The 141,879-nt window shown below is 50.1% G+C and overlaps 3 protein-coding genes and 1 long non-coding RNA gene across 13 annotated transcripts; 2 read left to right on the forward strand and 2 right to left on the reverse strand.

The window, feature by feature from the left end:
- Positions 1–14,411: 14,411 nt before the first annotated feature.
- Tpst2 (tyrosylprotein sulfotransferase 2) lies at positions 14,412–48,154 on the reverse strand. 2 transcript variants are annotated; one of them, XM_041646219.1, is made up of 6 exons: positions 48,066–48,154; positions 22,043–22,954; positions 20,835–21,033; positions 17,792–17,842; positions 16,368–16,416; positions 14,412–14,852 (listed from the first exon to the last, which is right to left on the reverse strand). In XM_041646219.1, the coding sequence occupies exons 2-5, from the start codon at positions 22,921–22,923 to the stop codon at positions 16,375–16,377; spliced, it is 1,173 nt and encodes a 390-aa protein (XP_041502153.1). In that variant the 5' UTR covers positions 22,924–22,954; positions 48,066–48,154; the 3' UTR covers positions 14,412–14,852; positions 16,368–16,374. The 2 variants fall into 2 exon arrangements, with proteins under 2 accessions (XP_041502153.1, XP_041502156.1); XM_041646222.1 differs by lacking the exon at positions 48,066–48,154 and adding an exon at positions 45,530–45,694.
- A 6,957-nt stretch (positions 48,155–55,111) lies between these two features.
- Positions 55,112–66,086, reverse strand: Crybb1 (crystallin beta B1). Its single transcript, XM_041649195.1, is given in 5 exon segments — positions 55,112–55,319; positions 56,999–57,141; positions 60,338–60,470; positions 63,709–63,827; positions 65,913–66,086. Coding segments are annotated over 5 exon segments (753 nt in total). The 3' UTR covers positions 55,112–55,135.
- Positions 66,087–71,482: 5,396 nt separating this feature from the next.
- Cryba4 (crystallin beta A4) lies at positions 71,483–76,092 on the forward strand. The gene is made up of 5 exons (XM_041649122.1): positions 71,483–71,521; positions 72,144–72,262; positions 73,655–73,796; positions 74,594–74,736; positions 75,945–76,092. Exons 1-5 carry the CDS (start codon positions 71,483–71,485, stop codon positions 76,090–76,092), a joined length of 591 nt encoding a protein of 196 aa, XP_041505056.1.
- Positions 76,093–90,447: 14,355 nt separating this feature from the next.
- LOC121445145 lies at positions 90,448–131,628 on the forward strand. 9 transcript variants are annotated; one of them, XR_005973892.1, is made up of 12 exons: positions 90,448–90,774; positions 91,024–91,078; positions 91,209–91,318; positions 94,135–94,270; positions 95,928–97,097; positions 97,385–104,978; positions 117,489–117,618; positions 119,443–119,539; positions 122,439–122,546; positions 122,792–123,005; positions 124,679–124,786; positions 131,233–131,628. It is a non-coding gene; the product is annotated as an uncharacterized LOC121445145 (long non-coding RNA). The 9 variants fall into 9 exon arrangements; XR_005973876.1 differs by lacking the exon at positions 131,233–131,628 and adding an exon at positions 127,633–128,315 and having other exon boundaries at positions 90,449–90,774; XR_005973893.1 differs by lacking the exon at positions 122,792–123,005 and having other exon boundaries at positions 90,449–90,774.
- The last annotated feature ends 10,251 nt before the right edge of the window (positions 131,629–141,879 follow it).

Raw genomic sequence — 141,879 nt, forward strand, 5'->3', positions numbered from 1 at the left:
GCCAGCCCCTATGCCTGTTTTCTTCTGAGATATAATGACACTAAGACAGCAGATTTATTGACGTAGGTCCCTCGTTCTTGGCTCTTTTAGGACAAGCCAGCGTGGGGCCACGACAGTTTAAGGAATGAATGGGCGGAAGGAGTGCCCAAGTCATTTCTCCAGGAAGCAGTTTTATTATTTTCCTCTCTGCTCTAGTTATTTCTCTGTTGCTGTGATGAACAACTAGGGACAAGACAGGGTGGGGTTTTTTGTTTGTTTGGTTTTTCTCCCCCCCCCCCCCCTCCAACACAAGGTTTCTCAGTAGCTATGGAACCAGTCCTGGAACTCGGTCTATAGACCAGGCTGCCCCTCAACTCACAGAGATCAATCCGCCTACTTCTGCCTTCCAAGTGCTGGGGTTAACAGCATGCGCCACCACTGCCCGGCTTGGTTTGATTTACACTTTATAGCCGGACTGCCCTGGAACTCGCTCTGTAGACCAGGCTGACCTCAAACTCAGAAATCAGCTTGCCTCTGCACGGGATTAAAGGCCTATGCCACCATCGCCAGGCAAGAAGGAGCATATTTCATTTTAACTTGCCAACCCAAGTTAAAGAAAGGTTATTTTTCTCTTACAAAGAGTTAGAAGACCGTCCGTGTCCTGGTGGAATTTTTGGGTTTTTCTTTGTTTTTGTTTTTGTTTTTTTGAGTTAAAAGTCCATGTCCTGGTGGATTTTTTGGTCGGGTTTTTTTTGTTTGTTTGGCTGGTTTTTTTTTTTTTTGGATGGTTGGTTTTATTTTTGTTTTTCCCTGCCATCTTGACACACACAAGAGTTATCAGGGATGGCCTAGAGGCAAGTCTGTGGGACCATTTACTTGACTAATGATTGATGTTGGAGGGCCCAGTCCATTGTGGGTGGTGCTACACCTGCTCTGGTGCTCTTGGGTGAGCATGGAGAGCAAGCCGATAAGCAGTGTTCCTCCATGGCTTCTGCTTCAGTACTTGCTTTAAATTTCCATCTTGTTTTTCCTTAGTGAACTAACTTAACCTGTAAACTAAATCAACCCTTTCTTCCTCAAGTTGCTTTCAGTCACGGTCTTTACAATACAGCGATAAAACCTAACTAGAACACACAGGAAAAATATATTAGTGAAGCTACTGGGGAGTCTGTCAGAGCCGCCATGGTAACTGGTGAAGTCAGGGTCCCTTCTTGAGATTTTAGTCACATTCATGAAAGAATTTAAGGACAGATCCAAATGCAAGCTAGAGGACAGTCCTTCCAGGGCAGACAAGCTGTAGCTCTCCCAGCTGCCAGAGGAGAATGGAGAGAAGAAGGAAAGGCATGATGCCATTAGAGACACCAGCATGGAGGCCAGCCACATGGCAGGGAGGGGGCATTAGAAGATAAGTCTGGCCAGGCGGTGGTGGCGCCCACCTGTCATCCCCGCACTCGGGAGGCAGAGACAGGTGGATCTCTGTGAGTCTGAGGCCAGCCTGGTCTACAAGAGCTAGTTCTAGGACAGCTAAGACTGTTACACAGAGAAACCCTGTCTGGGGGCTGGGGGAGGTCTGGATGCCCGAAGTACAAATTTAAAGAAAAAACCCAGGGAAGGCAAGCTATAAATCTAGAAACTGCCACGGCGAGGAGCCTGGAGAAGGGGAAAGCCATGTCATAAGATAAACTGGCTCGAGGTCAATCACGTGGTGGGGGTGGGGGAGGCCTTTGGAGAATGAGCAAGTAATCACAGTGCATGGATATTAAGTCTACTTACACTGGGGAAGAATATGCCCGCATGTGACAAAGTGAAAGGAGCCCAGCCAGGCAGGCAAGCATACCCGAGCTACGAGTTCATTTCTCTTCTGATGAGGATGGTGTCTGTGTGGCACCCGTTGCAGGGCCTCAACCTCAACTTGGCATGATTGACTACTTCACAATCCTTGCAAAGGGGAAGCTGTGATAGTCAAGTTTCAGAAAGGCCTGGCTCTGGGGCTGGGCATATCCTACAAGAGTCTCACATAGTGTGTGTGTGTGCGCGCGTGCGTGTGTGCGTGTGTGTTATACAATACTGGCCCTTAGGCAAGCTATCTTTAATAAACCAAAACAGAAACCTTCTCACACTTAGGTTCTGACCAAACCCCAAACTAAAAAGACAAAAGAAAACTGTGCTGGGCACGATTACACGGCTCTTTAATTTCAGCACTGGAGAAACACGGGTGATTGGATCTCAGCAAGAACTGGCCTAGATAGCAAGTTCCAGGATATCCAGGGCTAAATAATGAGATCTTGTCTCCAAAAAATTAAGAGAAATGAAAGAAAAAAAGAAACAAAAAGAAAAAGGAAGAGTTATATTTTTCTGAGTCAGAACTCAGAAAGACCCAAATGAACCTGAGTGGGAATTTACATTATTTTAAGATGAGCCTTCATGAGGGTCACCTTAAGCAGGTCCTTGACCTGCCCCAGTGGATTAACCCATAAGGGAGTGGGGGAGACAAAAGCATCATTTCACTTAGTGTTCTCAACCTGTGAGTCACGACCCCTCTGGGAAACCTCTATCTCCAAAAATATTTACATTATGATTCATAACAGTAGTAAAATTAGTTATGCAGTAGCAGTGAAAATAATTTTATGGTTGTGGGTCACCACAACATGAGAAACTGTATGGAAGGATAAAAAATGTTGAGGGACACTAACCTAGAGGCAGATTACTTTTCGTAACAAGTTTTCGCAACAAGTTCTTCGTTGAGGGAAACCAGGACGGGATTTCCAGAAACCACAGAGGAATGATGCTTGCTGGACAGTCCCCTGGCTCATTCACAGACTCACTCACGTTTAGCTAGCTTTGTTATACAACCCAGGACCTACCTTGGTGATGCCCACAGTGATCTGGGTCCTCCTGCTTCGAGTAACCATCCAGACCATCCCAAATAGACACGCCCACAGGCCAAGCTGATCTGGACAATCCATCACAGCTTTCCTTGCAGGTGACGGTGTCAAGCTGACAACTAGAGCTAACAAGAGCATTCCAAACTGGCTGGGAAATAAATCCATTCATTTATCCACTGGTCCTAGGAAAAGAATGCATAGGAGCTGCACCCAAACAGTATAACAAATGGGATGGGTGGAAGGTTAGCAGGGGCATGAAGAGGGACACTGAAACAGATTGCCGGGAAGTGAGGAGCTCATTAGAAAAGCAATTAACGCCATGGACAGACAGACGGGCATAGTGGGGCCTCCAAGGAGAGTTCAGAGCCCCAGAACCAAAGACAGACTACAGCAAGGACTTCTTACAGAGACTCTGAGCCCGTGAGGAAGAAGTGGGGGGTTCTGTTTTTATACTTTTCTGAGGAAGGGAAGTTTCACAGATATGAGCCTGGATGTCCTCACGCCCCAAGACTAGCTTTTTTCTTTTTCTGAGAAATTATTGGAGACAGGGATGAATATAAGCCCCTGGAATCTAGACCAATAACCTAACTCCACATGGAAACCTCTCCACCCCAAAGACTGACATGTCCTTCATCAAGATTACACAGTTTAAGGCCAGACAGTGGTGGCACACACCTTAAATTCTAGCACTCTGGATGCAGAGGTAGATGGATCTCTGAGTTTGTGAGTTCATGGCCAACCTGGTCTATATAATGAGTACCAAGACAGCCAGGACTATACAGAGAAACCCTGTCTAGAGAAAGAAAGCAATTCTCAGTTCAAATGCTCAGCCTTTGGGAAAGCAAAGATAAAAAATATTCAGAGACATAGATTCAGGGGCCCATATATCCATCCCTATGTCCTGTCATTTCTCAGATAAAGACCTATCCTTGGGACTTGAGGACATTCTGGGCCATGTCTAGATGCTCAGTGAGGTACTAAGACATGTAGGGGTTTCTAAACAACACGGCTCCTCATCAGGAATGTGGTAGGCCCTCTGACACTCATCGGTCCATCCCCCTCCTTTCAGAGAAGAGAATATAGAGAGGACCTTGGGAGAGGGCAAATGCCTGCAGCTTGAAGCAAGAACAGAACCAGGCCTGGCCCCCAGGAATGCAGACATATCACTGCTTTCTTCTTTGAGGTGACAGAGGGACTTCCACACACTCAAGGTCACAGTCAAAGACCTCTGAGACACCATCTCTTTCTCAGCCTTCAAAGGGAGCTTCCAGTGTCCCCCCACTCACTCTCCACGCTTCTGATCGTTCCCTGTGTAGTTTCTAAAGATTGTGTGGGGTGTGGGGAGCCTGGCTCAGTCACAACTTTAAATAGGTTGGTACCATAGAAACAACCCTTAGGTGGCAATTTCAAAGCTGATGTATTTAAAGTCTAGCACATGTACTTTCTCTTAGGACAGTGACATTATGCCATGGCACATGCCTCATTCTTATTTTGAAGTCTGTTACAAAAATAGACATGGTGTACTGAACTTGGCAGGATTGAAAACCCAGATCGGCTGAGATCAGCAAACCTGGCTTCCCTTTAAGAGTTTCTGCATATAGTTTCTGGTTTCTGGTTTAGTCTCAGAAGGCCCTGCACTATAGAGAAAGCCGTGCTGCTGGGGAGCTCTGCAAAGCTAGGGCCCTCAGAAGCACACAGTGTGTGGGAAGGGCTGCAGAAATAACCCAGCAGTTAGGAGCATTTGTTTCTTTTGCAGAAGACTTGGGTTCGGGTCCCAGAAGCCACATAGCTAGCTTATACACAACTGTCTGTAACTCCAGTTCCAGAGGCTCTGATGTCCTCTTCTGCCTCCGGCACCCAAGTGGTCCACAGGCATACATGTGGGAAAAACAACCACACACGTAAAAACAAAAACGTTTACAGGACAATTGAAACCGCACAGTGTGCTGGGTGAAGTAGCTTGGTAGGTAAAGCACTTGCTTCAAAGTCTGAGGACCTACTCTGGGCAGTGGTGGCATACACCTTTAACTCAGCACTCAGGGGCAGAGGCTGGTGGATCTCTCTGAGTTCGAGACCAGCCTGGTCTACAGAGCAAATTTCCAGAAGAGCCAAGGCTGTTACACAAAGAAACCCTGTCTCAAAATACAAAAAAAAAAAGAAAGAAAGAAAGAAAGAAAAGAAAAAGAAAGAAAAGAAAGGAAAGAAATAAAAAGAAAAAGAAAGCATGAGGACAGAATTTGATCCAGAACTCATGTCAAAAACAAACAAAAACTAGCCATGGTGGCAGGCACTTTTAATCCCAGCCCTGATTAGGCGGATTCAGGTGGATCGCTGAGGCTTCCTCAACAGCCATCCTAACCTATTTGGTCCGTTCTAGGCCAGTGAGGAAACCACCTAAACAAAGTATTGGACAACACCGGGGAACAGCAGCTGGGAGCTCTGCCTGCCCAGTGCGTTCCTAATGATGGACGTGGCCAATGGCATGTTCCACGGTTGAGAAGTATCTCTGTCCATATGCTCCTCTATAAGTGACTTCCCCCCAGTGTGTTCCTCCATCTCTTCATGGAGGGAGGACTCCATACAAACAGAAACACAAGGTTGCAGGCTCATTTTTAAAATTAGCAGTCGCAGCCAGGCCGTGGTGGCACATACCTTTAATCCCAGCACTCGGGAGACACAGGCAGGTGGATCTCTATGAGTTGGAGGCCAGCCTGGTCTACAGATCGAGTTCCAAGAAAGTCGGGGTTACAAAGAGAAACCTTGTCTTGGGGTTGGGGGAGGGGGCGGGGAAATCACCAGTCACATCTGAAATATCTACTGCTCAGGGAAGAGCCTGGACAGTTTGAGCAGCCTGGTTGTCTTAGATTGCCATGGAAGCCTGCAGGCACTCTAGCTGAGAACAAGGAAGCCTCTGGAAGATAGACCGCCAGTGTCTGTCTGGAAAGTCAATGAGCTAGACTCACCAGCTCTCAGCACCCATGATTCCATGGTGGTAGATCTCATGTTCTCTGCATACAGCCCGAGGGGAAGGGCACAGGGAAGATCTGAGTGTTCTCTGCTGCCCAGCCATGATTCTTCTGTGCTCCTAACACAGACACTGTCCATCCCCAGAGGCAGGGGTTACTCTTTGGGTAGACACAGGAAGAGATTTTGTTCATGTTCCCTGACTGCCTTGGAACTAACTACACACAAGACTGACATCTATTGCAGAGATCACCTGCCTCTGTCTCCTGGGATCTAAGTGTGAGCCATGGAACCCATCAGAAGGAGGGGTTTGTGTTTTAATTAAGTTATTTATTGTGGCCCAGCATGGTGGAGCACACCTTTGATCCCAGCACTTGGGTAGTTGGGAGGTTCGAACCTAGCCTGGCCTACAGAACAAGTCTCAGAACAGCCAGAGCTACAGAGTCTCAAAAAAAAGTTACTTATTGTCTGTGTTGTATGCTATGTGTGTGGTGTGGGCACAGATGGGTGGGGTGCATGTGCCTATATGCATGCATGTTGTCCCTACTATGCACCTAGAGAAGTTCCCACTTAACCTTAAGTTCACTGTTTCAGTGGGATTGGCTGGCCGTTGAGTTCTCAAGACACACAAGTCATTGCCACTACCACCACCGCCGCCCCAGTGCTGGGGACAGTTCTGCAGAGGAGGCTCAGTGCTCAAGTGACTAATCTGTGGCAAGGAATGTTAAAATTAACCATGGCATCTCCCAAGTCATCTCTGCAGCCCCAGGAAGAGTTTGTGTGTGTGCTCTGGGGACAGGTCCTGATGCAAGTTCGGCATAACTCTATCACTGAGCCCAAGAGGATATATTTCTTTTTAAATTTGAAATTGGAGTCCATTCTATTGCCCAAGCTGGTCTCAAATTCAAAGATCACCCATCTCTGCCTCCTAAGTGTTGGGATTAAAGTCATGAACCAACACTCCAAGCTTTATTTGTTTATTTGAGATGGGGACTCACCATACAGCCAAGACTAGCTTTGAATTTAATAATTCTTCCTACCTCAGCCTTTGAGTAATAGGATTGCAGATGTGTGCCACACCCAGATTTGAGTGTTTTGTTTAATTTTTACATTTATTTGCTCTCCCTCCCTCCGTCTTTTCCTCCCTCCCTCCCTTTCTCTTCCTCCCTCCCTCACCCACCCTCTGTGTGCCGTGTCTGTGACCAGTGTATGCTGCAGCACGCATGTGGAAGTCAAGCATCAACCTATAGGAGTTGGTTCTCTTCTATCATGTGGGGTCCTGGGATGAAATTTGGGTCATGAGGCTTTGTGGCAAACACCTGTTGCGAGGCACTAGTCTCCAAGTCAAACTTGTCATCTGCAAAAGGACAACAGTGTCAGCTTGCAAATGATCACACCCAGGCTTGTTGACCACTGACATTCCCTCAGGCAGCGGGGAGAGACACTGAACCCCTCCCAACCAACTGTCTGAGATTCTGCCCTAATGGTCTGGGAGGGAGCCTAAGGAGGGACTAAACAGAGACTGGGAAAGATTAAGGGAAGCTGCTACCTGTATGTCTCAGTCAGGGTTTCTATTGCTGTGAAGAGACACCACGGCCAAAACGACAACTCTTATAAAGGAAGATGCTGTGGGACAATGGTCTTGTACTCTATAAAGATTTGTCAATTGTACTGGTTTAATAAAATGCTGATTGGTCAGTAGCCACCCAGGGAGTAGAGGCAGGGCAACCAGAATAGGAGAATTCTGGGAAGAGGAAAGGCTCAGTCTGCAGTCATCACCCAGATGCAGAGGATGCAAGAAGAAAATGCTTCACTGATAAAAGGTACCAAGCCACATGATTAACAGAGACAAGAATTGTGGGTTAATGTAAGATATAAAAGTTAATAAGAAGCCTGAGATAATAGGTCAACCAGTTTATAATTAATGTAGACTTCTGTGTGTTTCTTTGGGACTGAATGGCTGCAGGACCGGGCAAGACAGAAACCTCTGACAACAGGAAAAGATTTAAATGGTGCTGTGTAGTGGTTTGAAAGAAAATGGCCCCCAAAGGGAGTGGCACTATTAGGGGGTGTGGCTTTGGAGGAAATGTGTCCCTGTGGAGACAGGCTTTGAGGTCTCATATGCTCAAGCCATGCCCAGTGGGACAGTTCACTTCCTTTTGCCTTTGAATCAATATGGAAAACTCTCATCCCCAGCACCATGTCTGCCTGCATGCTGCTTTGCTTTCCACCATGACAATAATGGACCAAACCTCAGAACTGTATGTGAGTGAGCCATCTCAATTAAATTTTGTCCTTTATAAGAATTACTGTAGCCATGGTGTCTCTTTACAGCAATAGAAACCTTAAGACAGGTTGGCTTACAGTTTCAGAGGTTTAGTCCATTATCATGGTGGGACGTGGTGGTATTCAGGCAGACATGGTGCTGGAAAAGGAGCTGAGAGTTATATGTACATTTTGATCCACAGGCACCAGAAGGAGGTTGTGTCACTGAGCGTATGTAGCTTGAGCATTATGAGACCTCAAAGCCCACCCTACAGTGACACACTTCCTCCAACAGGGTCATACATTCTAATAGTGTTACCCTCTACAGGCCTAGCGTTCAAATGCATGAGTCTATGAGGACCATACCTATTCAAACCACCACATTCTACTTCTGGGCCCCCATAATGTAGCCATAACATAATGCAAAAATTATTTAGTCCAACTTCAAAAGTCCCCATAGTCTATAACAGTCTCAATACTGTTTAAAAGTCCTAAGTTTGCTGGGCAGTGGTGGCACATGCCTTTAATCTTGGGAGGCAGAGGCAGGTGGATCTCTGTGAGTTTGAGGCCAGCCTGGTGTATAAGACCTAGTTTCCAGAACAGGCTCCAAAGCTACAGAGAAACCCTGTTTCAATAGAAAGAAAGAAAGAAAGAAAGAAAGAAAGAAAGAAAGAGAGAAAGTCAGTCTTAAGTTCAAAGTCTCTTCTGAGACTTAACTATAAAAAAACCAAAATAAAAAAGCAGATTATATAATTCCAACGTATAATGACACAGGATACTCACTGGTATTCCAAAATGGAGGAAAGGGAACATAGTGAGGAAATATCGGACCAAAGCAAGGCCAAAAACCAGCTGGGCAAGCTCCAAACTCCGCATTTCCAGGCTTGATGTCAAAAAGCTCTTCAGATCTCCACATCCATTTAGCTTTCTTGATTGTGACACACTTCTTTCTCTTGGGCTGGTTTCCTCCTTCTTAGCAGCTTTCCTTGGCAGGTATCCCATGGCTCTGGCATCTCAAAACTCTGCGGGTCTCCAAGGCAATCTAGGCTTGATCTTCACAGCTTCATTCAGTGGCCTCTCTGGGCCTCCGTGCAGGGATACCCCTGCCACATGTATGGCCTTATCAGCTTTCCTTAGCCATGTAGGGAGATTATACAACCCCTTTCTTGTATCCTTGACTCTAAAGCCAGAATCATGTGCCAAAGTTGCCAAGTTCTGCTGTTTGCTAGGGCTGGAACATGACCCCCACATTCAATTACATGTTCACCAACTTTCTGTTTTCTATGGTTTCCTTTACTGACTAAGCTTGGCTGTCCAAAAATTTGATCATTAGACCAGGTTGGCCTCACACCCACAGGATCTATCACCTTCTGCCTTTGAAGTGCTGGGATTAAAGGCGTGCACCACTACACCTGAACCTGAACTGTTCTTTAATTCCTTTTCACAAGCTGGAAGCTTAGCTGAGTGGAATCTTGCCCTGACGTCACAACTAACTCCTTTTATTCCATTTCATAATCTGTTCATCTCCTGGAACACAGGACTTAGCTTCATTCCACTTCCTTGTGCCCCTTTCTCCTCAGATTGTATGTTTTGTATTTTTACTTCTTTATTTTTTATTTTTCAAGACAGGGTTTCTCTGTGTAGCTTTGGAGTCTGTCCCAGAGCTCACTTTGTAGGCCAGGCTGGTCTCGAACTCACAGAGATCCGCCTGTCTCTGCCTCCCAAGTGCTGGGATTAATGGCGTGTACCACCACTGCCCAGCACTTCTTTTCAGTATAAATCTTCTTAGAATTAACACTAATAACCACATGACAGAGTCTATGCTGTTTGAGATGTCCTCTGCTAATGGAATTAATCCAAATCTCTTCACTTTAGCCTCAAGCTGACTCTTCGGACAAGGGCAAAAAGCCACTACATTCTTCACCAAAATATTACAAGAATGATCTCTAGGCTACATACTAAAATTCATCTCCTCTGAAACCTTTTGAGCTGGATCCCCACACTTCGAAAGCCCTTCCGCACTACCGTCTTCCATGCTCCTATTGGTATGAGCAGCACTTAAAGTATTCCACTGCTTTTCTAACCCAAACCCCCAAAGTTCAAATTCCTCCAACCAAATACATGGTCACATGGTCAGGTCAATCACAGCAATACCCCAGTCCCTGGTACCAACATCTTCCTTGGGGTTTCTTTCTTTCTTTTTTTTTTTTTTTTTTTTTTCGAGACAGGGTTTCTCTGTAGCTTTGGTGCCTGTCCTGGAACTAGCTCTTGTAGAATAGGCTGGCCTCAAACTCCCAGAGATCCGCCTGCCTCTGCCTCCCAAGTGCTGGGATTATAGGTGTGCACCACCACCACCCGGCTGTCTTAGGGTTTCTATTGCTGTGAAGAGACACCATGACCATGACAACTCATAAAGGAAAACATTTGAGGTGGCTTGTGGTTCCAAGGTTCAGATCATTATCATCACGGTGGAAGACGGCATCATGCAGGCAGATGTGGTGCTGGAGGAGGAGTTGAGAGTTCTACATCTTGATCCACAGGCACCAGAAGGAGGCTGTGCCACTGGATGTTGCTTGAGCATATGAGACCTCAAAGCCCACAGTGACACACTTCCTCCAACAAGGTGCCTCCTAATAGTGCCATTCCCTATAGGCCAAGCATTCAAACACACTAGTCTGTGGGAACCATAGACTATTCAAATCATCACACCATACTTGTGAACACTTCCCATTGGGAATGCCTTGAGGTACCCATGCTGTAGTCAGTAGTGCCCTCACCCATGTGTTGCGAGTAAAACCAATAAACACTTTGGTTCCCCAGGGTGAACTGCGGTGGGACTGTACTTTGGTCTGTTAAGATCTTAGGAAAGGAGGGTAGATACTGTTCGCATCTCCCCCAGGAAAGAAGTTTTACCCACAGACCCTCTCACTAGTTTTTTAAAATGGAAATTACTCTGTTCTCTGGAGGCGCTGATGACACAGGCAGGCTGGCAGCTGTGAATGAAAACTCTGTACCCAGGGGCACGGACACTCACGGCTGTGACTCTGGCTGGGTTTCAGCTCCGCTGATATGCAGTGTTGAAGAGCGAGCACGAAAGCTCCATCATAGCCCATTTCTAGCTTGTACGTGGAGGTCAGAGGACAAGGTGGAGCTGGCCTCCTTCTTCCAGCTTTACACGGGTTCCAGGGATCCTGCCCGCCCGTGTGCTTTGAATCTCCTCTCCATGACTTACAACAATGCCTCACACAGGGAACTGTGGAGCCACAGCAGGACTCTGTGTATAAAGGGCATGGCTTTGGATCCCATGTAAAGTCAGATGCAGTGGTGTGTATCTGTAATCCCACATATGCCCTAGTCCACAAACACATACACATAGTTAAATATTAGAAAAAGATTTACAAAAAAAATTTACAACAGGGTCTCATACCATCTAGCCTGGCTTCTGACTAACTATGGTGCACCATGACTGGCTCAACAAACCAGAAGCAGGCCAAGCAGCCAGGCAACAATTTCCTCACATATCCTGTAAGCGCCAAGTTGAGGCTATAGGGGGCAGGTTGCATATGCAAGTGAATGCAGATGTAGAGAGGTCAGGAATGCCTGGAAGAAAGCACACGGGGCAAACTGTGCATATTGATGAACACACAGAAAACCTCCGGAGTGACAGTCACAGGTGCTTCCTGCCATGTCTGACCACCTCAGTTCAGTCCCCAAAACCACATGAGGTAGGGAGCATGGGCTTCCACAGGTTGTCTTCTGACCTCTACTGTGGCATGCCCACCAACACACCCATGAACAAATAAGTGTAATAAAAAAGTAAGGAAAAGGAAGGATCTCAGAGGCCTGGTCACCCTCTCACCAGTCTGAAGAAGAGGGGCAGATGCTGTCACACAGGGGCACTGCCCATGCCACAGTTGGCTGTTTTTAGTGATCACATGAAGTTTTAAGGAGACCCATTGTACAGATGAAGTAGCACCATCTGTGCCGAGTCAGAAAGTAACTTTGGTGCAGAGGTACCTTTGAGACTGGATGAGCAGAGCTCTCAGAATGGCTGAGAGGGCGTTTCCAGAAACAGCGAGCTAAAGGGAAAAGACTGGCCCTGCATGTGTGCAGCACCATCCTGTAAGCTTGGGGCTCAGACACAAGGGGAAGAGAAAGGGAAGGCCAGCTGAGCCCTGGCATGCCCCTCTCTCTGCTTCACTGCCCACTGTAACCTGAATGTCTGTCACATGCGTCCTGTTGTGATGGAAACTAAGGGCAACATAGACCCTCCCTAGCTAATGTCAGGTCTCACAGCAACACAAAAGTCGCCTGCTTCCAAAATCTATACCCCATGGCCTCCCTAAGCCTCACAGCTTATCCCAAGAAGCCAGGCAAGGTGTGGACAAACAGCCCTTGTGAAGCTGCTCTTGGCCAGCTAGTTATAGAGCGTCTAGGGATCACACTGCACAGTAAACTCAGCAGGCCAGAGCTAAAAATTGGGCCCTTGGCACCTCCAGAGTGATGTGGGATTCCTCTCTGTATGCTGTGAATACCACTGGTTAATAAAGAAAACTGTCTTGAGCTAGTGAAAGGGTAGAACAGAGCTAGGCATGGGAAAACTAAACTGAATGCTGAAAGAAAGGAGGCGGAGTCAGGGAGAAGCTATGTAGCCCCACCAGTGACAGATGCTGGAAACTTTACCCAGTTAGCCACAGCCATCGGCAATACACAGATTACTAGAAATAGGTTAAATTAAGATATAAGTATTAGCCAATAAGAAGCAGTGCTAATGGGCCAAGCAGTGTTTTAAATAATATAGTTTCTGTGTGATTACTTCGGGTCTGAGCTGTTGGGCGGCCGGGAAACAAACAAGCAGCCCCTCCTTACAACAAATTGGCACCAATATGGTTGACTAAATCCACATAAAACCTGAGAAAACATAAAAAGGAATCCTAGACACAAAAGAACAGAGTTAAGCATGGCTTTGGTAGTAGCGTTTTCTTGGGTGGGCTCTGTTTGCTAGAAGTTTCTTTAAGAGAGGTTTTCCTGATTATGTGGTTTTGAAATGCTGACTTTCTGGGCTATGCTGCCAGTGCAAACCCTCTCTTTCTTGAGAGGTCTGGCTATGGAGCATTTAAATGGGGTTTGTGAGCAACATGCTACAACTCGCTTAATAGCATTATAAACTGCCTGTGTGCCTAAAAATGGGCAATGTAGGGCTCTCAGAGGCAGCAAACAGCTCCGCCATGCTGGACTGGGCAGGGCAAGCAGGCATGGCCATATTTGATCTAGCAATGCTGCAGCTTAAGCTTTTAAGATGTGCTCCTGGACAATAAAGAACTATAGATATACAATAGGACAGATTCAGACATAAAAGACCTTTAAATGGGTCACAGTATTGGATAAATGTGCGTAGGCTTGGGAGAGGAAAAAGAATATAGACAGTTATAAAAAGAAGTAATTGGTATTTTTAAAAAAGCTAGTCTTTAAAGAGACAGTACAGACAGTCATAGATTAGAAGAGTAAAAAAATAATAAGCCACATAAAAATGGAATATACATAGAGTCTGGACTATGTATATTATTGTGTTTTCTTTGAATTTTTTGACTGTGAAGGAGTTAAGTAACCAACATATATACTTTAAAGATATCCTGACTTCAGAATTTGAGTCTAAGTATATGTTGCTTTGAAAAAAAGGTTCTTTTTTTTGTTTCCACAGAGGATGAGAACCTGTGGATTGCTTCCAGACAAACATGGTTTGATGGACCAAGACCACCTGAAAAGTCACCTTGAACAACCCTCAAAAAACTACTTCACCCAACAAAGCAGGAAGAAACAGCTTGGAAATATATAGTTTCTATGTGATTATTTCGGGTATGAGCTGCTGGGCGGCTGGGAAACAAACAAGCAGCCCCTCCTTACAACACCAGAGAGATTGCCTCCAAGGCACTGACACATGCTCCCTGAGAGAAGTGGTCTGCAGTAAAATCTGGGTATGGAGGGAGGCTTAGAGCACACCCTCAAGGGCACTGGTGGATAAGATCCATGTTTGCTTGTTTCACCTCCAACAACAGCCTGGGTCTAAGAGCTGAGCTGAATGCTCTATCTGTTGCCATATAGCCTCGTGCGAGAATTACTCAAGTGACCACAAACTTTACTAGGAGGAACCCCCCACACTGATCTTTCTGGACTCCGCTTTTCCTTTCTTCTTCCTGTGGGATAGTGGGAGCTCAGCGGTGCCCTTAGCAGCACAGTTATGTCTTCCAGTGTCACCTGTCACTTCTTGTGAGGGCAGAAAAGAACCCTATTCACTCTGTGTGAAGTAAGGCACAGATAGCAGCCTGTTTACTTTATTCAAATAAACTCTTCTCTCTGTGAAACTGAACAGCACTAAAGGATGGAGGGAGCCCATATATTAAACTCTTAAATAGATCCTCTGAGTTCAGAGTCCGAGTCAAGGAGAGGAATGGGTCATGGGTCATGGGTCTTGTCCCAGAAAATGAGGCCACCAAAGGAGCCACTCATCAGGGAAGATAGCAAATTCAATTCTTTAAAAAAAGTTCTCAAGGAGAAAAAAATAGAAAATTCCTAAGTTTCTGAAGCTGAAGTAGTCTCCTCCTCAATGTCTACCCTGAAGCATCCAAAGGCAGAGGTTCTACGTTTGTTTCCACTGAGATGAACGCTTGGCCTCCGCAGACCATGGCATGACTGAGGGGAAGCAATGTGCTCAGTTTAGTCCAACTTCTGTGTGCACACAACATCTGAGCCCTGCAGAGACTGAGAAAGGGGAGGTGGCATCAGCACGGGGCAATGTTATTTATTTTGTTTTCTACCCCACCCCTCCATTTTTGAGACAGGATCTCACTACACAACACTGGCTGTACTGGAACTTGATATATATAGGCCAGGCTAGCACAGAACTCACAGAGATCCAGCCACCTCTGCTCCTTGAGTGAAGGTATTAAAGGTGTATGCCACTTATTTTATTGTTAGTATGTCTGCACACATGGGGTGCAGGTACCCACAGAGGCCAAAGGAGGCTACTTGTCTCTGTCCATTCTTAGGAGTACACAGGTTTTATAGATATACATTCCAGATGGCTGGGGAGAATCTAAATGTAAAACTGGCTCTTGAGTTCTCATCTACATATTAACCTGGTCTCTGAATTACAAAGAATAAATGAGGCCAGGCCTGGTGGCATTGATCTGTCTTTCCAGCTACTCAGGATACTGAGGCAGGAGGTCACATGCTGAAGGTCTATCGAGGCTACAGTGAATCCAAGACCACCCTGAACAGCTTAATGAGATCCTATCTCAAAAAGTAAAAGAGACAGGTCCATGGTAGAGCACCTGCCTGCACGTGCCACAACTGGAGAGGTTCAATACATGAAGCTCTGGCTTCAACAGTGCACCCCACCCACAGCCAAAAAAATTATCTGTTAAATACAATGAGTTTCAGAGGAAAGACAGGTATCAGTCCCTATTTCAAGCCAATCCATACTGGGTTGGCTGGCAGGCCCTGTATGTGGCATCTCATTTAAACGGTCAGTTAGGATTGAGCCGGCTTTGGAAATGGGCTGGTCTAGGATTCTAACAGATCTGCAGAAGATGAAGGCAGCAGAGGCAGATGGCGAGCACTCTTCTCTTCCAGGTTCTCTTTGTAATGAATCCTTCCACACAGTTGCTGTGAGAATCCAGACTGCCAGAGATCGGACGGTCCCCAACTTAAAATCCCCGGGAAAGAGTTAAGGCTGCAAATAGCACCGGAGGAAGTCAGCTGCTGGTGTGTGATACAGACGGCCATGGGGTTTTCTGTACAGCGGGGAGCTGAGTGTCCTTTGTGTGCTATGCACAAAGCATCAACTGGCTAACACCTTGGGGCACTCTTGGAAGAGCCCCACAATGAGAACACTGGTCGCTGTGAGCCAAGGCTGAGGCTGTTACAGAGGCGGTTTGACAGACGCCACCTTCCTCTTTCTCTCTCTCCCCACCAGAACCCACCCCCCACAAACACACACAGGACACATGAGGGGTTCACTGTGCTCAGGACAGGATCTCCAAGGTGACAGGGGCATTGTGTGTTGTACCCATGGGCTTAGGATCGCTGCCTCCACGATCCTTCCTGCGCCTCACAGACTAAGCCTCCATTCTATAAATAGCTCCCTAGCCAGTCACCATGGAAACGAGATGGGGCGGGATCTGTCCACCTTAGTGGACACATCTGAGAAAAGGCTGAAAGGATGGGCACTTTAGCCACGGCTGGGAGCCTCAGTGAGGCAGCAGGAGAGCTCACCTGGACATCACGAACTTCCCAGGTGTGGGGAGGTGCTGTTCTGGTTCACCTGGAGGGACACAGGCGGATGAACGGGTCAAGGCCAAGTGGTGGATGAGGGGGGTTCTTTTTCCTTTTGGAGACCCAGTCCGAGCCCACTGACTGAAGACTCTGGAGCCACCAGGAACCGCCCCCCCCCAGGACACATGAGGGGTTCACTGTGCTTAGGACAGGAGCATCATGTGTTGTATCCATCTGCTCCACCCTCCCAGGCTTCAACCCCATTGCTGGTCCAGCCCTTAAAGCTGTAATCTACGAGAACAAGTTCCTTCTCCCCACACAGGACATTTCGTAAGATGCTGCGAAATCAAGAACCCATGGAAGAGAGTAGTTGAGCCAACTTGGGTAGGCATATCAGTATACATAATATGGTCATCCAAAAGGGTCACGACCTCACCCAGCAGACATGGAGATCCCGTGGCAGCAGGTGTGCCATGGAAGCACAATCAGCACAAAATGTACACACAGGCTACAAAGGGAAGAGCAGAACACCGCTGTCCCCAACTCACACACCCAGAGTTTGACCATTAAAACGGTGACCGCCATAGGGTGGCCCACACTGAGAGACTGTCTCAGAACACAAGGTAGAAAGGCAGGGGATGTGTGCATGTATGTGTGCACACAAAGACAGGCTCGCATGCACATGCATGAAGGAAGACAGACTGAGGAAGATGCCTGATACTCACATGTGGCCTCCCTAAGAACATGTAAACATGTATAAACATGCACCACCTCACTTACAAAAGTAAATACATGTACAAAGTCACCCATCTCAGGACCATCTCATCATTTGAAAGATAGTATTTTAGCCTCCAGGGGAGCACAATGGTGTCAGACTACAAGCCATGCTGTCAGAAGGCACAAGCTGTACTAACCCTGACACTGCATGAACTGTCCTCAGAGACAGCACAGGGATGGTGGGCCCAGCTGTTGGAATGCATGGGGAAGTGTGGCTCATGGCCACTTAGTCACATGCCCCATGATCCTGTAACTCGTATCTTCAGATACAGAAGAAAAGTATGTATGGGGATGTGCTTAACAACTGTCACCTTAGGATGGGGTTTAAGTTAGAGAATTAAAGTCCTCACAGAGTCCCCAGTCATCTTTCAGTCAGAGAACAAGGGGTGGAACAGCTGAAAAAAGTACTGCTGAGATTGGCCTCGGCTAGAGGAGTCACTTAAAGACGCTGCCCCCCCCCACCACTCAGCACTAGTCAGGTTTATGATGAGTGTCATCCACCCACCCACCCATCCATCTATCATCCACCCATCCATCTATGCATCCATCCATCCATCCATGGCAAAGTGCAGCAGCTATGGACCAACTCTTAGGTGGGGTCTAGTCAGAAAAACAGAAAGCAGAACTCCTGCTCTGGGCTTTCTAACCTGAAAATATCCTTTCAGATTGGCTGGCGTTTTATAGTCTCCTTTCAAGACCTAGGAAAGAAGATAAGTGTCATTGTGGGAGAAATGGACAGAGTAAAATCCAGACCATCACTGACATGTCTATTCAAATACCCATCCACCTACCCATCCTCTGTTCCCCCAGTTCTCCACCCGCCCACCTATCACTTTCACACTTCTTCCCCACTCCCCTCTCATCTATGTACCCCAGCAATCCACCAATTGCACACTTCTCCCCTACTCCCCTCTCATCTATGTACCCCTCAATCCACCATTTACATACTTCTCCCCCACTCCCCTCTCATCTATGTACCCCATCAATCCACCATTTACACACTTCTCCCCTACTCCCCTCTCATCTATGTACCCCATCAATCCACCATTTACACAATCACTCCATTTATCCATCACAGATCCAGTCTGTACATCATCCATCCATCCATCTTCCCTCAGCAACATTTACTGAGCGCCTCTTATTCTACCTCCATGGGACAACGTAAACCAGGTGACTGGAGTTCTTGTTCCCCTGCACTATATTCCTGACAGGGTACAGATGATATACAGATAACAGGACACACAAACTGTCACAGGCATGTGAAGCCATGAGACATGCCAGGAAGGTGGTGAAGCAAAGGCATGGTTAGGAGTGACCAGAAGTTTCTGCAACCATGTAAGCATGAAGGTGAGGTCCAGATAGGTGAAACCAGCCAGGTCAAATAGGGAAGAAAAAGTCCTCCGGCAGAGGGTAAGACCAAGGACTTGAGGGTGTGACCCTCACAGTGTCACCTGCTGCTGTCGACAGGAGTCAAATGGGACCCCGCTGTGCAACTTTACCCATCAACGCAGATATCTTTTATTCAACCTGGTATGCAAAGCCCTTGAGCAAATCAACATGAACGCTATATAAAAGTGACTAATGAGAAACCTGGTATGTTTTCTTGGGCCAAAGCCTTCCAAGCCACTGTACATTTCCATACACAGTCTCAGTCTCATGTCTCAGCACTGAGGTACCGAGGCCCAGAGCCCAGGACAGGGAGACTGCCCACAGCACTCATGCACCCATGTCTGCCCTTCAGCTCCCACGTGGCTTTTCCTCAGGGGTATCCTTTTGTAGCACACGCTGAACACCATGGAGATCAAACCAGAGCTCGTGCCTTGCAAGACCAGAAATCCAAGGATGGAACTGGAATGTCTCTGATTCTCTGGGAGAAAATTAGGCACTGTTTTATTAAAAAAAAAAAAAAGTTTGAAGAATTGATCCAGCATCAGCACTCACTAGAATTCCTGTTTCATATGCTAGAGTCTGGCCTTTCCCTGGGAGCTTTGGACCCACGGCTGTACTTCCCTGCGGCACACACACACCACAGTAAAATAAAAGGGAAAGAATGGAACCCCAGTGTGCCTTCCTGTCACTGCTGTGGCCCTTCTGGACGCCCAGAGCTGGACTTCTGTCACCATGAGGGCTGTTTTTAAATCTAGACCACCATCATCACTTAGGACGGGAACCCAGAGCTGCATGTATGCTTGGAGAGGCTCCACCACTATGCCATGCCGTCTCTTTCTATTTTAATTAACTCATTAATTTTGCTTTTTCCAGACAGGGTTTCTTTGTGTACAGTTCTGGCTGTCCTGGAACTCACTTTGTAGACCAGGCTGGCCTCGAACTCACAGAGATCCACCTGCCTCTCTGCCTCCTGAGTTCTGGGATTAAAGGTGTGCACCACTACCAGGGGCCTCTTTTTATTTTTAATTGACACAAACTAACTGCCCACATTCACACTCTGCAGCGCTGTCATTAGCTGTTCAATAAGGTCAGATGGAGCCTCTGTAAGGAATATAAAACATGGAAATGGAGTTTGAAGAATAACTTGTTTGTGAATAAGAATTAATTAATAATATTTATAATAAAAGCAGACGCCAACACAGCCTCACTGAGAATGCCTGGGCTGCTGCTGTGCAGGGGTGCTTGCCGGGTCTGCGTCTCTATAAGGGCTGAAACATTACGGCTGGGATGTGGCTCAGTGGTAGGGCACTTGCTGGGCATTTGAGTCCTGGGATCATCCCCAGCACTGCTCACACAGAAGATGAAACATGAATGGGAATCAAAGAGGCAACAAAGATTTCTTTGGGCTAACTGGGAATTGTAATGCATGCCTGGAGTTGTAGCTATTTGGGAGGCTAAGGCAAGAGGATGGTTTGAACCCAGAAACTGGACAACATAGCAAGACCATGTCTCAAAAAACCAAGGAAATGTGGTTGTGATGTGGCACTTCTTTGTAATTCCATCAGCTCAGGAGACAGGCATGGTAAGACCATAGGTCCAAGGCTGCCTGCACTACACAGGAAGACACGCTCCATAAATGAACACAGTTGTTCTCAGGAGCGTGGGAGTGATGCTGTGAGAAACACATGTGGGCGTACACTGCCATGCAGTACAGCCTGGACGTGCAATATAGTCTCTGCACACCTCGAATACATAACTGTGCCCTGAGCCTCCACATGATTGGAAGCCAGTGGGTGGCACATTGTGTTTGGATGTCCCAGCAGCTAAGTGACCAACAGCAATGTGCCAACTTCATTATCCTCCCATCGTACATCAGAACTGTAACCACAAGGGCACCTGTGTGAACGCTCAGCTATGAACCCAAAGCGTTCAAGAAGATGGATGACGCCAAGTAGACTTGACCATGAGCTACTGAGCTGCTCTTATAAAATGACTGTCAAAGCCATTTCCTTTAAGTATCTTTGGCATGGCAAACAGTAATTTCAACAGCTTCTAGCTCTGGTGTGTGGGATTAAAATGTTAGGGTCCATTCTTTCTTTATAGATGTTTTCTCTTAAGACGTGAAGGGCTCTGCACACATGGAAAGAGACCAGGGAGACAGGAAGGAAAGGTAAGTAAGTCCTGAGATAAACAGACCTGCTGGGCGAGGTGACAGGGAGAGGACACCTGTTGACCCGGAGACTGGATAACACATCCTGCTAAAGCCTACGCTCACATACCTGTGTGTGCACATGAACTCACCCGGTGTGTGTTATTGATGACAATCGGGTCAGGGTTCCCATAGTTGGGGGGGTTCGCATATGGGTCATAGCCAAGCCGAGCCAGCATGGGCGCAATCTGGGCCATATCCCTCACCACGTCTCCAGGGATGTGGCCGGTCCACTTGGAGAGTGCTTCCAAGTTCACGGGTTTGATGACCTGGTCCGTGGACCGCTCAATCCTGGGGAGAGAGGACAGTCTCGTCAGGTGAGGGGACACTCCCTGCTCTGTGGTGATGGGGGCAGCAGGAAGGCTGGGGAGTCCTAGCCCCTGGACAGCTGTGCCCCACCAGCTGTGCGAGTGCAGCCAGGGTGCTGTGCCTCATGGAAGCCACTCACACCAGGAAGCACAGCCGTGTGCTAGCAATGCTTCCTTCACTGTATGTGCTTGCGTCTGTGTGCACATGTGCATGTCTATTCATTTGTGTAGTACATGTGGGAGCCAGATGTTGATGTCCTCGATCACTTCTCCCCTAACCTCGATGTGCTGGCTGGGCTGGCAGTCAACCTCCAGGACCTGCCTTCTGTCCCTCCTGACTCCTGAGTCCCTGGCAACCATGTGTGGCTTGTATGTGGGTGCTGGGGAAGCTGAGCTCAGCCACCATGCTTTCACAGCAAGCATTTTATACCTACTGGCTCTCTCTTTCATTATTTTCCAATTTACTCACTCATTTTTATTATGTGTACATGTGGGGCACCGCCATGATGTATGCGTGGAGGTCAGAGGTCAACCTTGTGGAGTCTCTTCCCTTTCTACCTTTAAGTAGGTTCTGGGAGTCAAACTCAGTTTCTGGGCTTGCACAGCAAGCCCCTTCACTTACTGAGCCATCTTGCTGGCCCAGTCTGCGTTTCCTTATAAATAACTGGTGATATCTAAGACTGACATGAGCAATGTGTTCCTGAAGAAGACGTCAATACTGATGTGCAGGCTAGAAGTCCCTGGGGACACCCAGGTGTCTGGGCCTTCGGTCTTGAGTGCCTGCTTTCCTCATGTTGTCTGTGCTTTTCCATACCACAAGGCTTCTGGTGCAAAACTGCCTTCAGTCACCCAGTTCCCACACCTTTCCCCATTACACAGAAAGATGCTGAAGCTCAGAGAGGCACAGACACTTGCCTAAAATAGCACAGCTCAAGAAGGGCAGACTCGATCTGCCGCTTGGAGCCTGGGAGGAGCTGTGGGGCCCCACTCACTTGGACAAGGAGACGCCCCCGGGCTTGCCAATGAGGTCCTCATGGTGCAGGACTGTGTCACTCCAGGTGATGCCCAGGAAGTCTAGGATGCGCTTGAGTGAGCGCCGGGGGTGCAGCACCAACTGCTCATAGTACACAGGCAGGCACTTGTCTCTGCCCACCTCCATGCACTGTGCATACATCACCTCGATGGCCTTGTTCCACTTTGTAAGACAGTCTCGGTAGCTGCTGAGGTCAAAGCCTGCGATGGTGACCTTGCGAGTGATCATGGAGTGCACGGAGGCCCGGCCATCGCGCACCATTAGCAGAAATTTGGAGTTGGGGAACAGGCGTGCCAAGTAGACAGAGGACTTGAGCGTGAAGGGGTCCTTGTTACACAGCACACGGGCTGGCTCGCCATGCTTGGCAATCACCTCCAGGATGAAGGCCTGCATAGCGGCATCCAGCACCTCGTCTGTCACACCTGCTTCGTCCAGTCGCAGCTTCTCCCGGCCAGACTTTGACCAGGCCTGCCGCATGGCCAGCACACGAGGGATGATGCGCGTCTCTTCCCCACAGCGCACCTCAGGGTGCGCGTCCAGCATGGCACGCATGAGGGTGGTGCCACTGCGAGGTACGCCACCCACAAAGATGAGTGGCATGGCCTTGCCATAGCGGTACTCCACCTGGTTGGCATCAAGCATCACCAGTTCCTCCTGCTCTGGCCGCATCCTTCTTGAGCTCCGCATGCCCTCGAGCACTGCCCGGCACTCTAACACTTGCTGCCCAAGCTGCAGGGCCAGCACCAGGGCCAGTGCACAGCCAGCAGCCAGCAACACCTTACGCACCGACAGGCGCATGCCCAGCCAAGGGCGCAGGCCCAGGCAGGGGGCCCGCCTCATCGACGGGTCAGCAGGTCCACCTGGTGTGCATCTGTGGAAAGAAGGAGAGTGTCAGCAGGCCCACCAGGACACAAGGTAGATGCTGGGGTGACATGCGCAGTGACAAGCAGTTGACAGCACCTCCTGTCTTGGACTATCAAAGCCCGGAGAGCCTCCCGTCCTGGACTTTCACAGCCCGGAGAGCCTCAGGTGATGGCCTGACTCAGTCCTCCACCACCACGGCTCCAGTGCCCTGGTCAGTCAGCTGGAGTTTCCATCAGTATTTCAGATGGCTGACTGACAACGAAGGATGGTAGTGCTGGTTATTATCAAAAGGCTGGAAACACCAGCACAAGCCTGTATGTCAGCTACTTGGGGGGCTGATACAGGAGGATTCCAAGTTCAAGCCTGCCTGTATCAAACAGAAAGTAGGGTTAGTGCAGGGAACTATGGAGCTGGCCTGGCCTCACTGCCTTGAGAAGCAGGCGTCCTAGGGTTTCTCGAAGAGCCCATGGCTCCTGGGGCACAGCGTGCTTTTCAGTTGCTGAGACTGAGGTGATTCCCCAGGCAGTGGAGTGTTCAGGCTGCCTTGTGTTTCTCTGTATGTTCCCTTAGAAGTCAAGGAAGCAGAGAAGCTTGACAGGACAATTGGTCTTAGACATCAATTTGTGTACCCTGTGTCGTTTACATCACTGTATCCTGGCACTTGCCACTGTATTCTGTTTCTGACAGAAGTGTAAGAAGTCTGATTGCTCTCAATAAAATTGTCACAGGCTCAATCTTGCTGTGGCCCCTCCAACCCAAGCCTGGTTTAATATCTCGCCGGCCATATCAGGTAACCTTGGTAACTGGTTGGGATGGAGGGTCTGCCTGGCATGCACAGAACCCTGGGTTTGACCCCCCACCCAGGACCACATAAACCAGGTACGGTGGCTAATGCTTGTGACACCTGACAGTGGGAGGTGAAAGAAAAAACATCAGGTTGAAGCCAGCCTGAGACACAGGAGATCCTGTCTTGAAAAAAACAAAAAACTGACCCACAGGTCTGCTTGATCCTGCAGCGTGCACAGGGGAATTGTGTCCTCAGTTCCCTGAACAGTTAATAATGATGGAATGAGTGTCTGAATGACCAAGGCCTCATACAGAGGAGGAAATGAAAGTTAAGAGAGATGCCCAGTTACCCAACGAGGAAGCAGCTAAGCCAGGGTCCTGACTAGCCTGCCCTGTACTGCATCGCAGGGAACAGTCTCCTTCAACACTGTCCTTCCCTTTACCTGCATTTGGGACATGCTCACCAAATTGGCACTAAAGTCTATGCACTAAGCCCAAGACTGGGAAGATGGGAGACAGGCAGTCAAGACAGCAGTCTCCACTGCACAGGCCCTGGTGAAGAAGTGGGATATGCATGCTTACAGGGGATATGCATGCTGTGATAATAAGCTAGTTGTTGCTCCAGGGACCCAGAGTAAAGGTAAAGGAAGCGGCTAAGAGCCGCTGGGAAGGGAACGCTTGGAGCAGGAATGGTAATGCATCTCCCTTCTCCAGACCTTATTGACCAGAGAATAAGAATCCAGCAATGCTTTTATCAGACAGAGGCTTCCTATGGAAAGCAGAGCCAGCTCCTCTCAGCCCCTACCCAGATCACCATCAGTACTCAGGCTCCACAGCTGGAGGCCAGCAAACAGTGGGCAGATGCTCTACCATCTCAGTCCACTTCGCCCATTCTCTGCCTTGCCCTCAGTGTCTCTAAGCCTGTGTTCCTTGCCTGCCCCTTGAGCCTCTTGCTGGAATCAGTTGGGTGGTTCCAGATTTACCCAGTTCTATCACTTTCAACTCAGTTAGCACTGTGGGTTCACACTGGGAGGTGACAGGTCCTCAGAAAGGCAGCCTATTATCAAGCTGAGGTCTGAGCAGCAGGGAGAACTGGCGGGCAGCAGGCAGGAAAGAGTATTCCTGGAAGCAGGACTAGCCACTGAGAAGGGACAGGGAGAGAACCCCAGGTGACGAGGCCGCAAGTGGTTCAGCACACACAGGAGGGTCTGGGGAGGTGAGCAGAAATGTGACACTGGATTTTAAACAAAAGGCTTGACAAAAATCATCAAAGGACCGGGCTCAGGGTGGGTCAGCCCACCCACAGGGGCACAGCAAGTGAAAATGAACTCAGTTGAGGAAACAGCCTCAAGCTTCAAGTTCTCACGTCTGCCACAGTCAAACTGGGGACTGCCCACTGCAAGGCTGAGAAGTGCCTGCTAAGACAGATCAACCTTGCCCAGGGCCAGCAACCTGAGCATCAGAATCACAGCAAGGGCCTCTCACTAGAAAAACAGCTCACTCACTCTTGCCAATGCCAGAGATGCTCCCTGCTTCAATTCTGGATCCACAATGAGAAAACTGATCCCGAGACACTTTTAGGGGACAGAGCAGGCTGGCTAGGACATAAAGTCTACCTGGTGGACCTGAGATCCAAACTCTGCCTCTTCCAATGACTATCGTGCCGAGGAAGTCACCAACCACACCTAAGCTGGAGTTAGAACCACTGCCCTTTAGGGGTGAAAAGGTAGAGGGGGATGCTTTAACTGTGGGATGCTTGCAGAATGGGGCAGTACAGTATTCATGTGTGTGCACATGCATGTGTGCACCTGTGATTGGTGACTGACATAGCAACCCTGGAGGAAAAGGAACATAGGACAGCAAAAGGTTATTGTGCGGCCAGTCCGTGTTCTCAGAATCCACCCTGCCTGCATTTTGCTTTTATAATTCTAGCATGCTCAGAGATGCATAGCAAGAACTACAGGCCTGACCCAGGACAAGACAATGCTTGTGCAGAAGAAAACAAGCACCTGTTCTTAGGCAGGTGGGATGAGTCAGAGGGCAGCTCTGAGGAGTCACTGCTGTCCTAGCAGTGACAGCAGCAGGCAGGAGTTCTACAGAACTGGGTTCAAATCCCACCCTTGCAACTTGCTGGCTCACAACATAGACAAGAGACTTTCCTCTCCAGTCAAGGGGAGCAACGGTAATTATTCCCAACAACATGAACATTGGATGGTGCCCGTAGGAGGCACTCAGTACCACTGCCCAGGGTGGCCTATAACCCACAATGCACCTGCACTTTCCTGAGTGCTGGCATTCCCGGTGTGTACCAGGCTTGGCTGTTCCTACATCTTAACTAGTCAGCTGGGCAGAAAACTCACCCAGCTGATGCTGGCAGGGAATAAATGAAGCACTTATGCTAAGGGCTTGTCAGGACAGTGGAGTCTCTGGGCAAACTCACCTCCCCTGGGCACCCTCATTTCCAAGCACCAGTCCTCGAGCCTGCTCAGCAGGGCTTTCTGTTCCCACAGTCCTGTAGAGCAGTGGAGATGCTGTGTCAGGAGTGGGCTGAGGCACAGGGGCTTTTAGGCTCCCGGAGGCACCAGACCTTTGGGGGGAAACTGCAGACCTTTGCTGCCAGTGGGGAGTCACCTGGCCCTCTAGGACAGCAGTGCTCAACCTGTGGTCGCAATCCCTTTGGCATACCTCCACCTCCAAAAATACTGACATTATGATTTATAAAAGTAGCAAAATTATAAATAGCGACAAAAACAATTTTAGAGTTGGGGGTCACTGTAGCATCGGGAAGGCTGAGAACCACCGCTCTAGGGTGTCCCTGTAAGCCTCTTCCACCCTCTCAATCCTGAATGTCAGAAAAGTAAACAACACAACAGCATGCCTGCCAGGGAATGCTGGGAGTGATTCACCAGGCTCTAAGGGCAAAGGCTCATCTCCACCTGGAGGGAAAACTGCCTGTTTTAGCATGTGTGGGCTTCTTGCCGGCTTTTCCTAGACAGTAGTGTAGAACAACTGTTCACACTGCACTTACACTGCACCAGGGGTGTAAATCAACTTGAGGTGTAGCAGGCAGGAGTGGGCTGGCAAGAGGGCTCAGCAGGTAAGGGCGCTGCACAAGCTTGGTGACTTGAGTTCAGTCCCCAGCCCCACAGAAATGCGGACAGAACTGACCCTACAGAGTTCTCTGACCTGCAGGCTTACACCACGGCATTCATCCTCCCTATCACAATGCAATGATAAAAGAAAATAATGAGTGAATTGAGGATGTGCGTGAATATTGGGGCCTTTCATGTCGGTTGGAGCACAGGCAATGGGGAGCATGTGTGTGCTTTGTCAAGGTCGGGGGAAGGAAAAGAAGGGAAAGCACAATACAAGAACAGCAGCCAGTACACCACAAACCCTGAAACAGCAGCCACAAGAGCAGTCATAAACTGTCAGCCTCTATTCTAGAACTTTCTACTCTGTGCTGAGCTGGGCTCTACCATACAACATTGACTCAGAGGACAGTGAGAGGCAGGGTTGGGGTCTACAGCTCTCTTCTTACAGGAGGGTCACTAGTCAACACTAAACCAGGGGCTATCCATGTCCTGCCTGTCAGCCCCATGCTTGCACAGCAGGCCCTGCCTTCTACAGACCTAGATTTGTGAGGATGCAGGTCAAGTATAACTGTGCTCAGGGCAGAAACGCTAATAAGGCAAACTAACTGCCACCCAAAGCAGCAGCTGAAAAAGACTGAAACACTCGGATGTCCCCTGTAGAGTCCTGGTTGTTGGGGGACATGTTCTCCTAAAACACACCTCTGGTGCTGTTGCTCACTGTCGTCCTGTGATGAGGGCATCAGAGGATTATTAGGTTTTCCATTTGTGTGCCAGGCACAGAAATGGCACAGGCTGCCTGCACTCAGACCCAGCTGTAAGGTGCTGCTCTATCAGCACCTAACCTCTCTGAGCTCCTCTGAGCTGTGGGGATTTTTACACTCAGCTTGAGACAGCAATGCAAACATGGGAAGGGGCTATCGGTGAAGCCATGCATTAAGTCCCGTGTGATCATGGCATGTGATAATTTTTTTCTTTTTTATTATTTTTAATTGAGCTATATATTTTTCTCCCCACACTTCCCCTCCTCCCCCACCCTTCCTACTCTCAGTTAAAACACATTTAACACAGCAGAACGGAAAGCAGCTCTTAAAAAGGCATGAACTCTGCTCTCACCGTGTCTATTCCAGAACAGTGGAGTTCCTAGTGGACAAAGAAAAAGTATCCAAACAGAAAAAGTAAATGAAAATGTAAACATTATGGTTTCAGATATAGAAAATCCTAAAGGCTCCATCTCCCACTTTCTGGGAACAAATTCATCTCATCAAGAAACAACATGAAGTCACTTGATTTTTGTATACAGTAGTAGCAAATTACCAGAAAACGAATTTAAGTAAACACCCCATTCCCAATAGTATTGAAAGTAGCAACAAAATCTCCACACTGACTTCCACAGCAGTGATGGCAGTCTGCCTCCCCACCAGCAGAACATAACTGTTCCTTCTGTCCACTCTGTGCCCACATTTGTTTTCATAATGATCACCATTCTGACTGGGGCGAGGTAGAGTTTCACTATAATTTTTATTTGCATTTTTCTAATGACTTGAGAAGTTGAATTTAATTTTCTAATGTGCTAATTGGCCACTTGTGTTCCATCTTTTGCGAACTTTCTGTTTATTTCATTAGTCATCTGTTGCCTCAGTGGCTTGGTCTCTTGCTGTTTACCTTCTTGACTTTGTACATTCTGGACATTAATCTTCTGTCAAAGGAATAGCTGTCAAGACATTCTCCCACGCTTTAGACTCTTCAAAGAAGCTCTTTTAAAAAATAAAAATAGGGCAACAATGAAAAAAATGAGCATCTGCCTAAAGCCAAGTGTCTGTCACCCGTGGCCCACTGCCATGAGGTGGGGTTTGTCCCCATTTGCTAAAGGAAGAGGCTGTGGCCCCACAAGTGACATGATGATAGAAACCACACAGCGAAGGAAACGGAAAAGTCAGTTTCCAAATTCAGCTTTGTCCTTCAATGTTGCCCCACCCCAAGGTCATGTAGTTCTCAGAAAGGGCCATTAGGGGACTGGAAGAGGGAAGAAGTGAGGAAGGTCTGGGGGGGCACCTGCCCCAGACAGCTACTGTGTGACTGCGCCACTCAACAGTGGGATTCAGAGACAGAAGACATTCTCAGCCTCACAGGGGGTTCAAGGCCAGCCTGGGCTACACGAGAGTCTGTCTGTAACAAGACAAAACACAAAAGACACAGCACAGGTGCAGTACAGAAGGAAACGCCCAGTTTGAGATGCAAGCACCCACAGCAGAGAAAAGGAACTGACATTTTGGCTTAAACCCATCTGTACTTCTTAACAGGCCTCTCTCCATTTTCAACTGATCAAGAAAAAAGGAGATGTGAGCAGGAGCTAACAGTACAGGTGGCTGGCTGCAGAAGCAGCCACCACATTTAAAAAATGGCCAGGGGCCCGTCCACAAACCCAGAAAGGCTGTGTGGCCCTGCCCCCAGGGAACTAGCTCTCAAACTACCAACCGCCAGGCAGCGATGCCATCACATTTCTGGGCCACTCTGCTCCCCCATAAACGGCTGGGGGGCCCTAGGTATCAGAGACCACAAACCCACTCCGGAGGGGAGCCACACAAGAAAGCTAGCAGGAAGAGAATGGGAAAGGCATTGAGGCCAAGGCTGCAGCTAAGCCTGGGGACGATGCAGGGTGGCATCGGGGAGGAGGGCATGCAGGGTGGTCCAGAGGAGAGCACTGTGGGGTAACACAGGGTGGCACTGAGGAGGAGGGATACGGAGTCACTGCTTCCTTCCTGCACACCTTCTGTCCCTAGCAGTCTCCTTCATAAACAACCACCTACAAAGATTCAGGCCGCTGAGGCATCCAAGGTCACACAACTGGAAGCCGTCTGTCTCAAGAGCCCAAGGTCTTGGCCCTGACTTAATCTGTTAAGTTTTACCTAGAATGATGGAGGCAGGACCCCAATGCCACTCCTGCCTCCCCCTTTGAGGCACAAGCAGTGGGGAGCAGTGGGGAGCAGTGGGAAGCAGTGAGTCTGATCCTCTCAGGACTTCTCCACTCCAAGGCTGGGAGAATTCTCTGTGAGGAACATGGATGTCTGGAACAAAGCAAGTCAAATATACCACACAGCTTCAGACAAGGCTTGCATACAGTCCTCACCATGGCCACAACATCTAGTACATCAAGATCAGAAAGCTAGTCTGGGGAATCGAGTCAGGCACGGCTCTGCTCCTACACACTTCTCACCCCCAGCTTCTGTGTGTAACCTGGAGAGCTCACAAGTCACTTCAGGGAAGGTCTCTGAAGGTCAGATGGGTTCTGACTCAGCACAGAAGTCATGTAGGTGCCACACACAAGACTGTAGGTGGCTGTGTTCCGGTTGGGTACTTCACAAAGCCGTGAGGCAAACAGGCCTGGGGCTTATGGCTTGGTGTGCTGACTCTTAGTGCAACAACAGCACCGTGAAACGTGGGCAAGCAAGCAGGGCAAGATTTCAAGGCCCTAGGACAAGGCCAAAATGTGTCTGGTTCTCAGGAAAGCCCGTGGGAGGACGCAGGTGGCCAGTTTTGGAGAGGAAGAGGAAAATGCATAATTCTAGAACACATATTTGATCTTTCATTAAACTCACAGATACACAGAGAACATCACAGTCTCCTGTTCATAGCCTAGCAACATCTGACGAGAGATCCACATGCAGTTGGAAGTTAGTTTGTCTGTTTTACTCTGTTGTCTTTGAGACAGGGACTTGAAAGGCGGCCTGGAGCTCCGGACTTGCCCCTGTATGGATCACTGGTATGTACCACTTTGTTGAGATGGGTCTGTGACTTTTACATACATTTTAGGACCCACAGACTGAGAACTATTACACGCTTTACTAAGGCACATGTGCACACCAGGTGTGTCTGAAGCTAGAGGCTCTTAAAGCCTTTGTCCCGCTTAATGCACACTGCTGGGGACAGTCTGCCCTGTGCCCTGCTCAGCTCCTAGCTTCGCTTGAGCCTGTGGTGAAGCCTCACCCTGGGCTTTTGTCCAGACAGTATGAGCAGGAAAGGGCCAGGACAACCTTGTAGGAGCCCAGTTTCCTGCACTTGCACCACCTCCTACAAGATCCTGTCTCCACTCCGCAGGAAGCTGGGGATGGGGGCTGAGCACTGTGAGGAGTCCTGCACACCTGGCCATGATCCATCTCTGCTGATGCAAGTAATGTGGGACACACACACACACACACACACACACACACTTCCTCTCCCTCTCTGAAGATGCTTCTCAGAACAGCTTCCTTGCGGGCCACCCTTGTGCTAATCTCTGTCCAGTTTCACCCTGCAGCCCAATCTGGTGCCAAATTACAGCAATTCTCTTGCCTCAGTTTCTCAAGTGTTGACGTTACAGTGCAGGACCTACATGGCAGGTCTGAGTTCCAGCCAGTCTGGTCTATGTACACAGTGAGTCCTCTCAAGCTCCATGAGGACAGCACTAGACACCCAATTGCAGATGAGGCCCAGGAGGCTATGAGAGATTGAACTCCTTAGCTAGAGTCAAGATTAAAGCAAGGCCCAACCTGGGCTGGGCTCAGAGACCATGCTGCCTCCAACTTCACTCCAGGTGGGATTTGAGGGCACAGGCGAAGTAGGATGCCACTTCCAGAACACACAGGTTTCCCTTGTGGTGTCCTGAGGACAGCCTGGGAGAGGGCAGAGCAATGACCTGCAACCTGGGCACAAATCCCACTGCAGTGCTCATGAGCCAGGTCACTTTCTGCTCTGGGACTCAGTTTCCCCATGAGACCTCTAAAAGGAGGCTGAATTGTTTCCTGCACCTGGGCTATGCCAAGTTGCAGGGACAGGACCTACTATAATCTGGTACCTGAAGTGATACCCCCCTAACATTTGTTACTATTCTGCAGAGCTGGGGATGAACCGAGGGCCCCGTGCATGTTGAGAAAATGTTCATCACTGAGCCCCACCCCAGGCTATGGACCACATTTAAAAAGTAGAGGGGTCGCCCCATGTCTGTATAGTGGAGTCCTCAGACCAGAGGCTAGGAAGTGAAGGAAGACAACACACCCCCATGCTGGAGCCTGGGTCACTCAGCACCCCACTGAGGGCTGGCCAGAGCTCTGTGCTCCTTCCCCGTGACCCTGAGCTGAGTGGGGAAGGCTGCATGAGACTTAGCAAAAGGGATATAACAGCTAGAAGCTGCACAGCCTGCCCACCCTTGCTTGCCCATGGGGCTCATTCGTGTAGGCCGCTCATACCTATCCTCAGTACTCTGCTTCTTCCTTTCCCACAAGCTCATGCGGTATTACAAGAACCGGAGGTTGTGGTCCATGAGGCCTGGGGACTCAGGGCACAGGAAAAGCCTCTGGATAGGTTAGGATCACATGTAGTTCTGCTCTGTCAAGGTCCAGCCATGGGAGGAGGGAAGTTAACAGAGCAATCTCCGTTTCCCATCTACACACTGAGGCTAGGCTGCTTGCATCAGGGGCTCAGTCTGATGACTAACACAGGGCAGGATCTGGAAGCCACCAACTTCCTATCACCTGGTCACTCACTGTCATCACACCCCAAGGTGTGATTTTACCTCTTTAGACAGGTGACAATGTCTGAGGACAGGTCTGGTTGTCACAACCAGGGATCGGGAGGGGAGGAGGTGGTGGCGCTATCTATCAAATATCCTTTGCCAGTGAGCCCCAACCCCAAGGAATCATTTGGAACCAAACTGTGTCTGGAGAGGCTCAGGCCTCAGGTCATCTACAGGCAAGAGAAACAAGGTCTTTCTGCACTATGTCAATCCCATGGGTCTGGTTCACACTGCAAACACCTGCTGCATGCCAGGCTCCGCTCCAGCCCAGAGCCACACTGGTGAACTGCCCATGCACATAGCCTTGCAGGAACCCACCACTCGCTTGGAGAAGGCCATCCTGCCAGACATTTAGGCTCCTCTGTCTTTGATGCACAATCCGCCCATTAGAAGGACCCTGTCCATGTATCCCATGTCACAGTTGCCCCAGGCAGTTGCTGGACAGCAAAGGATGGAACACCAGGAGTGTAGGAGTCCCACCCAAAGGTTCTGAGTCCGTCCCTCAACAGCCCCACACATCTGCACACCAGACACCCTGCTGACTCCACATTGAGGGACCTAGAGGGACCCAGAAAGACACGAAGCTGCAGCTGGCTCGCTCCCTGCTGCAGAGAAGATGGAAGCACCCCAACCCTCCCACCACATCCCTTGGTTCTGTCAGCACCAACCTTGGGCTGCCGAACTCTGCCATCTTCACCAAGCTGGTGACTTCCCCCATTTGCCAGATGTGGTGATTTAGATTGAAGGGGGCGTTTGGACACACAACCGGGCATCCGTTACCTCCAAGGCCCCTGCTAGCTTTGGCTTCTGGATCTAGCCCCAGCAGGATCCCTAGGCTGCCCACTGGCCTGGTCACTCAGGCTTTCAGAGTTTCTAGGAACATAAAATTATGGAACCCAGGAAATAACAGAACATTCCTGAAGGAGGAGACAGCTGTGGGCAGGGCGTCTGGGTGCCAATGGCCAGGCTGCCCTGGGCCTGCTCATGTCCAGTCATGCGGGACTGAGGACAAGCTGGGCTCAGAGCAAGCCTGCTTCCTCGGCCTGCTCAGGGCTGGGTTTACAGGTACACTGCACCATGCCTGGCTAAGGAGTCATCTTTTCCAACTTAAGTACAAGAATCTTTGAATCCGGGGACCACCTTGTGCCTCCTGCACATCTCAACCATGAGACTGTCTCCAGGGCAAACACCGGTCCACACTTGGATTAAGACTTACAGTTGGAAAGGGGCAGCTGATGCCTCAAAGGCTGCACATGCATCCAGCTCTCCAGGAGTGATGTGGTGCCTGCACTGACATCAACGAGCCCCAGTGCAGTCACAGGTCGTGTGACTCCTGTGGTGGACGCACTTGCGGCTAGGCACCCCCTCAGGTCCCGCAATCCTCCTGCCTCAGTCTCTGGAGCCCTGGGGATACAAGCTTGCATCTCTAGGCCTGGTATATCAATGACTCTGAGGCTCAAAATTCCCATTTCCACCTCTTACTGACCAAACAATGCCCCACAGGAAAGGAGAGATTTGTGACGCCTCCCACAAGTGATATGTGTCCAGGATATACAGAGAGCTCAGAGAAATTGGCAAGCAGAGAGAGGCAACCTGGCAGACCAATAGGTTAAAGAGAAAAGCGTTACCAAACCCGTCAGCCAGGCACAAGAACCAGGACTCTGTATTTCCTACCAGGGAAATGGGCTAAGGGCATCGTGGGATCTTTCTGCCTGAAGAAGATGATAAGAGCAGTGCTGGCAAGGACAAGGCACAGACAGTTTCCAGCTCATGCCACCAGGCACTGACCCCAGAGTCACACCTCATAAACCGGCTGTGGGCCAATGGCCTGTGGGAAATCTGCAGTACTACAGACCCATGGGCTGAAGGTGATGCTTCTCTGCCATCCAGAATGTCCCTGGCCAAGGACACACCATCAGAATTACATCAAGTCAGTCCCCAAAGTGCTCTGCTGGGAAGAACCTAGGTGCCTGTCACCAATGGGAAGGACAAACAATCGATCACAGATCAATAAACACGCCTGACTGACCAGGAGGAAGATGCCAGGAGGTTGGTCACATGACTAGACCAACCCATGACAGTGGACTTTACAGAACGGAAAAACAACACAAGAAAGTCAAAAATGGAAGGTACCCTCAGTCAGCTGCCGGGGCTGAGGCATGGTGTTGATGGCTGGGCACCTGCCACTGGCACGCTGTTCCGGAGGAGCACAGAAGCTCTTGTTCACTCTCTCGTCCATGTCCATACTCTGTGGTAACACATGCTGAGGCTTCTGGTCATGCCACCTATGCGTCACCCGGCACTGACCCCAGACTCACACCCCATAAACCAGCCGTGGGCTAATGGCCTGTGGGCAAGCCACAGAGGAGCTGCCTGCCTGTCCTCATAGTCACCCCAGGTTGCAGGAACAAGCTCACAGGGTCTTTCCTGGTGACATTAATCTCCAATGTCTGGGGCCAGAGTGTCCTCTGCTGGGCTGCCCCCCTCCCCACAGGCTCCGCTAGGGTATGGAGCCAGTCCTTGCACAGGTTCTACCTACATCTTCCGGGGTGCTCTCCTCCTACCACCTAAGCTACTGGGTCACCAAGCCACGTCAGGATCGACACAGCCCTGAATATGCTATTGCCACCACCCATAATGAGGGGTGCTGGCATATTGGGACCCACTTCTTTCCACCCACTCTGTCCCAATTTACTTCAGGAGCCCTTGCTAGCTTCTGATGCTACACTGTCTGCTCAGCTGGTTTCCCAGGAGCCACCAGGGCTACCAAATGAGAAGCAGTCAAACAAAACAGAAGAGAGGAAAAGGAAAGGGAAGGAAACCAGGCAGACAACTGGGAGTGCTCATCGCACAATTATGAGGACCCGAGTTCAGATCACACCCACAAAAAGGCTGGGCATGGTGGTGTGTGTGTGACCCTGGGGTTGAGAGGGAATACAGAAGATCTCCAGGCTCTCTGGCTGCCAGCCAGGCTCACTGTGAGCTTCCTCAGAAATAAGGAGTCAGTGGCTGAGGAGGACACCTGATGTCAACATCTGGCCTGTGCTCGCATGTGCTCCCCCACCACGATTTCTGTCCCTGCCCAGGCCCCACATAGGCCTCACTTGGCTCACTCCCCTCTAGCTGCTTGGCCCCTTGATATTACACACACACTCACACACGTACACTCACACTCACAATCAACTCATCAGGGCCTAGGCCCACGACCTACAAGTCTTCAAGCCTTCACCTGATTCATCTTCCATCCCTTCTCACTGTCACCTTTTCTGAGGCGCTCTTTAATTTTTATTTATATGTTTGTGTGTCTGTGGATATGTACATATATGTTATGTGTGCCACAGTATGCGTGTAAAGCCTGGAGGACAATTTGCAAGAGTGGGTTCTTTCCCTTCACCAAGTGGGTTGTCAGGACTGGCAGCAAGCCCCTTTACCCACTGAGCCATCTCACCCACATCTCTAGGGCTTTTCTGATCACCCTCCTCCCTCTGAACCTGCTGTCACCAACCCCCACTGCAGAGCCCAACCCGAGAGTCCCCCAGCACTCGCTGCCTCCTCCCCTCACAGAGTTGGCGTACAGAATTCCATGTTCCCCGCCTGAGACTCTGATCCTTCTTCAAACAGTTACCAAGCAAGGTCTCACTCCTCATCTTGTTCCAGCCCCGAAATCCTCCAAAACCAGAAACTACCAAGTCCCTACATTAGGACCAATTCCCCCAAGTGCCTAGACCCCAAGCTCCATTTCTGTCCCAGCTGCCATGTGGGAGCTAGTTGGAATCCATGCACACCACCCGCTCTGTGAGCCCAATCCAGGTTTCTACTTCTTGTGTACCCACCCTTCCCCTTAGATCCCCCATTTCCTCCACTATGTGGGTGGTATGAGGCGCCACCCCACAAGGGTGAGCTCCCGCCTCAGACCCCATCATTATGGAGACTGGCCCTCCAGCGCTGCGCTCTCCTCCCCCAGCACGCCCCAGGTGAATGCACATGACACAGGCTTGTCCAGTCACAGTTCTCCATCTCTAGTCCACAGAGGTGGCTCAGGATGGACACGTGACCAGCCCAGGTCAATGGAAACAGGCAGGAAATTCCCACAAGATCTTTTAGACCAGTGGTTCTCAACATTCCTAATGCTGGGACCCTTTAATACAGTTTCTCGCATTGGGGTGACCCCCCCAACCACAAAATTATCTTTGTTGCTACTTCATAACTGTAATTTTGCTGTTATGACTCATAATATAAATATCTGATATGTCACCCTTGAGAAAGGGTCGTTGGAGCCCGAGGTTGAGAACCCCTGCTTTAGAGGATGAAGCTATGTAAGGGCACAGGGCTAGACAGGGCCTCCTCGAGGCAGTGGCCAGCAGCTAGAGCAACAAGGTAGCAGTGTGCAGCCTTGGGGTCAGGCTCTGGATCCAGATCACCTGTGGCACTTTCACTGTCTCAGCGTTTGCTAGACCATCTAGAGTTGGTCTATACCCCTGCCAAGTCCCAACTGTCTAGGTGACTTCCCCGCTATCACACCTGAGCTTCCTTCACCCTCAGGAGTCCAGCCGCTCACCTACCCTCTGTCTCTGTCACTGTCAAAGAGACAACTGCTCTCAGTCCTGCTGTTCCCCACATGGCTCTTGTGGGCTGAGGGGTTGGACAAGGTTTCTGCCCCCTCCCTCTCTCTCCACAGCTGATACGGAACTCAACAAACCCTCAGAGGTACATCCACATACCTGAGGCCACTCTACCGACCGACCAGCAGGGAGTGAGACAAGGAGAGACTCATGAGAAAAAGAGGCCTCACTGTCTCTGGACTCACTCTCATCTGTGAACAGGACAGCTGAAAGCCACCTTCCCCACACCACAGGACATCAGTCGCCCCAGCACCCCACAGTGTGTGCCTCCGCTGAACCTAGAGCAGCAGCTGTGGCACAGCTCAGCAGTTTCACTGTGGGTGGATACAATTCGGGGGCTTTCAGGAACTTCTAGGGACTTGGCACTGTTCTGGCAGAGACAGCTAAGCTGGCAGCACGTTCCATGACTGGGGAGAGGGTTGCCCAAGAGAGAACTACAGCGAGACATCCCCAAGAGACAGAGTGTAGGAAAAGAGTGCAGCAGAGCGCCCGGATCCAGCTGTGCCTGAAGGAGGAATGTACTTCTTACCCCTTTTCCTGGAGCCAATACAGGGCCTCCAACCACAGCCTGGCAGAGACAGACACGTGCAGACCTGGGCACCACTCCACTCACCTCAAGACCCACCGTATGTTTTAGACAAACAGGCGTTCTCATGAAGAAGCAAATCTATTTCCTGTCCTATGTGTAGCCTGCAAGTGAAGGCTGGTAACAACTTCCCATTCCCCTTGCCTTAGTTATAGGCCGGGCACTCTGAAGCATATGGTCAGGGAGGTCCAGGCTTACTTGGCAGATCTGATCTAGAATGTTCCCGGTCAATTTCCCCTTCTTTGCTCCCCTGGAGGGGTGGCTTCACTAACATCATAGCCCAGTGCTTCACTGTTGTGGAGGCACAGTGGCCTCTGTCCACAGGAACAAAAGCAGAGGGTGACACATTTGCTGGGATGGGTTCCACCTCTTCTGTGGTTCAGCCTGAAGGCACTGGGCTTTGATCTTGTGGGGACCTGGGACATGTCATTACAGGGTGGGAGCAGAGCTCAGGGGGAGGTTATAAGTATTATTAGATAGGCTGGGCTCAGCATGCTGATGCCATACCTAAAATCCCAGTACAGGGAGGCTGAGGCAGGAGGTTTGGGAGTTCAAGACCAACCTGGGCTACATAGCAAATCTGAGGCTAACCTGAGCCACAACACACACACACACACACACACACACACACACACACACACACACCAGACTCAGTTTCGAGATGGCATCTACCCTCCCAGATCCCACTCAGATAGACTGTTAACTCCCTCCTCCTCCTCTTCTTCCTCCTCCTCCCCTGGCTCCTAGACAACAAAAGGCAGACAAGTCAGAGGGCCTCTTAAATTCTCCCTCTACCAGGCCACCTGTGGGTCCTTGAGAGGTTCCAAAGACATGGACCACCCAGAAAAGGTGAGATTACTGTCCAAGGTGCCCATGGTCAGAACCTGTAGGCCAGAGGACTTGAGAGTTGGCTAGGGACACACCCACCGAGACCCCCACAGCCCTTCTCCTGGATGCTCCTTGTCCAGAAAGAAAGGTGGAGACTCAGAGCCCAGAGAGCAAAACCAGAAGACAACTGAGACAGGAGCAGAGTGTCCCATGCTCTGGAATGTGCATTATCACCACACACACGCTACACCTGGGACAGCGACCTGCCACCTCTCCCCCAGGGGCTTCCTGATGACATACGGCAGGCATGCAGCTGTCCCTCCTGTGAGTCCTGGACCCCGTGGCTGCACAGGAGAGCAGTGCTATGGCCTGAGCTCACACCCACGCAGAATGAGAGCCTGGGTTTGAATCCCATACCTCTGTCTTCCCAGACAAGTGGCCTAACACCTTTACCCCTTCCCTGGCCTGCAGCTGGGGCAGTAGAGGGGCATGGGCTCGCAGAAAAACCTCAGTACAAGACTGGTCATACACTAGAGGCTCAGCAAACACCAGTGTGCATGCTGATTTTGGCACACGACACTAGTTTCCTATGCCACCCTCCAGCTGTCTGCTCTCGAAGCAGCCAACTGGAGCCACCCGGGCCTGTTTCCTCGGACTGCCTCCTTCCCGGGACTCCTGGTGCCCACCCTTTCCCCAAATCACCAATCACATTAGCTCTCCAAGGGGAGAGAACAGGTCTGCCCTGCTCGCTGGTGGATGTCTGGTGCCTGAGGCGCCTCACAAAGCCCATGGAGGCCAGTAGTGCCAGTATTCTTCAGTGATGGCTAATACTGCCAACCTGACAAAACTGAGAACCACACAGGAGACAGATCCCTAGGCACTGTTGTGAGGGCATTTCTGGGTTGGGTTAACAGAGCAGTTAAGACCACCTGCACATGGGCAGTACCATGACATGGACTGGGGTCCTAGAGGAGTGAAAAGCAGGAAGAGATCTGGGTGCCAGCCTTCACATCCCGGGCAATGGTGACCGGCTGATCACACTGCTGCACTAGGACAGCCTGCCATCACAGACTGCCCTCAAACTGCAGCCAGCCATCAGGTGTTGTCATGGCAACCTTTCACAATGAAGATGTAGGGGCGATTAAAACAATCAAATGACCAAAGGCCACACCACACCAAACTTCAAAACTTGAATTGGAGATGGGGACTAGACCTGGCCTAAGAGCTCACTCTCCCAGCAGGGGCCGAGGGTCTTCTCTGACATCTGCTGAGAACATACCAAGATACCACTTAAGGATAACGTCCACAGCATCCTTCATGGTGTCGGCAGATGTGTGGGAGCTCAAGGGTCAGAGAAGAACAGACAACAGAGAGAATGGAGAGAGAGCTGCAACATGGGAATGAACATGAACTGTGTGGGAAGTCAAGAAAGGAGACAGGAAAGGAGAGGCAGCCGAGACCTTGCAAGGCTCCCAAGGTTCAAAGGGATACTCGGTGTTCCTGGGTCTGAGATGCAGCGGGGCAGGGAAGCCCAGCTGGGCCCCACAGGCGCTTCCAGCACACCACATGTGAAGCCCCACAGGCGCTTCCAGCACACTGCATGTGCATTTCAGAGAAGTCACAGCCTGTGAGAAAAAGTACCGATCTGAGGTTTCAGCAGGAAGGGGTTGGAGGAGTGGGGTCTTCATGTGCACTCCAGTGCCCCCTCCACCTAAGCCCCACCAGCACCAGTGCAGCGCTCGCTGGCTGGGACACTAGGGATGAAGACCCTGGGAGGTGACTCTACTGTGTTCAGCAGACACAGCAGACAGCCAGCTCCACCACAGGGAAGCAGAGCTTCCACCATAGGGAGACAGTGCGGTGTATCTGCTCACCCCAGCACCCTTACTAAGTCCCAAGGTTCCCACAGGGACTTAGTGGGTGGCATCCCCAGTAGGGCCTGAAGGTCTTCCCCTCCCTCCTAGGAGGGCTTTTCCAGGACAGCCTGGCAGGCCTCCCACCCATCAGCCTCCAGACTCAGTTGGCTTTCCATGCCCATCCCCTATTCTTCACTCCAACACTAAGTTGTTCACTTTCAGACCTCAGTTATCTTCTGACGGAAAGACCCCAGTTTTTAACACTTTTTTTTTCTCCCTAAACTCCAAACTCTTCACCAACAAATACTCGTTGGATATGGTAGCACACACCTTTAAATCCCAGTACTTGAGACAGAGACATAGGCAGGTGGATTTCTGTTTAGTTAAGGCCTGTCTGATCTACATAGCAAGTGCCAGGACAGCAGGGACCAAATAGAGAAACCCTGCCCCCATCTCACCTCCCCTCACTGTGGGCCTGCTATGTTCGCGACAGTTACTGTGTGAGACTGTCAGGAGTCCCAATGATTAGTAATCAACACACTGAGTACAGGAGCCTAATCAGACCAGAGTCGCCTCCTGTCCCACAGGCACACCCTACTGAGGCTAACCAGGGCTTCCTCTTCCTCCCACAGCCCTGGGGCAGGAAGGAGGGGAGGCCAAGGGAACAGCCACATCAACATTCCCCCACAGCTCCAAGAGAAGGGTCTGAATGGAACTGATGGCAGGATGTCACCCCAAGTCAAAGGAAGTGGGAGAGAGGAAGGGCTGTGCCTGTGTGTGTGCAGAAGGGGGCAGGGGACAGAGTCAAAGACTGGGCTGGAGACAGGGATGGGAGATACAGAAGACAGAACAAGGGGCAACACAGTGGGGCAGATATGAGACCAGGGAGCAGAGGCAGGGGAGCCTGAGACAGGCAGATGAGGAAGATAGAGACCAGGAGAGAACAGAGGCCAAAGGCACAGGGAAAGACGGGGAGTGGGCAGGGAGATGGCTCCATGGGTAAAGTGCTTGTATGTGCAAGTATGAGGACCTGAGTTCAAATCCCCAACACCTACATAAAAGTGGAGGCAGGAGTGTGACATCTGCAATCTTAGCTTTGAGGGTAGGGCATGATGACAAACATATGCCAGGGACTGCTGGCCTTCCGGTCTAGTGGAAACGGTGGGCGCCAGATTGAATGAGTAACACTTTCTCAAAAACTAAGATGGAGAACCACACAGGAAGACACCCAACATCCTTCTGTGGCAGGGGCTGAGAAACAGATGGTGACAAGATAGCAAGAGGACAACAGAGATGGCAAGAGACACACAAAGACAGGGACAGTCATTCTCAGAGAGAAGGCACTGGGGAGGCAGCCTGAGGCTTCCAAGGTCCAGTGCCCACAGGTTATCTAGCAGAGCCAGGGGACTGGAGGGAAGGAGCTGTGGCCGGCAGAACTTCCCAGGGCAAAGAGCCCCCGTGCCTGTCACAGTCCCCAAAGCCAAGGAGGGTTATCTGGCTATACCCAGAACCCTCTACTCTTGGATATTTTCTTATTAAATGATTCAAGTCTTTTAAAAATATTTTCTTCGTCCTTCCTCGACATCCTGATACTCTGAGATAGGGCACAATCCAGCCTGGTATGGGAGGCTTGCCTGTGACTTAAACTACCTCCAATTTTAAAGCCTCCCCCCCACGTGTGCCACCAGCTGACACCCCACAAACGCAGCAGTTCATACCCTGAGCTCTAGCAAACAGTCTCCTGCCTGCTAGCTCTCACTGGTGTGGTTCTCCTCCTCCAGGATGCCTCCTTGACTACCCCATCTCTGTACCACACCCTCAATGAGCATGGCTCCCTGGTGGCTTTGGCGATAGCCTTGCAGTGTCCCCTCTGTACTGCCTTTCTCAACCCCATGCCCTTTCAGAACCTATCACGGTCCCTAACTCCCACCATGGTCTGCACACATTTGTGAAGTGTATGGGAGGAGAATAAAGGCCCCTACCTGCCTCAGATAGACAGAAAGCAACTTGAAATGGCTCTGGGCCCTGTGACCGCGTGACAGGCTGCCCACCCAAGCCACCTCGCAAACCCCACAACCTACTTCAACTCGACTCAGGCTCTTCCGCAGGGACTCTAGCCAGTGTCCCATAAAAATAAAAAAAACAAAAAACAGAGCTCACAGCACTACCCATCATGGAGCCAAGCTGAGGAGACTCAACATGCAGAGCTAAACACAGATGGACAGACTACAATCTCTGGCAGACTCTCCACAGGATGCTTCAGCTCAGAGGTCTCGTGGCCACTCTCCAGACTACACCAGCCTCAGATGTCATATGCGTCCAGCAGAGCTGATCAGGGACAGTTCCCCATACATACTGCACTTTTCCTATACACACATCCATGACAAGGTTCAATTAATAAAACAGACCCAGTAGGAGATTAACAAGAATTACAATAAAATTTATTATAATAAATGCCATGATGAAAGTTTGTGCTTTGGGGAAATTACTGAATAAAACCAGGCTACTTAAGTCTTCTGGAAGATTGGCAGCTGATGTCATAACAGATAATTAGGAAGTGACGAGTGGGCAGAGAGCATATACACTGTGGATACCCAAGACGAGAAATGAATCAAGTCCTAGTCATCAGGGCAGGTTCTTAAACCATAGGCCCTGCTTAGAAGGACCTACGGTCTAAACGTACATACTGCTTTTCCCTAGAGACTTCCATTTAATATTTTCAAACCACTGCAGACAGAGTAACTGGAAATATGGGGGGAACTGTACTCTACGTGATATGGCAGCCACAGATAAAAGGTAGTCAGTGAGCATAAGTCCAGAACAAGGGGTAGGGCAGGACCCACAGACTCTTGAGTCCAGACCTTCACTCTTTAAATGTGCTCTTTAGAAACCAGCATGGAGAAGATGTTAAGCACCCAACTCCCCAGATCCCAGGAACAAGGGGTCCTCACTGCCTCTAGATCTGGTAGCAGCTTCTTCCTAGGGAGTTGCAATTTGCCCTCCTGCTACTGAGTGTGCAGTGTCTTCTGGTCCAGCAGAGGTGACTATGCATAATGGTACAGGGGGTCTCTCTCTGGGTGAAACAGGTCCTATGTGTGCTGGCTGCCTCTTGACAATAATCAAGCTTGTGTGGCCTCTGAAAACTGACTAGAGGCCAGCCTTACTGTTTGGGAAATAAGAGGTGTAGCTACTGAGGACAGACATGGGGAGGGGACAATGTCCCTGCTCACAGAACCCAGAACCGGACGCACCCCTGCTGAGATGCTTAGGGCAGACCTGAACCCACCAAGGAGATGTTCTGTGACTTGAGGAGTGTGAGGGGGGACACATCAAGGAAAAGTAGTCTTCAAAGATGTTAAGCAATGGGAATGGCTTTAAGATACAAGGAAGGCCCTGGCCATCCACAAAGCCTTGAAGCTCTCAGACACCAGTTCAAAGTTCTTGGGGCCAGTCCTGAGTGTGTAACATTGGGGACAGGTGGGGACTATAGAGATCAGGACAGTCCAGGACAATTGAGGGAGCTTCAGGCTGCTCAGTTTAGAACTGTAATTTTTCCCTACAAATATCTGAAAGTCAGTTCAAGTAAAACCAGAAAAGCAGCCAGGGCCCAGTGGCACAGGCCTGTCATCCTAACTCCTGGGAGGCTGAAGCAGGAAGATTCAAAGTTCAAAACCAGCCTAGGCTACAGAGAGAGTTCTAGGCCAGCCTAGGCAACTTAGTGAGGTCTTATTTCAAAATGAAAAAAATGTAAGAAGTAGATTGGGCTGTAGTTCAATGGGAGAGAGCCTGCCTAGCATGCAGAGGACCCTAGGTTCAATTCCCATAACTACAAAGCCAACTGACCAACCTAGAAAAGCCACATCACCGCCAAGGAGCTAAACAAAAACCACACGCAGTAAACCCCTCCCTTAGCAGGAAGAACAGGCTCAGAGTGGGGAAGCGCCTTGCCCAAAGTCAGCCTTGCCCAAAGTCAGCCGTCTGGAGGGAGCTGGGACTTAGAGAGTCCTGTGTCCACCCTGCTGCTCAGAGGAAGTGAGACACAGACAGCAAACATGCACATGAGTAGCTAATACTTGTAACCGCTGTGCCCAGGGGCTTATGTACTGGGCCTTGCAAAGGGAAAAGAGATGGTGAGGAGGGTAAACTATAAAGACGGGCCTTTGCCTCAAATCTGTCTAAGTGGCATCTGGGTGACCAACCCTGCAGCAGCCACTGTGGCCATCTGTGCCTCTGCTGTGGGGAGAACTGAGTAAAGGGCTAGAGCTGGCCCTGTGTCAGCCAGGTTCGGAATCACTGACTCTGGTAGGGAGGCTGGGGCTCACAAAGGGCAGGCTCGAGATTCCGAGAGCCCATCTCACTCAGCTTATGTCACCACCCCCTCCTATCCCCAGGAGGTGGCAGCCACTTGTACTCTGCTCTGTAAACTCAGCCAAGGGGCAGCGAGCAGCCACAGCTCCAGGCTTTGCTTCCAAGTGGAGTGGTGGTACAAATGCAGGCTGTGCCAACTCTCTGACCTTGCCAGCCTTCTGCCACAGGCCAGCCTGGGTCAATAGCCTGGTAAATGTGAGAATCTACTTGGCAGCGGGACCACCAGTTCCATCTTCCCAGCAGTCATGTCCTCCCTGGTCCTCCCCTGCAATTTCTGGGCTTGGCCCAGCCCTCCAGCTATTTCAAATGACTCATGCCCACAATTCCTCCTCAGCCAGCGGCCTAGGATGTGAGAGAGGGGTATCCCAGACTTCTGTGGTATGTCTGCAGCTGGGCCTGTTATGGGCCATGGAGCACAGCGCCTCACAGACAGCAGGGCACAGGAGGCAGGAGGCAGGCACAGACTGCTGCTCAGGAGAGCTTCTGTGAGGTCACCTGGAAAATCAAAGCCACCCAAGTCATACCTAAGCTCACAAAAAGTCACTGTGAAGCCATACAACCCACACTCTAGCTACAAACACACCCACGGGGTCACATGGGCAATGCCCAGGCAGCCTCCTGGAGTCTAAGGTATAACATATGAAGCTCTGAGGATGCACACCCATTCATCCAACAGCGACACAAGGCCTAGAGGTTTCCCGTTCCCTAGACCGCTTTCTTCACCAAGGAACTCAGGGAGAGTGAGAGGGAGCTACATTTAGTGCCTGGGGCTCTGCTTTTCCAGTTCTGTCACCAACTACAACCAGGTGGCACCAGGTTGGACCTGGGGACTAGGACCTGCAGGGTAATGTTTTAAACTCTGCAACAGGTGACGAGGAGAAGCCTGGACTGACCTTCAGAAATCAGACTCCCTTCAAGAATGTGGCTTAGGGCTTTGCAAACATCTCACTGGGATCGTGCTATGCTAGCCTGAGGACCGGAGGCTGGAAGTCCATCATTTCTGGAACAGGCTGGGTATGGTGGTGCACAGATTTGATTCCAGCAGCTAGGAGGCAGGCAGGTATCAGTCAGTTCCAGGCCAGCCAAGCTATACAGTGTGACCTTGTTTCATGAAAGAAAGAAAAAGAAAGAGAGAGAGAGAGTGAGTGAGTGAGTAAGTGAGAGAGGGAGGGAAGGAGGGAGGGAGGGAAAGGAAAGGAAAAAAGAAAAAAAAAAAGAATCTGGCCTCAGCAGCATGTGCCTGCAATCCCAGAGCTTGGGGTCACCGTGAGTCACGCAGGTCTCAGGCACACTCTGGCTAGTCAGTCTAAGAAAAATGGCAAGTTCTGCATTTAGTGAGAGCCTGTCTCAAAAATCAAGACGAAGAGCAATAGAGAAAGACACCCCACATCGACCCCTGGCCTCTCCAGACCCACAAATGTGCACAGACACACACCACCCACAGTAGTTATAAAAGGAATGCAGTTTGGTTGGCAGAGTGCTCTCCTAGTATGCCTGCAGCCCTAGGGCCCACCCCCAACACTGAATAATAGTGGTGCAAGTCTGTAATGCTAGCATTTAGGAGGTGGAGGCAGGAGGATTAGAAGTTAAAGGTCATCTTCAGTTCCATAATGAAGGCCAGCCTGAGTCACAGGAAACCCTCTCTCTCTCTCTCTCTCTCTCTCTCTCTCTCTCTCTCTCTCTCTCTCTCTCTCACACACACACACACACACACACACACACACCTTTACCTCCCTTTCCATGGGAAGAGCCCTGACTGACCACCTTCTGTTGCCTCTCCTTGCCCAGAACAGGGAGGGAGGGAGGGAGGGAAGGGAAGGAAGGAGGGGGTAGGTCCAGGCCCCAACACCACCAGGTACTGCTGATGCTCCTTATGTGCTGGTCCCAGGACTGCCCCAGTGACATGCCAAGTACCCTTCAGTCCATCGATGAGATACTTGTTTTGCAGGAACTAGGAAATCACTAGTAACAAATTCATTGAAGCCAGGAGTGTCCTGACTTCCTCGGAAGAGACTAAACACACTCAGGACTGTGGGAACCCTGAAGCTAGGCAGGCTGCACATGCCTCTAATTCCAGTACTCAAGGGTGGGAACTGGAGGGTCAGGAGTGCAAGGTCAGCGTGGGCTACATAAGACCTGGTCACAAACATCACAACCATCACGTACCACAGGCAGTCGTGTGAAATGGTAAAGCACTTTGAGAGTTTGGCAGCTCCTAAATATGTTAAGCTTTAAAAGGACCCTTTAGCCCAGGAACCCCACTCCTAGGTTAAGTATTAGATGGAACTGAAAACGCATACATGTACCAAGAAAAAGATGTGCACAACACTCCCAGCAGCAGTATTAATCACAGCCAAAAAGGAGCATCAACCCACTGGCCAGCTACAAGTCATTGGACCAAAAAATATACACACGGTCTATTCACACCAGAAAATACTATTCAGTCATAAAAAAGATAAGTGCTAAGGTGGAGACACACCCACACTCCTACAAAAGCCAGTAAAGCCTATGACCCCAGGAGGAAACACAGAGAACTATCCAGAACAGACAAGTTCACAGACAGACAGTAGGTGTTGATGAGAGTGGCCAGGGCCTGGGGAAGGAGGTTTAGGAGTGTGAATGAGCGCTGCTTTGGGAGATGTGAAAATGTTCTAAAAGGAGACAATGAGGACAAGTGATCTAAGTATCCTACACCCACCAAAAGTTCACTTCCAAAGGGTGAGTTGTATGATTAGAAAGCTGTTATGAAATACTTCGGTATCGTTTTTAAAACAAGAATATGGTAAATAGATAAGCTCGGGCAGAGACGAGTACAGCAGTCCGCGAATAACTTAACCGCTTCTTTAGGATAATGAAACAAACCCAGTTCTGCATCCCCGAACTGGACGAAGGGGCACGTCCCCAGTCCTAAACCGGAACCTCCCGCCCCGATCTGCCCCAGCGTAGAAGGCTGGGCCTAACCATCAGGCAACCCTGCTGGGATGAAAGAAATAACGGGTGGGGGAGGGCTGAGGGACAGAGTGGACGCAGGGAGAAAGGGGCATTACCTCTGGGGTGGGAGGGAGTGAGGGTCAAAACAGAAAGCACCTTCCCCAACACGCGCGCGCAGGGAACCCCGCGGGAGAGTTTACTGCTGTCCTGACTGCGAGTCCCAGCGGCCAGGCACGTGACAGCCCAGGCCTCAGTTTCCCCACGTGTGAAGCAGGAAGCCGGCCAACTAGGCAGAGCGCGGAGGCATTTGCATTCTAAGAACCACCGTGGGCCGCGACCTCCGCAAGTTAACTTCCCCGCGGCGCCGCGCGGATGGGGCTCCAGGCCACGCGTGAGACCCCCCGCCTCCCGCGGCGGCCGGACTTATCCGCGCCGCCCACAGTCCCCACAGCGCCGTGCAGCACTGACCCGGCGCTGGCCGAGGCCCCCGCCACCTACCGTGCACAAGTCAGCGCCCGCGCAGACTCCGGCTCCCCGCCGGTCGCCAGGGAGGCGCCGCGAGGGGCGGGGCCGCGTGTCGTGACGCAAGGGGCGGGGCCACTTGTGATCACGCCCCGCCCCTGTGGCCTACAGTTTCACCACGCCCCCTACCGCGGCCCTCGCGCCGAGGATTCTTCCCTTGCCGAGAAGCCCTGGGGGGCCGGGACCTGGGTAGGCCCTGCCCACATGGCCTCGGCCACGCCCCTTCCCCGCAGCTTCTCCTCCCCCTCTCCCCCCCTTTCTCCCCCCCCACGCTCCGGTAGGGCGGCGCGGCGCAAGAGGAGTGGAATCGAGAGCGCCCGCCCCTCCCTGCGCAGCCCCGCCTTCGCCTCCTCCCTGAGGCGGGGCTCCGGCCACCCCGCGGGCGGACCCCACATGCACCGCCTCAGGCAGGGCGTAGCCACTCAGGCCTGCGTTCCGACGCCTGGCGGGCTTGCCGCCCTTCAGGCCAGGCCAGCGCCCCAGCAAGCAGCCAGCCCAAGGTGTGAGCGTGGAGGCTCGCCTCTCTCTGCATCCTCTTTATCCTCTGTTTACACTGTCTATCCGGTGTTTGTTAACTGTTTAAAATACATTTCTGGGACCGGAGAGACATCTCATTTGGTAAAGACACTTGCAATCCCCAAAGCCCACGGAGAGGACCGACTCCACAAAGTTGTCCCTGACCTCCACACGTGTGCTATGGCACACAGTAATAAAAATAAATATTTAAAATAAAATTCTGTTGATTTAAAATAAAATTCTGTTGGCTAGTGGCTCAGTGCGTAACAGCGCCTGCCTCCAAGTCTGAGAACCAGAGTTCGATTCGGGATCCACATTATGAAAGGAGAAAACAGACACCCCGGCCCAACAAGTTTTCTGACCTCTGGGGGAGCTGTGAAACAGTATCCCCATACCTATACAAAAATAAACATAACAGCCGGGCAGTGGTGGCGAGCGCCTTTAATCCCAGCACTCGGGAGGCAGAGGCAGGCGGATCTCTGTGAGTTCGAGGCCAGCCTAGTCTATAAGAGCTAGTTCCAGGACAGGAACCAAAGCTTCGGAGAAACCCTGTCTCGAAAATTCAAAAAAAGAAAAAAAAAGAAAGAAAGAAAACATAATAAATTTCTATTCTAGTTACAACTAACCCAAATATACACACACACCAGAGAAGCCAAGGGACGCAGATACGTGTTTGTCATTCATTCATGGACTCCATAAAACAGTGTCCACCCTGTGGGAGATGTTGGACTGCCAAAGTCCCCACCTCGGTGAAGCCAATTCTCTACAATAAAACCACACGACATAGCATTTATTGAGTGCACATTTAAAACTCTGGAGTGTCATACTACTTATGGGTGAAGAAAGGTATCAAATAAGAGATCAGAAGGGGATTCTGCTGGGGGGGGGGGGCGGCTCTGTGCTGGGCTTTATGATTCTGGAAGGAAGTCAGATCCCTCAGAACTTCACAGTAGAGTGTGTGTAACTGACCAGAGAGGAATAGAGGTCTAAGCTGGTTCAGGGAGGAAACATGGGAGTGCTTACATCATAACCTGAAGCTCAGGCAGGGCGGCGTGTGCTACTAGTCATGAAAATCACATTAGTCACAGCAGAGCGTCGGGCGGCAGGTGCAGCATTCCGCGGGGGAGGGGTCAGCCCATCCCGGGGCCCTGCATGAAGACAGGTAGGCAGGGCATGGTGGAGGTGAGAGGATGCTCCAGGCTCCTGTGCACCAGGGAAAGGAGACTGGGAAGGTGTTCGCCAGGGGATGGTGTGGCTAACTGCTTTCTGTCGAGACCTCTCTTGGTGGGAGCTTCTGGGGAGGAACAGGAAGGCTTTGGTTCATTCCAGGGGTAGTTAAGCATCCCAGGGCAGGCATAAGGGTACAGAGGAAGGGCAAGACAGGGGAGACAGAGCTGAATGGATAGCTAATTTAGGCTTTCTGGCTGCCACCCAAGGTGGCAAAGGCCTCTATCTGGATGTCACCCACTAGTCGGCTCCCTGTCTCCCTTACGAATTAGCTTGGGAAGCTGATGTGGCATTGAAAGCAGGCTGCTGAACAAGCTCATTTCCATCTTTCCAGGATGGAAACCTCCTTCATCTGCCTGCCGACCCGCTTCCTTAACGGATTCACAGAGCGTGGTGCTTAGGGGGCACCCAGAGAATGTTGGCTTGGGATAGAGATGTAGCATCAGTCCCACACGTCTAATGTCCACCTAGCCCTGGCCTCTCAAAAGGCTATGTGGAGGCTGTGCCAATGGCTGTGCTTCAGGCACAGAGCCTGTACTCGGGGCAAAGGGCATGGCCGAGTGGTAGAGCGCTTGCCCAACACTCTCAGAGCCATTCTGAGCACCACGAGGTTTGACTGGTTTTTAATATCTTTCCACCTGTCTGTTCACGCTCCCCAACAGCCTTCTGAGGCTTCTCACTACACACATTCTACAGATGAGGAAACAGTCTCAGTCAGGAAACCTGGTCTGCAGGCTACAGCAGCCTCTTCTCTCACTTTTCCCAGTGCTCTGGCAGCAGGAGGCAGCTGGCACAGCTGGCAGTGGGTCCCTGCTCCAGCGGGCAGCCAATGGGGTTATCATTTCTCTCTGGATGGCCAGGCTTCAGAAAGCACCCTTTGATCTCTGACTCAGGTGACCAACTGCCATGGTAACATGACTCCTAACAAAGTGTTCTGTAGTTTTTATTTGCACTCGTGTGTGTGTGTGTGTGTGTGTGTGTGTCTGTCCCAGGGCAACCTGAAATATTATATTCTGGAATCCTGGTCCCTCATTGACCAGAAACTCCACCTGTTAGGCTAGACTGACTGGCTCACAAGCCCTGCGGCCTCCCCAGTGCTGGGATTGCAAGCACAGCCTACCACACCCAACATTTGCAAGGTAGGCACTTCCGTGGTTGGTCATTTCCCAAAATCGTTTCGGTTTTTTGAAACATGATCCTGCTGCCTTTGCTTCCCCAGGGCTGGAGTTAGTCATGCACTGGCACCACCACCTTTAGATGCTCACCTCCTTAGAGCCTCCCTGGACCACATCTTCAAGAACTAAGTGTGTCCTCCAGTGTCTGATGCTGACCAATTCTGACCAGTGCCCCTGAACACTTCCAGGGCTACTCCTTCCTACTCTGTGTTGCGAGCGTGTGCGCGCACACACACTCAACCTATATTGTTCCTCAAGCTTGAAAGATGCAAGTTAGGTGCACCACCAGGGAGACACTTTGTTTTCTCAAAGGCCCTGGAATCAAAGATTTAAGGTCTTGGGTTTAGTGTGGAGATGGGATGGGAGTTCCCAGCTCAGTTGAATTGCAGCTGTAAGCCCTGTGTGAGGGGCAGGTCTCCAGGCTTCTGGAGAATCTTCCAGAAAAGTGGGCCCTGAAATCAGCCCCTATTTTTCCTCAGTGTCACCACAGAAAACCTCATGTGTTTGGAGCTGAGATTGAAACTGGGTTTTGTTTTCAAAGCACATCATGGCTTTTCACCTTGAAGCTGGAGTTCTTCCCCAGGTGGTCAGGACCTCACATTTCCTGGGCAGGCTGGAGTCAAAGCCTGGGGCAGAATCTGCTGGCCAAGGATGTGCCCCCCCCGCCCCCCCTCCCGCCAGTCTTTATTTTACTTAGAGTATTTTGTATGCTTTGTTTTTCTTATGTGTGTCTTATGTGCTTGTAAATTTGCTGGCAAAACAATAAATAAAAAAATAACAATTATTATTTTCTCCTCGGTTTGTGTTTGTTTTGGCAAGTGTATGTATCTAATCTTAAGGATGCTAACTTGCCCAATTTTTTTCACCTATCAGTACCATCAAGAAAATATGGCTATCACTGAGCTGAGAGCAACTAGGAAGGAGTTTTAAAATTAATCAGGCTGGCGAATTTCTGGTCTTTCTCCCTGCTTCCCCACGCCCCACTTTCTCTCCCTCTTCCCTCCCTCTCTTTCCCTTCTCTTTTTTCTCTCTATCCCTCTGTCCTTCCCCTCATTCCTCTCTCTCCCCCCTTCCTCCCTCCCTCTGACCCTCCCCTCATTTCCTTCTCTCTCTCTCTCTCTCTCTCTCTCTCTCTGTCCCTCCCCCTCCTTCCCTTCTCTCTCTCTCCCCCTCCCCCTCCCCATCACCACTGTTTCCCTGTCCTCCTGTCCCCATTCCCCCTCCCCAAGGATCTCATGTAGCCCAGGCTGACTCCAGCTCCCTACATTGCAGAAGATATTCTTGATTACTTGAACCTCCTACCTCCACCTCCCAAGTGTTGTAATTATAGGTAAGTGGTACCACACTCAGTATGTTCTGGGATGGGATCAAACCCAGGGATCCGAGAAGGCAAGGTGAATGGCTACCAACTGAGCTTCAGCCCCAGCTTCTCTGTTTGTCTTTTCTAGGACTCATCAGATGGACACAAGCAAAAGAAAACTGTCATGTAAGAAGACCAAAATTGTTCTTTCAACAAGCATGAAATGAAAACTCTGAGTGACCGGATAGCGGTTGAGTTGGCGTCCTTGGAAGTCAGCTTTCTCTTTGTGGAAATATGAGACCATGGTGCATCATGCTACCTGCAGGACCTTGGAGCTAAGCAACTGGGAAGGTTAAGTTCATGTGGCTTATGACTGTAGGGCTCTGCTCTGCTACAGCTTTAATCCTTCGACTCAGGAGCTGGTGGCAGGAGGGTCAAAAGTTAAAGAATTATCCTTGGCTACACAATAAGTCCAAGGCCTGCCTGGACTATAATATCAAAAAGAAAACCATGGGAGCCCAGGGCAGTGAGGAAAAGGAGAGGGGGGAAGAGAAAGAGAGATAGAGAATGGTGGCAGGAATTGACATGGTAGGGAATCCATGGAAGGCTGGTGATGTAGGTAGCCTCAGAACCTCGGGTCTGAAGGGACAGTAAGGCTACCGATTGGCAGAGAGAAGACCCAGAATGAAGACATTCATGGGACACATCCCAGGGCCCAGCAGAAGGACAGACCAAATACTGTGCCTTTGGATCATCCCAGGAATCCTGGTCTACAAACAAGCCTGTCTTCTTGCCCAAGATACTGGCCACCTTGTGTGGTAGGAGGGGGAAGAGGCAGGACGTAGGTGTCATAGCACTAGACCGAAGGAAGGCTAGGCAATATGGCACCTCTGCTTTGAAGCCCCAGAAAGCCCAGAGTGAGGTGTTAGGAGGCCCCACCTACTTTATCACTTTCATCTCCTGCCCACTTGCCCTCCCAACCTGTCCCACTTCTGCCCACACAACCCTCAAGCTACTGCCCCCACCCAGGATGCTTTGCTCCCTCTACCACAAGCTCTCTGCACCTGTGCCTGTACTTGTGGTGCTGCAAAGCTGCTGGACACAGCTGTGCAAGCTGGCCACCACACAGGGTGTTGCTTCCACACTGCAGACATCACAGGCGTCTACCAGCAGTCTCTAGCAGGTGGCAGGAAGATGCATCTGTTTTCTTTTAATCACCTATACGTCGGTGCCATCTGGGCCAGCAGGGCTCTGCTGTTTGCTCTGCCTAGAATATAGCCTTCCCTATGCTTCACGCTTCACCAAGCTGTCTTCGGCTCCATCACTTGAGCCTCTTCTCTAGGAAGATATCCATAGCAACACCCTTTTCACCACATCCGGCTGACGTCAGTCAATGCTAACTATTGATAATAGGAGTCAATAATGCTTATAGAGATTTCCAGAAGACATGGTTCTGGGTGGACATGAGGGCTGAATTGATTACTCAAAAGTAATGCTCCTTTCGATCTTCATTGTTTAAACAGGAACATAAAAAAAAATCAGATGGTTTGTGCTTTTCTTTGACACTTGCTAATGAGTGACTGACTCATGTCAAGGGCAAGTGAGCTAGAGTCAGGGAAACTGTAGCTGCTGCTGGGACTTAACACACAGCCCTCTTTACACTGCGTTTGCTCTCTTCGTGAGACTGCCTTCTGTCTATAGTATCTGAGGTTGAGTTTCTGCTTCCTGGAGTGCTATAATGTTTTATTTACAAATCCACGAGTCTATTGAATGTTCCAAGTGCAAGTGCACTCAGATCATCTGCAAGTCAAGCAGAAAGTCACCTGGGGAGGATGAGAGTTTGATGGGCAGGCCCTGAAGCCAGATCACCTGAACTGGAGTGCAGTCACTCACTGTGGGGTCTTGAGCAAGTCTGTTCCCATCTCTGGGCCTGCTATCCTTCACACGTTCAACTGGAAGGATTGTAACGCGAATCTAAAGTAGGCTGAAAGCTACAGGAAGCTGTGTGTCGTGACTCTAGCAGCCAGGCACAGTGGTACACCCGGTGATCTCAGCACTCCCAAGGTTGAGGTGGGAGGATCCCAAGGTCAAGGTCAGCCTGGGCTACGTAGCAAGACCTTGTCCTTAAAACTTAAAACATAATATGCACATACACACATATTATTTTATGTACATGAGTGTTTTGTCTGCATGAATGTTTGTGCATCAGAAGCATCCCTGGGGTTTGTGGAAGCCAGAAGAGGGCAACAGATACCTGAGGACTGAAGCTATAGCTGTTTGTGAGCCACCATGTGGGTGTTGGACATTGAATCCAGGTCCTCTGGAAGTGCAACCAGTGCTCTTAACCACTAAGCCATCTCAAGAGCCTCTAGACCTTGTCTTAATAAATAATTAAATAAACAAACAAGCAAATAGGTTGGGGGTGTTGCTCAGTTGGTAGAACTCTTGCCTAGCATGTGCAAAGTCCTGCGTTCAATCCCAGGTGGCATAGTAGCTCATGCCTCTAAGGAGAAGGCAGCTCAGAAATTTAAGAATATCTTCCACTACACAAGGGGTGCAGAAATCCAAGGTCATACTTGATTATACAGGAAACTTGAAGCCAGCTTGGGACATAAGACCTGCTCCCTCCCTCAAAAAAAAAAGATCTTTGAAGAGATTTCTGTATTTATGATTGATTGTTCTAGTTGCTACTACAAATAGATGTTGCAGGTGGGCACACACTATTCAGAGACCCAAGGGTATTTCGGCTGTAGGAACTTTTTATTAGCAGGGGGAGATGGGACAGTTTGAGGCAGGGAGGGCTGCAGCGGGGAGGGGTACAGCTTGGCTCACTTGGGAGGCTCTGCGGCCAGCACCGGGAAACAGCCCTCATGATGCCACTGGCGGTCACGCAAGCGACGCACAGCCTGCATCTGTGGCTGAAAAGCGCCCCACTCATTCCAGTGTCGGAAGTCGCCAGGCTCCAGCAGATATTGATAGCCGCGGTAGCCTGGGTACTGGTAGCCGACCCATCTGGGAAGAGAGTGGGAAAGGTGTAGAGACAGCCAGGGTCCTCCCTCTTCCCCAACCTCTCTCTTGTTACCCATCTTGCAACTAGTGTCCCAGGAGGGTCCACACACCTGCCTGGCTTGGCCTTTCCTGTCCCATGCCCTGGGAAATGGCCTTCCCATTTCTGGTAGGCCTCAGTAGATTCTCCTCTGAAAAGTGGGCACTGTCACTTGGCTGCTGTTTTGAGTATGCTTGGGGACCAGATGAAATGAATGCCCCCACTGTAGGCAGTAAGTCCACACCCACGGGTCCGGGAAGGACAGAATTCAATACATGAATCTTGAGCTCCCAGGTGATGAGGACGAGGAGCCATGTCTCCTGACCTGAGTGGCCCTTCATACGTGGAGGTCTCTCTGGCTACTGTAAGCGCTGTCCAGTGTCAGATAAATAACCTAGAGTCAAGTCCAGAACCTGAGCCCTGTGGGCCTCAGTTTACTCTCTGGGAGTGGTGATGGTGTTGATGCCTCTCACTCCGTTTCTGATGGGGACTCATTTCCTCTGATGGCTGAGTGCAGCACAGAGGCTCCCTCACCAAAGAAAGGGGCAGTCAGAGATTCACTCCACGTTCGGTCCTTGCCTGAACACAAGCCAGGTCTTTTGCTTGCCCTTGGCTGGTTTCTGTAGAGGAAGAGCCAGATCCCACCCTGTTCCTTCCACACTGCTACAGTGGGTAGTCAAGGCTGGACCATGTCCACACTGTACAGAGCATACTGGTGTCTCTAGTGCTGGGCAGAGGAAACCCCTCTAAGCAGAGAGTGGCCTCAATCCAAGCCTTGCCTCTGTGTGCCCAGCACATGGCAGGCTCTCAGACAAGACTCAGAATTCTGAGAGGAATGGATGAGGTTCAGGGCAGAAGGAAAAGGGGGCTAGGAAAAGGCTACCATCCTAGAAGCACTATAGAAAGGTAAAGAGGACACTCATCCACAGGGGCCACGACTAGAGACAAGGCCGCTGACTCTCCCTAGGTTCTTGAAGAAGTAGGGTAAAGGGCTTTGCTTGGGAACCTCAGATGCCGGAATTCGGGTGGATGAGGAAACCTCAACCACGCATTGCACTCAGGTGAAGATGGGGTGCCATCTCACCCAGAGACCTCTGCTGGAACTACCCTCTGTCCACATCAGCTCTGGCCAGGGCCACATTACTCCTGAGCAGCTGAGAGTCTCTCCACTGTGGGCTATAGTACTTAGATGGAGGTGGAACTTGTCACACACCACAGAACACCAGGTGATCTGTTGTGCGTGTGATCTGTTGGCAGAACCCCAGGACCCAGTCCGTTCTGGAAGACTCTGTGTGTGTGTTTGTGTGTGTGTCTGTGCATATCTATATGTATGTGACTGTGTGTGCCTGTGTGTGTCTGTGTGTCTGTGTATATCTATGTGTGGGTCTCTGTGTGTATGTGACTGGGTGTGTATATGTGTGTCTGTGTGTATTAGTGTATGTCTCTATGCATGTGTCTGTATGCATGTGTGTGTTTGTATATATATCTGTATGTGTGTGTCTGTGTGTGAATCTGTACATGTGTCTGTGTGTTTATGGGGGACGGTTATGAGGTCTTTCCCAGGGACCTGATGTGACATTTCACCTCTGGCGGCCTTAGCCTCTCTCTCTGCACTTGCTATGAGGTCCAGGACCTGGTTGCTTACGTGCCACCGGAGACGGTCACGCTGCCCACACGGTCACAGAAGCCATATACCCAGAGGCTGGGCACGTCATCCTCTTGGATCTCCATGGTGTTGCCCTTGAAGTTGGCTCCTTCAAACAGGCAGATCTTGTGCTCCTGGGAGTCCTGGGGAGGCCAAGACCAGTCAGAAATGGAAGCTGGGGTGGTAGAAGAAAGGGGTGAGGAGGAACCCTTTGGACTTGCCCAGTGTGGACCCTCATTCTCTGGGAAGAGAGGATAATGGCTTCTACATCTCAGGTGCCCAAGGATAAAATGGAATCATCCACACAGGCTTAAGTTCTTATGGGGAAATGTGTGGCATCACCTTGCAGCAACACAGAGGCCCAGAGAGGGCAAACATATTGGTTTACAGCACACAGCCAGCAAGGGATAGCACCTTCCAGAGAAGTATCATCCCCAATTCCCAGCAGTCTCTGAGGTATTGGGAAGCCCCTTTCAATGTCTCTTTATATGAATTCTAATCAAGTGAGCTGCAATGGACCGTAGTTGTAGAAGGACAGACAGATGGAGCGTGGATCTGCATTTGAGCCCGAACTGTGGTCCTTATGCCCAACACCTTGGACATTTCACTCTGTCCTGCAGGCCTCAGTGTGCTCTCCTATAGAGTGGGCTTGCTGCCACTTCACCCCGGGACTGTGGGTAGGAGACTTTGTGGTTGAATGATAGACCTGGAAGAGACTGAGGTGCACCCTTGAATGCCAGCATAGAAGAGTTCTGGCTGGAACTGGTGTTCTTTTGGTTGTTGATTTTGCCTTTTGTTTTGAGTGCTGGGGTTGGAATCCTGGTCCTGCTACATGCTAGGCAAGTGCTCTGCCACTGAGCCCCAGGCTCAGCCCCACTGAGTTTTAAGAGGTGAAGTGCCATGGGGATGTGCAGCCAACAGGGCGGAGCGAGGCCCAGCCTATTGCTGATGAGCTGTGCAGTGTGAAGAACTTCATTTTCCATGCTTGGGCCTCGGATTCCTTATTGTTACAATTAGTGTTGTAATGGCTTCTGCCTACTAGGGCTACTTTACAAATTCCACAAAAGGAAGAGGAAGCACTGAACACCCAGCAGGTGCTCATTAAAGGAGTGCTTCATTCAACATTGTCACCTAGCAATGGGGGGGGGGGGGACGGGCAAAAGCACATCCTTCCGTGAGACACACTTACGTGGAAGACTGTAAGTGAAGTAAGTTAGTTAGCTCTCCCAGAGGGAAGAGCAGTGGACCAAGGGAGGAGTTAAAGGAGAAGGGAAATTTAAGAGGGACTGTGTAGGTCAAGTAGAAGTACGAGAGCTAGAGAGGGAAGTAGGGCAGAGGTCACAATGAGTGGAAGAGAAGGCATAGACAGCAAACATCCTTGAAAGAGGATTGTGGTGTGAGGTAGGGATGGGGACACAGGAGACAAGGTCGCTACTTAATCTATGCCAGTGACTATTACCTATAACTATTGCCATCTTGAGGACCTTGAGGAAGGTCCAGTCTGTGGCTCCCTATTGCAATGCAGGTGAGACCTCCTGGTGCCCCATAAAGCCCTGTGGGGCCCCACCTTGCAGACACCCCTTCTCACCCTGTGCCCCCACCCCCGGCCACTCCTGATGCAGTCAGGTGATAGTGTGTAATTTATTCAGCTGGTCTGACCCTGCTGCAGGACTCTGACCTCACTGGCCCTTGGATTGCTTTCCCTACAGCTGTCCTTGGGCAACTCAGCTAGTTCTCAAGCGACCCTCAGGTGCTGGCTGCCCTGCTTACTGCCCCGCCTAGTCTCCCCTCCTACCAACCTACCCCAGCAGCACAGACCAAGGTTTCTGGTTACTGATGGGCTTCCAGGGCCTAGGGTGGAGTTGGCAGAGTCAGGCTACCCTAAACTGTCTAATAGGGTCTCAACCATGTATCTCTGACTGGCCTGGGATTTGCTTTGTAGACCAGGTTGACTGTAAACTCTCAGAGATCTGCTGCCTCTGGCTCCCTGAGTGCTGGGTTAAAGGTGTGCACCACCACATTTGATCCCAATGGTCAGGTTTGATTTGGGAAACAACTCTTTAATTTCATGAAAGCGGGATGAAAGGGAGGCGGGGACCCAAGAGTGATGTGCGTGGGGTATGTTAGGTGCTCGGGAGAAGGACAGTCACGGGACACAGACGACAAATCAGACAACTGGACCACTTCCCTAAGTGTAAAAGATTTCCTGGAGAGGGGCTGGGGTGAATAAAGGGGCTAGTGCCCCCAGCAGCACTGGATTCGGAACTAATTTACCTGGGGTGAGGATGAGTGGTAAGATTTTTAAATTTTTTCTAATATATTTTGTCTAAACATCTATGTCTAAAATATAACCATAATTCTAATGTTAATGTATCACGAGAGCATGATCTCTTATGCTCATGAGAATGGTATGGTGGTGTATGTAAAACCAGGAGAGTGTTATGGCTCAGCTCCATCCAGACCAGATCAATTTCACAGGCTCAGCAACTACTTAGGATCTGATTGTGGTGCAGCACACCTCTAACCCCGGGAGAAATATGAAGCCTGGGCTACAAATGGCTAGTGACTACTATATCAGATAGCAACGTCTAGAGCAGTGGTTCTCAACCTTCTTAACGCTGAGACCCTTTAGTACAGTTCCTCATGTGTAGTGACCCCAACCATAAAATTATTTTTGTTGCCACTTCATAACAGTAATTTTGCTACTATCATGAGTTGTAATGTAAATGTTTTGGGAGATGGAGTTTAGGCAAAGGGGTTGTGACCACAAGTTGAGAGCCATTGCTCTAGCGGTAACTTCATTGACACCGTCCTACTTGAGCATGCGTCTCAACTGCACCCATTCCACAGATGGGCAGACAAGGCTGCCTAACTCAGTGACGCATTAGTAATGCCTCATAGTCCTGGGTGAGCCTTCATGAACATGCTTTCTTCACAGACATTTCCCACCTCAAGAGGTGAGAGTCAGCACCACCTGAGCCAGGCATGCATGAGTAAGAAGTAATTGGCTCATGACTCATTAATCAATTCATAATTCTAGAACAACCACGCACCATGCAGGGCTATCTTCACGATCTAGATTCATCTCCTTTACACCGATCTAAACATCACTAAGCTAATTCAGCATTAATTGTCACAACTGTCTTTCCCAAAGTCCCTTACTCAATCACTTCGCAACTTTCTTCTTTTTTGTTTTTGCAACAGGGTCTCGCTTGTAACCAAGGCTAGATCTGAACTCATAATCCTACTGCCTCCACCTCCCCTGTGCTGGGACCATGGGCCTGTGTCACCATGCTTTCCTGCTCACCATAGACCGCCGTCCCAGTCCCAGCCACTCACCATCCTGATGGGCCGGAAGGACATGAGCCGGTCACTGCGATAACTGCTGCTCCAGGTGTCCCAGCGGGGGTACTAACCCTTCTCCAGGACAAACATCTCCCCACGGAAGGCAGATTGCTCAAAGGCCACCCAGCTGAACACAAGAAGGACCAAGAGGGACAGAGACGGGAAGGTTAACACATCAGCAAGTTCCTTCCCCAGCACAGAGGCCCAGGCACCAAAATGAAAATCCCAAGTGGGTCCAATGGGTCTAGGCTTTATTCTGTGCTAAACCCCTTTCTTTCCTAAGTGCCTTCCCCATCCCAGACTTCATCACTTCATCTACACTGGCATTTTCTGGAGTTGGCAAAGGATTAAATGAGACACTATTTGTAATTATCTGAGTAAATTATTTTAGCCAATATGGGATTCACACAGACTTTAAATGCTATAAGGACCTGGGGCCAACTAACTAACCACAAAAGATTTTCTTTTAATCTCACTAATAACTGGGAGGAAGTCACTGCTTGCTGCTAATGTGATCCTGATGCCTACTGGTCACTTCTTTCCAACCATGGGAACAACAGGCCCTGGTTCTAGTCCTTCAGGCCAGGGTATGAAGTGCTGCTTTGGGTTCAAAGCAAGGCTTCTTACAGGGACCCATGACTTACAATGGAACTAGGGTTTAAATTGCTAGAGTGGTGTAAGCTTGTGTTCAAATATATCACAGGAGTTGGGCAGGGTGATGCAGCCTGCAATTCCAGCACAAGGGAAAAGCAGCAAGATCATGATATCTGTGGCCAGCCTGGGCTACATAGTGAGACCTTGTCTCCAAACAATGAAATCAAAGGAAGCAAATGTGAGTAGTCCCAGAAGTCCAGATAGGAGAGAAAAAATAATTCCCATTTGCTGAGAACTAGCCTAGCAGGCAGGAGGCCCACAACTAGGGTGGGTGGTGCAGAAACGGAGCATGACAGTGAGTCGCAGACACCTGGTGAATTCTCATGATGTGACGGCACATGTGAAGGGTCTTTCACAAAGGGTAAATTGGACATTTTTCACTGTGGTCTGATTAGGAGGGTTAGGGCAAAGATTATGGGGGGAAGAGTGATCCTCAGTCTATGTGTGTGGAATTCTAAGGGACCAAGAGAGAACCAGTGGAACACCATGTTATCTTCCTGAGGGCTACTGGGACCTTCTCACCAGAAAGATGGCAATAAGGAGACATTCCACGAGCCTCAGGATATTGTCTGAGAGATGAACCAACCACATTAAAGTGACAGGAAGAAAGATGTGAACTTGTCCTCAAAGAACACTACTGAGGTTTTGTTAACAGACTAGAGAAGAAGAGGAAAATAAGGCTGGCTGGCCGGCTCACTGGAAGGATGGATAGAAGGGTAAATGTATGTATGTATGTATGTATGTATGTATGTATGTGTAGGAGGATATGGAGATAAACGAATATATGGATAAATGTGTGGGTTGATGGGTGGATGAATAAGTGGATCGGTAGATGAATGAATAGGTGTATGAGTAGAGGAATGAGTAGGTGGATTGGCGAGGACAGGAAGATCAGTGTGTAGATGGCTGAAGAGTTGGATGAATGAACAAATAGGTGATATGAGATGGAAGATGGATAAAAGGGAATGCATGGATACTAGACTGATGGATTGGCCTATAGATGGATGTGCAAATGAACAGGTGACACATGTGGTGGACAGAATGTGTAGATGGGGAGGGAACCTCAGAAACTGGTACCACACAGGCATGAAGACCAGAGACTCTGGGAAATGACAGACTTGAGTTCTGATCCCAGTTCATCATTGACTTACTCACCGTGGGATTTGGAGCAGTCACGGATGATGGTTAAACATCAGTAAAAGAGAAGAAGTGACTGCATGCACATCCCTGAAAAGTTTGAGCGTCTGAAACTAGGGAACTCATGGAGCAGACTCAACATGAAGCTCACACAGTATCTCGTCTATGACTAGCGAGGAGGAAGCTATATAAAGACGAGGCAGGTGTGGTCTAGTCACCTGCTCCTCTCCCTCCACCTTCCTCTGTCCTCTTTGGATAGCCCATGAGGACTCAGTCAGCAGTGAGAAATGCCAAGTAAGTGTCCCGGTGCCCATTTTCACTGCCTATGACTCATCCGAGCCACAAGCAAGAAAAGGAAGGCAGGAATCAAATGGAGCTTCAGCCCTGAAAGGTGGTGCCCAAACATGGTGTTGGGTTTCAGGCTGAGATTTCCCAGGTAATGTCTCTCTCCTCCTTCCCCTGCTCATCTCCTCTTCATCCTTTTCTTCCCACACACCTGCTGATCCTGACAGAGCCCTTGCCCCTGGATCTCAGGCCCATATCTTTCCCTTTGGGGTACAAGCCCTGAACAATAACAACAACAGAAAAAAAGGACATGGGCACAGCCGTCTCTCCTTTTGAGGAGAATACTCTGGCTTTGAGTCATCAGCATCCCAAACATTCTGAAACCTCAAGATGGCCACATCCAGCAGTTTCTGTCCCAGATGGGCTTAGGGAATGGGTGGGACTGGGTTGACCACACCAGGAATGGAGTGGGCGCGAGAGGCGTGAGTGGCCCCCAAAACAGAACATAGACCACCGAGTGCTGCTGAGACCCACAGGGAAGTAGATGGCCGTCACTATCGCCTGCCATGCTTGGATGTCTACAGTGCCAACCCCTGTCTCAGAATCATTCTTCCTCTTTTTGTTTCAGCTTCAAGGAAGCAGGCTTGAAGACAGGACAAGATACAGGAAGGAGTGAGCACTGGAACCCAAGTAGGTCCGATCTCAATCTGACCTTGAACTCAAGCTGGTTCTTCCTTTTGTGCTGTTGGCAGCTTGAGATGCTTTAAACACTGACTGGCCATTCCCCTTGGGGATTTCATGGTGGAAAAACAATAACAGAGAGGACAATGGAGACAACCCAAGAGAGATAGTTTTCTGCTTCTGAGAACCGGGAGTAAAATCCAAGAGCCTGTGACAGATGTGGATGCTGCCACTCAGCATGGGTGACCTCACCCATTGACTAAGCCCTCAGAGCCAAGGTCTCCTTGTCTGTTGACTGGTGAGTAGGGTAGCCCTCTCTCAGACAACTTGGTGCTGTTATAGGTGACAAGTCATGCACCTGCTTTTTACACTACAGTGTTTGGGAGAGGGGATGTCTGGGGACATGTGGTTCCTCCCAAGGTAGCCTTACAGTGCCAGGTCATCTCTGAGTCTCAGTTTCCTCAAGTGTCAATGAGGGAGCACCATACCTCTCCCCCAGGTGTGCAGAGAAGCTGGGGAAAGACCAAGGGGTGACTACTACTCAGGCACTCGCCAGGCAAATGTAACTGTTTTGTGGTAGAGAGTGTCCCTCCCCGTCCAGCACTCACGGTCCTGAGATGACGATCAGGCTGTGCACTCGGTCAAAACCACGATCCCCCAGGTTCAGGCACTCCCCTGAGAATTCAACCCGACGGCCCTGAAAGTTTTCCTGCTCGAAGACGACCAGCTGTCAAGAGAAGCCCCCCATGACCGGGGAAGATTGAGGGGTGACCTGGCTCCATGATCCTGACCTCCAAATGAACAAATCTGATAGATGAGGGGCTCAGATTCAACAACTCCTGAAGGGCTTGTCTCAATCATTGTCAGGATGCCATGAGCCTCAGTTTGTGAATGAGTCTGCTCCCTGTCTTCCCACCACTGAACTCAAGGTCAGTACCATGGTCAGGTGCAGAAATGGGGACCCGTGTCTCTCATTCAAGGTCTCCCTATGTAGCCTAGATTACCTGGAATTTATTCTATAATCTGGGCTAGCCTTAAACTTGGGATCCTCTGGCCTCCACTGCCAAGTAGTGGGACTAATTGTATGTGTGCCACCGGGCCCAGCTCTTCTAGTTTCTTCTCTGCGTTATTTCTCAGCCAGGCATGACCTCTTCACCAGGAGTCGCCCAACTTGGATCTTCCACTGCCTAACTCATATTCCAGGCTACATACATGGTCCTGACCCTGTTCTAGGTGCAGAACCCACTTTCACCGAGAAGCCTTCTTGGATTGCTCCTGCTCTATACTGGGCAGGAACCGAATGCCTTCCACTGTGGTACTCCTCATAGCCAGGTACAACTCTGGGAAGTCACCACTGCCTCTGGGTCTCCCTCCTTCCCCACCTCCTCTGCCTTCTCTTCTTCTTCCTCTTCCTTTTCTTTTCCCAACCTCTACCTTCAAAGAGCTCCTTCTGGGCAGGGCAGATATGAGCTGTTTCCTTATTTGTGGACCCAAATATAGGTAACGCTCACTCAGCCCTCATTCGTCTCTGCAGCTCCCATGTGGATTTTTGCACATTTTCTGCCCCAACAGCAACATTACCATTCAGTGATGTCAATGCACCTATCTGGCACCAGGTGCAGGTGGCAGATACTTAAAGTTGGGGAGATTATGGTAGGGATAGTGTTCTGAGGGACCCTTAGGGCCAGGTAGAGGGTTTCCATCAAATCTTAGCTTATATATGGATTGTGGGTTTGCAGGTAGGTACACGCTACCTTGTTAAAAAGTAATTTAATGATTAAATGCAATGACATAAATCAAAACCAGCCACATCCAGGCCAGATGTGAGTCATAAACCAAGTGTGGCCAGGGCTCTACCTGAGGGTAAAACCACCATAAATCAAATTCAAAGGACAGAGAGTCTGGCTCTCCAGGAGCCCTGCAACTTGGACCTAGGGAAAGAATTTCCAGGAAAATCAGAGGTCAGCCTGGTGGCCTGGTGGCTCTCCTGGGATGAGTGGTCCCTGCCACCAAACACACTCCCTTCTGGTTTCTGGCTTTGCCAACCACTAAGCTCCCATGTACAGTCTGGCCTGGCAGTAGGCATCTTGCAGCAGGAGGACCACTTAACACTTCAGGGAATTCCCTTTTCTTCCAGGCATGTGGAACCTTTGAGGTTCCCAGACTGTCGGGGAGGGAGAGGCCATGGAGGATGGAGAGCAGGCCAGAGAGGATGGAGAGCAGGCCAGGGATGGTGAAGTACAGGTCAAGGAGGATGGAGAACAGCCAGGGAGGATGGAGAGCAGGCCAGGGAGGATGGAGAGCAGGCCAGGGAGGATGGAGAGCAGGCCAGGGAGGATGGAGAACAGGCCAGGGAGGATGGAGAGCAGGCCAGGGAAGGTGAAGTACAGGTCAGGGAGGATGGAGAGCAGAACAAGGAGGATGGGGAGCAGAACAAGGAGGATGGAGTGCAGGCCAGGGAGGATGGAGAGCAGAACAAGGAGGATGGAGTGTAGGCCAGGGAGGATGGAGAACAGGTCAGGGAGGATGGAGAACAGAACAAGGAGGATGGAGAGCAGGCCAGAGAGGACAGAAAGCAAAAAGAGTCAGAGGAAAGAGAGCATAGGGAGGCATAGGGAGGCAGAGACTCCAGGCTTCCAGGCATGTGGAACCTTTGAGGTTCCCAGACTGTCTGGGAGGGAGAGGCCATGGAGGATGGAGAGAAGGAAGGGAGAGAAGATCTGCAAAGGAGAGAGAATGAGGAGGGAGGGGGAGAGGGATGAGGAGAGTGTGGATTGTAAAGCCTCCCCTGCCCACCCTGTCCTTACCTTACCTTATAGCTCCCAGGAGGCAGGTCCCTTGTTTTGGTGCTGGGCCTGGGCACAGAAGCTGGGCCAGGGGCCAGGCCAGGGGCTGGGGCTGGCCCTGTGGTTGGGCCCCCCTTCCCCTTGCCATCAGGCCCCGGGTTCACCGCCATGGTAGCCACAGCCTTAGCAGCCTGAGACATGGTTCCTGATGCTGCAAAGAAAAAGAAATCTTTGGGTTGAATGATTTTGGGGCGGCAATCCCAAGTGGCCTCTACCCTTATGCTTCTCTCCCTGTGTCAAGGCTCCTTCACAGACATCGACTCCCCCTGGAAACAGACACTCTGAAGCTATCCCTCTCCTAGGCTATGTCCTTCCTTCAAGCCCCACACTCTGCTACTCTCTTCCTCGGCCCCTTGTGCTTGTTTACTATCATATGTGTTTGTAGCAGGCTTTGCCACACCAGCTGAGTGACAGCCACACTCAGGAGTGTTTCATCAAACACAGTAACCTTAACTGTGGGCTGGAGGGGAGGGGGGGGCGTCTGGATCTCCTGTTACAATCTAGCTAGAGTAAAGGTGCCTTGCCATCCACAGGGCAGTCGCCTCCCTCCTCAGCCAGCAGATGGACAGGCACCTGGGTTATTAAATGCAACCTTGTAAACACTTCTATCTAGGACAGCTTGTTTGGCTCTCTGCTAGATGCATGGGAGCTGCTCAGCCAACATCTGTTCAGAAACTCAGTGTAAGTGTGTGTGTCCTGAGCCTCTCCCAACCATCCGCCCCTGGCATCCTCTGAGGGCAGATGTGGGTGTGCAAACATCAGCCTGGCACTTGGGTTTGGGAGGTACAAGAGGAGGGAGTAGCATGCTTCTGGCACTCTCCACCAGAACTGTGACTTGTGACCTCAGCTCTCCTGGTCCCTCAAGAAACAGACTTCTTGGCACAGGACATACCTGATTGCACTATCCCCTGGATTCTGCTGATAATTTACAAACCACTGGAGTACTGGGACCCAGAGCAAACTCCCTTGGTCTAGCTGGGTTCCCAACATCTTCTCTCTAACTGGGCGAGCGCACACTTCCCAGCCTTCCGCAGGAGGACTGACTGCTCAGTTGCCCACACATCTGAGCCACATCTGGGGCTTTCAACCACCCTCAACCTTGTCTCTGTCCTCAGAGGCCCCTCCTTGCCCAGCACTGTGTTCATTCTCCCTGCCCCTCCAATCTGCCTCTGACAGAATACTTGTCATTGCTTGTCTCTCTTCCTCCCTTCCTCTATTTCTGTTTTGTTGTTTTGAGAGAGGGTCCCTCTCTGTAGCCTAGGCTAGTTTCCAGTTCTCAGCATCCTTCTGCCTTGAGTGCGGGCTAGACAAGTATGCACGGGCAACAGCTCTGGTTTTTGCTTCCTCCCAGTGTCTGTTCAGTTCTTCATCATACTCTCTCTCTTTCTATTTTCACCCTTCTTCCCTTTATTTCCACCTTCCCCCAGTTCTCTGGCAGTGTGGTGGTCCCCTCTTACCTGTGTTGGAGGCAGGCGGGTGCTGTGGGTGCCTCAGGGCCGACCCCCCATTTTATAACCTGGCAGACACTAGGGTCTATAGTGTGCAGTACAAAGAGGTAGCTGGCTCAGCAAGCCTGGACAGGCTCCAGGGCTGGCTCTGCCCCGGTACTGCACAGGCTAGCACTTTTCATTGTGAGCCTGGAACACAGTGAAAGCCTGGCCCCAACCCTATTCTGACTCCAGTGTCCATTATCCTGACTGGAGAAGGCCCAGGGCCCTGCTGGCTGACAGCCTAGGGTAGGGAAGGGGCACCAGGTAGGAGGCAAGCTGAATTAGAATCCTGCCTCAGAGCCAAACACAGCACAGCTTCAGAAGTCTCCGTCTACAGATACAGGTGACATGCCTCCCTGTGGGATACTACGCAGAACTGAAGAGAACACTGAGTTTGAACATGCTCCATCAAGACAGAAGGGCTCTCGGTTCACAGCCCCATTCCTGAGCACTTCTGTGTGTTTGCAGCCTCTGGCCTTGTGATTGGCTCGGAAGCAAGCCGCCCCACCCTGGCTCTTACTTCACTGGCTTCTTAGTTGTGAAAAAGGCTGGGTGCAGAGGTCAGTACTGGCCAGAGGAGGCAGGCAGGCTCTGACCTGCACGCTTCATCTCAGGCCATCTGACCTTGGCACTGACTGAGGTCTGCCTGACATCCTGTTTCTAGTGTGGTGGTGTGGGCTGGATCTCAGGTTCAAGGCAAGGCCCTTCCTAACTGCCCATCAGCTTCCAGGGACTGAACCCAGGACTGTTGCCAGGGTGAGGAACATGGAGTCTCTGAGCAATCTCACACCCCCCATGGCTGGGCAAGGGGCCAGCACTTCACACATGGCCTGGGCCCTCCCAGGTCCCCGACAGCATGAGAATAAAATACGAGGTGTGTGTGGGGGAATTCTAGTGTTCGCTAGAGGGTTGGGAGACAGGTAATGGACAGCCAAGGTGAGGACAGAGATCAAAGGGTGAAGCATGATAAGCAGGAAGGGAGGTGGAGAAGACGACAGAAGCTGGAGGGAGCCTGAGGCAAGAGAGAAAGCCGGTGGCCACGTGTCCTTGCGGACCAGTGAACTCCAGCAGGTGGAAGGCAGACGGTCCCCTGTTTACCCAAACAGACGAGAGCAGCTTTCACCCTTGTCCACAGTGTGAACTGTCTTCAGCCCCAGTGGGATAATTCTTCCTCTGAGAAACACTTCTTTTTTGGGAAGTCAAGACCCCCCCCCCACACACACACACAGCCTAGCTCTATCTTGTGGTCACTCTGGCCTGGGACCAATGCTGGCCCTGCCCCTCTGCCCACGAGTCCCTCTCCCTACTAACCTCCTCTCTGCCTTTCATCCCAGGCCAAGTCCTTGAAGGGCAAGCTGGGAACACAGGATGGGGCAGCCACTGTGTGTCGGGCCAAGATGCCTGTGGTGGGGGCCACCCACAGATCTGGGCTTCAAGGGCAGGATCTCGGGTAGTTTCTTCCCCCTACCACCCTGCCAATGGGCAGCTTGCCAGAGGTTCTGGGAGATGCAGAGCAGCCTCTTTGCTGGGCAGCTCTTCTCTGAGCACTTTGTGACTCTGTTGTCTGCCTTCAGATGAACCATTTATAGACAAGAATGTGGGTGGCTCCTCTGTCCCCTCCCAGCCCTCTTCCCCATGTAGAATTGGCACTCACACTCTCCTTTATTTCTGTTTAGTTTACTGAGACGGGGTGTAGCCCAGGCCGGCCTCAAGTTCTCTGTGTAGCTGAGGTGAGCTCTCACCTCCGCATCCCAAGTGCTGGGATTACAAGTGTGCACCGCCATGCTGGGCTGTTTCTTCTAACCTCCCGAGTCCAGACTCTTAGATGCTATGAGCTCCTGCTTTGGGGGAACTGGCATTTATAGTGATAAGTACTTCTGCTAGCAAGGATGGCAAAAGTCGCCAAGACCCAGACAGCTAACAGCTATCACACCTGTGCTCTCAGGCTAACAGTTTTTATTATGCATGCGTGTGTGTCTGTGTGTCTGTCTGTGTGTGTGTGTGTGTGTGTGTGTGTGTGTGTGTGTGTGTGTTCATGCACGCCCACATGGAGTTCAGTTCTTCCCTTTCATCATGTGACCCTCAACACTGAAGTCAGGTCATCAGACCCGGTGGTAGGTACCCTTTGAACCATCTCATCGGCCATCAGTCCTCACTTTGTCTTTTTGTTTGTTAGTTTTCCAAGACAGGGTTTCTCTGTGTAGCGCTGGCTGTCCTGGAACTCACCCTGTACACCAGGCAGGCCCTGAACTCACAGAGATCCTCCTGCCTCTGCTTCCTGAGTGCTGGGATTAAAGGCGTGTGCCCCCACTGCCTGGCCCACTTTGTCTTTTCACTTCCATTTGATACATAACGTTAAGTGTGGTTCAGTTGCATCAGGACCCTTCTCACAGGTGTGGGGTGCAGGACCAGGCTGCTGCCTGTGGAGCCTGCATCCCATTCACCCTTTGCCAAGTCCTGCTTGTGTGGCAGCTCTTTTGTCATTTTCAGGAAGGAAGAGATGTTGCTGTTTCCTACCCGTCAGGGGACTCACTCTTTATCTGGTCACCTCACCCAGCAGCAGGGGTGAGTTTTACCACAAGCAGTTCCTGCCATGCTACCTACTCTTGTGACTGCCCTTCTCAGGCTGTCTCAGAGGCAAGGCTCAGGGAGCCACTCGGGTGTTTGTCTGCCATGCTTTGCTCTGTGAAGCATGTTTGCAGGTTGCAGCCCCTTCTGCATGCACAGACGCTTCCACAGGGCTTGCAGCTGGCACTGGCTCTGGCCCTAACCAACACTCTTTTTTTTAAAATTGATTTTATTGGGCTATGTATTTTTCTCTGCTCCTCTCACTTCCTCTCCCCTCCCCTTCAACCCTCTCCCATGGTCGCCATGCTCCCAATTTACTCAGGAGATCTTGTCTTTTTCTACTTCCCATGTAGTTTAGATCCATGTATATCTCTTAGTGTCTTCTTTGTTGTCTAGGTTCTCTGGGATTCTGATAATCACTCTTACTGCCCCCTCTGAAGATTTGTGCTCTGTCTCCTCTGTATTTGCTGTCCAAAGCCTTTGCCCCGTGCCCCTGGGGTTTTGCTTAGACCGCCCCTTCTTCCAAGCCACTGTGGAAATCGTCTCTACCCTTTAAATGTGGGGCCTCAAGCCAGAGCCTGATGCCCAACTAGAAGAGGCAGGGGCATGTGGAGTGGTGGGGGAGGGCAGGCACAGCAGTCCTGAGGTATGGATTGTCTGTCCTACCATGCAGACAGAGAGAAGGTCACCCACTGTCAAGGTGATGCTGGGCCCCAAGTCTAGGGCTTTCCTAGTCCTAGTCAGGAGTCCCGTGGAACTGGTGGAGGTGGACGGTCTGCCTTGTATCTTCTCTAGTGCTGGCCCTGGGGCAAGCCACTGTTCCCTCCCTACTAAAGCCAGAGCTGCTGACATGTCCATCCTGGGCCTTGGCCAGGACTGGCTTTTGTTTCTACCACTGGCTTGCTGAGTTTGTGTTTGTCCCTCGGGGCCCCTGCCCCTTTCCTGCCTATAAGAGCCTGACCTTGCCTGTTCCTGCTTCTGACATTTGCTCTGGGCCCTTCTTGGTAAGTCTGGGTGGGAGGCAGGAGTAGAGCTGAGCTCTCTGATGGCATCGTTTTGGGGATGTCATTGATCACCCTAAATGCCATCACAACCCAGGTAGTCTTTGGATGTCCAGACTGCTGCCTGTTACTCTTATTTAAATGCCAAGTTGTTTTTCCCCCATCATTTTGTGTTCTGTGTGTCCACTATGAGAGCCATACATCAGGCTGGTGCTGCACTTGTGTGTGTGTGTGAAATGTGCTTACCTCATTCCACCCACATAGCCATAGCGGCCCCACTGTGAGCTGGGGATGGAAGCAAAGAGACCCAGATGTGGCTGGGAAGATGCCATTTGCAGATGGGTGGGACGGGAAAAGGGTCGCTGCAGTCTGAGAACACCCAGACCCACCCAGATTCTGCCCCTGCTTCAGTTGAGGATGCGCCCGGGAATCAGACAGAAGGTGACTGTGTTCTTCTCTCTGTAGGACCAGGCCAACATGACCCTGCAGTGCACCAAGTCAGCCGGACACTGGCGGGTAGGAAGTGGCCTAGGGAGCATGTGTCCTGGGAGGGGAGGGAGGAAGCCAGCTAAGACCCCCAACTGCATCTTCACGGGGGAGGGGTACCGACTGCCATGCATGCACTCAAGTCCAGGGAGTCACGCATCTCCTGGTACTCACTGCTGAGTCACGTCACACAATCTTCCTTCTGTATCTCTTTGACCAAGCTTGGCTTTGGAAAGAGAAACTAAAAGCTGGGAGTGATGGCACACATCTGTAATCCTAGCACTGAAGAATTGGAGGTCGAAAGCTTGTGAGTTCAAGGCTAGCCTAGGCCTCATGAGATCATAGCTCAAAAAAAAAAAAAAACCTTTGGAGGAGCCACATGAAAGTCTTCTGTGAAGGCCCTGAGAAATGGAAACTCTGCTACATTCCCAACTGATGTCAGTGGGAGGTGATGGTGGACAGACGTTGTCTGTACTCTGGGCCTGTGCTGTCCAGGACCATGTCATAGTCCACCTTGCTCACCCACCTGACCCCGGAGGTACTTGAGTATGTGACCTTGGTTGACTTGTTTGGCTCCATCCTGAATCCAGGGTGAGACCCTCAGTGCTTATTGAACCCTGACGCTCACACATCTCCCTTCTTTCCTGCGCAGATGGTGGTGTGGGATGAAGAGGGCTTCCAGGGCCGACGGCATGAGTTCACAGCTGAGTGTCCCAGTGTGCTGGAGCTTGGCTTTGAGACTGTGCGATCTTTGAAAGTCCTGAGTGGAGCGTGAGTCTGAGGATATTGAGTCAGGATGGGGTAGGGGCAGGAAGGGATCTAAGGACGGATGCTAGAACCGATCCATGTTCCCAGATGTACACTTTAATTGTACCTATGTGTCCCTCCCATGTGCAAGAGAGAATGCAGGGATGTTGAGTCATATTACCCAGGCTGTACACTTCCCACTTGTAAGGGACACCATCACACAGTCCCTGCCCACTAGATGAGGCATCCCCACGGGGTCTGAAGATGTCCCTCCTACACATAAACTGAAAGTTAGCATTACACTCAGATCCTCAAGACTAGCATCCTGCAGCAGCCCTTGCTACAATGATGGGAAGATTTATAAATCTGCTTAATCTGCTTGAGACTCACCAGCCACACATGGCCGTTGAGGAAGAATTTCAAATGTATATTCTGTGACTTAAGAGTTTAATTTTAATTTTTACTTAATCTTAAGATCAAATGTAATTAGTGGTATGTGACTCATGTTTATACCACTGGGTAGAATATCCCAGAAAATTAGGAAGAAGACCAAAAGGAGAGTGGTACTTTGTCTGACTTAGAGCCCAGGCTTTGCCTGTGGGTACCTCCCAAGGTCACCTTGGTGGTCTATATAGCATCTCACACCATACCGATTGCTCTTTTAGCGTCTGCTCTACTCAGGTTGGGAGACGGGGCTCAGGACAGCTGCCTGTGTAGGGACAGTGTCCTGCAAGCTGCCAGGGGAGGCTGGGCAGAAGGAAAAGAGCCTGGATAGATTCAGAGGGTGACACAAAACAAAAGGGATTGATAGAGGGTGACTTCCGTGCTTCTGCTCAAGGTGAGACCGTGTCAGTCCCTTCTGCCACGGGAAATGAGCAGGAAAGAGAAGCTGTCCCAGAAGCCTCCCTGAGGTGGGAGAAGGAGAAACAGCTCAGGGAAGACACTCCTGACCCCTCAGACTGTCAATTTCTGTGTCTGACAGGATCACGAGGAAAGAATGAAACTGAGGTCAGCCCGTGGCTGACTCCTGTCTACATGATGTGACCTTTGAGGCAATGAATGTGTGAGGACTTCAGAGCACCTGACTAGGGCAGTCCCTTTCCTGTTGGACACTCGAAGCCAGAGTGATGCTGGCCCTAGGCAGAATTTCCTATGTTGGGTTTAGGCAGGGTTTCCCACAGTTGGCATTAGCAAGGTCTAGGCACGATTGCTCTTGGGTAGGGTGACCTGGGTGCTGTTCCAGTGTTGGCTTCCACTTACTGAATGACCACTGCACCCCCTCCCAAGTTATAAAGTCATAACAACCCAGGTATTGTCAAGTGGCCTTAGAGGTCGATCGCACCCTTTAGAGCCCTGATCCAGTTCTCAGGTTGGCAACTCTTCTTTCTTTCCATTTCTGCCCTGTCTTGTCTACAGGTGGGTGGGCTTTGAGCATGCTGGCTTTCAAGGGCAACAGTACGTGCTGGAGAGGGGCGAGTACCCGGCCTGGGATGCCTGGAGTGGCAACACAGCCTACCCTGCTGAGAGGCTTACCTCCTTCCGGCCTGTGGCCTGTGCTGTGAGTCCTACTGCCTGCACCGGGGTGACCAGAGCCCAGTTCATGGACACTTGGGAAGATGATATCCAAACTCAAGCTTACATCCATCATCTAGAGAGTGATGTGGTGGTTTCTCTCTTCTGTGACCTTAGGGTTCTGTAATTTGACATAAAGCGATAGTACGCATGCTGTGGCTATACCCCAACATGAAACCGCAGCCTGTAGCAATTTTGGTTATGGTGGGAGCCCTTTTGTGTGGTATTTCCCGCTTTTCATGGTCCGGGGCCCCTGGGAAAGCTGGGTGCCAGGAAAGGCAGAACTGGCCAGGAGGCTAGGTCCTATGTATTGTCCCCAACTCACCTCCATTGCTGCTGTTGATGGAGCACTGATGGAGACAGGCGTTGTTCTCCTTTCCCAAAGATGGAAAGGAGATATGGTTGGCTCAGTGTTACAGCTGTGGGGAAATGGCACCTCAGAAACACTGTGTGGTGTACCTGAGCTTAGCAAGCTGGCAAAGGGCAGAAGTCTAACCCAAATATTCATACGTTTCTTATAACACAACACCCTATTTTCCTGCCTGGTCTCCTGCTATGGGACACTTAGATCAGTTATGGTGGACATCCTTGTAGTTTGTTCTGTCCTTGATCTTTTGGAAGGGCAGATGCTATGAAGGACAGATCTTGCAAAGTTTCCTGTTGCCAGTCTCAGAGCTCTGGACAAAAGGCTGACTTGGGAGACAAAGGCTGAGTGAGGGGCAGTGGCTCCAGTGTGTCCAGTCTGGCGCCTGGTGGTCTGACCAAGCTCTCTGTTATCTGTAGAACCACCGTGACTCTAGGCTGACCATCTTTGAGCAGGAGAACTTCCTCGGCAGGAAAGGCGAACTGAGCGATGACTACCCCTCTCTGCAGGCCATGGGCTGGGACGGCACTGAAGTGGGCTCCTTCCGTGTTCAATCTGGGGCGTAAGTAGACCCACAGCCCTGGCTAGCAATAAGAGAGATGTGGGCAGGGTTGGGACACGTTCTGTAGAGACTGTGGGCACAGCATGCCAGAGAACATGGAGGCACAGAGGGCACGGCTTGTGACAAGTGGACACCCGGAGCAAGCTGGCTTAGGGACATAGGATATATGTGGGCCTCTGTGATCAGCTTCAGTCACAGCTGGATCCAGAAGCTGCTGGAATCTGCCTTTCTCCCAATCTCACTCCCCCGGCTCTATTCTTAAACTAGCTCTTCCCCAATGCAAAGACAGAGAGACTTTGGCCTTACGCTTGAGTACTCCTAGCAGGAGTGATAATATTTGCCTTACTCCAGCTAAGTTTCTAGAAAAAGAAAATATTGGCCCAGCTTGGGTCATGTGCTCCCTTCTGAACCAATCACCACGTCCAAATGAATGGGATGCTCTGATTGGATGGCTAGGGTCACATGTTTTTTGAGACTTTTGCTTCAGTTTCCCTGCCTTGACTGGGACTGAGAGGGAGACCTGGTGCGTGAGCAGAAGTCTCTTTCTCCTAGGTGCTTGGCTCTTGCAGGCAAGGATGAAGGCGGGAAGCTGAGCTTTTGTTCAGATAGCAAGGAACCAGATTCAGGTTGTGTTTCAATATGGCTGACACTGTTCTCTGCATGATTCTCTGTTCTGGAGAGAGCACAGTGGAGGCTTGGGGAACCCAAGTCAGGAATCCATGTTGTGAATAACGCAAGGGCCCGTGTCTTGGAACAACTATGAGAAAGGGCTGGACAAAGAAAGACTTCCTGTCTATCTCCTTTCCTTCTTTATGCACTGGCTCCTCTATGCACAATGTCTGCACGGGGAGACTAGTTCCAGGCCTCCTACACCAGGGCTTACTCTAGGGAAGGCAGCTTCTCATAAAATCTTAATCTTAAAACTCTTCAGTTTTATCCCTATTCCGGAAGGACAACCACGGCTTGGAGGAGACAGGTGGATGGATAGTTTTGAGGGAGACCATATACTGTGACCCTGAAAAGTGGCTGGAAGGGTGTTTTTGTACCGGGGAACAACAGCAATGAGGGAAAGAGAGAGCTCCCGCACACACATGTGTAGTACAGGACCACAAAGCCAACCTGGCTGGTTGGGCTTTTCCATGCATTGCTGCCTGACTCGGTTTGGGCCTCAGAGGCCCTGTGTGATAGTCATCTCTTCTGTTTCCCAGGTGGGTTTGTTCCCAGTTTCCTGGCTACCGAGGTTTTCAGTACGTACTGGAGAGTGATCACCACTCGGGTGACTACAAGCACTTCAGGGAGTGGGGCTCCCACGCTCACACCTTCCAGGTGCAGAGTGTGCGCAGGATCCAGCAGTGAGCACTACGCACAGGTGCGCTGGGGGGCCTTTGTGAATGACGGAGTGACCTGCTGGAGATGTGGCTGCTCTTGGCTACCCCCATGCCTCCTGCGAACCTTGCATCACTGTCAGCCAGCCCATGCCCCAGCAGCTCATGAAGCTCAAAGAAATAAACTTAAAAACAGAAGGCTCGGTATCTGTTGTGCTTTTTACTTGCCTTCCTGAAGCAGCAATCTATAGCTTTATAAAATTTCTGTTATTTGTCTGGGTTTGAGGTTTATTTTTATCATCTCCCCCATGTGTGTGCGTGTGTGTGTGTGCATACCCACACCTGTGTTTGTGATCACTGTGTATGCAGAAGAAGGCTTCTATCCCTTGGAACTGGGTTACAGGCGATTGTGAGGGGCTGGATGTGGCAGATCCTGTTCGCATGCTAGAGCAGCAAGGCCTGCCAGCTGCTGAATCCTCTCTAGCCCTATTGTCTTTTTTTACTGATTTAGACTTTAATTTTTTATTTTATTTTATGTGTCTGGGTGTCTTACCTACATGTAGGTCTATGCACCACCCGTATGCAGTGCCCATAGTGGGCAGAAGAGGGCATCAGGTCCCCAGAGACTGGTTGTGGGCCTCCATGTCTGTGCTGGGACTTGAAGCCGCCTCCTCTGGGAAGATCCTGGTCAGTGGGCACTCACACACTCTGTAAGCAGTTGCAGTCAGACCAGAGAAAGGCTCTTTGCCACCCCTCCGAGCCTGACCCAATGGGTGGCTTTGACCCTTCCGTGGTGTGAGGCATTTGTGTTTTACAGATCCAGGCCCTTGTCAACAATACACATTCAGAGCTTCCTCAGTTCACTGCGAGGGAGGGTCCCAGTCAAACCCAGAGCTCCCAGATAAAGCTCATCTTTGCTCTCTTGACTTGGCCTTCCCTTTCCACAGGCTCCCACACCCACTCAGCATTATATGGGTTCTGACGATCTGAATTTTGAACCTCATGCTTTTGTGGCAAGTGCCTAGCCATTGAGTGTTCCACTTTTTGAGAATGTCACTATGTAGCCCAGGCTGCCCTAGGGCCACCATCATCTTGGGTTTTGCTAGGATTTAGTCGTAAAACATTCTGCTTGTTTTCTGTGTGTAAATTATAGGAATTGGACTAACATCCCAGGCATGCGAGGCCAGTGGTTTACCCCTGAGCTGTAACCCAGCCCCATCTTGCCCTGTCTTGTCTACATCTTCCTCCCCTAAGAATTTTGATAAACCAAGTAAAGCAGTACATGCCTGTTGGGATCAGCCCTCAAGAGATCGAGGCTAGCCTGGATTATACAGTCAGTGTGAGGCTCAGAGAGGTTAGGGAATTTTCCTGAGGCCACCCAGCTTATAAGATCATTTAGCCCTCTGTGGGTCATGCAAAGTTTTGGGGCATGATGCAGAGATAAAGGGGATCAAATGAGGCTTGTAAACAGTAAGGTTGATGGTTTATGTTTTCCCCTAAGAGTTGAGAAAGTCAGGGCTGGAGAGATGGCTCAGAGGTTAAAAGCACTGACCGCTCTTCCAGAGGTCCTGAGTTCAATTCCCAGCAACCACATGGTGGCTCACAGCCATCTATAATGAGATCTGGTGCCCTCTTCTGGCATGTAAGCATACATGGAAGGAATAGTGTATACATAATAAATAAATAAATCTTTAAAAAAAAGAGTTGAGAAAGTCATCCTCACACATTTTTACAAGTAACTGTGTAGCCTCTTATATGTCATAGAAAAGCCGTATGCCTCTGGGAGCAAGGAAGGGAATATTGGTGGAAGGAAAAAAGGGAGGGCGAGAGAGGTCACTGGATTTTGATACCTCTATAAGAGCCAGCTCAAGCCAGGAGGGAGGCTGGCATCTGTATTAAAATATAAGACAGTTCCAGGTGTGAGGTTGTGTTGGAGTGACAGAGAAGAAAACAGTTGGCCCAGCAGGGCAACCTTGGGAGGGATCAGAGAGCTTGAGATTCTTTAAATCTTCCCAGAGGCAGTTTTCCAAGATTATAAAAGAAAGGCAGTTAAAGTGTTGATGTTATCTGGACCAAAGCAACCTGCAGGCAGTAGACACCTGCCACTGCAAACACTGCTTAGCAGAGAGGACTGACCACAGGGGTCAGGATGGAGGAGCCACAAACCAGTGAAATCTCGGCCCAGAGAGGGCAAAAGACTGCCTCCGGGTGACCTGGTGGAATGCACCTGTGCCTCTGCCCTCTGTCCTTTGTGGCCTCCTTCTGGCTACTTACATCTCCCCAGAAGCATTCACATCAGAGGCTGGATGTTGGGTGGCGCTGGATGCTGGGCGGCGCTGGATGCTGGGCCAGCGCTGGTTAGACCAGGTGGCCTCTAGCAGCTACTCTTCCTTGCCAAGCCCTGGGCTTCCTTCCCCCTAAAGGCACAGTATAGAGGTCCAGGGATGGATACAGAGAAAATATTTTAAAAATATGCCATGAAAGTAAGAAAAACATGTGTTTCTTGGTATTCTCTTCCCTCACTGGTCTCCTATCAGTGGCTCCTCCCACTGCTGCTCTGAGCCAGTGCAGAGTAAAGATCAGAGAGCAGGCTTCAATGGCACTAGAGGGTCAGGAAGGAACCTCTACCGCTTGAGTGTGGGAGAGGGTGGACATTGTTGTTCGATGCTCTTCCCAGGGAACCCTGAACAAATGATCACATACCCCAGACAGGGACTCAACGATGAACCAAAGTTCTGATAGCATTAAAATCAGACTGGTGTCACTTACAGGAGCAAAAATGACTCCAAGGCAGCTGTGTCACCAAAGCCCATCCCAGCACAGGTGACAGCTCACAAAGTTGGGAACCTGGAGCACAGTGCACAGTCTGCAGGCTGCTAAACAGCTCAAGAGTGTCCTTTCCTGGTGCCTCAGATGGTCTGAGCATCTTGGGAAGGGAGGGGCCTAGTGAAGCTGCTTCTCCGTTTCAGGGACTTCCTGAAGCTGTTTTGAGTTGTTTCCTTCTTGAGCCCAAGGGACTTCTCTGCAGGATGGAGTAAAGAGCCTCCCTCTGAGATGGAAGGTTCTTACCTTAGAGGGACCTGCCGCACAGCAGGAAGAGTGGGGAGGGGAAGAGGAAGGGGAAGGAGGAAGGAGGGGGAAGAAGAAGAAGAGAGAGAGAAAGGCAAAGAGTAGTAGTAGGAGGAGTGGTGGAGCCTTCCTCCCCCCCAGTGCTGTTGTCTCCCGTCTTCCCCAAGAAGGAGCCGTGCACTATGTAGCTCCTCACTTACAGGACCACCCTCCTTCCGGGACCAGAACCACCAGATTAATGGGCAGGAAACCACAGGTGGGTGGGGCCTCCCTTTCCTGCCCACCCGTGGCTGTTCTGATCCATGCTTTAGGGAGGGACATCAGGGGAGCAACAGAAGGGCCACAGGCATCTGTGCCTCTGAGGGAGAGGCTCTATCCTTGCATGCTGTATTGGTCAGGGTTCCCTAGAGTAACGGAACTTGTAGAATGAATCTCTATCTGGATTTACAGGCTGAGGACAGCTAGTCCAACAATGGCTGCCTATGTACAGAAAGTCCAAGAATCCAGCCGTCCATGAGGCTGGATGTCTCAGCTGGCGTTCATTATACACCGGGATCTTGATTCTAGTGAACCCCAATTCTAGTGAAGGAATGGACTTGCTAGCGAGGAAGCAGGAAAAGAGAGAGCAAGCTTCCTTCTTCCACACCCTTTGCAGAGGCTGCCAGCAGAAGGTGTGGCCCAGGTTAGAGGTAGATTTCCCTATCCCAAAAGATCTGGCTTGGAAGTAGATCTTCCCACTTTAAATGTCCCTTTGAAAGACCCTCAGAGAGGACCTTTCCTCTGATGATGAAGACCCCCAGAACCAGGACACTCAGAGACCAAACCACAGGATGCAATTAGCAAGAGGTTTATTGAGTAGACACAGGTACCTGCGGGCGGCAAGATCTCTTGGAAGACTTGCGCGCCTGCCAACTGGAGGGCGGGCTTTTTATAGGGAAGAGCAAAAAGCAAGTTTACAGAAGCAAAAGTGTGGTTATTGGAATGAGGCGGGGGGCATGAATGGTTTCCTCTCTCAGCATGGATGTCTGGCAACAGTCATCCTGTTCCTATCTTATAGATATCCTGTTTTGCAGTCAACCTGCTTTGTTGATGTCCTATCTTATCGATATCCTGCCTTGCAGTCTTCCTAACTCATAGACATCCTGCTCTCTCAAGCACATGAGATGTTCTTACGAGAGCAGGCTGGCTGCTGATCCAGAGAATTTTTTTTTTTTGGTTTTTTTTTTTTTTTTCGAGACAGGGTTTCTCTGTGGCTTTGGAGCCTGTCCTGGAACTAGCTCTGTAGACCAGGCTGGCCTTGAACTCACAGAGATCCACCTGCCTCTGCCTCCTGAGTGCTGGGATTAAAGGCGTGCGCCACCACTGCCGGGCCAGAGAATTTTTTTTTTAAGCAAACAGGAAGTTCCCCCGGGAGCATGCTAGCTGCGGGTTTTGAGGAGGAGGTCTGTAGGGTCTTTCACCTTGTGGGTGTGCCCAGCCATTTTTGGGTTTTAGTTAATTCCAGATGTAGTCAAATGGACAGCTTGAGCAGCTAACACACGTGTGTCCACCCAACAGGTGCTAGGCTTGGATTTCTTGCGACATTTAAAATTCTGTTGACATTTTCCAACCCTGACTTTACTTCCCTAGTCCCCACCCTTGTAGCTTCCATTGTGGGAGGGCAGGTGTCCCTACTTCTGCCTGGAGCTCACAGTCTCAGCCATAAATACCACGATCTTCGCCACCCTGTCCTCTTGTCCCTTACTCAGGTGGGAAAACTGAGGCCGACTAAAGCACACTGATGTGCTCAAACCCACACGGAGGACCGGGCACCCCATTCTCTCCAAGCACCCCTTCCTCTTTGTGAGCATGCTGGGCACCTTGAGCCAGCCAGGTGGGGACGTTTTAAAACTTATTATTACACTTAAAAATGTGTTACCACTATTCGTGTGTGTGTACACGCACACACATGTGCCTCGGTTGGCACGTGGAGGTCAGAGGACAGCTTTTCGAGTTGATTCTCTCCTTCCACCATGCAGATTCCAAGGTTCAAGTTCACGTCACAAGCTTTATCAAGTTCCTTTATCTGCAAGCCAGTGGAGGAAGGGAGGAAAGGAGGGGGGAGGAAGAGAGTGGGGAGGGACACAGGCAGATTTTAGCTTAGACTGGACGCAAGCTGCTGATTCTCTAAATGGCAGGTTGAATCCCATCACACCCTCCCTCCACTTATCCCAGCCCCCCTTCAGTCCTCCCCTAGTCACACCCTGCTGTTACTGGCCTCTTTCCTGAGGCCCTGGCTACTCTCAGGCTCCTCCACTCCTGGTTCTCTCCTGTGCAGTAGAGGATCAGAGCCTGTGCAGCACTGACCCCTGGTGGTGAAATGTGAAAACCCACCTGCCCAGATGCTGCTGAAGACTCCTGCCCTGGGGTGTCGGGTGCTGGAGCTGAGGAGGTTGAGTCTACCAGAGGAAAGAGCTGTTGCCAAGGAGAGGGGGCTTCTGGGTGAGGTCGCGGTGAGCTCCTTTCTGCTCTCGAAGCAGCCCTAGCAGAGTCTCCTCACCTGGGTGTTTTCTGGCTCACAGAGGACATGTGTGAATTTGCATTCCCCTTTCTCATTGGCTTCCAGGATGCTCAAGATCAACCATCAGCGAGCTCACAGCAACTGTTCAGAGCAGAGTGACTGGTATCTAGAATAATTACATCTCTGGTGATGAGATCTTTTCCAAGTCCCATTCTTCTTATTTTGTTTCTTATTTTGTCTGTGTATCCCAGGCTAGACTTGAGCTGATTTTCCTGCCTCGGCCACCGAAGTGTTGGGGTTACAGACGTGTACCACCAACCCTAGGCTCCCTACATGACTTTATGTACTATATTATATGTAATATTTTATTACTGGTGTGGCTGTTGGTGCACGTGTGTGCCTGTGCCTACGCAGGCTGGAGAGGTGGGGCACGATCCTAGTGTCATCCTCCTTTGGGACAGGGTCTCTCTCTGGCCTAGAGCTCTCTGATTAGATGAGGCTGGGTGGCTAGTGAGCCCTGAGGCTCAGTTTGTCTCTGTTTCCCTGGGGCTGGAATTACAGGAGCACCTCACAGTGCCAGCCCTTTTAATGTGGGTGCTAGGAAAACAAACACAACCCTATGGCTGCGAGCAAGCACTTTACCAACTGAGCCATCTCCCAGTTCTTATTTGTATTCAGTCATCCGGTTATACTAACTGACTCCGTGTGTGTGTGTGTATGTGTGTGTGTGTGTTTGTGTGATGCTGGGATCAAATCCAGAAATCTGTGTGTGTTATATTAGAACACTCCCACTGGTCCATGCCTAGGCCTGGATAGCATCCTTAAGGCCATCTTAACTCACCTCTTTGTGGGGTAAGGGGGACAAAGTCCAACACTGTTTCAGAAAGAGCATTCCTACACCCTGCACACCCATACCCTGCACACCCACACTCTGAACAACTGACTTTCCTTTCTTGTGTCTGGACCCATGAGCATCTCAATCACTCTTCTGCCTACCCATCCCCCTCCTGGGCTCTCTGCAAATGCCTCAGACAAGTCGCAGGAAAGTCACTAGAAGCCCCTTTGTGTTTCCAGCCCTACTCTGCTTAACAGGTGCATCAGAAGTCAGACTAGAGAGGCTCACCATTCTGGCTGCAGAGCCCTGCCTCCCTCCTCCACCCATACAGGGAGGATGCGGCTGGTCCCCAGAGAACCAGAGGCATCTCATAAATACTGAATGTGCTGATGTGCAGAGTGGCTGTGGTGGATAGCAGGGGAGTGGATGCGGCTGGGCTGAGAGGATCTCCCTGGGGCTGCTGGGCAGTGGTGGGAGTGGAGGCTGGGCTGGACTTGGATGAAGAATGCCAGGGCTGTACCTTGGCTCAGACCTGCCCCAGATTCCTTGTCTGTAAAATGGGCACAACCTCAGCTGGCTGGGTCTGTAGCAACTGTAGTGTCAATCCTGGAGTGGCACTCACCAGACTCTGAGTGTGCAGGTCCCTCCCACGGCCACCCAACCTTAGGGTCTCTCAAGGAACCCGTAGTGTTTGCTCTATGAGCACAGTGACCCTGCCTGTGTGCAAATGGAGGGCAGGCATGTACAATCCATGTGAGAAGAGGAGGAAGACACTGTTACCAACCCAGATAAGTCAGGTGTATCCCTAGAGAGTCTGCGACTTCATTGAGGGCTGGGTAGCCTTCTACAGGAGAGGGTTGCCTTTGGGAGACAGGCGGAGCTGGGGCTGCTTGGAGATATGGACTTCTCTGTCTCAGGCCACAGGGAAACAGACCCAGGCCCACACTCTGCTCTTACAGATTGGCTTACATGTCTGTATAATGTGTCCAAAAGGCCTTCCAGATCACAGCCTGTTCAGCTGTCCTCTCTACACGACGGACATGGAGGCCCTCACCCTGGCAGACTCGGTCAAGCTGTGAAGCGAGAGGGGGACAGGGCAAATGTCTTCCCTGAGAATTTCCACAGGCTAGCATGTGTGTGCCAATGCGTGTGGGCACGGTGTGTGCACGTATGTATATACATGTGTGTGCATATTTGTGTATGTGTGTATTGTGGGGATGTATGTAGATGTGTGTACATGTGTGAATGTGTGTAGGCACATAAATGCATATAAATGCGTATATAATCTCATGTTCACATCAGTTCCAAAGGAGAGGCTGATCTTCCAGTCGTCATGAACCTAAGAAAACTGACTTAATCTGGAAATGAACAGGGCCCCCAGAGAGCAAGAGGCTGGGCTGGATATGCCCAGCTGGCAATGCCAGAGCTAGGTATGGGATCACAGAGCCAGCAGGCAGCCAAGGCCAGGGCAGGACTTTGAAGGCCAGCATAAAGCTTGCTGCTCATTGTGAGGCCGGAGGGGCTGTGGTGGAGGAGAGATGAGGTCAGCCTGCATTTTCAGAGATTCCTGGAACCGGCAAAGGGAACAGGCTGGGGGCACCAGGCAGGGGTAGCAGGAGCAGGCAACATGTTTAGTGTTTCAGTGTGGGGTGGGGGTGGGGATGACACAGTGAGATTTTGGAGAGGATCCAGTGGGGTATTGGTGCTGTGAGTGTGGTATCTGTGAGGTCTTCCACAGGGCTCACCTCCCCCAGCCCCAGTTCCTTCTGCCCCCGCACTGGCCCCTCAGCATCTGTCGCGTCGGGAAAAGCTGAAAGACTTTGTCCCTGCTTCGGGAGGCAGAGGAGCAGCTGGAGGCCTGGCCGGTGCTTTTCTCTCTGCAGTAGCTTTGCGATTGGCTGGGCGGCACCTGCTGCGCGGCTGGGAGCCTAGGAGCAGGTGCGGGCGTCTGGGCGGCTGCAGGACTGTTTGCAGATGGATTATGAGGCAGGACGAAGGAGGCAAGCCCTGCCCTTCTCTGATTCAGACACAAAGGGCCAGATAAAGAAGCTGAATGAGCAAGGGTGGAGAGCGGGACGGGGTGGGGACAAAGGGACAAGGTGACAGAGGGACAGGGGGCAGCATGCAGCCCTAGGTGCCCAAGAGTGAGGGGGCAGGGAAGACTCAACAAGGAATCAAGCGTGGGGTCGGGAGGCCCCAGAGATGTCTGTCCTTGGGAGCAGTGTCCTGGCCGCTGAGCCTTGCTGTTTGCTTGCTTACTAAATGAAGCGATGGGATGAGTCCTGGCTGCCCCAGACTTTATTCCATGAAGCAGGTGTAGTTCAAACCCTGCTGAGACAAAGAGGCCTGATGAGTGACCATGAGCATGGTGCAGGGAAGACATGGACATGCACAATGAACAAGGCTCGGCGCTGTGTGCTGCCGTGCAGGAGTGCATTTGTTCCTAAGGCCTTTTGCAGTAACTGCCTGGGAATGGGAACGTGGTGGGGTCTACGAGCCGGGGGTGGGAGAGACCTGAGCCATGGGATAATCATAGGGAGAAAATCCAGTTATGCTTCAAAATGAGAGAGAGAGAGAGAGAGAGAGAGAGAGAGAGAGAGAGAGAACAAACTAGGCCTCTGAGGTCTCCTCTCTCCGTGTGTGACTGCTGCCCACCACCATGGTACCCACAGAGGCAGAGCCAATTCAGGCAGCTTAGATTTGGATGTTTCATCAGCAGAACTGCGGCCCACAGCAGGGGTTCTGACTTCTCCCACTCATGACCCTTTCACCTGAAAAATGTGGACCTGATCCTGAGTGGAAAGATAGCAGAACAGGTGGACAAAGGAAGCAGTCACCAAAGACACACCACAGAGAGATTAACATCAAGGCTGAGGAGAGCCTAGTGGTGACAGAGCTTGCTGTGCACAGGGGAGGGCCTGAAGTTTGGGTCCCTGAATCCCAACATGGTGCCTGGCCAAATTCCAGCCGCAGAAAGGATGCCCCAGGCAAGCTGGCTAGCCATATTGGTGAACTCTGGGTTTGATGGAGAGTCCCTGACTCAGGGAATAAGTAGGAAGAGCAATGTAGGATAATTTCCATTATCAACCTAGGGGCCTCGACATACATATGAACACACAGTCACACACTTGTGGTCCCCCATAGACATGCACAGTAACATGTATACAAAACACCAATATACATATTACATCACAGCACACACATAAAAATGGAAAAGTTCTTTTTAGAGTTTTTATATACTTTAAATTAGGTATAAATGTGTGTGGGTGGGGATATGTCCATATGAGTGCAGGTGCCAGAGGAGGCCAGAAGGGAGCACAGGATCCCCAAAAGCTGAAGTTAGGAATGGGTGTGAGATACCTGATGTGGGTCCTGGGAAGGGCACTCAGATCCTCTTAGGAGCAGTACTTGCTCTTAGCCACTGAGCCTTCTCTCCAGTCCACACATGTTTGACCTGAAAACACTTCTTTAGGCCAGGTGGTGGTGGCACACGCCTTTAAATCCAGCACTCAGGAGGCAGAGACAGGTGGATCTCTGTGAGTTCAAGACCAGCCTGGTCTACAGAACGAGTTCCAGGACAGTCTCTAAAACTACAGAGAAACCCTGTCTTGAAAAAAAACCATAAACAAACAAACAAATAAATAAATAAATAAATAAAACAAAGCACTTCTTTTCTATGAGCTCAGCTCTTACCGGAGGCAGAAGGTATCCCACGAGAGGATTTTACCAGATGTCTGATCCTGCAGAACCCAGGGCATTTTCAGCTCTTCAGAGTTGATTAATAGCTTGATTTTATAACTGTCGAATCTGAAATGCTATTTCACATATGGTACACATGGTGGAAACATTAAGGCTAATTCAGAAAGTTCTGGAAATTCTGTCCAAGCCCAAATTCATTTTTTTTTGAAAAAAATGAAACCCAAATCAGTCACTCAAATAGCAATTTTAAATTCAAACATTCTAGCAATCTAATCCAAAGGTGAACCAATTCATACTGAGAGCAATGGCAGGAAACCAATAAATGCTTGTTTTCCACAATTCAGCCACTGTGTTTGAAAGGAGCAAACAACTTTGCATGCAGTCTGAGCCATAATTCCTAATGTAGGCCAGTCCTAGGCCTCGGCCTGGACACTTCAGGCTCTGAGTAGCAAGTGTGTGTTGCGTGTTCAGAGCCAAGGCTGTAGGGAAGCCATGAGATGCAACGTGGGGGGCGCTGCCAGAAGCATCTTGGAGTCTTACATGATTGATTTTGGATCCTTTTTTTTTTTAACCTTTGCATTTCAGAAGCCTCTTACTGATGCCAGTTTCTCTTGTAACCTCATGTTCAGTTACATGACCCAATACGAGGCTGTGACCTTCAGTTTAAGCAGCTAAAATCAGGGCTGAAAATGCCTCCGTGGGTAAGAGTGCTCGCTGCACAAGTCCTGTGAGACCTGTGTGTCCCAACGTGACGGCATGTGACTTCACATGGAGCTGTGAACCAAGATCTACCCACCCCAGAGGGAACATGGAATAGCGAACAGATCACGGATAGCGGCTGCTGTGGTGCCCCTGAGCTAGTGTTCCTTCTGAAGGGAGACAGAAGTTGACTCCAGGGCGGTGGCTGCACCTGGGAAGGACTGCAGCACAACAATGCATTCATGCTCAGCTAAGTGTGGCTCATTGCTTCCCAGGGGACAATGGACTGAACATGGGTGCAGATGCTCTCAGAGCGCCACGTTCCCCTCATAGCCTGGCTCCCCCCAGGGAAGTCGCTGGCTTTCTCAGAGTCTGCTCTGAGAGACTTTATGTGTTTGAGTAGAATGGTACCAACAATTTCTCAGAGGCTTGGAGGAAGGAGCGAGGGTAAAGCACTCACAATAGTGTCCTACAAGGGTGTGGTCATAAACTTGACTCACTGCTTCTGAAGGGGATAGTGGGACTTGGAACTAGCTGCAGGGATTTGATGGGCCCAGTTCTCTAGACATCTCTTTAGGGATGAGAAGAAGAATGTGCTCTTCTTTTTTCTTTTTTTAAAATTATTTATTTATTATGTATACAACACTCTGTGTGTATGCCTGCAGGCCAGAAGAGGGCACCAGACCCCACCACAGATGGCCGTGAGCCACCATGTGGCTGCCGGGAACCGAACCCAGGACCCTCGAAGAACAGGCAACGCCCCCAACCTCTGAACCATCTCTCCAGCCCCAAGAATGTGCTCTTCTGTTTCTTCTTTCCTAGACACGTTGTCACGGAGTCCCCCTGGAATTATGGGCTGCTCCTTGAAGCCATAACGCCGCACGTGAAGGGGTGGGGCACCAGATCAGATTAGGTGCCTGTTTTATTCTCAAGTGCATCTTTTGAAGTCTGATAGCACCTACTCCTGTTGCCCTGACAACCAGCACCCAACAAGAGTTGCTGGGATCACCTTAAAGAAAGTTAGACAGGGGATGTGGCTCAGTGTCTTGGGGGCTCTAGAGCTCAAGGTAGCTGCATCTCTAAGCATCTCCCACAGACAGGATCTTTGGCCAGCAATGGTGATGTTGGTTGTGTTCACTCACCATCACTACTTAGGCGATGAAATGAGGTCAGAGCTACACAAGTGAGAAGGTGGGATGGACTCCATTTCTCACTGCTAGGCTGTCTGGGAATCCCAAAGAACACACTGTGTAGAGGGAAGAGAGTAGAGAGTGGCACACTCCATTTTGTTTTCAGCAGATGGGCAAAAGGAGGTCAAAGGTCTAAGTGCATCCACAGGACTAGATGAAGAATGATGGAGAACCAGGGACAGAGGATATCTGGCAAGCTCAGGCTGGCTTGCGGGTCTGCTAGACATGGGGTCTACCCCCTCCTTGCTGCTCTCAATTTACATCTCACCTGGAGTCTAATAGTGCCAAGCACAACCGCTTTCACACAGAGCCCACAGCATCCCCTAATGATCCACCCTGCCCAATGCTTGCCTTGGCGAGATGTCTCCAGACACTGGCAAGCAGAAACACAGACACACCGCTGATTTCTGAAAACATTAAGATGGGGACAAGAGAAGTAGAGCAGTGGCAGGCAAGTACCTCAAATCTTTTCCTAAATGGATAATGAAACTGGACCGTAGAGGATTCAAGAACACGGTATAAGAAAGACAGTTGACAGTTCATCTTCAAGGTCAGCTTGTCTGGATTTGGGGTCGCCTGGGAGACACACCTCTGGGTGTGCCTGTAAGGATGCAGTCAGAGAGGTTTGGCTGAGGAGGGAAGACCCACCTGGATGTGGACGCCTCCATGCTATGGTCTGGATGCTGGGGCTGAGTTGAGCAGCAGTCTTCACCCCTCTTCACTTGCTGCCTGCAGATGAAGTGTGAGCAGATGCCTTACATGCTGGATGTGAACGGCTGGATGTGGACGGCTCCATCCTATGGTCTGGATGCTGGGGCTGAGTTGAGCAGCGGTCTTCACCCCTCTTCACTTGCTGCCTGCAGATGAAGTGTGAGCAGATGCCTTACATGCTGGCAGCCTTGCCTTCTCCACCATGCTGGACTACACCCTCAAACAGGAGCCAAGATGAACCCTCCCCTCCTTAGGCTGGTTTTGTCAGGTCTTTGACTATGGAAACAAGGTTGATAGGGATTGCTTGGGCGTCTCAGAGAAGAAAGAGGCCATCTGTGTGTACCCTCCCTGTTCGCTGCCAACCTTTGGGCTTGTATCATGGGAAGGTTGGAAGGGGAAGCCAAGGTCCGGAGCTCTGCTCTAGGAATCATGACCCAAGCACGTTTGATTTGCTAATTGGCCCATATAAGGGCTTTGTCCCTGGCAGGGGTGTATCCTAGGCTGTGCTGGTGCCATCAGTTATCCCGTGTTATCCTCCAGCTCTGCAAGTTGAATGTGTGCTTGTGGGTCTGCTGAAGGGCAGGCTGGGGGTTCTTCAGCGAGAGATGTGCACAGGAAGCACGAGTTCAAATCTCTCGTGGGTCCCTCAGAGAGGCTGTGTGCAGCCAATCACCTCTCACAGCCTCTAGATGTGAGCAGTGAAGACGAACAGATACCAAAGTGTGCAAAGGAAAGGCGAGGGCTGGGCCAGGCACACAGTTGAGCAGGTCACTTGCTGCTACGCCTCGCCTGATTCCAGCTGAGTTCCATTCCCTGAACCTGCAAGGTAGGAGGAGAGAACACATTTTGTTTTCCTCTGAGCCCCACAGGCACACTGTGTGAGGGCCTATCCAGCGCTACTGAATAAATTCATAAAAAAAATTAAAAAAGAAAAAAAGGGTGAGCTAGCTTAAATCGGAGAATGGCTTGCTGCCCCCAGCGCAGACGTGCACCAGGTGCCCTTTCCCTATTTAGCGTCTCTCCCCTCCCCCCAGACTGGAAAGGGATAGAGACCCAATCTGGGGAGACACCCATGCACATCTGGTCACATCTGGTCAAGGGCAAGGTCAGAGCTTAGATTTAAGCTGAGGATCAGTGCTCGTTCTAGAAGCAGGGATGATCTAGCACAACGGTTGCTCAGCTGGAAGGGGCATTAACGTCGCCTGGTGGTTCCATTTTATAAGTTTTGGTTCGGTGGCACTGTAGTGGGTCCGAGGAGGTGACAGTTACATCATGGTCTCGAAGGGTGTGTGGATGGTGTTGGCTAGGAGCATCACAGAACCGCAGCTCTTGGTGACTCTTTAGCATCCCTGTGGATATGTGCCAGAGTGCAGGCAAAGCAGATGCCAAAACTGTAGATGGTTGCCACAGACTTGGGTTCGAATCTTTTTGTCCTCCTGACCATGGGTCTACCTAGCAGAGTTCCCTGGGAGCCACGCCCGGGTCCTGTGGGCTAAGGTAGGTACCCGGTCCTCTTTTGGGATCCAAGCCTGGGCTTCTCTTGCTTTAGCACCAAGTCCTTGGCCGCGCCTCCGACAGTCGGCGCCTCTCCACTGGCCAACGTTGCTATGGCAGCGCTGCAGGCAGGGATGCTGAGGCTGAGGCTCGCACTAGCCCCTTTGTGAAGCGCGGGCGGGGGGGGGGGGGGGGGCGGGGAAATGTTCATCCCACGTCAAGCTGCCCTGACCCTCGGACTGCAAGCCAGGTGCTTGTCGGGGTCGCCCCCACCCCCATCCCGGAGGCCGGGTGCGGCACCTCCGACCGCCAGCCGCTCCTGCATTAAAATTTCATGGGCGCTGCAGTAAATGAGAAGACGAAGTCGACTGCACTGGGGGGCCGTAGGGAGGGAGGCTGCGGACCAGTACGGGGAGGAGTTTACGAGGGGAGGCGCTTGCAGGGGCTCCCCTAGTTTTGTTGAAAGCAGGGCACAAAGAGCCCTCTGCACTCCAGCCGCAGGAGCGAGGAGCCAAGGTAAGCCGGAGTCGCCATTCCCTCTCCCAGCCAGGCACACCTGATTCCTGGGAGGGCGATGGGGGTCTCACAGTCCCAGGGAAGTGGTGGCCCGCACTGGGTGAGTGACGGGACCCCCAACCCGCAATGGCCAGATGTGATGCTCCAATGGATGGGTCATGGGAATTGGGACACGGAGGGTTCTGGGGAGGGGGAGGGTCTCGCAGTCATGGTCTGAGGGGAAACAAAGACCCTTCCCTTCCCCCACAGCTAAATGTACATGGGCTTGGAGACCCCAATACACACCAACCCACAAGGTTAGCAGGTAACTGCCTAGGCCGGGGACTGCGCCCAAGAGATCTCAGCAAGGAGGGTGGGTTAGCTGGTGATGTCCCTGACTCCCCTTCCCTCACACCAGGCCCTTACCCTTCCTCCACTTCTGGGACTCATTCCAGACTGGGGCGTCCAGTGCATCTCCGCACCCTCATTGCGACATCGCTCTGGATGATGATCAGACATCCTCCCTCGGGGAGCCACCGCTTTGGCAAAACAGCCCCGCAAAGTGGTAAGAACCCATTTTAGAGATGAGGAAAAGTAAGTCCAGAGAGGGGTATCAGCCTGTCCAAGGTCACAAAGCCAATGATTTTTGAATCCAAACACGATGAATTCTGAAGCCCACGTGGAATCTCCAAAACGATCTGGGTCCACCCTAGTAATTTGGTTCCCCAACCCTCCTAGGCTCTGAGACATTCTTGGCAGAGGCTGGGGATTTGAGAGGGAAAGGTTCAGACCTCTCTTATCCTGGACACGAACGAGATTATTTCTTGGACAGAGGGATTCCAGGGACCCCGGCCTCCCACTCTAGTCCCAGACTCCCAGCACAGGCCTCCAGGCGCCCGGGATTGCTGGCGCGCACACCCCACTGCGGAGCGAAGTCGCGCCAGGAAAACGCCCCCACCTACTGGAGGGAGGGGCGCGGGGAGCGAGAGCGAGCACAGAGCGAGAACTTGCTGGAAGCAGGTTTGTGCTGCCTTCCCAGAGCGCTCTTCCCAGGAGAGCCTCCGGCAGGGATGAGTAACCTCACTCCCGGGGCTCTCCGCAAGTGAGCTGGTGTCTCGCCACGTGGCCCCACGCTTTCAGCACATCTGGAGCTGGGCTGCGCATCTGGAGGTGTTCAGAATGTCTCCTGCTCCCAGATGGGGTCCAATGTCCCCCAACACTGCCCCCTCCCCGTCACCAACCGAGAAGCAGTGGCGGCAAGCAGGTTCCTGGGTCCACTCCATCGGATCCCTGTTTTGGGAGGAGACTGAACTCACCCCACCCAGAGTCTGGTTACTTTCCTATAGAAAGAATGCTATGTGAGCAACTTTATCTCCTGCCTGCCCCACATTGTGTCCTTTTAGTATTCCTTGCGGTTGAGGTTGAGAAGGGCTCCGAAGTCCTCCCTATGCAGACCATGCAGAAAATTTAGCCCATCTCTCTGCCCCGTAAGAGCGCTGGGGGGGGGGGGGGGGGGCACACCTGATATCTTCAGGGCCCCAAAGAAGTACCCGAATCTTTCCCAGCAGGGTGAAGACAATCTCCCTTACCTTGCATAAAAAAAAAAAAATGAGGCATGGTCCTTGCAGTCTCAGTGCTTGGAGGCCTGAGGCAGGAGGATGCCAAGTTGGAGAATACCCTAGGCTACAAAAGTTTGAGCAAGTGAAGGTTAGAGAGAGAGAGAGAGAGAGAGAGAGAGAGAGAAGTCAGGTTAGCAGTTCACCCCTGCCATCTCAACACTTGGGAGGCTGAGGCAGGAGGATCACCCAAAATTAAAAATTAAAAAAATAATAAATTAAGGCAGAGTGTTATGATGTAACCCAGGTTGGCCTTAAATTTATGATCCTTACCCAGGTATGGTGGTGCAGGAGCACGCCTTTAATTCCAGCCTGGGAGGCAGACGCAGGTGGTCCTCTGTGAGTTCCAGGCCAGCCTGGTCTACAGAGTGGGACCCTGTAGTGTGGAGTCATATTCTTGGGTGTGGGGGGCTGTTGGCTGTGAACCAGTGTCAGGGGCCAATGCTGGGGGCAGACCCTGTTCCACACCTGTCTCCCGGCCCGCTCACTTGTGTGGCATCTGCCCTTCTAGATGACCTTCTGCCTTCTGCTGTTGGAATAGTTGCTTGGGGCACTGGGCCTTTTGTGTGGGTTCAATGGGCTAGTGAACAGCTTGAGGCTCCGCTCTCAGTCACAGCCCCCCCTCCCCAGGCCGCTTTTGAGGCCTGGCTCATTTATCACTCTGTGAAACAATAGTCAAGATGTTCAGAAGCACCGGAAGGCTGAGGGTAACATCTGTCTCTCATTCTTTTCTGCATTGATGAGCTCAGATGAGGCAGGTGTTCCCCTGCCCCTGGTGCCAGGTGGTCCCTCTGGAGGAAGGAAAGGCAATGGCAGCCTTGACCATTGTTTCCCTGAGGGTGCAGAGTAGGAAACAAATAAAAAGGAACCTTAACTGCTCTGTGGACTCCTGAAGATAAGCTACTTAGGTCTGGGAGGTGGCATGTGTCCGTGATCTCACTTGGGCGGTGGAGGCAGGAGGATGAGGAGTTCACAGTTATTTTTGGATACAGAGCAAGTTCCAGGCAAGCCTGGGCTACATGGGATCCTCCCCAATCAAATCATCATCATCATCATCATCTTGCACTTAGATATTGGGTGTAAATCAGAGAGGTAAAGTGACCTGTTAAAGGCCACACAGCAATTTAATTTGGAGTCAAGTTTCAAACCTGGATCTGGTATGTGTTTGTGACAGGTGTGGTGCCACCTGTCCCTTAAAAGGGGACTTAATGACTTACCCTGGGAACACGAAAGCAGCTGCTGTAAACTGACCCCCATAGGCATGAAACTTGTAAATTTCCACAATGTCTGTGGGTCTCTCTCATTCTCCGTGCTGGTTTGTTCTCAGCTCAGCTCCCTTCCCCGGCCTCCCCCACCCCTCCTCTGGCTTCAGGCACTTCCTTTCGGGCTCCACCTTTGCTCAGGTCACTTCCTGCTGATCTCTGGAAACCCCCGCCCCCCAGCTTTAGATCCCCAGAGGCTTCTGAAGCTCAGGGCACCTGAGACTCCAAAGTGGTTTGGGCCAGCGGGCTCTTGTCTGCTTTCTCAGTGTGAGCGACCGAAAGGGCAGGAGAAAGAGAAGCACCCGGGACCTCCGCTGAAGCCCTCCACCTTCTCCCTGGCAGCTCTTCACGGATACAGGAGCCTTGTGCCTTTCTTGGGTGGCCTGGGTGTGCTGGGAGCTTTGGTGTGAATTGCATGTCCTTCCCACCTCTCTCTGAGGGTTGTGGTGATGCCAGTGTGTGTAGTGGTGTGTACCCACTCTTCATCCCCCCCCCTGTGATAGGTGTGAGGCCTGTCTGTTCACATGCACATGGCTGCCGTGTGTCAGTGGTACCTGGGAAAGAAGCAAGTCTTCATCTCCTGCATGGATGCAGGTGGCAGAGGTCAGCCAACAGCTTCTGAGTCTCCCACACCTCAAGGTAGGAGAGACCTATGTCTTCTGGGTGCTAGTCCTTTATTGAGTCTTCTGTAGGTGTTCCTGGTCTTGACTTTGTGTGTGGGAGCAGAGCCGTGAGCCACAGTCTACACCACCTCTGACCGTGAGCATCTCAGCTCTGTCTTTTTGTCATGCACGGACATCTTTTGTAGAAAATAATGCCATAGAGGTGTAGTTAGCTTGTTTTTTAATTAGTGTACAAAATAATGGGTTTGGGGCAGGCAGAGTGCCTACCATTCACAAAACCCTGGGTTTGACCCCAGTACAGCACAAACTGGATGCAGTAACATAAGCCTAGAATCCCAGCACTTGGAAGGTGGATGTCAGAGGATGAGAAGAAGTTCAGAGTCAGCTCCGGCTACATAGTGCGTTTGAAGCCAACCTGGGCTTTGAGAGTCTAAGAAATGAGTAACAGGAGCTGGAAAGATGAATCAGTGGTTAAGAGCACTGGCCACTCTTGCAGAGGGCCCAGGTTTGATTTGCAGCACCATGCGGTGGCTCACAGCAGTGTGTAGCTCTAGTTTCAAGGGATCTGACCCCACTTCCAAACTTCTCAGATACTGTACATGGTGCACAGACATGCATGCAGGCAAGACACTCATATGCAAAAGTTTTAAGAAGCTAAAAAGAAAAAGAAAAACAAAACAAAAAAAGAAACTTCTGTGTGTCCCTTCCTACATGTCCCCTCCCAGGCTCAGCCTTCAGAAGGCCAATGGCTGTGACCTCCCTGTATATCAGTCCTGTGCGGCTCAGCCCCTGCTTATACAGCTTTATCACGATGCAACACCTTAAGGGTGCAACCCAGAGATTTTGACTACAGTTACCAAGTCCTGCAGCTGTACTTAATGTCATTGACGTGTGTCCATTGCCCTAGTGAGATCCCCAAGGCTGCGAGTCCATTCTTCTTCACACCCATTAGTGATAAGCTACTTCCTTTCTCTTCTATGGGCGTTTTGTATAAATTTGGCCACATCCACTACTCATATTCTTAGGTTTTATTTTTAATTTTTGAGAGAGAGAGAGAGAGAGAGAGAGAGAGAGAGAGAGAGAGAGAGAGATACTCATTATTCAGCCTGGGCTGGTCCTGAACTCATGACCCTCCTGTCTCAGCCTCGCAAATGCTGGGATTCCAGGAGGGTACTGCTACCACATGCAGCTTGGACTTGTCTTTTCTTAGCAGAGCCTGCGTAGTTTGTCCAAGGTGTGTCAGTAACCCAGCTCCTTTAACTGCCCAGTTGATGCCACTGTGTGTTAGTATTGGTCTTTAGGGATTTTAATTTGCCCCATGCTTCCTAACTGGAGTGTATCCCCTCCAAGGTTCTATGATGCCTGAGAATACAAACAGCCTATGTTTCTGCATTTATTCTCTAGGCTGAGGGGCCATGGTCACTAACTGGTAAAGATCCTGCCAAGTTTCCGCAATAACAACTCAGAGTCACACATTGCACATGTGGGATTGGAGAGCCACAGCCTCATCCTGGCTTTTCTCACTCCCAAACCAACCCATGGCTTCCTTTCTATGCTATGAGACCCAGTCAGCCTGACCTAGGAGCTCGGGTTCCCTGGAAACTTCCACCGTCCTTGCAATGGCCAGGATCCTGGGTTTGCATGCTGTGACAGGATCACTGGTTTATTTGCAGACTTTCTGCTGGTTCCCAGGTCGCAGAGGAGAGCAGGGGATTGGGAAGGGTCGTGGGCACCCTGTGAAGCAGCCTTACAGATAAGTATCCCTTCCCTAGTCCTGGGGCGCCAGCCTGTTCTCTGCTGGTGCATGTGCAAAGGAGGGTTGGCCCTGGAACCCCAAGAGGGAGGGTGGATGTCTGGTGGATGGCTCTGGCTCTTGGGGATGGCGTTTGTAATCTTGGGTAGGCTCCTTGGTCTTCCACATACACAGAGGCCTCCGCAGTGTTTCCCACAGGACATGTTGCTTCTCTCTGCTCCAGGTTCCTGTGGCAGCAGGCTGAGAATGTGCTACGAGATGCCTCCCCTTCCTTGGATCAGGCTCTGGAATACAGATGTAGTACAATTGTCAGGAAAGAGCAAATCTGAGCCCTGGGTTGAGAGTCAGGGTGTCTCTTCAGTTCTGGTGACTTACAGTGGCCTGGATGAGCCCTGTACCTCCCTCTGACTCCAGACATGTTCTCTGCTGTGGTCTAGGAAGGCTGCTTTCATTCCCAGCCATTGCCTTGTATGGCAGGGCAGATGTGTCTCAGGGTCCAGAGAGAGGGATAGGCTTCCAGCAATGGCAGCAGTACTGAGGTCAGAGTTCCAGGCCCCTACTCTGTCCGGACTCCCCCTCTGCTGGCCCTAAGTTGCCCAGCTTGCTCCGAGTTTTCCTGGATCACTGAGGAAACCACAGTATCCATGTTTGTGAAGGATGCTCTGGGTGGCAGGGAAGGAGGAGGCAGGTGGCTCTTGGACCAAGGCAGGGCTTGGGCGTGGTCCTCACCTGGGCCAGGATTGGCTCTTCTGCCTTCCAGAGGCATGCTGTGATGTCCCTGTGGGGGAGGAGCTAGGAGCTAGGCCTGTGATGATGTCGAGGATGTCAGGTATGAGTGAGAAGTGTGTTTCCTTTTAGGAGGGTGGCGGGTCCTGGGAGCCAGAAGAGGAAGGCTTGCTGTACTTAGCCTCAGTGGGGGAGGATGGACTTGATCTGAACCCCATAGTGGAGGCTCTGGGGGGTCATCATCTCACACAGATAAGAATCTGACCTTTAAGGCCGTGCTGGGTATCCAGAGGAGAATGACAGAGACGTGGTCCTACTCTCTGAGATCTTCAGTAAGAAAACATCACCACAGCTCAGCAAGGGGGTGAGCTCTTTGTCCTGCAGAGTGTATGTGTCCATTTGGGGTGGGGTCTCATCTCAGACCGTGGGGATTCTGGAGGACTGTCTTCTGTGCTCGGCTTTGGGAGTCACTTTGGGCGACCTGCCGTTGGCTTTCTGCTGATCCTTTGGGTGAACGCTGCCTTCCTCTCTAAGTTTATTGTAAAAGATTTGTGTCCCAAGCTCTCCCTTTCGTCCTGTGTGTGTTGGGAGCACAGGTTGCAGATTGGGCTATCTGGGGTACCTCACCTTCTTTCATTGTGCCTCCCCCAGATGTCTCCAGACCCTGGTCTGCTTTGGAGCCCTGGATTTTGACCTCATGGAATGGAGAAGAACCTGTCTTCCTGAAGATGCTGTCCTTTTCAATGCCAGAAATGGAGGCCCCTGGAGAAGGCCATTTCTGGAAGATACATTACTTAGTACCCACCCTGCCTTTGATGAACAGATCCAGGGTGGGAGAGTGGGAGAGGGCACTGGAGGCCCTTTCTGATCCCATGTGGATTGGAATCTTCCTCCAGTGTCTGGAGGTGGGGTGGAGCTAAGCCCACTCCTAAGGACTTGTGGGTAGGGCAGGGACTTATGGGCATGGAGGAGGAGCTGCTGGGGAGGAGCCTGATGTCTGTCTTTTGTCTGTTTTTCTTTTCGTCTGTTTGCTGCTTGAATGGTGGTTCTGTTTGGGTGCTTCCTGGGTGAGGCTTAGCTACCTGCTGGTTGTGGTGAGAGGATTGCCAGTCCTGGCCTGGGAGGAGTGGCTAGTCTCTGGGCAGCCAGCAGGGGACCCTGGAAAGAGAAAGGGTGAGTCCTGAGATAAGGAGACCCAGTAGGGAGGCTTACTGGCAGCCATATCATCTCCAGCTTCCTCAGTCACTAGAGTGGACTATACCCTGCAGGGGCTACGGAACCTTTGCCCAGGAGACAGGGCTGCCCAGACCTCACCTCCATCTGTGTCCAGTAGCTGCCGAGGGACTGAGGCTGGCAGACACCTGCACCCCTTCTCAGGGTGAGGTGACCTACTGTAACCCCTGTGTCGGTTCTCCACTGTTGGTCACAGTCCCTCCTGAAGGAGACGGCTCTCACAGTCCCTCCTGAAGGAGACGGCTCTACAGTGTGTGGCCTTCTTCAGGACAGCCTAGAAAGCCTTCTCCCTGGGGCAAGAGGGGCTGTGGGGCTTGGCAACAGAGACTCACACCCCCAGGCTTGAGGCCCTCAGAGCAAGTTCAAGGTGCCAGAAGTATCTTTATGTTCTCATGTGGCCTTTCTCTGTGTCCAGAGTCAGTGGGCTCCTGGGATTTGTCCCACAAGGACACAGTCATTTGAGGACCCAGGCTTAAGACCTCTTCTGAGCTTAGGCACACTTTGTCTCTCCATACACATTGGGGCTGGGGAATCCAGCCTGTGCCTCTTCGGGGACACAGTTTGGACTCTGACAGGGTTGTTTCACAAACATAAGTAGCTAGAGAATAGAATTCCCATATTGGGAGGAACCGATGAATGTCAGATGGGCCCACAGTTGCGGCTGCTGTGCCTGGTGTCTTGGGAACATGGTGGCTGTAGCCAGTGCAGAGCCAGCTCAGGTCTTGGGGCACCCTCTGCTATACAAATCACCTTGCTCTACCAGCCTCCATTTCCACTTTGTCATGTGGGCCATATGCTCTCCTGGTGGCCCCGGCAGCTTCCAAGGGGTCCTGTGCCTGGTGTTCCATACAATCATGCCCATGTGGAAATTTGGGGAGGTTAGGTTGAGGGCCCATCTGGGTAGGTAGGGGGCTTTCTGACCCAGAGGCATTGCTGCTTGGGTCACCCATGTCTGTCTTCCTGACAAGCCTGGGGCTGCGGCTGCTGTTGGTCTCTCTGGTAGATTTCCATGTTTTCCAGAAGGGAAGGAACTCTGTTTCCTGCTGCCAATATTGAGTCCACTCTGGTTCTTTGCTGTGAGCCAGTGTGCTGGTGCTGTCCAGCCATGCTTTAGACACTGGGGATTTCCTAATCAGCAGGGAGAGAAACTGCCCAGGAAGGGGTAGATGATGGGCAGTCAACAGAGGCCCCGAAAGGGAGAGACCGCAGCTCTGGCACTCTGGAGGGGTTTCCTACTCAGGCTGACCCTACCAGGGCCTTGGAGGCTGAGAAAGGTACGGTTTAACTGAGTACCCTTGGGAAGAAATTAAAGCAAAAAAGCGGGATTTTTCAGAGCCCAGAAAACACTAGTGAGCAAGCTTCAGATACTCAGGGAGGGATAGGATGAAACATTTCCTGTTTTTTTTTTTTTTTTTTTTTTTTCTGCCTACAGAATTATTCTCTTACCAAACCCTGTCTAGAATGCTGGGAGACAGGTTGGTCATCAGTAGTGCCAAGAGTGCTAAGTGGTATAACCAGGGAATGCGCAGGCACCTTGGGGTTGCCTGGGAAGGAAGGAAATTGAAGGGGCCAGAGGTGAGAGGGGTCTCAGCCCAGTTCCCTGCAGTGTTTGTAGAGGAAGGCAGGCCAGGCCCGTGGGAGCAGCCAGAGGCCTGGGAGTTGACGATGGGAGAGATGTCCATTTCCAAGCATGGCAGCTCTGGGGTGGGGTGGGGAGGATAGATATTTGGTGGAAAAGACGCTGATGAGTGTGTGCGCCTGTGTGTTTGTGTACATGTGTGCGCGTGAGAAGATCCTGGCTACAACCAGGGAAGGGGGTTTGCCCTGAGGTCAAGCAAAGGACATTTTCAGCAGAGCTGGAGTGTTTGTGGGGGCTCTGAAACCCACAGCAGAGAAACGGAAGCTCTGGGCTTCCAGCAGGGGTCACTGAGGTCAAGCTTGATTCCTGGAGGGGGTGTGTGTTGAGGGGTGTAGAGGCAGACCCCCTGCCCTGGTCAGGCCCCATGCCCAGGCTGGTGGGGACAGGAGGTCTCTGATGGTGGTGGTGGGGTTTGAAGGGGTGGGGTGCATGGTGTGATTTAACCTACTAACCAACTCAGGGCTCGACCAGGACGCTGTGGCACGTGACAAGATGCCTGGCCTTCTGTCAATCGACTAATCCACTAACCTGGCCTGAGCATGCCCTACTAACCCTGCGGCAGCCAAACCCTACTAACTCTGCAGCCCACGGGCCTTCCCAGAGGCTGGGGCAGATGAGGCTGCGGAAAGCCCTGCCTGGGGCCTGGGATCTCTGTGCAGACCCATCCTGCAGGGCAGGGCACGCTAAGAGACGCACCAACTCTGCTGCTGGGGACTGTGTACCAGCCGCCTACCCTCCGTGGTGGAATGGGACCCTTCTACTCCCCTCGATGCCTGTGGTGGGCAGCGGAGGTGCTGCTGCCCAGCAGGGACTTCAAAATGGAAAAAGACAGGGTGAGGGCAGGCTGCAGGGAACTTGGTGCTATGTCCATCCCCTGATCTCGGGTGTTCTGCACACAGACCCTTCTGCCTGAGGCAGACACATGCTTTGAACCCTAACCCTAATCTTTTCCTGTTCTCTTGTCAGCTTTCTCTCTCATAGGCAAACTCTTTTGATTACTAATTGTCTAACCCTGGGGCACCCCACCTGCACCCCGCTGCCCCTTAACTAACTAACGGCCCCTGCTGCCTTCTTCTCTCCTAGTGGCTCCTGTGTGTGTCTGCTGAGGTACCCTGTCCGCTGTGCTGTGCTCTGACCTACTAACAGGTTTCTTTAATCCAGCCCTGCCGAGCTCTGGGCCTCCTGGGGGCTGGTCCCTCCTTCTGGCAAACAGATGTCCCTGGGCTGACCAGGCCAGGTCTGAGGCAGGGGACAACCATATTAGTGATGCCCAGAGGAGGAGGAGGAGGCTGTCCTGTGGGCGTGGGACGCTGGGCTCCGAGCATGACCTCTCTCCTCTGTGCACAGGACTGGTTGCCACCAGGAGTGGATGGGACCAGGGGATCTTGTGGGAGCCAGTGTGGGGCCTGTGTATCTAGAGTGGGCGATACCGGGCCCTACTTAGCCTAGGCCCTCTGTGATTTGGGCCAGGTAGAAAGCGTTAGGAACCCAGGGACTGGCCATCTTATACAGGACCTCGAGGGTGTATGTTTGAACCTCAAGCTGACAGAATGGCATGCCCTCTGTGGAAGCTGTAAGTGAGAGTTTCCTAAGTAGGAAGTATGTGAAGGGGCCTTTCCCCGTGAAGCCACACAACAAAGTCAGGCATTCCTCAAGTGAAGCCTGAGGAGATGGCATCCGGACACTGCAGTCTGAGAAGAGATGGTCAGTGACCAGTAGGCAGTGAGCCTGAGGGACCCACACTTAGGAAGGACAGACTGCCAGCTGCCATGGTGCACAGGTGTGGAAATGCCTATGGAAAGGGATATAGGTGCCCGGACATGAATCCCAAGGGCCCAAAGGCCACTGGGGAGGTCATACCAGCTGTTGTGTTTTGTCCTGTTAATGCTCATGCCTCTGCCCCAGCCAGCCTCCCCCAGAGCCCGCCAGCTGCTAAGCCAGGGCCACACCTGGAGGTGATTTCATGCCTCACCTCCAGTAGGCTCATGGCCTCTCTGGGCTAACCTCTGACTCCCTCGCACTAACTAGCTTTTACCCAGCTGATTCCTGCCTCTCCATGGCTGCCCCAGGGGCTGACCACTAACAGCCAGCCCTGCCTATTGGGGAGGGGGGCGGCGGTATGGGCTCAGGTTCCTGGCCTGGCTTTGGCCGGCTCCCATTAACTACCCTTCCTCTGGACTAATTCATTGTTCCTTTCGGCAGAAATGAATGGCTGTGGCTTTCTCTCTAACAGGTCTCCTTTCCTCCCGCTATCAACACTAATGGCTTGGATGGCGGCATGGCCGGGAAGGGGCTGGTATAGGTTCCGAGCTTGGTGGATGTGGGGAGAACGTAGCTAATGAGAGTAGATCCCATGACTGCTCTGAGTCAGAGCTTCCAAATGTCAATCAAGGTGGTACCCAGGCTGGGGTGTGGCTCAGGCCAGAAGAAAGGATACTGTCATCTACTGAGCATGTCAGTGGGGTCAGACCTACAGTCAGCCTTCTAGAGGTGTGGCCACTGACCCAATCCCATAATCTTATGACCTGCAGGGGCTGTTATCTCATGGAAACTACAGCCTCAGTCCTTGTAAGCAGAGGTAGCTCATAGGTTCCACCTAAGACACCTGTCTGATTTTCTCAAAGGATTTGTTATTTACAGAATCGCTAGAGACAAGACCAGGGTCTGCTTTGAGTCCTTGTTTGAGAGACTTACAGAGCTTTGTCCCTATAAACACCAAATCCAGACAGAAAAATGCACAAGGGCTGTGAATTCTCCAGCCACTCCCACCCTAGAAAAGCCCAGTTTCTCTAACTCTTCTAAGGCAACTCTTTTACACAGGGTAGGTGCACAGAGGCGAGGGTGTGTGGCTAGCAAAGGGAAGTCCTTGGGGAACGGGAGTAGTAGGGGTGTGACACCAGGCTGAGGGGGGCCAGAGGGTCTTGTTTCACTAAGTTGGTCTGGTCTGCAGGTCAGAGCCTAGAATACTGGAGGCTCAGCGACATTGTTTGGGCCTGTGGGTGGCCTCAGAGACAGGTTGCCTGGGTCAGTGGGTGCTGTGAGCACTGCTTTTGCATGGGTTTAGGACTCACTGCAACAGTTAACCAGCCACCAGCGAGCCTGCAGGAGGCCAGAGCTACAGCAGAAATGGAGGAGATGCCTCTTAGGGAGGTGGGTTAGCATACGAGATAGGGCTGGGACGCACCGTTGGCTGCCCTCTCATGGCCGCTCAGCTTCATTTTACCCACAATGCCCAGGAGCTTACGCAGCTGAGGCTGCCCTGCTGGGACCCTGCGCTGCACCAGGCTCTACTCCCGCTGCTGAGACTGGACCGCAGCCTTCTCATCGAAGGCACTAGTTGTCCTCAGTAGCTGAAATTCTGTGTGGTGGGACAGAGCTTGAGTGAGGCAGGCAGGGGGAGAGCTCTCAGAACAGGCGTCACACCAGCCAAACCTCGATAGGCAGGGCACGGCTGAGTACAAGCCCCTGGTAGCTCAAGATCAGAGAGGATCGAAACAGATTCTGGGGGAGCGTATTAGGTGAGGGGCTCAGGATGGGGCAAATCCAAGGCCTTGCCAGCAAACGCGGGCTTCATCCTTGGGGTGCCAGATGTGGTCTGCACTTGTAATTCGAGCACTAAGGCGCTAGAGACAGATCTGTGGGGTCCACCGGCCTGTCAGCCTACCTCATCATATGGTCTGAGCCGGCGGTGGGGCTGGGGTTTCAGGCTACTTCCGTCTCTTCAGCCCAGCAGGGAGGAGCTTGCAGTGTGTCCGGCCCATATTCTAGACTGCACCAGAACTTCTGGTCACTAGGAAGACCCTTTGGTCCAACTGGGAAGGAGCAGGGTTCATAGTGCTCACCCTCAACCCTCATTGGGGTTCATGAGAGATACCTGGAAAGCAAGGGACAGAGGTGACAGGAACTTAAGACTTAATACAGGCCCCAGGCCCCAATGGTGTATGCCTCCTCCAGAAGATCTGGAGGTGGGAGATGTTGACAGTGGTGTGTGCGTGTGTGTGTGTGTGTGTGTGTGTGTGTGTGTGTGTGTGTGTGTGCATGCATGAGGGGTGGGAGAAGAGAGTATGACTAGAGAAAGTCGAGTCACTGAAGGCGCATTCTCATTTGTTCCTGGGCTGCTCCTCCTCCTCTCCTTTACTGAACTTTAGGCTTGTTTTGAGCAGGAGTCTATAGGCAACAGAGCAGCCTTCTGTCTGAAGGTGTCAATATCTCTTTACAGCCTGACTGGAGGGAGGGGCCACTGTGGATTCTGCCCCAGGGTGGGCTGGTGGCAGGTTGGGAACCCTGGTGCAGTCCTCAGGGTCCCCCAACGGCCTCTCTGGAATCTGTCCTAGGGCCCATTGTTTTATGACAGCTCATCAAAGACGTGTGAATTGTTCCTGCTGGGGAATGCTGAGTGTGGGCCCTGGAAGCCTGCTGTAAAGCCTGGATTGTTCTGTGGATTCACCCACAGTTACTGGGTCTTTTGATGTTCATGCTTGTTGCTGCATCTGTGTAAGATGCCATTTTGATATTAAAACTGGCACACACTGGAGAGTGACTGGTTTATGAGGTGGAGGGATGTGTTGTCTTGGGAAGGGACATTCAGCGGGGCTTCTGAGACAGGGTTAGCGGAGTTGCCAAGTCAGCCCAACAAAAGAAGCACTCCTTATTTTATTAAAACATTTGGAGCCAATGTGGCAGCACAGGGCTTTAATGCCAGCACTCAGATCTCTTTGAATTTGAAGCCAGAAAACCCTGTCTCAAAAAACCAAAACCCAATCAACCTAAAACCATACCAAAACAAACCAACCAAACAAAAAGAAACAAAAATGAGAAACAAGCCACTTGGCTCACCAGGTAGAATGCTTGCTATCCAAACTTGGTGGTGAGTTTAATCCCTGAAACCCACAGTAGAAGGAGGAAACAGGTTCCTGAAAGGCGGTCCTTCGACCTCTCCACGTGTGCATCCTGGATCGTCATCCCCCACGTGTGCATCCTGGGCTGTCATCCCCCACGTGTGCATCCTGGATTGTCATCCCCCACGTGTACATCCTGGGCTGTCATCCACCATATGTGCATCCTGGATTGTCATCCCCCACGTGCGCATCCTGGATTGCCATCCCCCACGTGTACATCCTAGGGTGTCATCTCCCAAGTGTGCATCCTGGATTGTCATCCCCCACGTGTGCATCCTGGATCGTCATCCCTCACGTGTGCCTTTTTTTTTTTTCTGTAATGTTGTGACATGTAACCTCCTTGGTGGAAGAGAAAAATGTGCTCGGTGCACGTCTGTGAAAGGATAATGAATATCTGACACACTCTACTATTTCCCTTGGCAGCACCAGTGACAGACATTACTTGTTGATCACCCATCTCTCTTTGGGAACTGAGGTATGTCTTTAGGGTCTTTTTCAGAACAATGTTTTCGGTAACTATAGTGAGTAGTGAGTCTGCTTTTGGGGTTTTTTTTTTTTTGTTGTTGTTGTTGTTTTGTTTGTTTTTTTTTTTAAACTTTGGAATTAGGGTTTGAATGGATTCTCCTGATGAACGTTTGAATCTGGGCATGACCAATTCCTTACTGTGTCCGGAGAAGAGCTGACTTTCTCTGAGCTACCATTTTCTTTGTATAATGGGGACTGTAAAGTTTTTTTGGCCCAACAAACTTCTTCACCTATGCAATAATCCAAATCAGACCAAATCAAACCAACTTAGAAAAGCCCAGGTTTAATGGATGCCAGCACTCCTGGGTGGCCCTCCAGAGAAACACTGAGAGGGGGAAGGAGAACCAGGGAGACAATGTGTTCATTCTGGGGGGGGGTAGTTTAAATAGCCTGTGGGAGTGGTCTTGACCCTCCCTGGGGAGGAGTTGCTGGATGGTTTTCTCAGAGATGGAGTTTGGACTGCAGCAACTCCCGGGGAGGGGGCTTGGAATGGAACTTTCAATTAAACATTTCAGACTTCTTGTAAATATGGATGTCAGGGGGAGAGGCTGGGGTGACGCTTCCAACCAAACATCCCAGACTCCTTGAATAAAGGGGGCACCGACGTGGGAGAAGGGAGAGTTGGGAGTTGGTGGGCTCACGCTCAGTGAGAGGTGTGGTTGGAGAGGCATCCGGTATACTGCCATCCTGGAGACCTCAGGCAGCAGTTCCTTGAGGGAGATGAGAAGACAGCTGGCTAGGAGAAAAAAATATACTTATTACCAGCCCTATGAATGGGGCTAGCCATGGGAAGAGTCAGTAACTGCCAGAAAGAATGGGACAGAGAAGTGTCCTGGTTGTACAGGAGAGGCACGGGTGTATAAGTGAGACAAGAGAGCAGATATGTCCTTTAAAACCAGAATTTAGTTGATAGGTGTCCTTTTGAGCAAGGAGAGCTGGTACCACATCTGAGAACTGTGTGCGAGCATGGGTGTGTGCACTCAAGACAGTGTTTCTCTGTGAACTCGCTCTGTAGACCAGGCTGGTCTGAATGTCAAGACAGTGTTTCTCTGTGAACTCGCTCTGTAGACCAGGCTGGTCTGAATGTCAAGACAGTGTTTCTCTGTGAACTCGCTCTGTAGACCAGGCTGGTCTGAATGTCAAGACAGTGAGTGTTTCTCTGTGAACTCTCTCTGTAGACCAGGCTGGTCTGAATGTCAAGACAGTGTTTCTCTGTGAACTCGCTCTGTAGACCAGGCTGGTCTGAATGTCAAGACAGTGTTTCTCTGTGAACTCGCTCTGTAGACCAGGCTGGTCTGAATGTCAAGACAGTGTTTCTCTGTGAACTCGCTCTGTAGACCAGGCTGGTCTGAATGTCAAGACAGTGTTTCTCTGTGAACTCACTCTGTAGACCAGGCTGGTCTTGAATGCACAGAGATCTGCCTGCCTCTGCTTCCTGAATGCTGGGGTTAAAGGTGTGTCTCACCACCGCCTGGCTGGTTGGAAGGGTTTTGCATTTGGTCTTCTGGAGTTCTAAGCTTTTGCTTGACCCCGTTGCTGTGGGTAGGAGATGCTAAAGACTATATTTTCATGGTACATCTCACTTTGGCACTTAGGGTGCAACTGTAAATAAACTAGACTTTGAAATCTGTGTTAGATTCCCAGTACAAGAATGGAGATGCTGCCTGCTGCTGTCTTTTGTTTGTGAGACAGTCTCTTAGAGCCCAGGCTTGCTACTAATTTGTAGTACTTCTTGCCTCAGCTTCCCTGAAAAAATGTTTTAAAAAAAGTAATTAATTTAAAGTGTGTGTGTGTTGGATTTTCCAAGACAGGATTTCTCTGTGTATCCTTAGGTGTTCTAGAACTAGCTGTGTAGACCAGGCTGGCCTTGAACTCACGGAGATTTGCCTGTCTCTGCCTCTTGACCACCTGGCTTATTTTTATTTTTCAATAAGTGTATGTGTGTGTCTGAAAGTCAATTTGTAAACATGAATGTAGTACCCATGGGGGCCAGAAAACATGTCAGATCCCTGTGAGTAGATGAATTTGAGCCACCTGATATGGGTGCTAGAAATGGAATTCAAGCCTTTTTTAACTGCTGAGCTATCTCTCCCAGCTCCTACAGATGCTAAATTCTGAGAATAACATTCTCTGTTGAATGCCTGTATGACCACTTTCTAGGAATTTGAAAAGGTCAACTCATGTCCTGAAGTTTCTGGTCCTAACGTTTGGACAGGGTCCTTATGTGAGGAGGGCGCATGCTCCAGCACTGTGTTGTCTCCCTGTAGGCTTCTCATCTCAAGATGCTGGGGAGGCGACATTCTGACTCACGATCCTGCTACCCTAGCCTCTTGGTGCTTATGTTACGGGCATGAAAAATAAATTATGGGCACATATTTTTATTTTATGTGCATGGGAGTTTTTTTTCTGCATTTTTATATGCCCACCACATGCATGTCTGCTGTCCAAGGAGGCCAGAAGAAGAAAGTGGATCCCCTGAACTAGAGTTACAGCTGTGAGCTAAGGTGAGGGTGCTGGGAACTGAACCTAAGTCCTCTACAATGTAGCAAACTCTCTTAACTGCTGAGCCTTCTTTCCAGCCACCTCTATTTCTTGTCTTTCTTCTTTCTTTTAAATGTATATACTGTGCATTTGTGTGAACACATTCCACATGTTTGCAGGTGCCCGTTGGAAGAGGCCAGACAAATGCATTGAATCCTCTGGAGCCAGACTTGCAGGCAGTTGTGAGCCTTCTCTGTTGATGTGGGAACTGGAGTCAGCTTTACATAATGATTTATTTATTTTGCTAGTTTTTCTTTTTATTAAAAGTTACAAAGAAATATAACAAGAAGGTATGGCAACTCTCCTGGATTTTCTCACTCAGCCCCAACAATTACTAGTTCATGACCAATCTTGTTCCATCTGCAACTTTAAACCCACTTTTATGGGATTTTATTTTCTTTATTTTATTCTGTTTATTGCCCCTGTGGTGCTGGGAGTGGAGGCCAGGCTCTTCTGACTTTAGGCAAATGCCATGCTGCTGAGTTCCCTCACTAGCCTTTGTGTACTTCAAAGGAGATCTCAGGTGTCATCCAGAAATACTTCAGGATGTATCAAAGATACATGCCATGTTTTCTGAAAGTATTTCTTACTCAGAGGAAGAAGGGACTTTATATCTTGGCAGTTGCCTTCCTCATGGTGGCGAGAACTCTTGCTCAGTTCCTCTCCCCCCTTTGCTTTTGGTGTGGCTGTATGTTCATCTGTCCTTTTCTTGATGAATTCTGGGACCTGCTTGTCCTTGGCTACACTGAGCAGCTCCAGAGCTCACTGCTGATGGGGAGCAAGCCACACACCTCCCATATGAACTTGGTGTGTTTGGTGAGGTGCCTCCAGCAGCCACTGTGCCTGGCTTGCCCTTGTTAAAGTCCACAGCCATAGGGTAGCACGGAACCATGGCTGCTGACAGCAGTAAGATACAGGACTGGAAGCCAGACTGTTTGGTCTTCTCTGGAATCTTCAGCTTGCTTGCCATCCTCCAACCCACCTTTGAAGTCTGCCCTGACAGCTTTTGGTGTGTTATCATTTGTTTTGGAACAGGGTCTCGCCATCTAGCCCTAGTCTGGTACTTGCTGTGAAGACCAGGCTGCCCTTAAACTCAAAAAAGATCCAATCTGCCTCCTCAGTACTGGGATTATAGGCATGGGCCTCTGCACCTGCCATGTTTGTTTTGAGGCAAAGTCTTACTATGTAGCCCTTGCTGGCCTGCTATGTCAACCCAGACGTGCCCCCAAGTCAGGAAGATCCTCCTCCCTTGCCTTCCCAGTGCTAGGCTTTAAAGGTGTGTGCTACTGTGCCTGGCAGTGTGGATTTTGCTAGCCTGAGCACTGTTTTGGTTTTCTTTTTTTTTTTTAAATAAACTGTATGTTTACATTTTGCTGTCAAAATTTTTTAAAAAGTGCCACCATTTTAGATAGTATAAGTTTGGCAGTTTGCACTGGGGCTGCCTGTAGCTCTGTTGGTAGAATGCTCACCTTGCATTCATGAAGCCCTGGGTTTTATCCCATGCACCATATAAACTGGACTTGGTGGCCCCTTCCTGAATCTCAGCCCTGGGAAGGTCAAGGCTGGGGGACCAGAAGTTGAAAAATGTCAAAGCAGGGAGTAAAACTATTATTGTACCTGTATCCTCATTTCCAAGCAGTACTGCCTCTTGTCATCTACTTTGGGTTTTGGCAGCTCTGTTGGGGCAAACCCAGCAAATATCCCACAGCTAGCTACATAGATTGATCTAAGTAAAACTGTAAGACCCATTTGGGTACCTGTAGTACAAGACCGGCTCCAAGTCCTCCTTGTTAGTTCTTAAGCTGAGTGAGGAAATAGAGTTTAAGTCGTGATTTTGAGGAATGCTAATGTGCAAAGATTTCTCAGAGTGATGTTCAAGCAGTAAGAGCACAGATGAGCTAAGGCTGAGCATGTTAACGATGTTTGTGTGTGCATGCTGCATGTTCATGAGTATGTGTGCACGTATGTTAACGATGTTTGTGTGTGCATGCTGCATGTTCATGAGTATGTGTGCACGTATGTTAACGATGTTTGTGTGTGCATGCTGCATGTTCATGAGTATGTGTGCACGTATGTTAACGATGTTTGTGTGTGCATGCTGCATGTTCATGAGTATGTGTGCACGTATGTTAACGATGTTTGTGTGTGCATGCTGCATGTTCATGAGTATGTGTGCACGTATGTTAACGATGTTTGTGTGTGCATGCTGTATGTTCATGAGTATGTGTGCACGTATGTTAACGATGTTTGTGTGTGCATGCTGCATGTTCATGAGTATGTGTGCACGTATGTTAACGATGTTTGTGTGCGCATGCTGCATGTTCATGAGTGTGTGTGCACGTATGTTAACGATGTTTGTGTGCGCATGCTGCATGTTCATGAGTGTGTGTGCACGTATGTTAACGATGTTTGTGTGTGCATGCTGCATGTTCATGAGTATGTGTGCACGTATGTTAACGATGTTTGTGTGTGCATGCTGTATGTTCATGAGTATGTGTGCACGTATGTTAACGATGTTTGTGTGTGCATGCTGCATGTTCATGAGTGTGTGTGCTCGTATGGATAGCAGAGGTTAATATTGGCCATCGTCCTAGATTGTTTTTCCACCTTGGTTTTTTAATCCGTTTTTGTTGTTGTCTTTGAGTTAGGTTCTTTCCCTGAAGCTGGAGCTTACCAGTTTGGCTAGATTGTCTGGTTAGGGACCTCCAAGATTCCTCCTGTCTATTTCTCTTGAATTACAAGTGTGTGCCACCACCTTCACTTTTTACATGGGTGATGGGGATCTGAACTCAAGTCCTCATGCTTGTTCAGCACACACTTTGCTAGCTGATCCATCAACTTTTTTAGAGTAGTAACTAGTATTGCTCACTATTAGAATGTATATCACTGTTTGATCATGCCAGCTTGTGTTACATATCTGATTTCTTCCAGTCTGCCCATAGTGTACTTCCCAGGCACATAACAACCCAAAACACTACCACATATTTCCCAACATCCCTTTTGAAAAGCAGTGATTATCACTTAAACTGAGCATGCAAGCTTTTATTAGTATACATATTTTAATTGTTTTTTATTTATTGATTGTGGAGGTGTGTTTGTGTCTGTGTATATATGCTACCTGGAATGACAGCTGTGAACCACCTGACATGGGTGCTAGGACCTGAACTCAGTTAAGGACAGTAAGTACTCTTAACTGGTGAGACTAATTATGATCCTTATTACTTTAGACATTAGTTTTATTAATGTATATGGGGTAGGGGTACAGGGAGGTTGTGCACATGCATTCTGGTGCCCGTGGAGGTCAGAAGAGGGTGTTGAATCCCTGGCACTGGGGTTGCAGGTGGCCGTGAATTGCTTGGCCATGGTGCTGGAAGCTGAACTGCAGCTTCTGGAAGAGCAGCTCGTGCTGGCAGCCGCTGAGCCAGCTCTCCAGCCCCTCACTAGGTTTGAAAACTGATTCTTTCTAGAGGGTTTAACATTCCTTTGAATTTACTGATGTTTGGGTTTAAGAACAACACTTTGAAAAGGGATGTTACCCTAAGACGCGGTTGCACTTAATTGGATGTAGGTCCACCTGGAATGTTAGTGTCTTAGGGTTTCTGTTGCTCTGATCACAGTGCCTCTTCTAAAGGAAAACAAGATGTGCGTAGAGTTCAGAGGTTCAGTCCATTATCATGGTGACGTGCAGGCAGACATGCTAGAGGAGCTGAGAGTTGTACATCTTGATCTACAGGAAGCAGGCAGAGAAACTAGCTGTAGCTTCTGATACCTCAAATCCCATCCCCTGGTCACACACCTCCTCCAACAAGGCCACACCTACTCCCTGGCCACTCCTTCTAAATGGTGCTCCTCCCTATAGACCCTTGGGGGTCATTTATATTCAAACCACCACAGTTAGCAATCAGAGTTAACCCTTTTTCTGAGAGAAGAAATTGCCAGTATGGGTAGGCCTTGACTCTGAGTTGGGACATCTTCAGATCAGCTGCCTGTGTGCTGCATGATGCTGGGGACTGAGTGCTCGGAGGACTCCCCTCAAAGAGAGTCCTAAAGGTGGAGATGGTTGACTCTTGCACAGCCCATCAGTAGTGAGTGCAGGTAGACTGTTTCTCTAAACCCCTCAGCCGCAGGCTCTGGACATGGCAGGCTTCCAGGAAGAAGACTAGGACTTTCTTACTGTCTTCTTGTCACCACTTGTGACTTCATGGCCTGCTTGCCGTTCGTGTCACCAGTGTCGACTGTGTTTTAACTGAGACCAAGGATTTCCTAAGTTTTTTGGCAGTAAGAATTGAACTTTAGTTCTTAGACACCCTAGGCAAATGCTCTGCTTGAGCTTCATTCTCAGCCTGGCATGTTATTATTGTTATCATTGTTGTTGTTATTATTATTATGGAATGCAATCTTCATACTCGTTTCTTGGAGCAAGAATTAGGTATAGCTTGAAATGACATGAGCCTTGTCCAGGATCACACCTAGACCTGGGGCCATGTCTTCCTCCTCAGCACCAGGACTGCCTGCGTCTCCCACAGGAGTTGAGGTTGGACTGCTCAGACCTTTTTGTTACTGGACACATTAGAGCTTCTGAGTAACCCTCACCAATTTGGCCCAGCTTACAGCAGTTTAGAAGGAAATCCAAGGCCTGCAAGAATTGGGTCTATTGGTGTGAACTACCCTGAAGCAGCACCCCTCTCCCCCGGATTGCTGTTTATTTGGTCCAGCATGAGGTCTGAAGCTCATATATACCACGAACAGTTCTGAAATGCCTGCCTTCTGCTGGGGATGTGTTTTCAGTCGTTTCAGTCGTCACTGTGATGAGTCAGGTGATGAGTCAGTGGAAATGTTTGCAGTGTCTGGCCGACATCACAGTATGAGAGCACCTGACCAGTCTCCTTTGATGACTGTCTGTGTCGATGGGGTTTGCCCGTTCGCTTGTCAGAACTGCGCATGTGTCCACTGTGCTTGCTCGTCTCTCTGGAGCAGCTTCCACGGCTATTTTATGAGCTGGAAGCTAGAAGGAAATTGTGCTTTTCTGGCTAATTCAGAAAGGGCTTCCCACAGTATTTCCCTGCACTGCCCTGTCTGGCTTGACAGCCACTGCTAGCTAGCTGGTGTCACCCAGCTCTCCTCTGTTTGAAACATGTGGGCTGACTGCTAGAATGTGAGAAATAGCCAGGTAATTTAACTTGTCTCCAGAGGCCTGGGGCAGGAGTTCAGATCTCCCTGAAGAGCTGACACACCTATCCTCCAGGCTCAGTGTTTTCCTACATGTGAGGCTGGGGTCTATTTGGAGTCCCTAAAATAGAAGGTATTAGTCTGTGCACTGTAAATATATGTTCTCTAGGTCAGGGTAGACCACTAGTTGGCACTTCCCTGTCTCGATTATAGAGACCAGAAGCAGCAAGGATAAACGCACTTCATCAGGCTTAAAAGAAGAGTTCTTACTGCACTGTCTAACATTATACAGCAGTTTGGTTCTTCTTTTCCCCCCTTCCTGGGGCTGAGACTTCAACTCAGATCACACACATATGCTATATTGGTCACACCCCAAACCTCATTTCTTTTTTCTGTAGTTTTATTTTCTAGATAAATCTATATATTCTCTAGGCCGAACCTGGAAGCACTGTTTAACTGTGGAGTCTTCACAGTGAAAATGCTGTGATCTTCTGTAGAGAGCACTGAAAACTGGTGCAGCCTTGGTGCTTCTGACAGCAAACTACTTGTTCTACTGTTGCTTTAAATGTAGATACCCAGGGTAGCAGAATTCCTGCCATCTGCTTTGGCTTCCTTTTCTTCATTGACCGCAAGTGGAGCTCTGTCCCCATCCATTCCTGCTGTGTGGTCAGCTGAAGATTTAAGAAGAGGAGGACAAGCAGGTTCACTGGATCCTGTGTGCATGTGTGCTCTTTCTTTAGGATCTTCATGTTAGAACTGGCAGGGCAGCTCTGTGAGTTCGAGGCCAGCCTGGTCTACAGAGTGAGTTCCAGGACAGGCTCCAAACCTCCACAGAGAAACCCTATCTTGAGAGAGGGGCAAAAACCAACCAAACAAACAAAAAAACAGCTGCCTTAACTCCAGGCCTATCCTTAGTATTAAACAATTAGAGTACTTATTCTTTAAGAACAAGAATTAGAGTACTTATTCTTTGAGAACAGGAAGTCAGTCCTGGCAGAGGATGTGTGTGGGAAGGACATCTCTTCCCCACCTCTATTTAACTGCCTGAGACAAAATAAAGGATTATTTGTTTTTTTACTCCCTCTTTTTCATCAGTAACAAGTCATACTGGTATGGTTCATCCTTCCTATATCAGCCATGGGTTTGTTTGCATGCATGTGTTTTCTGGGATAAGATCTCATAGTTTCTTTTCTTTTTTTCTTTTTGGTTTGTCAACACAGGGTTTCTTTGTGTAGCCCTGGCTATCCTGGAACTTGCTCTGTAGACCAGGCGGGACTCGAATTCACAGAGACCTAGGCCTGCCTCTGCCTCTTGAGTGCTGGGATTAAAGCATGTGCCACCACTGCCCAGCTGATAGTTTCTTCTTTATTGGTCTCTGAAAAAGCATTGGCTTTATCCTCTAGCAAAGAGAACTTGTGGGCTACTCTTTGCAACCTCCTGGCAGCTTACCTGTGTGTATCCAAGCCTTTCTGCGCTCAAGGGTCAGGAATGCAAAGAGGGTTGGCATCATATTATGGGAGAGTGGAAGGGCCTTGGCCAGGTGTGGGCAATGAGTCTACCCCAGCACACCCACTCTCAACAGTCCACTCTGATACACTGCACAGTAGAAGGTAGGAAGTGAGAAGACAGGAAGGGCTGGCTTCACAGGAGACTAGACTGAGCCCTCAGAGGGGCTGGTAGGGAAGATACACAAGGAGACTTAGCAACCAGGATGGGTAGGGACAAGACCACCCAAGAGCAAGAGCTGGCTGGCGTGTGTATTATGGGAAGTTTGCCTTGGCCTGCTCTCTCTGATCTGTCAAATGTGGAGGGAACCTGGAAGTCAGTCCTGGCAGAGGATGTGTGTGGGAAGGACATCTCTTCCCCACCTCTATTTAACTGCCTGAGACAAAATAAAGGATTATTTGTTTTTTAATCATATTTGCTTAGTTACTTGTTTATGTGTGTTTGTGTTGGGGGAGTGCACACACCATGGTCCACATGTGGCACTTTTGCCTGTGGAGCGGTATAGCCAGCTGATTTTTTTTTTATTGTGTATGAGTATTTTGCCTGTGTGTGTATTGTGTGCCATATACATGCCTGGTCAGAAAAGGGCTTCTGATCCCCTGGAGTTACGGATGGTGTGAGCTGCCACGTAGGTGCTAAGAATCAAACCCACGCCCGTTTGCAAGAGCAGCAAGTGCTCTTAAGTATGCACCATCTTGGGTTAGGGTTAGGGTTTAGGGTTAGGATTTAGGGTTTAGGGTTAGGGTTAGGGGAAAAAAGTATGTGCCATCTCTCCATCCAGCCTCTGGTTTTGTGTTTTGAAATGTACTGCCAGACTTAGGAGCTACATTTTTTGTGTGCCTTCTGAGCAAGAAGTCACACACTGGGCTAAATACAGCCCCATTTCTGTCTCAAGTGCTTAGGAACTCAGCCATATTTGCCATCTACAGCTGTGTGTGGCTGTTGTCACATTGCTGTGGCAGAAACCGAGTGGTGGGACAGCGACCGTGGTAACCTTTGCAGATTGACCTGTCCTGGCCCGTTTCTTACATGTTTTCCTTTTCCCTGCTTTCTGATTCATTCAGTATGGTCCCCATGGTTCTAGTTAGTTTTATTTGAATCTTGTTTTCAAATTGTTCTTTTTAAGTTATAAACCTGGGAGCTTTTCACTGCTGAGTAGTACTCTAATACGTATATATTCCATACTTTCTTCATCCATTCTTCCATTGAAGGGCATCTAGGTTGTTTCCAGGTTCTGGCTATTACAAACAATGCTGCTATGAACATAGTTGAGCATATACTTTTGTTGTATGATAGGGCCTCTCTTGGGTATATTCCCAAGAGTGGCATTGCTGGGTCCAGGGGTAGGTTGATCCCGAATTTCCTGAGAAACCGCCACACTGCTTTCCAAAGTGGTTGCACAAGTTTGCATTCCCACCAGCAATGGATGAGAGTACCCCTTTCTCCACAACCTCTCCAGCAAAGGCTATCATTGGTGTTTTTTATTTTAGCCATTCTGACAGGTGTAAGATGGTATCTTAAAGTTGTCTTGATTTGCATTTCCCTGATCGCTAAGGAAGTTGAATATACCCAAGAGATGCCCTATCATACAACAAAAGTATATGCTCAACTATGTTCATAGCAGCATTGTTCGTAATATCCAGAACCTGGAAACAACCTAGATGCCCTTCAATGGAAGAATGGATGAAGAAAGTATGGAATATATACATATTAGAATACTACTCAGCAGTAAAAAACAAGGACTTCTTGAATTTTGCATGCAAATGGATGGAAATAGAAAACACTATCCTGAGTGAGGTAAGCCAGACCCAAAAAGAGGAACATGGGATGTACTCACTCATATTTGGTTTCTAGCCATAAACAAAGGACATTGAGCCTATAATTAGTGATCCTAGAGAAGCTAAATAAGAAGGTGAACCCAGAGAAAAACATATAGGCATCCTCCTGAATATTAACCTTCATCAGGCAATGAAAGGAGACAGAGACAGAGACCCACATTGGAGCACAGGACAGAAATCTCAAGGCCCAAATCAGGAGCAGAAGGAGAGAGAGTACAAGCAAGGAACGCAAGGACCGCAAGGGGTGCACCCACACACTGAGACAATGGGGGTGTTCTATCGGGAACTCACCAAGGCCAGCTGGCCCGGGTCTGAAAAAGCCTGGGATAAAACCGGACTCGCTGAACATAGCAGACAATGAGGACTACTGAGAACTCAAGAACAATTGCAATGGGTTCTTGATCCTACTGCACATACTGGCTTTGGGGGAGCCTAGGTAGTTTGGATGCTCACCTTACTAGACCTGGATGGAGGTGGGCGGTCCTTGGACTTCCCACAGGGCAGGGAACCCTGATTGCTCTTTGGGCTGATGAGGGAGGGGGACTTGATTGGGGGAGGGGGAGGGAAATGGGAGGCGGTGGCGGGGAAGAGATAGAAATCTTTAATTAATTAATAAATAAATAAATAAATAAATAAAAGAAAAAGAAAAAAAAACCTGGTAGCTAGACCTCCAGAGGTAGCAGTGACATTGGGCAGTGACAGTACAGCAGGGTCACATGTTTAATTCCTGTCCTCAGCCATAGGCAGGCACATAGCACAGGCACTGTCACAGCTACTGAGCCACAAAATCTGTGACAAAATTCCCAAGTTCTTAGACGTCCGCTGGCAGTGAAGAATGCCAGCCTGGCTCATGTGAGGACCTGGGTCTCATCCCTAACATAGTAAACAAGCAGCACCCCACACAGCAGCAGAGCCCCACCCAGGACATGACTCCAGAGTCACAGTAGGCTAGATGTGCAGTGTACCCCAGTGTGTTAGACTTCAGGGGGCTGAGGCAGGAGGATCACATGCTTTAAGTCAGTTCATGGACTTACAGAGACCCCATCTCACAAAAAGAAGATAAGGTTCTTAGAGGCCAATGATTAGACAGACGTTAGAAACAGTAGTAGTTTTCCCGGTAGACTATACTGGAAACCCCTGTGATAATAAACAGATATTTACAGCAAGCCTGCAGCCCTCCACCAAAACAACGCACTCAGTTCGTCAGATACAAGGAAAAGACCCAAGACTCAGGAAGGACTCAGTCAGCAAGTCTAACTTGGCTCTGCAAAGCAGCAAAGTACACAACACATTGGAAAAGTAATAGCATGTCTGTCTTGTTTCTGTTGTATGATTGTTCTTCTCTGTGGTAAACATAGGCTTTACATATGCCTTTACCTAATGAAATCGTTCTTGCTTTCTTCCAGCCATGGTCTGAAAAAGTTCTTTAGTTGCCGTGGGATCCAATTGCAGTTGAATATTTTTGGAAGCTTGGCAACAGAAACATCACTGTGTTTGTCCTACAGTGGAGAACAAGGCATGATCCTAATGTCACAGGTAAGGCCCAGTGACTTTTCCATATTTCTGGTTAGGTATTCAGTGAACTGGCTTCAAATTGCAACACAAGGTACTTAGAATAGAATCACACATGTGGGCAACAGATTGAATGAGGAAATTCTGAATAGTTTCTGTCTGGTAAAATACGAGTTGAAAACTCAGTGTGGTGGTGCACACCCGTAATGCACCAGGGAAGGAGTGGAGGACCAGAGCACTTGGGAAGGAGCGGAGGGCCAGAGCACCCGGGAAGGAGCGGAGGACCAGAGCACTCGGGAAGGAGCGGAGGACCAGAGCACTCGGGAAGGAGCGGAGGACCAGAGCACTCGGGAAGGAGCGGAGGGCCAGAGCACTCGGGAAGGAGTGGAGGACCAGAGCACTCGGGAAGGAGTGGAGGACCAGAGCACTCGGGAAGGAGTGGAGGGCCAGAGCACTCGGGAAGGAGTGGAGGACCAGAGCACTCGGGAAGGAGTGGAGGGCCAGAGCCGTCCTTGGCTACACAGTAGAGTTTCTGAGGCTGGCCTGGGATAGACATGTCTCTCAGCTGACGAGTGTTGTTATAAAAGGGAGTGGTTAGGAAGGGTAGAAGGCTAGCATTGCTGTGAGAAGTTAGGTGTCTCCACTAGGTTGGGCTTTGGAATATTTAAATAATGTTTCTTTAAAATAGTTACTTGGCCAGTTTTCTGTCTTCAGATAACGTCTTTCCAGTAGTCTGAGGGCTTATTAGGAATCATTTCTGTTTGCCATTGGGTCCTTTGCTCTGGTCCTCCACTCCTTCCCGAGTGCTCTGGCCCTCCGCTCCTTCCCGAGTGCTCTGGCCCTCCGCTCCTTCCCGAGGAAGTTTGGACTTACTGTGTTGTAAAATACTCCAGAGAACGTAAGGTTGTTTTTGTCCTGGGTCATCCTAGACAAATGGGGGGGGGGGGGGGCTGTGGCAGGCACAGCACACGAGGGCTCCTAGAAAGGAGAGGTAGCACGGGGCAGAGGGAGACATTTGTCCAGCTCAGAAACAGGAAGTGAAGTCTAGTGCTGAAGCCAGTCCAGTATACTCCACTTCCAAGTGTTTCCAGCTTTCTTTATCTGGGAGATGTCAGAACAGAAGGTCTTGGAGGAGCTAGGTAGATTCACTCATTGCCTAGCAGAGTCTTATTGCATGTGCACTGGGCAGCTGCAAGGTAGGGAACCCCAGTGTGGGCAGGTCAGCTCAGGCCACTGGCAGCTGCTTTGGCAGGAAATGCAAACCCAGGAATCTTAGGTCTCAGCTTCTCTTGCCTGTGACTGCTTTCCCACAGAAGAGCATCAGCCCTCCCTCTTGTCACTAGTGTGCCTGGGACAATCGGGCTTGTACAGAAAACTGAGATTAATTGGGAGAGAAGGCTAGCCTTTCTTGACTGGAGCAAAGCGGTTTGTTCCTGCTGCTGCCTCTGCATCTAGAGGGCTCTTCCCCTCTGCACTCCCACTTTTGGGGGACTCTTGTCACTTCCCTTTCTGTATTCTACTTGTCATATATACCTTTGGAAGAGTTCTTGAGGGCAGCATTGATAAATTACAGGCTTATGGTTTAGTCTCAAGAGGAAATGAATTTAATATTTGTTAGTTTGTTTGTTTAAAAACTACCCAGTCAGTTCCTATGCAGGGTTTGTCTTAGTATAAGTCTTAATTGATTTTCTTTTTTCTACTTGATCTGGTAGTTAGTAAAATTGAGTCAGTAGGAAAAGGAGGTTTTCTGCAAGTCCCCAAGTGAAGTATTTGGGTTTGCGTCCATTTGTTTACACATCTGGGAAAGATGGCCTTTACTGAACCCACATCAACTTCTTCCACAAACAGAACTGCACTTCTTAACCAAGCTCCAGGAGCTTGGAATATTATCTTTAACTCCTGCCCGGATGGTCTTTGGAGAACGGATCGCTTCTCATGATGACAGGTATGAAGGGCTGTTTTCCTTCCCAAGGTGGGAGTGAGGTGGTGAGGAGCCAGCTGCCTGCCACCAGGCTGGTGTGCACTCTGAAGGGACCTGCTTGCTCAGTTTTAAAACTCGTGATCAAAGTCACTACTAAGCTTATATATTCTATGGGGTTAGGAATGGCACAGAAGACACCATTGTGTTAAGTTTGATTTTATTTAATTTAGTAAAGTATGTCTGAAGTGAGAAAAGGCAGATATATGTAGTTGGTTTTCCTTTTTAATCCTTTTTTTTCCTCCTTGAGACAGAGTTTCACCATGCCGCCCTGTCCTATAACTCACTATGTAAATCACAGATCTGAGTGAATCTCTGCATTTCAGGCCAGCCAGGGTTACCTGGTGAGATTCCTACCTCCCAAAAGGAGGAATTTGGATTCCAAGCTTCCCCAGTGATATGTAGTTTTAGCAACTCTATTCTGGTGTTGTCGTGTAAGTAGTGACAAGCATGGTGTCTGTTGCCCTTGGGCTGTCTGCCCCTTCTCTGCATTGTTCTGTGTGTTCCCACCTCTTCCAGTGAAGACAGTGCTTCACGTGTTACCCACCCTGCTATGTGCTGGAATGGGAAAGAGGTGATCTAGGAGCACTGCAGACATTCCCTCACCGATAGGAAAGAGATGAGCTTAGATGGGGTGCATTCAAGGTACTGTCAAAGAGCGTGTGAGGAGAGCTGAGGGAGGGCAGCACACGGGTTGGGAGCTTTCCTGGGACTCTGTCCTGGAAGGGCAGTTCTTGTCCACATCGTCACAGGCTCAGGAACCCCGAAGTGCTTGGGTGGAAAAGCAAGTAGGTCAGTAGGCACAGGAAAAGCCTTCAGGCCTCTACCACCACAGCTTTTTTCTCACAGCCAAGGGATTCGAACCCAGGAACAGGCGTGCAGATGAAACTTCCTCTTGGTTTACGTTGCTCTCTGGGTTTCAGAGAGTATAGTTATGTGTCCTGGTGGAAAGCCTCACTATCTGCTTTTATTGATGCACATAGCACCGTTGACAAGTCATGCCCTTTAGAAGTGAACTGAAATGTTTATTAACAAGGATCTTAGCCAAGTGTGGTGGCTCCAACCTGTAATCCCAGCATTTTAGAGGTAGAAGCAGGAGGATCAGGAATTCAAAGTCATGCTCAGTTACATAGTGAATTCTAAGCTAGCCTGGAATTTGTGAGTTCCTGTTGGGGAGTGAGGGTGGTGGTGAAAAGAAAAACAAATCTAACTTCCCCAAGTTCCTCAGAGTTAGGAATCTGTTGTGTTCAGTCCCACCTAGGAGTCGCTGCCACCGGGAAGACGAGCGGCCGCCTGCACCTTAGAGTCCAGTGATTGGGGCTTTGGTTTCACTGTCTTTGTTCGTGCTCAAGAAATAACACTTCCAGTCCTTTCACAGTGTTTGTTGTTTTGTCTTGTATTTTAGATAGTTTCTCAGTAGGCAGCCCTGACTGTTCTTGGAACTCACTATGTAGACCAGGCTGTGCTCAAGCTCACAGATAGCTGCCAGCCTCTTCCTCCCAAGTGCCGGGATTAAAGATGTGCACCGCTGTGCCTGGCTACTCACAGATATTTTAAGAGGGTTTAGACAGGGGTTATCTTCAGCAACAAAACAAAATACTTTATTCTTACTCTCTTTCATCACTGTGTGTACATGAGACCCAGTGTGCTGGAACACACCTGAAATCCCAGCACCAAAAGGTCAGGGTCATCTTTAGTTCAAGGCTGACCTAGGACAGTTAAGACCCTCTCACACATAGGGCTAGGAGTTTAGTGATAAAGTCCAAAGGGATTCCCAGTTCTCCAGAAGGTTGTGGGTGACCCCAAAATGACAGTCATGGTCATACAGTCTGCTTAAGCTGGACTGTAGAAGGAGTGCTGTCAGAGATGAAGGCTCCCATGTGCAGCATTCCTGCCTAGCAGAAAGAGCCGCTTCCTTTGGCTATGTCTGTGGTTACATAGCAAGCCCAAAACTAACCTCTAGGCTCCTCCAGTCCCTAGTAACTTGTATGTGTTATGAATATCCGAGCCCCCTGCTAATCTCACTATTCCCTCTCCCCTGCACTATGCTTCCAGACTGGGGACCACTCTCTTGGAATGGCAAACAAGGCCCTCTCGATATTCATTCTTTTCAGCTTCTCTTTATCATCATGTCTCCTCTGACCCCTGCCCTCCAACACACCAGAGAAGTATCCACAGCCAGTCTGCTTTCTCTCTCTGCTCTGGACCCTTCCAGATGCATCTGGCTGCTCTCTCTCTCTTATCCAACAATGTAAAAACTTCCCCCAGCCATCCAACCACGGAGCAGCCATCTTGGTTTCTTTACTGTGCCCCCAGTTGTGCTTGCCTCACCTGTCAGGCCCTTAGTTTGATCCCAGCTGCGCTACCACTTGTTTAAAATCACAAAAGGCTCCTCGTCACCACGCGTTCTTTTGTAATTGAGCGAATCTATCTATCTTTAGGCCAAAATGATGATGTCTTCTTGAAGCAAAGCAGAAAATTGATTGTTCCTTAAAAATTTGCAGAGCTGATTGTCAAGTAACCCTGACAACTGAAAGCTGAAGTATCTCACAGGCCCCTTACCTTTAGCTTGTCCTCGGCTCAGGTCTTCATGCATTGTCACCACGGTTTACTGTGGATCTGTTCTAGAAAATGTAGGAATCAGTTGAAATTATTTTTTGTAGAACTAGACTGCATGAAAAAAGTTGTTTTATAATCCCACTGATAATTCCAGAGATGCTTATTGTTTTAACCATCTTCAGTTGACGGGACCTGACTTCTGTGTATCCAACCTTGTTTAAAGTGGCTATTTTCTTATTTCATTATAGCCCAGCTTCTCTCAGAGAGGAGTGCTGTTTGCTCATGTTGAACTCTCTTGTAACCATAGGTTCCTGCTACACTTAGCGGACAAAACTGGGGGCATAATTGTAACAAATGATAACTTCAGAGAGTTCATGACTGAGTCGGTGTCCTGGAGAGAAATTATTACAAAAAGGTAATCTTGTTTTCCTTTGCTGTGATCTGCATTTTGTCTGGTGTGCTGCTTGCCGGGTGGTAGGCCCAGGAGAGGGTGAAGGGGGCTCCTAGGAGCACCTGTAAGACCGGACCTCAGCCATCTCAAGTGTCAGCTCTGGGTGCTGTGACTCCAGCAGGAGCGTAGCACAAAAACAATATGCCGAGGGAGGGGGCACCTGACTGCGGGCTCGGGCAAGTCTAGTTTCCATGGCTGGTGTTTTCCAGGAGTTTAGCATGCAGCTTTCCTTGTTGCTGCCGCTGTGAACGTGTCAGTCATGAACTGCTGACGAGCGGTGAATGCTGGCTTCCATGAGCCCACCGAAGACTTGACACTCGAGCGGCCGCTACCCACAAGAAGCGAGAGTGCTGTGCTGTGCTGAGGGAGAAGGCAGATCTGCCGTAGATCTGAAGCAAATAGGGAATGTGCAGGGCAGTGTGGGTAAGCAACACATCTAGACACGCGTGTCTCTCGGATTTCACAGTCGGCTCTTGTCTCAGACTTACAACTTGCTACGTCCAAACAGGGTTTCTGAAAGCTTGGGCTGATGAGATGTGCCAAGGCTGAGGACCTGGAAGTCTCCAGAACCACACAGGAAAGAGAGAACCAAAGTTGTGGGTACACAAATAAGGAAACAATGTAACTTTAAAATTTTAAAAGAAAGACAAACCTTGGCTACAGACTCTTGGATGAAAGTAAATTACTTAGACAGAGACAGACCCACACTGGAGCACTGGACTGAGCTCCCAAGGTCCCAATGAGGAGCAGAAGGAGGGAGAACATGAGCAAAGAAGTCGGGACCACGAGGCGTGCACCCACCCACTGAGACAGTGGAGCTGATCTACTGGGAGCTCACCAAGGCCAGCTGGACTGTGACCGAAAAAGCATGGGATAAAACCGGACTCTCTGAACATGGCGAACAATGAGGGCTGATGAGACGCCAAGGACAATGGCACGGGGTTTTGATCCTACTTAATGTGCTGGCTTTGTGGAAGCCTAGCCAGTTTGGATGTTCACCTTCCTAGATATGGACGGAGGGGGGAGGACCTAGGACTTACCACAGGGCAGGGAACCTGGACTGCTCTGTGGACTGGAGAGGGAGGGGGAGAGGAGTGGGGGGAGGGGTAGAAGGGTGGGAGGAGGGGGAGAAGGGTGGGAGGAGGGGGAGGGAAATGGGAGGCTGGGAGGAGGTGGAAACTTGTTTTTTGTTTATGTTTTTTTTTTCTTCTTTTCTTAATAAAAAAAAATTATTTAAAAAAAAAAAAAAAAAGAAAGTAAATTACTTGAGACATTTGAGCTCTGTGTTGCTAAGAAGGTGTTGGTAATGGGTGGAGGAAAGTTTGACCTGGTGGGCACAGTTGATGAGTTGTTGAACTTCTCAGACACTGTTGTGCTAGACACCAGTCTGCACACAGGAGGCTCCACCAACCCACTGCTTTTAGACCTCACCTCACAGAAGCAACTTGGATACCAAAATGTACATCACAGACATAGATGCTAGAATTTTTTAAGTTTAATTTAATTTTATTTATGCATTTATTCGAGAGAGGAGCTTACTACATAGCTGTCACAGGCTCTCCTGCCTCTGGAGTGCGGGATTAAAATCATGTACCACCATGCCCAGTCAGTTCTTTATTTCTAGACCCCACGGTGTTCCGTGTTTCTGGCAAGACTTTCCTGCTGAGCAGGCCCAGGTCCCTGTCCTGGATGAGTCAACCTTGGCTTTCTCTGCTGAGGACGATGTTTTCTCTTCTAAATCAGAGGTGTGCCTATGAACATGTTCTTTTTTTTTTCGGTTTCACTTTGGCACACCTGCTGAGTCCCAAGCTGAGTGTCTCTAATCGTGTTTTCTCATCTGGTAGAAAACAGAATACCTGGCTGGCGTCTGGATGAGACTTGCAGGCAGCTGAGAGGAGCTTCTCACAGGACTGTGTCCACAACAGAAGTTAGAACGCTTTCACTTGTGTGTGGGGTTGCTTCCTCTCCAGGAAGATAGCACTGGGAATGTTCAGGCTGACCATTGTCCCAAAACGGGGTGTCTCCTGTGAGGAATGTTCCATTTCCTCAGCAATGAAGGGGACTGATGGTCAGCACTGTGACTTTCTGTGTTGTAGGCTGCTTCAGTACACGTTCGTGGGGGACATATTTATGGTTCCTGATGACCCTCTGGGAAGAAACGGACCTCGGCTAGATGAATTTCTTCGAAAGGAGGGCTTTCTTAGGTATTTCTGTGTATCCCCTTGTATGTCAAAGGGTTTTTTATTTTAACCAAATGTTGTGCTTTGCAACAAATGCTGTCCTTGAAAACTAGAAATGGTATTTGAATGTCTTCTAGGCCGTAATTAGACTTAGCGATGTGTGACCCGTATAGAAGCCAGTCACGGAAGCAGCCCAAGGCTAATCTTCACTGTGGTCTTTTTCAGTGTTGTTTTGCCTGCCTGCCTGCCTGCCTGCCTTAGACTGTTTCCTCTGAGTCAGCAGGCTAAGCTCAAACTCTGATCTTCTGCCTCTGCCTCATGTGCCAGGGTCTAGGCCTGCCCTGTGTGGGGATCCTTCTCATTTTACTCTGAGAGCACACAGACATTCATGAGGGTCTCAGAAGAAGCAGGTTTTCAAGCTGGTGCTAACTTGTAGGTCACTGCTCCCCGGGATCTCTATGGGATGCTTTCCCATGCACTTTGTGCAGCCGTTTCTTTTGAGTGTCCAGTGCTGCCGTGAACTTGTGTCCTGCTCAGGAACCGCTGTGGGGGTGGGGTGAGGGCCCACAGCTACTGTTTACCATCTCTGCATGGGAAAGCCTGCTTGCTTTATTGTCTGCACTGAGGAGTAGAGTTTATGTCTACGGTAAGAATTCTCAGGTGACCTTGTTAACCACAGCCTCCTTCATGCTAACCTAGTGGCAGACCTTTGTTTTGGTCTTTTTATTGTGTCCCATATTTCCTGAATATTTTGTGATGAGAGTTTGTGGACTTGCTGTTTTCTTTGATCAGTGTGTTTATTTTCTCTATGGTATCTTCAGAATCTGAGATTCTTTCTTCTAACTCTTGTATTCTGTTGGTTATGCTTGTTTCTGTAGACTCTGTTTGTTTACTTAAATTTTCCATGTCCAGCCGGCCCTCTGTTTGTGTTTTCTTCTTTGCCTCCATTTCAGTTTTCAAGTCTCGAACTGTTTCCATTATCTGTTTGATTGTTTTTCCTTGGTTTTCTAGGGTATCATTCACTGATTTATTCAATTCTTCAAACTTTCTGTTATATTTCTCATCCATTTCTATAAGGGCGTTTTTTACATGCTGTTTAAGGGCATCAATCACTTTCATGAAGTCAATCTTTTCTACTTCTTCTTGATGAAGGTGTTCATGTCCTCCCGTTGTGAGGTCGCTGGTTTCTGGTGGCTTCATGTTGCTTTTCAGCTTGTTGGGCGAATTCTTGCCTTGGCGTCTGCCCATCTCTTCTTCCAAATGCTCCCTTATGGATCTTCTTTTACCGGATCAGGTCTCCTTGCCTACTCAACGCTGGCTCTCCCCAACGTTGGCTCTCCTGGCGCCGAGAGATCAGGTCTCCGTGCTGGTTGGGTAGGTCGCAAAGAAAGCACCTACCCTGCTTGGTGCAGGCAGGCGATAGAAACAAAGGGACTCCCGCCCACTTGGGTGCCCCGAGGATTCGGACCCAGTGCCCAGACAGGCTGGGCTGGGTGATGTTATGTGCCGAAAGAGGACAGTGGGGCCAAAGTGGGGAGGGTTCTGGATGGGAGCTGGGTGGGCTAGGAAGAAAGAGGCGGTATGCAGGGAGTGGAGGCCCTGCAGAGAGCCCAAGAAGGATAGGGGGCCAAGGAACCTCTGAGCTCCCCTTCCCAGGCTGGTGCCGCGGGGCCAGAAACTCACCCCAACGCTGTCTCTCCTGGCGCTGAGAGATCAGCCAGACCTTTGTTTTAAAACAAAAGTGAGCTATATTTCTGTGCATCTCCTGGCAGGTTTTTGCATGGGGTTGGTCTAGGTACCTAAAAGGAGAACATAGACTCTGTCCCATCTTTCAAGGCTGCTAGTTGGTCATTTGTAGCCTGAGCCTCTGGGATCATCAGTTTGAACTTGGTGATGCACCGCAGTGGGTTGATTTTCACCCAGGGATCTTCTTCAGTGGAGACTGACACACTTGGAAAGTCGTGGCCTTGTATCAATTCTCTGGGAGCCATTGGGTTTTATCACCTGTTTGAGGCGTTGACTCGGGCCAAGGACATGGCAGCCTGCTGTAGGCTTTTCCAGTCCAACCCCTCAACCCCACATCTTCTATGGGAAATCCTCATAGGATTTTAGGCCTCAAGGCCTGTGTTTGAGGCTGTGTGTGGGCCCCATGCTAAGCTGAGCTCCAGGTCAAACTAGAGGTGAATTCTTTGCTACCTGTTCCACTCCTTCAGTAGCCTGGTGGCAGGATCAGCCCTGGTGGTCCTTTTTCCTCTCACCTAGTGTCGTCTTCAAAGTGCTTGGTGGCCACTAGCTGTCACTCCTTCCTGAGGGGATGCCGCTAATGTTAATGGAGCTTTTGCAGGCTGTCAAGCTTCTGACATTGATGGCACTGTTAGCCCCAGTTCTCAGCTACAGATGAAATTGGTGGGAGTTTTTAAGCAGGACAGGTGTCCCTGGATGCTTAGACAACACCACATGCACAGACATTCAGAGCACACTTGCCCCACCCAGACCTCACTGGAGACAGGGATTCCAGGAGCCTCTTGGAGTTGCCTCTGCCCAGAGGGATTCCTCTCCCGAGTCAGCTGACACTGCCTAGAACAAAACCCTCCAGAGGAGCAGGAACCTTGTAGAAGCAACAACCTTGGCCCACCCTCAGATAGCAGACTGGGAGGGGCTGTCCATCCCAGAGGTGCTTGTTTCCTCATTGGTCTGGAAATGGTGCCGGGTGCCCTGTCAGCCACTCTGTGGGGGCTGATTTCACATCCTCTTGGCTCTTTGGCCTTCAGAAAACATGGAACTAGCTAGCATCTAGATGCTCTGTGTCAGCCTTACGTGCTTTCCGGGGTTTCTCACTGCCGCTCTCTCCATGGTCACTTTATCCACAGAGACATGCAGCCACTACTCAATGCCCTGCCAGATGTGGGCATGTTTGATCCTGGCTTCTGGAGCCCCAACACCCAAGTAGCCAACACCAGCTACCAGCCTCCATCCCGGAACCAGGGAGCCTTTTCAGGCCCTTGGCTTCCTCAGCAGCCCCACTTTACACCCCTGGCCACTGTTCCCAGTATGCAGCAGAACCTTCTCGTACCAGCACAGAGATCTTCCGCAGAGACCAGCGAGCTGAGGGCGGCCCTGCTGAAGATCTTCCCTGACTCTGAGCAGAAACTGAAGATCCTGGTAGCTCATCCATACATGAAAGACCTGAATGCCCTTTCTGCCCTGGTACTGGACTGAAGGCTGGGCTGAGAGCCCACTGCTGATGGGGACCAGAGGGAGCTGCCTACTGTGGAGTCCCGTACTGGGGAGAAGCTTTCCAGAGTGCACAGTGCTGCTCTTGGTAGGAGAAGGAAGGGATGTGTTTTATATATACAAAAGTCTGGATTTTCAAAGCCAGCTTTTTTCTATATATAAATTATGCTGCTATTACAGATTGAACATTTTCTGTAAAAGAAAAGTACATTTTCTGCCTGTTCAGAACTGTTTAATAGCAGTTACTCTTGAGTGTATTTACAACTTTATGTTTTTTAAACTATTTTCCTTAAAGCTGAAGAAAAGTTGACAAATGAATATAGTTAGCCTTTCTAAATAAAATTAAAAAATAAAAAAAAGGGAATTGCTTCCTTAAGGAAAGCAAGCCCTCTTAAAGTATATTTTCTTGAGGTGATCTGTCTGTCCACTCACGTGGTGTGTGCTCCCCTGCCTCCCTCCTTGGAGCTGGCCTGCTCCACTCTTCCAGGTCTTCTCAGCAGGCTGTCGTGAGAGTGGAGAAGTGGAGCCACTTGGTGCCTGCCTGGCTGTAGTCAGCGACAAGACAAAGTCAGACTCAGAAGAGCAGGGCGACAATTCAGTCCATTCAACCCCATCTTTCTTCCTCTCCGCTGGACAGAGAAGGGAAACGAGTCCCAGCATACTCCCTGATTGGCCCAGCTCCCTCCCCAGCTGAGGCTGCCATGTTCCTGATCTGATTCCACAGCTACTGTCACCTCAGAAGGTGAGGTAGGATTGGAGAGTCTGCTGAGGAACTCCCTTCTGTGGCCAGCATGAGTCCACAGCCCACAAGTGTGGGGAAGAATCCCATGTGGAGTTTGTACAGCTTTGCCAAAAAGTTTTCTATTCTCAAGGATGACCCAAGCCAATAAATAGCATTAGTAGCCCTGCTGTTCCCTCTTCTGTCTTTTAGAAATCTCTTAGGCGCTCTTCCTGAGTCTTTCAGTTATCTCAGTATCGCCTCTTCTGAGTGTAGCCTGAGTTCTGTGTCTGTGAAACATGTCCTGGTCATTCTTAGCATCTTGACTCTCACCTAGACCTTTTAAGGGCTCTGTGTTTTCCATCCATGTTGTGTCCCAGCCCTCATGGTCAATTCCACTGCTCTGTGGATTGTGTCTTTCTCCTGGTCTCACAGTTAGTGACTGAGGATGTAGTGCTGGTTGGTTCTCTGTGGTGCAGGGACTATGTAGATCCCAGGAAGCTGTCACCATGCATATACTTGGTTTCATTTGATCCCTGCATCCCTCAGGAGATGAATACAGAGTTTTCTAGGTGGTCACGGTTGTACTTCAGTCATGTTCTCCTGGATTCATTGACCATGTAACCTGCTGGGGAGTCATTTGTCATCTGTCACTTGGGCTTTTGAGACCTGCAGGCAGTGAAAGTAGAAAACAGACTTTGCAAGGTCCAGGAGTAGACTCACTACAGCCTTGTGCCCCAGCTTCTGAGCACAGTAAAGGTGCCAAGGTGGAGCCGTCCCCAGGACCTCCTGGTCTACTCAGTCCCAGTCCAGCATTCCCGGGAACCAGGAGAGTCAGGGTGCTCTGTAGAGCACAAGGGCCACATCCTGATGCTGGCAGGGAGCAAGGAGCACGAGCTTTCCCAGACTCTCCAGACAGATTGACTTTGTTGTGTAGCCTCTGTGTTCTTAGTATTGTTTCTGAGATACCTGCCCGTGTCCCCTTCCCCATATAGGAGGGAAGAAAAGTTGGAGGAAATTGAGAGGCATTATTACTGTGTAGATTATAATGTGAAATATAATTCTAGACTCTCTGTGAAATTCATCACCTTTAGGGGTAGCATCCAAATCCCACTTATCCAGCCACCGAAGGAAGCTCACGACCTGCTTCTCTGACTCATCCCAAGCTCTGTTGCTGTTAGGTGCTTGTAGATGCTGAGCCTCCACCCCCTCAGTGCCTCCACAGTGAACTGTGGAGTGTCTTGGCATTCCTCTGTATGTGGAGTGCCTCTGCCTCCTGCGTATCCTGACATTTGGGTGAGGTGGTCAACGTGGCCGAGGCTGATCATTTTGGTCATTGGTCAAGTATCTGATGCTTACAGAGATTGAAAGGATAAGTAACTAGTGTAGCTGATGGACTTCCAGCCGCTGTGCGCATGAGTGCATGTGTCGCAGGAGCTGTCCTGGTCCAGTGTGGTGGCACCATGGTTGGCAGGCTCAGCTTTGAGGCAGGATGGAGTTGCATTTACACAGGCTTGCGAATGTGTAAAGCAAAAAAGAAGACTCCACCCTTTCTTGCCACTGCCAAGTACTGAGTCCCTCCCCCTGGTAGGGGCAATGGCTGCAGACCCTGTGGCCTCTGCACCATGCTCACCCTGGTCCTAGCCTGCCTCTCGCATCTCTTCCAATGCATCCCCATCCTCAACACTCTGAGCCATCTCAGCTGGGTCCATTAGTTGCACTGTTCGCTGGCATTACCACCTTCCTGTTCCCTTTGATCCCTGAGGTTAAAACGCCCTGCATTTTGTTGCTGATGCTTTACTCCACCTTCCCACATTTTCACTCCCCAGTTTGCAAACTTGGCTTCTGCTCACCTCATGGGAGGAGCCTGGGCAATTACTGGTTGCCTTTTCATTGTTAATGTAACAGCTACAGACAGGGAGGCCATTGGCCTTATTTCTTCTATCTTCCTTCTGGATGCTCTGCATTCCTTTCTTCTCCTTGAAGGCAATCCTTAATGCAGTTTCTCCACAGGCGGCTCTAAAACTGGGCCACCCTTAGGACGCCAGTGAAAAGGGCAGCCCTTGCTAAAATGCAGCTTATCACACACCCTGAGGTGTGGGCTCTGCGGTAGAGGAAAGCCTGGAGGCTTGTCCCTTCCACACACCCTGAGTGGCTCCCAGTTGGTGGCCTGGAACTGCACTTTGAGAAGCTGCACTTATTGTAGGAGGTCACCGCTCCTTCCTAATGTCACCTTCAGTGGTGGTGACACTAATCCTGTCACTAAGCCTATGGGATCGTGACTCCCAGAACCTCAGGAGCTCGGCCTCCGTTCTGTCATCTTCTATCACGTATTCCCTTGTATCCTTCTTGGCCCTTGGCTTGCTACTGCCCCCCACTTCCCACAATCCCCCGTGACACTGTTCTCTCACGGGTCCCTCAACACTAGGCCACTTTACAACTCCCCTCTCCCAGACTCCAGGGAGCTCATTCAGGTTCATCAAGATGACCGTTTTTGTGTCCTCCTCCTCCTCTTCAGTGACCTACAGCTGCCACCAGAGCATCGAGTTCCTGTCCTCTGAGCTGAGCGCCCATGGCTGTTGCCCCATGGCCGTACTTCACTATCCACTGTCTATCCCTGCCACGATGCTCACCCGCCACCCAGATCTGGGTTCCCAGGGGCCCTATCCGTGCTTATTTCTCTTCTAGAAATGGCCCTCTGCCCTACAGCCCTCCTCCTCAAAGGCCCAGCCCTGAGTCTTGTGCCCTGAACAGAAGCAGCCCTGTGGTATTCTGTGACCCCCACAGCACTTGGTGTCTCGCTTCTGGCTCTTGCCTCTCCAGCAGGTGTAGCTGCAGCCAACTGTGTACTGTGTTGCCTCCCTCTAGACTATGAGCTCCTCGCGGGCAGGGACCCTATGGTCACTCTGTATCTCTTGTGGCACCTAACAGTGCCTTGCACTTGGTAGGTGCTCAATAAATGTCTGTTCAAGTGAACTGGAGGATGGTGCCTTCTTGATTGGGGGAATTTTGGTGATTGTGTTCCAGAGATGGGACCCACCTCTGTCAGGTGTAGGGGAGGCTTAGCTTGCCTGCTTCACTCTGCCCCCCTTCCCTAGGGCCTTCAGCACATGCCATCCTGGTCAACTTGCCCAGACCTGGAATCCTGACCAGATGGATCCGTCCAAAGCAGACAGTTGGCTTAGATAGACCTCACCTGCCAGTCTTCCTCGGAGATTTTGCCCATTGTGCTGGGAGCCATGTAGGATGCACCCACAACCATTAGTGCCATTTTCTGCCACGGGGAAGAAACATGAGCAAGAGGCCGGCCCTGAGTTCTGAGCTCACTTTGTCAAGGAGACCTTCCTCAGGTGTCAGGAGGCCCAGGATTCGCGAAGTGCGCCCTGATGCTGAAGCAGTTTCATGTTAGTTCATCCCATGAGATCAGGTGTCTACGCAGAGTGAAGCGCCTCCCTGTCCTTAGCAGAGCCTGGCAGATTGGAGAGCAAGCGTCCAGCTTGATGTTCAGGAAGGTCCCAAAGACTTGTGCTAATAATAGCCCACCAGGATGAGCACCTAGTCTGGGTGTCAGCATGCCACTCTGTCCTGCAGTCCAGGCTGTCCTTGAATTCACAGCAGTCCTCCTGCCTCAGCCTTCCAAGTGTTGGAGTTACAGGTGAGACCCATCGTGCTTTGCTCCACTGGTTTTGAGAACCAAAAGCAATTCAGCTTTCCATTGTCCAGACACGTGGTGCTGTCAGGACCAGGGGTGACTTCTGGGGAAGCAGCTGAGCCAGAGTCCTTCAGCCAGTGCGGAGATGCATCCCAGGGGCTGGACTTGCTCCTCCTGACTCCTCCTGTTTGGTGGCTTTTGCTGCAAATCACAGGGCTCTATGCTGCAGACTGTAGCTTCTAGGGTTTTGCTTGCCATCTCTCTCCAGATCCCCAGCTAGCCCCGCTCAACCGCACAGTCTGGTACCCAGACCTGGGTCAGACCCCTCCTCTGTCACTGCTCCCAGCAGAGGAACCAGACCTGTACTGCTCTGCCACATGTCTGGCTCCTGGATCAGGCTCAAGTTGCAACCTCCTAAACAGGCAGCAGGAAGAAGGGTCCTTCTGAGTGGCCCGCAGGAGCTGAAAAGGTTCTGTGTTCCCAGCTTCCCCATCTATAGGGGCTATATCAGCAAGTCACTTGGACCCTCTGAAAAGGGTTGGACACCCACGGAAAACAACCCCAATACCACCCCCACCCCCCATGGATACTTATGCTTTATCTGTCCCCTGAGACCCTTCTACCCAAAAGAAAACACAAGGACGGTCCTGAAGGAAGGAAGGAGGCGGTCAGAATGACACTCAGGTGAGTGTGTGGGCCCTGCACTGATACACCCAGTGCTGTGTGTCCTGGAGAAAGAAACCCAGGCTCTGGAAGGCTTGATGCTGATGTCTGTATGGGGTCGCATGATGCTGCTGTGTGTGGAAGGCTCGCTGCCCTCCCCAGGCTCAGCCAGCACAGCCTGTCTACCATGGTGACCCTGTTCTGCACTAAGCAGAAGAGTAAGCTGAGCAGAAAGTTCTCAGGGCAGGTGAGTATCAACTTTTTACTGGAGTCCGAGGAGAGGAGACTACCGCCTTCCTGCAGGCCTTTCCTTTTTCACAGAGAAGCAGAAATAGCATCTTGGGACAGAGCTGAGAAGAAATGGATCCCTCTGCTGAGATACCCCCTTAGGGGAGCAGAACAGAAGAAATGGATACCTCTCTGTAGTGATACTTAGTTTCTGTTTGAACCAATAAAGCTGGCCTGAAAATCAGGGTGCAGAGCTAAACTACTAGAGGTCAGGCCCTGGTGGCACACACCTTTAATCCCAGAACTAGTTGAGGCGAAGGTAGCGGGATCTCTGTTAGTTCAAGGCCACTCTGGGCTAGAGGAGATTGAATCTGTCTAAAAGAGAAACAGCTCACACAAATGTGATCCTAGTTCTTATGATCCCATGCCTTTAATCGCCGCACAGGGAGGTGGAGACAATAGGGATGTGGCTGGGAGGAGAGAGGAATATAAGATGGGAAGAGACAGTCTGAGGACAGGATCGCCCCTTTGGTTTGAACATTGGTCAAGGTAAAGGGTCTCTTTAGTGGCTGGCACACTGCTCTGATCCTTCAGCCTTCACCCCCTAGTATCTGACTCTGGGTTTTTTTTTTTGTTTTGTTTTTTTAAGAATAATTGGAATTTGTGCTATATACCTCTACTGGGAAGCTCCCTTGGGAGGGTGGAGCAGAGCTCAGCTGCCCCAGTGCTGAGAGAGCCCCAGGATTGGTGCATCTGGTGGAGAGACCACCCCTCCCCATACCCCAGCTTCAGGTAGAGCCTGACTTCCCAACAAGTCAGGATACCTTTCCCTAGTTGCCCGTGTCTTCTTTTCTGGGTGTACTTCTTGGATCCAGAATTCAACTTGATGATTCTCTTCTTGTTGGCCTTCCAGTGCGAATTTAGAGAAACAGTCTCCCATGAGTTCTGGAGCTCATTGGTTCTCCTAGACTCCATCCTGAGACTCTCAAGAGTAGGGATTACCACTGTGTGCTAGTGCTGCCGACATTATATGCGGGTGCTGGGACACAAACGTAGATCCCACTGTTGTCTGACAAGTACTCTGCCAACTGAGGAATCCCCCCCAACACAATCCCTAGTTCTGGTTTCTTAGTCCCTATGTTCGCCATGATTGTCACTCTGTTGGCTTTCATGAACTGGGTGTTCCTCAGAATGTAGAAGTCCATATCCCATTCCCCGTGGTGTCTGTCTATCCATGTTGACGTGACTTTGGTCTGTGCTCTGAAAACGATGATGACCCAACATGAAGAACAAAGTAGTTTTCTGCCTGTTGGTCAGAACTGTCACCAAAATGCTAGAGGTTTGGTTGCATGGAGTCAGCCTGTCTCCTAGCCTTCTCATTTCTGCCAGGGACTGTCTCTTCTGAGGCCCTCAGGGCCTCTGTCGCTAGTCTGTCTGAGCTTTGGGAATTGAAAGTGACCATGTGTGCATTGACATTTCTCCTCCTGTGATACTGTTTCTCCAGTTTCTGACGCCTCTCTCGGTGTGAATATCTAAGAGGGACCCAAGCTACACAACATAAGTGGCCAGCATCCACAGTAATTTTCAGTCCAGAGGAGAACCTTCTTTCACTTCCTAACACCAGGTCTTGCTGTGGGATAACCCTTCTGTATGCTATTGGCCAATGACAAAGCTGATTTGGCCTTTAACAAGGCAGAATCAATCTAGGTGGGAAAGCCAAACAGGGAGAAAGAAGGGCAGAACATGTGAGACAGGAGTCAGAAACCAAGAAACAAGACACAAGCAGACAGGTAGAGCCACGGCCATGGCAACACATAGATCAAACGAAATGGGTTAATTTAACTGTAAGAGATATTTAGTAATAAGCCTTAGCAACAGGACAAAATTTGTAATCAATACAACCTGAGTGATTATTATTATTATTGATTGTATTTCAAGACAAGGATTCTCTGTGTAACAGTCCATCTTAACTGTCCTGAAAGTAACTCTTGTAGAACAGGCTGGCCTCTAACTCACAGAGATCTGCCTCCCTCTGCCTCCTGAGTGCTGGGATTAAAGTCTTGCACCCCCACCTCCCAGCCTAGGGATTATTTCAAAGCTGCTACTGCATGGTGCAGTTCAGAGAAACCTCCGTTTCCAACCCCTCCATGAAATTTGTAAAATGGTTTCAGGATCACCTTAGTCAGGAAGTGTTGCTCCAGCATGCTTTAGTATCTGATACAGATTTGTCGCACTGGACAGATGAAGAGGGAGGCCAATACCTGTCATGTCAGCCCTTGGCAGTAGAGCAGAACGGGATGCTTGAGGTCACCATTAGACACGTAGGGCCCTCATTGAGCTTCAGAATGGGTCACTAGCCCTGTCTCAAAGAATCAAAAATCAAAATACTTTGAGACATACCAGTCCACAAAAGTTGAATTCATTCTTTCTGATTCTCCATTCTCTGTCCTGTCTTCCTCTCTCTCCCCACCCCCACCCCGTACTGTGCCTGTGTGTATCTGTAGCTCTTCTTACATGTACATGGATACACTTGTGTCTCTGTGTACACATACATTCCTTTAGTGTATATGCATGCGGAAGCCACAGGAAAACCTCAGTGTTTGTTCCTAAGACACACTCACCTTGTTTATTGACACAGGTCACTCATTTATATCCGGTCTGCTAGGCTGGTGGCCTTGACAGTGAGAGCCGGTCATCAGCAGATGGCTGCCTTGCCAGTGGTGGGATTCCAAGCATATGTCACCATTCCTGTTTGCCAACAGAGAGGAGGAAGACAGGAAGTCAGAAATCATGCTTGCCTAGCAAGCAGTGAATGGACATGTCTTTCTCAAGCTTCCTTTGCTTTTTCAGGGGACGGTTTCTCTGTAAACAGCCCTTGCTATCCTGGAACTCCCTTTGTGAACACGGCCAATCTTGAACTCACAAAGATCCTTCTGCCTCTGTCTCCTGAGTGTGCTTCCTTTGCTTTGGTTTTTATGTTTTCCCCAGTTGCTCTGATGTCCTTTTGTGTCTCTGAATTTCCCGAGGCAGGTCTGTGCTGATGGCTGGACAGCTGAAGCGGGGACATGTAAGCTGAAGCGGGGACATCTAAGCTGAAGTGGGGACATCTAAGCTGAAGGCACCTTCCCAGGCCTCTTTGTTTGTTGCTGCTGTTGTTTTTTGTTTTCTTGAGCTATAAAGGTTTTTCAATATGGTTGGGCTTTACATCCCTTTAGGCTTCCTTTTCATTTGGCCATCCCCAAAACTGGTTTCTTCTCTCCAGTGAGAGCCCTGAGACCATGTGACCTTGAGCACAGAACACCTTCCTAGCTTCAAGGCAGTCAAGAAGCATCGGATGTGGCCATGCTGCAGACGTGACGTGTCTGTGTGCTTCAGACACAGCTACCAATGAGACATAGGTGCCCTGAAGCACGGGCTGCTACCAGAGTCAATGCCAAAGCCTTGTGGGAAATAGTTCTGAAAACTACCAGCCACAGTGAAATCAAACAGGATTAGAAAATCCTGGCTGAGAAATTGAGCTGCAATATTTCAATTCACTTGGGATTGGATATCACAGGTTTATATCAACGTGAAGAGGTGGGTCAGTGTCAGGGTCTAGCCCCAACATAAATTATCTCCCTGGGCCAGTGAGGAGGGGTAGGAATAGTTGAGACACAGTTCACAGGGCAATATCAGGAGGGAGTCCCAGGATTCATTCAAATCCTAAAGATCACCCGTGTTTATTTTCCAAACAGCTTTTATATCAAAAGGTAAACTGAGGGGGAAGTTCATTCACATTCTGTTTTGGGGTAGGGGGACTAAAGTTACTTCCACAAATATGGTTGCTCTGTCAGGCAGCCTGGATTAACACTTCCCAGGTGATCTCCATAATGGCAAAGAAAGAATCAGAACAATATTAGCATATCCTAATCTTTTTTTTTTATTTGAAAAGTAATTGTTGTTTTTAGCACCTAAGAGTCCCTTTACATTGTATCTAAGACAAGAAAAGGAAACCACATGTCATTATTGTACTTAATCAGAATGTAAGAAATAGTTTTCTTAAAACTCTGGTCCCTTAAGATGATTATTTTAATTATTCTTTTTTTTTTTTTAGGATGGCAACATCCTGTCTGGAAGTCATGTGACCTTCTGTGTGGCCAGGTATGAGCTGGCCTGTAAATTTGACTGCCATACAATGTAGGGCCTGTATAATATTGCTCCATGGGTCAGGATAAAAATCAAGTCAACATTTAATAAAGTAATAAACAGAGGAATTTATTTATTGAATAATAAAATAATAAAGATAAATTTCTCTTTCTGGCCTGGGATTAGTTCTTTCGCGAGTAGAACATAGTCCTGATGTGCCAACACCAAACAAAAAGTAGCAGTGGGTTCCATACGACCGTGGCGTTGTTGGAAATGCTGCCACGGCTGTTCTTCATAGGTTCAAGCAACTTGTGATTTTCAGCAGAGTCATCCGAGGAGACAAAAATGAAGTTGAAACCACAGTTATGTAGGAGCTTTTCTCTAGAATGCTGTGGACAAAATCACAGTTATCACAGGTTGAGAAATTGATCCCGCACATAAGAACAATCATTTATGAAAGATGAAGCCTTCACCCATGTTCTTTCTATTCCCTTTTCTTCATGCCTCCCAACTTGTGTGTGTGTCTGGGTTCATATGTGTCTTCTGGAGCACTGCCTGTGCCCACTCCTGTGTGAGTAGGAGGGGGTCTCAAGCGTCATACTTACCTTGCTTCCTGAGACACTCTCCTTAAACCCGTGACTTGTCAGTAACTCTAGACCACCTGTACAAGGATGAAAAGGGGACTTCTCTCTTCCACCTCCACAGGGGTAGGATGATATGCTCACACTGCCCTTCAAGGCTTTTATGTGGCAGCTGGTTCTGAGCCCACGCCCTCACGTTTGAAGACCAAGCACTTGGTGGAGTGAGTTACTCCTGTCACTAAGAGAGCAATTTCATGGCTACATTCTCATGATATCTCTCAGAAGCCAAGTGTTGTCAACAGAACAAATGAATAATTGACCCTGTGTGGTGGTCAATCCCCTGTTGGAGCTCTGGATGGGAAGCAAGAAAAGCTTGTGGCTGAATGTGTTCATGAGTGCCTGCAAGCTAAGGACAACAAAAGTTGTCCATTTCCTGCCATGGTAAGCAGCCTGGGGATCAGGAAGTTTGGCCAAAAAAACAAACAAAACAAATCACATGGTTTTTTGACTTGTGTGAAGATGAGCAGTGTGGATTTTCTGTCTGAAAGGGGCAAAGAAGCAACCACATTCAACCACATTCACTTTGAAAGGAAGTGGCCTGGCTTTACTGGATGGTGTCCCTAATGGATTCTGTAACCTTGTCTGTCAGGGACAGATTTCTTTCACCTTGGCCTGGCTAGACAGACTTTGCTTGGGGAGAGCTGACCAGATATGTGAGTCCCATTCTAACCGTCCATGGTGCTCAGCCTGAATTCTCTGGCCACCTGCCCACCTGCCTCCCATTCAGCTTCCCCATGACAGGAGACAGATCATGATGTCAGAGTCACACAGAGTTTACTAATCCCCCTGCTTTCCAAAGTCTCATGAGAAAACTGAGAAAATCGCCCTTTGCTTGCTTAGATGGCTTTCCCAACACAAGGAGCTGATTGGCAGGGCACTCCCTAAACTCCATGGTGCCCTGCGCTGGTCCAGGACTTATGTTCATGTTGACTACTGTGTCTGATAGTCGGGGGCAGGAAGACACTAACACTGAATGCCCCGCCTCTTTCAGCAAGTTGGCAGAGAGGCTGTAGCATGGGTTAGTTGACGGGCTGCCACTGTGGTCAGGCTTCCATTGTCACATAAGGCAGACCACTGATGGTTTTGTATGTTGTGTCTCCCAATGAGGATTGAGGGGTGTGCCTGTTATTTGTTCTTTTTCTGAGACTATCTAGCCCATTCTGACCGTGTGAGGTGGTCACAAACATCCAATTGGGTGCAGAGAGGCAAAAAGGGCTCCTCTAGGTGAGGGGTTCCACAAAAGAAACTTTGTTGTGGATAAAACTGAGTGTAAGGGTCTCTTCTGTCTTCCAGACATCTTAATGGTAGTGCAGGTTTGCAAGTTTCAAGAGAGACAGTGGTGTCATCTGCTCTCTGAGAGTGCAAGGAGAGCGGAAGGGTGGGCACAGCGGCAGTCAGAGCTCAGGGCGATGCTACCCACGAGTTTCCTCTCCCCATCCTGGTTAGTATGTGGCTTAGTCTGAATGAGAATGGCCCCCATGGACGAACATGTTTGGATATGGAACAGGAGGTATGGCCTGGAAGGAGGAAGTGTCAGTAGGGGATCACAGAGCTTTAAGGATTCTAGAGCCAATCCCATTCCAAATAACTCTCTCTCCCTCTCTCCCTCTCTTTCTTTATATATATATATATATATATATGTCTGTGTTTATGTGTATATACGTATATATCCCTCTCTCTAATCTCTCTCTCTCCCTCTACTCCATATATATTCTCTCTAATCTCTCTCCTTTCTCTCTCTCTCTCTCTCTCTCTCTCTCTCTCTCTCTCTCTCTCCCCCTGTGGCTTGAGAATCAGTGTCAGCTATCACCTCCAGCTCCAATGCCATGACTGTCTGCCTATTGCTAGATTCCCATCAGGATGTTTATGTGCTGTCCCCCTCTGCAACTGTGGACCCCTAAGTAACATGCTTTCTCATGTGGCCGTGGCTACAGTGCTTTGTCAGCAGAATGGACAAATTCAGTAAGTGAATGCTAGAATAGGTATCTGTCTGCACCAAGTTCCTATCTCAAAGGCCCTAGGGTATCTGGCAAATGGTTCATGACACAGGGAGACAAGTGTCAAGCCCTCCTCAGGATGACCTGCTGACCCATTGCACCATCAATACCAGTAGAGTTCGGCACTGTAGGCTGCCACAGAGACTTGTGTGTGCAAGCTGTGCTCAGCAGTGGCCGAGGGAGTAGACTGCTATTTGCTAAGCTGATACAACGTCCATATTCAGAAAGACCAATGCCAGCATTCTCAGCAGTCATAAGAAAGCCCGATTCATTGGTGGACTCCATCAAGACCAGGCTTCAGAAACTCATCTTCCACACAGAGACACTCAGAGGACTCAAATAATTCATCACTTCAGTGCTTCTCAACCTGTGGGTCTCAACCTCTTTGGGGATCGAATGAACCTTTCACAGGCTCACCTAAGATCAGAAACAGGAGCAAAGGTAACTGTTTTTTTTGGGGGGGGGTCTCCACAACACGAGGAACTGTATTAAAAGGTTGCAGCATTAGGAATATTGAGAACCACTGATCCAAAAAATCCCCTCAGACAAGAACCCTGGATTCCCTGACAGCTGGGAAGCTCTCGCTGACACAGAGAGCTGTTCACAACCTGCATGGTAACCATGAGGATTCTGCAGACACCTCACTCAGCAAGAATGTACACAATAACACTGGCTGACACCTTGTAGCTCCATGACAGTGACTGTTCCCCCAATCTAGACCCCGGATGTCACCACTGGACACAAAGCCGTCCAAGGAGGCTGGCCTTGTCCAGCCCTCTCAAGTCCTAGTTACCTTTTCACAGTAGCCAGAGAAGTCCTGGAATTTTAGTCAAAGGGAAAGAATCATTCACTGGGATAAAAATACTACCACGGTTTCTGAACTGCTGGAACATGGGAAGGGCAGTGTGGACCCTGGTGGCAGGAGGCTGTGAAGAAAAGGACGCAGATTCTTCCAGATCAGCCTGAGGTTGGTTAGAGCAGAAAGAGGAGGAGGATCCTGGGAAGGGGTTGGTTTGAACCCCCTAGGGAGGCATGGTCTTCTGTTCCCGGGAACCCATGCCCTGAACCCTATATATCTCTTCTCCAGGGAGTTTCTCCGGATCAGTCCGCCCAAGGTCCCTGTCCCTGCCCTACATGCTCATCTCTTTCTTCTCAGCTGCCTGGCTGGAACTGCAATTTCCTATGGGCAGACTCCTCTCCTTCCCTAGTGTCTTACTGATTTTCTTCTCTCTTGCCTTGTCCCACACACCCCTCTCCTCCCCTCTGCCCTGTACATGGACTTCTTTACAGCTGGTCATCGATAAGGATCTTCAAAAATTAGGGGACGACTTGGTGAAGACCCCATGTTGTGTGGAACATGAAGTTGCATAATGTGGATTGCAGAAGTTGGAAGGCTGGCTCTTTAAAATGGGGTGGCCGTGTGTCCGACTTTTCTGTCCAGCCATAGTGCTGGGACAAGTATCAGCTTACCTTATGGGAGCTAATAGCTCCCACTGCAGGGAGAGGAGGGGTATAGAGCTTGTCCTCATGTGTCACAGCGTGTGTCACAGGGCATGATGTTTTCGGGTACAAATAGCTCTATAATGTTCTGGCCTGGCCCCCTCTTGTGGCTGGTAGGCCACACCAGGCCGAACGAGACCCATGGTTTAATAACCATGGCCCCAGGCCTGTTCTTCAGACCTTGAAAGGAGACACAAGCAAAGGACTCTGTTAGTGACTCTGACATAGGCAGGACTCAGCACTGGGCTAGCCTCTTGTCCCACAGCGCTCTATGTGATTCCTCTTGCCTAACCTGATCTCCCTTCCCCAAGTCCAAACCCCTCTCCTTCCCTCCACTGCCCCTGGTTGCATCCTCTGCT

This window comes from Microtus oregoni, unplaced genomic scaffold (assembly GCF_018167655.1).
Source record: "Microtus oregoni isolate MIOR12 unplaced genomic scaffold, Mior012 000003F_ref0000135, whole genome shotgun sequence".
Lineage (NCBI taxonomy): Eukaryota > Metazoa > Chordata > Mammalia > Rodentia > Cricetidae > Microtus > Microtus oregoni.

Excerpts from the sequence above, each read along its gene's own strand:
- Tpst2 (XM_041646219.1), bottom strand. The coding sequence starts at position 22,923 with ATGAGGCGGGCCCCCTGCCTGGGCCTGCGCCCTTGGCTGGGCATGCGC. Across the intron at positions 17,843-20,834 it reads TCATCAATAACACACACCGG|GTCTTGAAAGGAGACTATAA; the intron begins GTGAGTTCATGT and ends CTTCTTTCCTAG. Across the intron at positions 16,417-17,791 it reads ATCTGAAAGGATATTTTCAG|GTGAACCAGAACAGCACCTC; the intron begins GTTAGAAAGCCC and ends GTGTCCCTCCAG.
- Cryba4 (XM_041649122.1), top strand. The coding sequence starts at position 71,483 with ATGACCCTGCAGTGCACCAAGTCAGCCGGACACTGGCGG. Across the intron at positions 71,522-72,143 it reads AGTCAGCCGGACACTGGCGG|ATGGTGGTGTGGGATGAAGA; the intron begins GTAGGAAGTGGC and ends TTTCCTGCGCAG. Across the intron at positions 73,797-74,593 it reads TCCGGCCTGTGGCCTGTGCT|AACCACCGTGACTCTAGGCT; the intron begins GTGAGTCCTACT and ends TGTTATCTGTAG.